The sequence below is a fragment of the Notechis scutatus genome, chromosome Z (assembly GCF_049901735.1).
Source record: "Notechis scutatus isolate UNSWTSFEM ecotype Mainland chromosome Z, rNotScu1.2, whole genome shotgun sequence".
NCBI lineage: Eukaryota > Metazoa > Chordata > Lepidosauria > Squamata > Elapidae > Notechis > Notechis scutatus.
Genome location: NC_142025.1, coordinates 136805929 through 136936277, shown reverse-complemented (window position 1 = coordinate 136936277; position 130349 = coordinate 136805929). Strand labels below are relative to the sequence as shown.

The following is a 130349-nucleotide window of genomic DNA, read 5'->3' as shown; positions in this document are numbered from 1 at the left end:
GGTGTTAGCTTAAATGTTAATTTAGAGGTGCGATGGAAAGGCATACTTTGATTTGTGATTTCAGGAGAAATTCTTTTATTTTATTATGGGGAATGAGATAAATAGACAATTGGAAAAGAATGGACAAAGGATAGAAATATAATGATTTAAATCAAGATAATAAACAAAATAGAATTAAGAAGAGTGGAAAGCGGGGAGAAGTTATAAGGAAGACACAGAATGGTAATTAAGATAGGTAATGGCATATAAGATGAATATGAATTTAATTGAAGTCCATACAAAGAGAGCTAATCCGGGGCCAAGCTACTTTTTTGAAAAAGAAGTTTTACTTTATGTGTTTTGTGTGTGTATGTTTATCTGAGATTTAATAAAACCTTGGAGGAAAGCGGGAGGAGAATAACTGTAAACAAGACAGAGGGAAATATGAATAGGATGACTAAATTTAAAGAGAAGAAATGAGAGTGTTAAAAGATATTTAAGTAGAAATGGGATATATTAAAATCACACTGTATAAAATAATGTATTATCTGCCTTGTAAAAATTTACAAGGGAAAGAGGTTTAATGTCTACAAGGTTTATGTTTTGTTTGTCTTTAAAAATTAATAAAATTTGTTTAAAAAAAAAAGAATACATTTGAAGCCCATGTCCAGGATCCGTCTGTGTGTGGTGGCTCTTGATGCATTGACATCAGTCCACTCCTGTGAAAGTCCCCAACACTTTTGAATGGCCTTTTCCTGACAATCCTCTCCAGGCTGCGGTCATCCCTGCTGCTTGTGCACCTTTTTCTTCCACACTTTTCCCTTCCACATAACTTTCTATTAATGTGCTTTGATACAGCACTTTGGGAACATCCAACTTCCTTTGCAATTACCTTTTGAGGCTTTCCTTCCTTATGGAGGGTGTCAATGATGGTTTTCTGCACAACTGTCAGGTCAGCAGTCTTTCCCATGATTGTGATTCCTACTGAACCAGACTGAGAGACTATTTAAAGGCTCAGGAACCCTTTGCAGGCGTTATGTCTTAATTAGCTGATTCGAGTGGGACACTTTGCGCCTAGAATATTGAACCTTTTCACAATATTCTAATTTTCTGAGATTGTGGATTTGGGGTTTTCATGAGCTGTAAGCCATAATCATCTCAATTATGACACATCACAGCTTGAACTATCTTTCTTTGCATGTAATGAGTCTATCTCATATATTAGGTTTATCTTTTAAGTTGCATTACTGAAATAAATGAACTTTTGCACGATATTCTAATTTTTTGAGTTTCACCTGTATATTGCAACTTGTTTTCCTTTGGGTTGAAGAGACAGCAGGGGACATTTCTTAACCAGGGGATTACACCAGCCTGACAGCTGTGTCATGAATGTAAGCAATTCTGTGGCTGTTGGTCCAAGCAGATCACTGCATCTGGGATGCTGAGCCAGCTATGATTTTGGGAATCTGAGGGATCTCATTGTCAAAGAGAAGTAGGTCAGTGTTTTGTGGGTCACCTGGGATAATCAAGCCCCAACTATAACTCTATGATATCTGCTTTACAGTGTTGCAACAATCAAAACTGGCAGCTGGGCGTTGATGGATTAAACATAGAAACCCTCCCCCTAAATGGTACTTTTGTCAAGGTGGATGGTTTAAATAAGGGGGGAAATTGTTATTGATTTAAAGACCTGCAAATTCTACAGCAAATTGTTATTTTGCACTAAGCCATGAGTCATGGTTTAAAAAGCAAAATAACTGAGTTTATACAGCTTGCTCTAAGCTAAGAGCCAACAAGCTACATCATGGCTGAGACTATATTAACACGTTGGGAACTTTACTTTGAACATAAGATCCACTGAAACTGCTGTTGCTAAATTATTGTTGTATTTTTGTGCTCTAGTACAAAATGACTAGAAAGTCACATCCTATCTTACTGTAATTCTCCTTTCATAAAACATATACAGGTGGTCCTTGACTTACAATTATTCATTTAACAAATATTTGAAGTTACAGCAAGCATAGAAAAAAGTGACTTATGTTCGGTCCTCACACTTACAACCATTGCAGCATCCCCACGGTCACATGATCAAAATTTGAGAGCTTTACAACCAGCAGGTTGCAGCATCCCAGAGTCATGTGATCATCATGTGATTTTCCCAGCTAGCTTCCAAGAAGCAGTCAATGTGAGGGAAGCCGGATTCACTTAATACCTGCAATGATTCACTTAACTATAGCCAAAAAAGAAAAAAAAGGTTATAAAATTGGGCATAACTCACTTAACAGCTGACTTGCTTAGCAATGAAATTTCTGGTCCCAATTGAGGTAGTAAATCAAGGATTATCTTTATGTTATAATAGCAAAGCAGTTCTTTCTTGACAATGCAGCTAAGTGATAGATATCCGTATTTTTATACACAAATTTATAGAAGTAACTCTTATTGGAGGCTGTTTCTCAGCCTTGGGAACTTTTAACATGCAACTCCCAGAATCCATGTTGGCTGGGGAAGGTTGAGAAATACTGCCAAAGAATATATACAGCAGCACTTTGAAGTGCAGCATTTTCACCCTTATAAATTTATGGGACTACTTTAAGGTTAAATGCATTCAGAATTGGAGCATAAACAATGCCATATACTGTATAGCCAAAGCAGCTTGGTTTCAAGCTTATGTCAAAGTTCAGGTACCCCACTCCCCCAACAACGGATTTGGTTAAAGGCCTGAGGTAACACTCTGAATTACTAAACATTTTTAAACACGTTTTAAGCATAGGTATTAGTTGTATAGTTGTCTTTTTTATGTTTAAATTCAGCTTGATTGTAACGCAATATGAAATACCTACTAACATCATCACAGTAGTTAAGAGGATACATGTGGTGAAAGGTTTTTATTCAGGACCCTGAACCCAAAAGTCTATAATCACACATCTAACATTCAAGAAAGAAGATGTGTGTTACTACAAGAGCATCCCCAGCATTTTGGAAAATAAGAAATAAGCCATCTTGCCAAAGGGTTGTTTACGTGATATCTACTTTTTAGCTCTTGGCTGTTCTCTCTCTGCTTTTCAGTTTCATACATTCCTATATCTGGTTAGTGTCAAGTTTATGGATGATGATTTTGGGAAGACAATTCCTTCCCCTGTTCCTACCTGATATATAGGAGTGTGGGAGCAAATCTCATTGCTTTATTTCCCAATACAGGAAGTCCTCGATTTATGACCATTCATTTAGTGACCAAAGTTACAACGGCACTGAAAAAGTGTGTTATGACTGGTTTTCCTACTTATGACCATTGGAGCATCCCCGTGGTCAAGGGATCAAAATTTGGGTGCTTGGCAACCGGCATGTATTTATGATGGTCCCGGGGTCATGTGATCACCTTTTCAAACTTTCTGACAAAATCAATGGAGAAGCCAGATTCACTTAACAGCCGCATGATTCACTTAAAACTGCAGTGATTTGTTTAACAGCTGTTGCAGAAAAGGTCACAAAATTGGGCACAATTCACTTAACTATCTTGCTTAGCAATTGAAATTTTGGGCTTAATTATGGTTGTACATCGAGGACTACCTGTATAATCCAGCAGTCTTGCCTCTAGGGTAGTACCAAGGTAGGCGTTAGCTCAGGGGTCCCCAAACTTGGCAACTTTAAGACTTGTGGACTTCAACTCCCAGAATTGTGGCTGGAGAATTCTGGGAGTTGAAGTCCACAAGTCTTAAAGTTGCCAAGCATGGAGACCTCTGCATTAGCTGATGGAAAGGAGGCTGATTAGGACTAACAGGCTTCCAGTTTGCAGCCCCTTCTCTTGCAGGATCTAGCATCTTCCTCTATGTTTATTTATGTTAAAAGGTGAGAGAGAGGTGTTCAACGTTTTACAAGCTTTTGCTGATAGGAAAAACAAAAAAACATGCCAGACTTATCGCCCAAAAGAGAAACTTGTTAAAAAGAATACAGCAATAGCAAGGCGTGGTGATAGAAGATACAAGCGGCTTGAATACTGTACATCAGATGAGCCAATTGGAGGGGGGGGGAACCCAAAGGTCTACAATCCCCATTTCTAACCAGGAAAGCCATTTGCAAGGGGGGGGAGAGGCAGGGCTCCAAGACTTGCAAAGAAAATGGAATTTCCTTTTACCTCTATGTATGGTAATCCATTTTTCAACTCTACTGAAGCAACAGTCTGCCTTTCAAGCTGCCCAATCTGACATACCTTTTCCAGTTATCCCATATTTGAAACACTTTTTAAAGGTAATTTATCATACAGATCCTGCATTTCTACATAGGCGTAAAAAGCTCAGTTTGCTGAACAAACATGACATATTTAGAGAAGAAATTTGGGGGTCCCCTACTTCCTATCATCCCCAAGAGATAGACATTATTTTAAGCAGAATCCTGAACTAAAATTGATTAAAATATGGCTGTAGCCAGGTTTCCTAATGTTCTGCACAAAAATGCAGCAATCTTGTAAGTCTGGAGTGGGAGGTGATGTGTTTAAATTTTTAACAACCCTCTCACCCCCAGCCATAGATTGAGAGGTGCTGAAAGCATTTTGGTGCTCAAGAGCAGTGCAGCAACATTCCTGTCTTTCAGTGCTAGCTGGAAAAGAGTTTGCCCCCCAAACTTTGTTCTCCCTACCTGTGGGCTTCAATTGCTACCTGCATGAACAGAGATAAAGCATCACAAACCCTGTTTTTGATAGTTTAAGGATAATGGGAGTGAACGTTCAAACATCTGGAAGGCACATGCTTGGGAACGGAATTTTTTAAAAATGCTGATTTCTCTTCCAAGGCTTTAATGGCCAAGCCATTAAAAAGTACTCAAACTCGTCCCTCCCTTACTAATCACAGCAACGATGAAAACAAGCAAAGCACAATAGGAAGTAGGGCTCATTTCCCAGTTAAAGTTGGAGGTTGAAAGAATCCTTTAAAAACTATGGTTTTTAGAGTAGGGAAGCTATACTGTGATGAGCAAAGTTACAAGGATAGAAAAATGCATTTTGCAGGATGATGAAGAGGAAGTTATGCAGCAACAGCTTATGAAAGTCTTCCTGCTGATCATTCAGCTTAACAGCAACATATCTCAGTTTCCGAAAGATCTTCTGTTACTCCAGCTTACCGCTGGGTCAGTGGACGTAGGATAAATGTGGGTATTTCCATCGGAGACCTCCAACCAGCACAGATCCAAAGACGAGTGCGAACTTCAGCCATGTCAAACAGCCAAGCTACCGGTCCATGTTGTTTTCCTCAGGCTGACTGTGGAAGCAAAGACGCAGTAGGGTCTCGCAGAAATCCAGCTCCTCCTTTATTTTATTTTTCAAATTAAAAAAAGAAAAGAAAAAAAGAATAGGTGATAAATAAATTATTGGATTTCTGCAACTTTATGCATCTGTCAATAAAAGTCCAAGCTAACGAGAACTTTCAGTGCATGCAGCAATCAGGAGTGCTTGCCTTGCTGGCAAAACTTCAGTCTCAATACTGTTTCTTTTTTTCCATTCTGCCCCCACAAGTGACTTTTCTATTAATTCCTGTAATATCTAATGTTAGACCACTATGACTAATACAGGCAGTCCTTGACTTATGACTGGTTGCCTAATGACCATTCAAAGTTACGATGGACCTTCCCAGGGCTTCTTATGACTTGGGAAGTTCTGGTGTTCAGGTCTCCCCTGCAGTCACATGATCATATTTTGGGCCCTCGGCCCACGTTTACGGCCGTTTGCAGCATCCCACAATCACGTCATCATGATTTGCATTTTTACTTGGAAAACGGCACTTCCGGTTTCTGTCAGAAAGTGCTTGTTGAAATGGATTCACTTAAAAGGCTGCGGCATTCATTTTATGACCACAGCAGGAAAATAAAAGTCATCAAACTGGGCGCGATGACATGGTGACCTGCTTAACGACTGGTGTGACTCAGAAGTGTAATTCTGAGCTCAACTGCAGCCATAAATCGAGGACCACTTATAGGCATGTCCTGACTCAATTCTCTGATGGGGCAATTTCAGACTCCCATTTTGGGTGGGAAAGGGGGAAAGAAAGGCAAAACATTTTTAATTTGAAAACTCCCATGTTAAACAAGAATGAATAATTGCCTCCATCATAGACAGGTAGTCCTCAATTTATGACCACAATTGAGCCAAAAATTTAGGTTCCTAAGTGAGAAATTTGTTAAGTGAGTTTTGCTCCATTTTATGATTTTTCTTGCCAAATTTGTTAAGTGAGTCACTGTATTTGTTAAATCAGTAATACGATTGTTAAATCAATCTGGTTTCTCCATTGACTTTGCTTATCAGAAGGCCGCAAAAGAGGATGAAGGCACTCCGGGACACAGCGACCGTCATAAATATGAACCAGTTGTCAAGCATCCAAATGTAAATCAGGTGACTGTGGGGATGTTGCAATGGTCATATGTGTGAAAAACAATCATTAGTCAGTGCTGTGGTAACTTTGAACGGTCATTAAATGAACTGTTGTAAGTTGAGGAATACCTGTATTAGTTTTCCTTAATTGTGAAGGGAAAAACATTTTTTTTTTTTGCTTCCAAGAGCTGTATTCCAGCAGGGAGTGGGAGGCCTATTCCATACCAAAGAGAGAGCTCAGCAGTTTAGTGCAACTGGAACAAAATTTGGATCGAGTTGCCTATTTTCTCTTCCTTCATAGAAGAGGCTGCAGGAAAGAAACAGGGAATTTGCTCCAGCCATCTAAAATAACTAACTGAAAAAGCTTTTACAATTAGGCTGCAGTCCACATGAATCTAGTTAATGACTTGCAGGAGCCTTAGACAGCTGGTAACCCAGCCTCTTTGCAAAGCCCTAATATCCATCAGTCCCCACTGGCTTGGCCAATGTCTAAGGACTGTGGGAAAGTAAACTAAAATCTCTGCAGGGGAGTTAGGTGTCTGTCCTTATCCATCCTTGCTCAAAGTATTTCCCTGACCTTTTGTGAACCTGTCCTGTTGACATGCACAGCAAAAAAAAAAAAAAAAAACTCCTGGAACATTTTTGTTACTAAGAGTTAAACTTTACTGACAGATCCATACAGGCACAGAAGAAGTAAAGCCAGTTCTGAGGTTTCGGTGCAAAGCACAGCATAGTAAAACCCTCTTTTCCTTCCCCCCAGGCAGCCCTGTGCCCACTGTCCATCAATCCAGGTTAAGCATTTTACTTGGGGGGAGGGGGGGAAGAAACAGTCTAAATTCCCTTTTCCCCCCTCCCAGCTTCCCATACATTCCAGTCATACCCATCTCCCCTCTCTTAGCTTTTGTCAAACTGCGAGCGTCACCTTTAGACTCAAAAAATGGGAATATAATCCTCTGAATCATGACTAATAACACGGTGCTAGTAGCGTCACCCGCCCAGGTAGACCAGATGGGAAATATAACCACATAAGCTAAATCTACTTCACTGTGAAGCTACAGTGATAGAATCTTGCAAATCTCAATTGAGAGAATATAAATCTCCCACCATCTCCTTTACAGCCCAAGAAATTAGGGAGGGTCCGTTCTCTTTCCCTGCCCATTATCCAGCTGCAGGCTATATTGTCACTTATCTGTTTCCCAGGCACGGTCACCTTGTTTCCCAGGGCCATTCCCACATTCCATTATAGATAGTCCTCCTCATTAAGCAACCATTTATGGTTATGAAAAAGTATCTTTATGACCAAACCTCACATTTTGCCTGTCTGTAGAGCAAAGGAAACCTGAAACAGACATGGTTTCACTCAACAACCACTTCGCTTAACCAAGTTGCCAGGCCCAATTGTGGTCGCTAAATGAGGACTATCTGTAAGGACAAATGTAGCATCGAATCTATCTCATCTGTACTGGCTGTCTTTTCTTTTTCCAACATCTATTGAAGCCCAATTTTCAGTATCTTGTAGCTTAAAAAACATTTCATTTCAAACTAGTTTCCAGCAGTCATAAGCACAAAAAGGAAATTGTGCATGTAAGTATTACAATATATGGCTGCTGTTTTAAAATTCTAAAAGTAAGACAGGATTTAAACGTGTTACATCTCAAATGGTTTTAGCCAAGCTCTTTAGTGAAGAAATCTCAGAGTGTGACCTGTATGAAATGAATATAAACAATATACTCCCTGCTGGCAAGATTACCATCGGTAGTGATGTAAAAGAAAGGATTAAGAGAAAATTAAAACCAAAAACCAAACAGAGAATAAAATGAAATGAAACAGAAACAGTTTAGTGAGGAATCATAAAACCATGATCCCTAGGAATGTGGAGTGGCTTTATCAATGCCATATTGTCTATACAATACAGATAGTCCTTGACTAACAACAGTTCATTTAATGACTATTCAAAGTTATAACGGCATTTTAAAAAGTGACATGCCCACTTTCGCACTTGCCACCACTGCAGCATCCCCAAGTTTATGTGATCAAAATTCAGATGCTTGGCAACTGGTTTCATATTTATGACCGTTTGTGACCTGTTGACAAGCTAAGTCAATAGGGAAGTCAAATTCACTTAACAACTGGGTTACTAACTTAATAACTGCAATGATTCACTTAATAACTGTGACAAGTCGTAAAATGGGGCAAAACTCACTTAACAAATGCCTCACTTAGCAACATAAATTTTGGGCTCAATTGTGGTCATAAGTTAAGGACTACTTGTATATTTCTTCCCCCAGGAGGGTCATGTGAGCTGCCCAGTCACTGAAAGTGAGTGGGTGGCCATATAAATTATCTAAATAAATTAGAGTTTATTACTTGTACAATCTAACACAAATAATTATCTGTAGAATCCAAACAGCTAAGGATTCAAAATTTGACGTAATGGATACAACGAAAGAAAGAGAATTGAAAGCATGGGTAAATTAAGAAAGAAAATAGACATATTTCAATCAGACCATTTTATTAAATTTGTATGTATATGCACACACATGTGCACACAATCATCTAGGGAATGCCCAGCTAATCAAACAAACAAATATAATGGGGAACGGTATCTAAAAAGAACAAATCAAATAGGTTTTATTTAGAGGAAAAGAATTGGACAAGATATAAAACAAACACAACCAGAGAAACTGATTGATTTCCCAGAGCTGAGAAAATACGAGGAAGCTGGTCACTGAGATGCATAGAACATGCCTCAAGAGACCAGGGTTTTTATTTATTTTTTTAAAAGATTGCCTTTGAGGTTTGAACCTTGGATTGGCAAAAGAGAGATGACCCAACAGCAATGAGCAGAAAGAATCAGGCCTCAGCTGAATCTCAGCGTACCAGTTTTCTAAGTGAAAAAAATTTGTGTATGTGTTTGTTTGTTTTTTAAATGCCTTCAAGTCAGTGTTACTCCTAGCAACTGTCTGGACTGGTTTGGGGTGTTTTTTTTGTTTTGTTTTTTGGCAAGGTGTCTGAAGTGGTTTTTCCTGCCTTCTTCTTCCCAGAACTGACAGATAATGACTGGCCCCAAGTTTCCCAGCTGGCTTTGTTCCTGAAACAGGACTAGAACTCAGTTTCTGAGTTTCTACTCTGGTGTTTTAATCGCTATATGAAACTGTTCCCCTTTTTTTTGTCTTTATAAGAAAGAAATAGTTGAATATGCAACGAATATCCCGTCTGTACTAGAAATAAGCAGGATGGTATCCTAGGATATAGCTGATCATATAACCCGAAAGTATAAGCCTTACTTGGAGCCATACTTGCCCAGCAAGCTCCCTTATACCAAGGATAGGCCACAGAAAAACAAACCTACTTCCTGAGTCTGTTGCAAACATGGTGCCATAGCTATTTGTGCATAAAAAAGGGACCATGTTTTCATCTGGCAACATTATGGAGCCTGGCAAGAGAAAGGGAAGGATGGTAGTTAAAAGACGGAACCATGAAGTTGCTTTTCTCATCCCCTCTACTTACTGCATTATGCCAATTGTTTAATTATCAAGCCCGGTGCAACCTAATTGCTATGTTCGTTGAAAACTGTCGACTGCTAACAGCAGGGGTGGGAAAACTGTTTGTTCCGGGAACATGCGAGAGAACCACTTTCACAAAAGTAATGTCGCTCTCTTCCTCCCCCTCCCCAATCTTCAATTCATGCTAAAGCAGAGGTGACAAAGCTAGAATTATGATTGGCAGTCTGGATTACAACTCCTACAATTCTTTGCCAGTGGCCACACTGATGATAACTGAAGTCCCAAACATCTACAGAGTACCAGGCTGCCTGTCTCAGTTATATAAAGAGATTCACACATGCAGCTTGTAATTGCATGGAAAGCCACCCTCTCCCACATGTCCTTTTGGGTGCTGAACAATGGGACCCTATATTTGGCCTATATAGTCCTTGCATTATGACCAGAATGTCCATTGTTAAGCAAGACAGTTGATAAGTGCATCATGTCTGATTTTGCAACTGTTTTTACCAATGGGGTTGTTAAGTAAATCATGTAGTTGTTAAGCAAATCACACAGTTGTTAAATGAAGCCAGCTTTCCCCATTGGTGGAAGCCAGCTGGGAAGATTGCAAATGGCAATCACGTGACTTTAGGATGCCGCAGCCATAGTAAACACATGCCAGTTGCCAAGCACCCAAATCACGTGACCCTGGGGATGCTGTGATGGTCATAAGTGTGAGAACTCATCATAAATCACTTTTTTCAGTATCAGTGTAAGTTTGAATGGCTGAAAAATGAATGGTTGTAAGTCTTTAGGATCTAATCCCAAGCATGAACTTCAAGGCAAGCATAAACCTCAAGACAACCAATCAAGTGATGAGGAGTAACAAGAACCCGGATATAAAACAGGAGACATAGGAAGTAATTGCAAGGTCAATCAAAAAGGCAGCATGAGTGCATGCTTTGGCTGCTGCTCACGCAAGTGGGGATGAGCGTGTGCGTACTCACCCAACGTTTCTGCAGCCCAGTTGCAAACAGCTTACGGCCCACTAATGGACTGCAGCCCATAGGTTGGGGACCCCTGTCCTAGTATATGAGGGCAGGTACAATACTTTTGTCATTACCGATCCCTGGTGGGATGAAACCCACTGGAAGGAAATTGCTAGAAGGATTTAAATTGTTTAAAAAACCCCGACCTAATAAAATAGGATGTGGTATTTCATTATATGTAAGAAATAACTACACCTCTATAGAAATGTGGGTGGGTGGGTGGGTGTGGAGACAAGAATGAAAACCTTCTTGAATATATTTGAGCTAATATAAAAGAAAAGAAAAATGACAGTGTATAGGTTTATACTTGCCATCCAAACAAGCAGAAGAAATAGATGACCTTTTTGCTAATCAGTTAGCTGAGGTGTGGAGGAAGCACACCAATGGGGGACTTTAACTGTCCTGACATCAACTGGGGGACCAACTCGGCACCAAGTGGAAGATCAAACAGGTTCCTGACAAATCTAGCAAAAACTTTGTCATCCAGACATATTTTACTTAGACTTCAGTAAGGCATTTGACAAAGTAGACCACGACTTATTTTTTTGGTAAGACAGAACAATGTGGGATAGGTAATGCCACCACCAGATGGATTTACAATGGCAGATCAACTTCACACTCAATGTGAAGTTCTCACTATACTGAAATGGAGAGAAGCATGCAGTAGGGTATGTCCAGGTTCTCTCTTAGATCCAGTCCTCCTAAAAATCTTCATAAATGATTTAGATGAGGGACTAGAAGGGGAGCTCATCAAATTTCCAGATGACACCAATTTGGTGGAAATAGACAACACTTTAAGAAATAGACTCAAGATGCAGAAGGATCTTGACCAGATGTGGGCATTTTACAGCCCGCAGGACACATTTGGACTTTTGGCTACCCTGTCCAGTCTGTGGCTCCAAGGTTTCTTGCAACCCTATTGTTCTATAGTCTAAGTCAAAGACTACCTGTATATATACTATCTATTTGCATTAGAAAATGTGCCCATTTAATATAGTCTGTGGTGTGTAAGTCCATAAAAGTCATATTCCTGCAAAAATACAAAAACTAGTATGTGGGGCTGAGCAATTATTTTCTGCTCAGTTGATGATTACTTATGGGATTACTTACTGGCCTTGGAAGTGAGTTAGTGGATTTTTAGTGAAAAATTCATCATCAAAAAGTGCAAAGAAGAGCAATTAAGATGATTAAAGACCTGGAGACAAATATGATGAATGGTTGCAGGAATTGGGTGTGGCTAGTCTTTCGAAAAGAAGGAGTAGGGATGAAATTATAGCAGTATTGCAGTATTTGAGGGGCCGCCACTAAGAGAAGGGAGTCAACTTCATTTACAAAGCAAAATAAGACAAGACAAGAAGCAATGGATGGAAGAGAAGCAACCTGAAATCAAGGAGAAACTTCCTAACAGTGAGAACAATAAACCAGGATTACTTTCGGAAGTTGTGGGTGCTTCATCCCAGGAGGTTTTTAAGAAAAGACTGAACAGCCACCTGTTTGAAATGGTATGGGGACTCCTGCTTCAGCAGGTTGAAGAAGACCTACAAGGCCCCTTCCAGCTGTGCTCTATTAATAATAATAGTACTTGCCCTCCAAAAAAACTTCAAACTTTGATTTCTTAATGGCTTGTTCTTTTCAGGCAATAGTAAGATTTTTCCTGGATGTTTTTGTGCAATTGGCTGACCACTGTGAGAATTGACTGATGGGACGGGGCCCAATCCAGTAGGCACTATTATGTTACTAAATTACTAAATAAGCTACCAACTAATCCAATAAAACTGCATTATTACCCTCAGTAGTTACATAATTAATGTTTAATCTTCATCAGCATGATCTGTCTTTATTATCCTCCGGAATGATTTTGAAAGGACAGGCCAATGTAATTTGTAAGAGCAGACTGCAAATATACAATCTGGGGCCATAATGAAAAAAACAGCATATCTTAGGTCAAGCCTGCTTGCATCATGGAAGTGGGGAATAACCAACAGCCTGCCAGCCAAAGGTAGACCTGACCTGAACCCCAAAGTTATGAATACTAAAACTAGTTTGATTACACAGGCAGTCTTCAGTTAACTAATGTAATAGGGACTGTAAATTTCCATCACTAAGCAATATGGTTATAAAGTTCCGTGTCACATGACTGCATCATTTAACAATAGCAACTCAAGCATTCTTGGATGCTGTTGTTAACCAAATCCCACCCAATCCAACACATTCCTGGCTTGGTCCCTCCCAGCCCCAAGTCTCAGTAAGCTAAGGGACTTTCTCCTCTTCAACTCCACCCATCTCTGCTCTTTCGGCTGCCCTGCCCTTCCCCCTCTACTGGCCTTGCCACCCTGTGCTTTGCTCACTTTGCTTCTAAGTCTTGTGAGAAGGCTCCACACAATTTGGACAAGGCCTCGTATAGCCTCAGGAAGAAGGCCTGGCACAGCCAACGGCTGCCTTATGAAGGGTCAGGCCAGGAGCCGTGGTGGCACAGAGGTGAGGATGCAGTATTGCAGGATAACTCACCACTCACTCCAGGAGTTCCAGGCACCCGATCCTGACCAGCTCAAGGCTGACTCAGACTTTCATCTTTCCAAAGATGGTAAAATGAAGACCCAGATTGTTGGGGACAATATGTTGACTCGGTAACCCACTTAGAGAGGGCTGTAAAGCACTGTGGAGTGGTATATACCGTATTTTTCGGAGTATAAGACACACTTTTTCCACCCCCAAAAGGGGGTGGAAATCTTTGTGCATCTTATACAGCCAATGTTGCCGAAGCCCTGCCCACCCACCAGACCACATCCTTCGGCCTCTGCCTCCCAGCAATTTGCCTCCTTGCAGCACAAACAGCCTGGTCAGGTTCAGCACAGCCTGATTAGCACAAGCAGCTGATTGTCGGTTGGATCAGCCTCCTGACAATCAGCTATTTCAGGCTGCAGGGATCGCCATTGCCTATTGTTGCCTCTGGGCACCCCATTTTCGGCCTCCGCATCCTGTTTTTGGCCTCTGTGTGCCCCGTTTTTGACCCGTTCCAGGCAGCAGGGAGGCAGAGGCAGGTTTGTTTTTCTTATTATTATTACCTTTATTGTCAGAGTACAACATGTGTACAATGAGATTGGCTGAGTCTCCCTTCGTGCACCCCCCCAACACAACTCACAGTGAGGACAGATGTCCCTAGCTTTGCTGGCTGGGGAATTTTGGGAGTTGAAGTCCTCCAGGCTTAAAGTTGCCAAGGTTGGGGACCCCTGCTTTAAAGGTTAAAACCAGCACTCTGAACTGCATCCAGAAACTTGGTGGTCAGCCCTTGCCAATAAGGCAGAGCTGTGTGGTTTCACTGTTTTCTTTTTTTAATATAATTTCAATAAGAATTTTGATTATAATAGTAAAAACAATACAAACTAAACTTAGATAAAGAGAAAGGAGGAAAAAGAAGAAGAAAATGTACAGGAAAGAAAAAAAAATAAAGTAGTGACATCCAACCTTTATCACAACAAATATCAACAAGTTTAATAACTTTTAGCTCCTTTTCAGGTTACAAAAGGATTATCTCTTCATCCCATATCCCATCCCATATCTATAAATAAATTCATAAAACATAAACTTTTCAGTCCTGGGATCAGAAAAAAGTCCAGAAAGAATTGCCAGAACTTGGCAAAAAAAATGGTCTCACTTTTATGTTTTTATGTATTTATATATCCCACCTTTATTGTTTTTATAAATAACTCAAGGCAGCAATCATATCCAATACACCTTCCTCCTCCTAGTTTTCCAGCACAAGAATCCTGTGTGATTGTTTTGGGTTGAGAGACAATGACTGGCCCAGTAACCCAGCTGGCTTTCATAGCTAGGGAGGGACTTGAACTCACGAACTCTTACTTTCTATCCTGGTGACTGAATTACTAGACAAGGCACGTCTAATCTGTAACCCATGAACTGCATGCGCCCCTGGACAGGTAGTAATGCATCCTCACAAGATCGCAAAGTTTTAACATTATTATGTGATGTACATATATTAACTTAATTATGCATTTTATATTTGGCCCAAGACAATTCCTCTTTACTCAATGTAGCTGAGGCAAGCCAGAAGCTTGAACATCCATGCACCAAATTGACTCTTGATTAAATAAATCAACTTTATATTTGTTCCTTTTACTTCTAACAATCTTAATCTCTAATTCAATCAAGTATTGTTATAGGATTTAATTTCTCTTTATCCCATTGCACAAAATTTCTTTTAATATGTTTAATATGCCTCTTTTGTAGATCTAGTAAGAAAATATTTCCCAGATCATTCTCTATTTATATTTTCCTTTTAAGTTTTCAAACATCAGGGAGTTTCTTTTGTATATCCAAAAAGGGTCTTTTTCAGATTATTCTCTTGGAGTGTCATTTGTAGTTCCACTTCTGGTACTTTGTCTATCTTGTCAGATAACATTTGCTATAAACCTGTCATTCCCTCATTGACATCTTCTAGACATAATCTATCCACAGAATCGAACATCATTAGTGATATTGTCGATAATATAGCTACTAACTTCTGGCTTCATTCTTTAGAGATCTCCTTTAATATTTCCGATGTTATGTTTCTGTCATTTTGTAAGTCGCAGTATTAATTGACATCAATAACAGACTTGTATTTTTATTCTTCTGCTCAGAATATCTAATCCCCCTTTAAAGTTTAAACTGGTGTCCAGCTTCTAAAATCCTAAAGTAACTTACCTTTGTTGTGGCTTACAATAGCCAGAATAGTCAATATATCACTGTTTTCCATAAGAAACCAATTCATAGCCAATTCCAAAATCTTAGCAATATTCTAAATTTATCCAAATCCTTAATCTATTGAGAAAATAAATCAAATTCTTAGTCTTTTACTGTTCATTTCAAAATATCTTAAGTCCTTACATTTATAATTTTTCAAACTTGTTGTTCCAAAGGTCTCTAATAGCTTTAAAATGATTAATAACCAATTTCTAAAAGTGGTTAGAAAGTGAGGCTTGCAAACATGGTGTTCTTTAAAAGGCTCTGTGACAGTTGTGAGCAAGATGGCCGATCCCTTTGTCTCTCAACACTCAAACCCATAGAAAACCATTGTCCTGCAGTTCCCTCACAAGAGGCAGCATCCAGAGGACATATGTCTATTCTCCAAAATAGGCAGGACAAGAACCAATGGATGGAACCTAATCAAGGAGAGAAGCAATCTAGAACTAAGAAGAAACTTCTTAACAGTTAGAACAATCAGTGGAACGGCTTGCCTCTAAGAAGGGTGCTCCAACACTGAAAGTTTTTAAGATTGGACAACCATTTGTCTGAAATAGTATTAGGTTTCCTGCCTGAACAAGGGGTTGGATTAGAACAGTGGCCCCCCAACCTTTTTTGAACCAGGGACCGGTTTCATGATTATTTATTCTTCCACGGACCGGTACCTGAGTAACGTGAGACTCTACCGCCATCGGGACGGCTCTTCGTTCGAAGCCGCCACCCCCATTCGACGAAGCTAAGGCGCGAGCACCCAAACGCCGCTTTCCAACTGAAAACCCGGAAGCACTTTCCAACCGAAAACCCAGAAGCAACCGAAAACCCGGAAGCGCCGTCGAAACAAGATGGCGGCGCCTAAGCTTTGCGGCCCGGTAAAAAATGATCCACGGACCGGTACCGGTCCAGGGACCGGTGGTTGGGGACCCCTGGATTAGAAGACCTCCAAGATCCTTTCCAACTTTATTATTTATTCTGTTCTGTTCCTGTCCTATCGCTATCCAAAGAGATTCTGAAGTTCTTGTTCACCTGTTCTTCAGTCTTCTACTTTAAAAAAAATATTTATTAAATATATATATGTCCCCGATTTCACAGTCTTTGCTACAGTTGTCAGTTCCATTTTCATTATATTTCCCCTGGAACTTGTTGCCTTCATAATTTTCAATCTGATATAGATGTTTATGTTTTTTCCTCCTTTCTTTTTCTCAGATGTCCCCCAGGCTACCCCCTCCCCTTTTCTTGAAACCCCATCTTTCTGGCCCCCATCACCTTATCCCATTCTTATCAAAATGTTTCTCAAGGTAACACCTCAAGCAGGGGTGGGATTCAAAATTTTAACAACCAGTTCTGTGGGCGTGGCTTAGGTGGTGGGCATGGCTTGGTGGTCATGTTATTGGCTGGGTGTGGCCAACTTAACATGCATCTCCTCGCCTGGCCTCTGATGACTGTGGGGATGCTGCAACAGTCGTAAGTGTGAAAAATGGTCATAAGTCACTTTTTTCAGTGCCATTCTAACTTTGAATGCTCACTCCACACAAGCAAAGTACTAGCAAAGGAGGGGGAAAAAACTCCAGAGATGTTCCTGAGACAGGAAGTCTAGTCCTGCCAAGAATGTAATAAGGGTTAACGGAGAGGCAGTTTCTGTAAGCAACACCAGAATGTTTCCTTCCTGCCTTCCTTACAGGATTAGGCCAGTAATTTCTTCTAACAACCAGTTCTCCGAACTGCTTAGAATGTTAACAACTGATTCTAGCAAATAGGTGCGAACTAGTAGAATCCCACCCCTGATCTCAAGTCTTTCTCAAGTATCAGGTAACTGAAAAAGTGGAGGTGACAGTAGGAGTAACTGGATGCAGGCCTACCTGGAATTCTTCTTGATTCCTAAGCAGCTGACAGCGTTCCTTTAGCAGTTCCTCCAATGCTAATTCTGGCTCTTGACACTCTCGCACACCTTGGGGGAAATCTGTTACCAGACTGGAAAGTTCAAGGATATCAGTCAAACAGAGAGAAAGAAAGAAGCAAAGCTTAGAGGTGGGTGAATGAGAAGTTAACAATTTCTTTTTTTAAAAAAAAGAATTTGGGTGTCCTTTATTCATTTAATAAAAAAAAAGGAAAAAAAGAATGAAAGAAACAGAACAAAAACAGAGAAAGGAATACAGCATATTGTATCATGCTGTATAGTGAACCTATGCAAAATATATTGATTATATATGGCACAGACATGGATAAGAAGCCATACTTTTTGTTAGCTGAGAGATAACTGAATGTCTTTTGTTTTATTTAACTATTTGTTTGTTTGTTTATGGCTTCATTTGATCTGACAACTTGCAAAAATATGAGTCTGGGCAGTGTACAACGATAAAAACAAAATTTGAAACAAAAAACAGTCAGGGTTCATCAACATATATTCCATTTTCCAGGATTAGCTTCTCTAACATTCTGGCCCATGTGGCTGAGGGAATAGCCAATTCTTCAAAGTCTTCTTAAGAGTTTAACAGGATAGGGGCCAGTCAAATCTCACAGTAGCTCAGAAGGCCTGTAAGCTAGCAGGGCTGGGCCAGCTGAACCTTGTGTTTATTTAAAATGAAATCTGGAGCCCAAGGAAACACCAAGGACCCAGCTACATATTCTTAATATGGTTTGTTGCATATAGCAGATCCTTCATAAAATAATTTTAATATGATGAAAATTCCCTGTCAGCTCATCTTGGATTTTAAAACAAACCTAATATCAATATAATGAATTAACAAACACAGTCATAGTCTCAAAGAATGGAGAAAGAACTGTTTCCACTCATTGCTCCTGCCAGCCATTCAGCAATCAGTCCCTTCCCTACTCAAATTATAAGCAATGTTTTAAAATTGTACAGTTGCATGTTTTTAAATGTATGCATGTATGTTTTCCATTTGTAAGCCATCCAGTGTTCACTGGAGGGTGCAGCTATAATAAATTTAAATAAAGAGCCAATTGGGTCTAGTGGTAACTGAGGCACTGAGTTAGAAAGCAATAGACAGTGTATTAAAGTCCCCATTAGCCATGAGAGCCAGGTGGGTAACTTTGAGCCTGTCACTCTCTCTCAACACAACCCACCTCACAGGGTGGTTGTTGTTGTGGGAAAAATAGCAGAAGTGTGTTGGATATATTACCTGTTTTGAGTTATTTGTTAAATAACAAAAGTAGAATATAAATATATATATGAATAAATAATTTAGTCATTCAATTTCTATAGTTTCCCAATCTCAGTCAATGACTCTAGACGGCTTACAATACAAAAAACATATTACCATTTAAGTACTAAAAACATTTTAAAACAATAAAAACAAGAATGCAGTTCTCAGCAGTCTATCCACTTAAGTTTCATTATTTAGAGCCTGTGTTTTTCAAACTTGGAAACTTTTAAGAAGTGTGGACCTTAACTTCCAGAATTCACCAGCCACCAGCCAAATCTTGCTGTGGAATTTTTGGAATTGGAAGTTCCCACACCTTCCCAAGATTGAAGACAATGATTAGAGCACTATCCAGAGTTTGGCAAATCTCAGTGGTTCCCCCTGACGGCAATCACCATAATAACTGGTGAAGAGAAATGTCTTCTGCAGCTCTTACGATGTTTCCTTCCTTCTTTTTTTTTGTCTTCTTCTTTCTTGAGCTACCTCTTTTAGACAGATAGGCCTTCACCTGTTCTGCCAAGGACATTTTCCCCACATCCAAATCCCACTTCTAATTCTCTGAATTTCATTCTTGTTGATACCTGCACAGGGCTCCCAGGACGTGCTCATGGAAGGTACTGTGTTCAGATCGGACCAGAGCCACCAGCTGTTGAACCATGCCCATGGAACAGAGAGTCTCTGCAGGGAGAAAAATGCAGAAGGTGTTAACTCCTCAAATGAAAGTAAAAGTTCCTTTATAGCAAAAGTCAGCAAACTCTGGTATGGACAAGAGGCCAAATCTAGCCCAATATAGGTGTTCCTCAACATACAACCATTTGTTGTGACTGTTCAAATTTACAATGGCACTGAAAAAAGTGACTTATGGCTGTCTTTCACACAACTGTTGATCATGGTCACGTGATCAAAATTTAGGCACTTGGCAATTGGCAGGTATGTATGGTGGTTGTACTATCCAGGTCATGTGATCACCATTATCCCAGGTCATGTGATCCCAGCCGGTTTCAGACAAGCAAAGTTAGCGGTGCAAGCCAGATTCGGTTAATGACCACATGATTCACTCAATAACTGCAGTAATTTGCTTAAAAACTGTGGGGGGAAAAGGTTGTAACTGACTCAACAACTGCTTTCCTTAGCAATGGAAATTTTGGACTCAACTGTGGTGGTTGAAGTCTATCTGTACTTCTTTTTATGTGGCTCACAAGCGAACAGTGGATAGGGAGGTGGAAGATCACCAGGTCAGAGTTGTAGTCACTATTAGGACAATAGTGTTTGTTTGTTTGTCAAACATGTACAAGATAACAAGTATAAGTATGGACATAAACATGAACAAAGGAATTACATACAGATAAATGGGGATAGTAAGACAGGGACGGTAGGCACGCTAGTGCGCTTATGCATGCCCCTTTACGGACCTCTTTAGGAATGGGGTGAGGTCCACGGTAGATAGTTTGAGGTTGAAGCTATGAGGATTTGAGGGTGTAACAAAAGAGTCGGGTAGAGCTTTCCAGGCATTGACCACTGTTGCTGAAGTTGTACTTTCTGCAATCGAGTTTGAAGCAGTTTACCTTGAGTTTCTATTGATTGTTTGCCATTGTATTATTGTGGTTGAAGCTGAAGAAGTCATTGACAGGTAAGACGTTGTGGCAGACAATTTTGTTACTATGCTTAGATCAGACCGTAGGCGTCACAGTTCCAGATTGTCCATGCCCAAAATTTCAAGCCTGGTGGCATAAGGGATTTTATTGTGAGTAGAGGAGTGGAGTACTCTTCTTGTGAAATACCTCTTGTCCCGCTCAATCGTGTTAATGTCCAATATACAGAGTGGATTCCAGGCAGACGAGCTGTATTCAAGAATTGGTCTGGCAAAGGTTTTATATGCCCTAGTTAGCAATACAATATTACTGGAGAAGAAGCTTCACAAAATTAGGTTAACAACTCTTAATGACAATGTTGTTACAGTGAGCTCTGGGGCTTAGATCATTTGAGATGAGTACTCCTAGGACCTTGACAGGATGAGGGTTGTCTACGAGATCGTTTCCACCCAACATGTATTTGGTGTTTTGATTTTTATTGCCAATGTGTAGGACAGAGCATTTATTAGTTGAGATTTGAAGTTGTCAATTGCACAACCATTCACAGTCCCTTTGTAGGGCAGCAGCATTGTCAGTGCTGTTAAATAATTCTGTCATCAGCGAAGAGGAAGCAGCTGCTTTTAATATGATTGCATAGGTCGTTGATGTAAAGCAGAAAGAGTGCAGAGCCTAAAATGCTGCCTTAGGGGACATAGCTATTAACTGGTGCTGGATTTGATAGGGCCCTTCCTATTTTGACTATATGTTGCCTGTTTGACAGAAACATGGCTATCCACTTGTGCAGGGATCTGGAGATGCCGTAAGAACTTAGTTTCAACAGGAGTTTGTCGTGCACCACTGAATCAAAGGCTTTACAGAAGTCTATGTAAATATAGACTTCTAATAAAAAATCTAGTAAAAATAAGTCCCAAGTCTGAAAGTATTCAGTTTCCTTCTTTTCCTTGATTGTAAGTGTTAGCCTATCCATTTCTGCACATTCGAATATTTTTTAAATTACATTTTCATCTGTTGGGATCTCTTCACATTACCACTGTTGCGCAAATACAATTCTAGCTGTAGTCAGTACATGCAAAATCAAATATGCATTCCCTCTATTGTATTGATCCGGCAAAATGCCCAACAAAAATATCTCTGGTTTCAAGTCAATATGCTGTTTTATCATTTTTTCCATCCATGTGTGGATTTTTGATAATGTGACCCATGTGTCTCGTGGTATTTCCAACATTTTGCAGACGTATCCTTAAACATCTTTGCTAAACTTGATGGCAGAAAATGCTACCTATAAAACATTTTATAAAGATTTTCTTTGTACGTAATAGACATTGTTAATTTATAATTTCTATCCCATAGTTTCTGCCACTTATCTAACTCAATCAGATAGCCAAAATTTTTTGCCCATGCTATCATTGTCTCTTTTACTTGTTCATCTTCCATCTTGATACTTAATAAGTAGCTATATAATTTATTATTTTTTCATCTGTTCCTGTTAACAACTGATCTATTTTCGTTAGTTCTTTAACATCATATTCATATCTAGATTGTATCTGCAAATATGACCACCATGTTATCTCAATCCCTTGATCACTCAGTTCCTGTTTGGTTTTAATTTCCCCCTTTTCATTCAAAATATCTTTATATATGGTAATATTCTCCATATCAATAACATTTGCGTAAATCAATGCCTCCATTGTTGAGAGCTAGACCAGTATTTTCAAATAATGTTGTTCTTTAATTTTCTCCTGAACTGATAATAGTGCATTTCTAATATAATGTTTTTGGAAATAGCTATATATTTTATTTTTTCCGTACCATAAAAAAGCATGCCAACCCAGTTGTCCCTCCAAGGTCAATAGTCTTTTGTTTCTCAAGCCAATCCATTCTTTCACCCAAGTGAATATCAAAACTTGATAGTACAATTCCCAATCTGGTAGCCCAAGACCTCCTCTATTTTTAGAATCTTGCAACATTTTAAAACTTTTATCTGCATTAAGTCTGAATCTTCTTTTGGAATAAGAGTAATGTTTGCTTCCATTGCGACCTTCTGACAACAAAGTCAATGAGGAAGCCAAGTTCACTTAAAAACAATTTGACAAATTTAACAACTAGTGATTCACTTAACAACCGTGGCAAGAAAGATAACAAAATAGGGCAAACTCACTTAACAAATATTTCACTTAGCAACAGAAATTTTGGGCTCAATTGTGGGTGTAAGTCAAGGACTACCTGTATAAGTTTAAGTGCTATTGCTATCTGGCCTTTTACAAAAAAAGAGCTTGCTGATCCTTGCTTTATGTGAAGATATGCTGCCTGGCTAATAATCTGGCTGAATGTACACAATGTATTTAACCTGTGCTGAATTAACCCATTTTAAAGTTCACACAATACGGTGAGTACACAAGAATGTTGGAGCTTGGCACAACAGAGTAGACCACCTAGGTACATTTTAAAAAAGAAATTGATCTGCTTATATATTCTGTGGGAAATAGGTTTCTTTTCCCAGAAATAAAATAGGCCAGCACAAACATATTATAGCAATATTTCTTTATTCCTGTCACGTCCTCTTTATCCCACCCCCAGTGCTTGAAGGAGACCTAAGCTGGACCTGAGCTGGACTGGTGTGAAAGCAGCCCTTGTCTCCTGATTTCCACACCATCCAAGGGCCACTTCAAGGAGTCTAAAATCCATTCTCAAACACGAAATGCCATTGACTGCAGTGACTGGGAACAGAAGCACAAGAAACAGGGCAGGAATTGGCAACCAGATGAGCACATTTCATCCTGGCTTAGTTTCCTGCTCATCAAGAGGGAGCATTTCTTTTTTGCTCAGAGCTGCAAAAGACCCTCAGCCTCATATTTCAAAACCATATTTATAAAGAGTTATTCTAGGACCAGCCAAAGAGTGATCCAAACATTGTTTCCCCCCACCCATTTCTTCCTTTATTAACAATCTCTGTATATCATTCTATTCTCTGTGGACTGTGAACATGGTACAGGAAAGATCAAGGCATTTAAGCAATCCATACACAGAGCTCAGTGGGTGCCCACAATCATACGGTGGGTCAAAGGCACATTGAAACAGAAGGGGTTTTCAGGACTCAGGGAATGCCAGTAACCTCAGGGCCTAACATCTCTCCAAGACGAAGAGAATGTCTTTGAGAAATGTTTTTATTCTATTCAGCTTCTCAAGTTCTATTCAGCCATTCTATTCAACTTCTCAAGTTCTTTCATTCCGAAGGAGAAACACAAACCCTAATATAACAAGTTTGGTTTTGCCTTAGCAGGTTGCATATATCACAGAAACCATGCTTGGTAAAACACCGTTTATAGCTCGGTGTGATTCTAACTAATTCCTATGAAAGCAGGGATTAAGCAAGCCACAGCTGAGTGAACCAAGTCAAAAAGTGACTTTATTCACCGACATCTGCATCATATAAGTAAAGTGTGTGTCAACGTCCGAGACAGCACACCGTTTCAGAGTTGCCACGCACGAGCAGGTGGAGGGGGGTGCATGGGGGCACAGATGGGTGTCGGGTGATGGGACTCACACTGGGAGAAGAGCCAGGAAGGCAAGCCAGCTGTGTGCAGTTCAGAAGCCATCCAGGCCTGAAGAGTACTAGCTGGAGCCGGCTGGGAGCAACCAGGAACAGAAGGGTGGCGGGGTGTTGAGTCTGTATAGCCAGCTGGCTAGCAGAAGCCAGTAATGCTGGCTAGAAACCCTTTACTTGTATGGTTCACCATGTGCTAAGCTGAGACTCCGGTAAAGAGACCCATTCTGCACAGTGCGGCCTCTTTTGCTGGCTTGGTTTGGAACCGTGGCAGTGGGATTATTAAAACTTTGATGAGACAAAAGTTCAAAACTATTCAGTCATATAATTCACATGTGAATCAGTCTCCTTCTATTGCTGAGTCTATACTACTCTATTAATCGCAGTGAGGACACAAAGAAATATCTGATTCTATGTATACTATTTTTGCCAATGCTGGAGCAAAGAAATAAAATGTGAAGGAATATTGAAACTGATGACACACATTAGTTTGGAACAGCAGGAGGACTTGATACGCAATGATGTCAAACACAGGGCACGCGGGGGGGGAGAGAAGATCCAGCCCACAGGGTTCTTATGTCTCACCCACAGGGCCACCCTGGAAACAGCAAAGGACCGTAAACCTCCTGGGTCCAGTTTTTGCTGGCGAAGGGTTGCAGGAAGCCGTTGCAGCCAAAATGGGGCCACGTGCCCCACCCCCCAAGCTCCGTTTTTGCTGTCAGAGGCCTAGCAAAACAAACTCAAAACAAAACAAAAGGAGAAATATTTCCCCTTTTGCATTTGAGCATGCAAGAAGGGACAGGAAAGGAGAAAGGGAAAGAGGAAAGACGAAGAAAAAGAAGGGAAGATGGGAAGAGAGCAAGGAAGGAAAAATACGGAAAGAGGGGAACGGAAGAAGAAAGGAGAATAAAGAGGGAAGGAAAAAGAAGAAAAGGAAGGAAGGAAGGTTATCATGAGAGTGAGGGAGGGTCAGAGAGAAGTCCTGCCTTAGCACTTGGCCACCACAGGTACCCCTGACACAAGTGACCTTGAGCTGGCCATGCACCTCCCATGCCTCCTCCAAGGTCAAATGCAACCCTGATGCAGCCCTCAATGAAATCGAGTTTGATACCCTTGTCCTAATGCATCCAACAACTGCTAGCAGGGCTTTAAAAAGTCCTCACAAGGTAATTTCTGTGTATGTTAGAAATACAGGCAGTCCTCATTTAGCAATCATAACTATGACCGGCAACTTGTTCATTGAATGAAGTGGTTGCTAAGTGAAACCCTGACTGTGTTTATGATTTTTAGCTTTCCTTTGTTTTTCAGACTGCAAAGGTTGTAAATGTGAGGATTGGTCATAACTTTTTCACCATTGTTGTAACTGTGAATGGTTGCTAAATGAGGCAGTCACTAAATGAGGACTGCTAGTAATCTTCAGGAAGCTGGTCTATTCCAAGAAGAAACGTAGGTTACAAGATCCAAAGGAAGCACAGCAGGCTTTATTCCCACCAAGAGGGAAGGTCTGATTTCCTGGTAGTGGCTGGTTTTATTGGTGGGAGCAATCCTGATCAGAAACTATGGGCCTGTCAGAACCAGAAGCCTTCAACAGTTATGACCATAAAAAAACACAGACCAGGAAAGGCAGGGAATTTCAGATAGGTAGGTTAAAGAGATCACGAAAGAGGCAATAAAGAATTCAATATTTAAAGACTGGTTAGACCAGGGTAGGGAAACTTGGCTCTTTTATCACTTATGGGACTTCAATTCCCTGAATTCCTGAGGGAGCCATAAAATGTAGGACATATCAAGTCAATTCAAGTCCCATTCAAGTCAAAATTGATTTCCCTCACAACTGAAAAACCAGTAGGCCAGGGATGAGGAACCTTTTATGGCCCCCTCAGGAATTCTGGGAGTTGAAGTCCATAAGTGATAAAAGAGCCAAGTTTGCCTACCCTTGGGTTAGACTGACATGATTCCTAAAATGAAGTAGGAGAAAGTCAACTTGCCACGAAGGACAGCAACTCCCTTCCTGCTCTTTTTTCACCCATATCCCCATTAAAAAAAAAAAAGACTCTGACCTTTTTGTTCTGGGTGGTTTATGAGAAGATTCTGGAGGAGGAAGGCTGATTTCACCTTCAGTTTCTGTACATTACTCTGCATGGCCCTCATGAGGACAGAGAAACCATCAAGGCGTAAGAATTGCTGTAGGCCAGCTTCTTGGGCTCTTACTAAGCCTGGTAGCAGAAGGAAATATCAAGAAAGGATGAGAATGAGCAAACGCAGACTGAACAATGATGGAACAAGGTGCAGATGACCTCATGCAGTTCCAAACCCAGGTCAAGATTCACATCCCATCCACTTATTTCATCCCCAGATAGTATAACGAAGAACGAGAATGCTATTATCCAAGAATCACTATAATTATATCCTACAACATTCATTAAATACCAGAACAGCCATGACAATTATATGAAATCCTGGTATTCACTCCTGCTCACCTATCACCTTCAGGCCATACTTTCCTACAATCAACTTGAACATTGGAATTAACTCCCAATGTCTAGATAAATTCCACTGTCGAGGACATGATTTTCAAATGACAAATTTGGGTTCCTGAGCTGTACATTCCAAGTTTGCTCCAGGCATCTAATAATGGTTTGTTTCAGGAAAACTCCAATAGGCCAGAGTATCTTAGCATCCACAGAATCCTGTGCTGTTTAGGCATAAGGACAAGAGGCAATTTGCAACCAATTACAGCATTTTCACTAAGTGTGTGTGGTGCTTTGATTTTTGCTGCCTGTTTTTAGAATGCTGCTAGCTGCTTTTGACAGTGTCTCAGAAAGAAGAAAAAAAAGAACAGAAAGCAGTTTAAGGTAAGAAAACTCTTTACCTCCATGATATATTGACCTAAAACTTCACAGTCTCTTGCGGTTATTATGATGGTTAAAACTCACCGGAGTGGTAATGCAAAATATCATAAGGTTTGCCACACTGATGTGTAGAATGACCCAATTCATTAATAACCCAACTGCTAAAAGTGATAATAATCATAAACACATTTTAAAAAGTCAAAACAATTGGTTTCCTAACTGATCAGGAAAGTGGTTGTTATGGAAGCACTAAATATTCCTCCTCCTTTTCTCTACCGTAAATGGTTCCAGTACTTACTTGTTTGGTATTTACACATACATACATGCATACATAACATACATACATACATACTTCATATTTCTTAACTGCCCACTCTCTGTTTTATTTATTTATATTATTTTATTTAGGGAATTTATATTGCCACCTATTCTCACCAGGCTCATTTAATGGGCTCATTAAATGGACGTTGTTGTCTAAGAAAATAAAAACACTAGATTTCTTTTTCCAGCGTTGCACAGCTAACCGCCATATTGGGAGAGATCTCCTACATTGCTTTCAGCTTGGCTCTCATTCACTAAGCAGCCACTCCACTCACAAGAAATGGCAAAGAGCGCCTTGATCCGAACAGCCTCGCTGGGGTCATGATCCAGCAGCCGCAGCAGCTTCCTCATGCAGCCCAATGCCAGGGCCTGCTCTTGAACCATAGGCACGTTTTGGGCACAGGTGCCCACCAGATGGGCAGTTCGCCATCGCATTTCCTGCTCTTCATGTTCCAAGTATCGGTGGGCCAACAGCCGCATGCCCTCCAGTTTGCAGAAATCTGGAAGATGATTGAAAGCAATACAGGTAGCCCTTGACTTACAACCAATCACTTAGCAATGGTTCAAAGTTATGATGGTCCATGAAAATGTATTGTGACCTGAACACAAAGTTCTGACACACACACATACACACACCTTGCGATCATACAATAGCATTTTGGTGTTCAGCAACCAGACTGCATTTATGACCATTCGTAGCATCTGAAGCTCAAATCACAATTTACACTGGGTTTTTGTTTTCCAGAAATTGCTGTTTTCTTCCAGTTTCTAGCAAAACACAGCCATTGAAGTTTAATAACCTCAGATTTACAGAACAGCCATAGTAATTCACTTAACCACTGACATAAAAAAGTTGTAAAATCAGGTCAGTCGCTTTATGAGCTGCTTAAAGACCAATATGATTTATAACAATATTTCCGGTCCTGATTACAGTTGTTACTCGAGGAATGTCTGTAACAAAAGAAAACAGTGATACTGGCTAGAATACCTGCTAACTTCTCCTGGTCCTACTCACTCTGTTGTGGCTCAAGGAGTAAGGATACAACTGCTTTCTCAACTTGAATGACCTCCAGGTATGTGGACTTCAACTCCCAGAATTCTACAGTAAATATACTTAAGCTGAGAATTCTGGAAATCTGTACTTTTACATTTGTGATTCTCCAGTGATTTCCACTAGCGTATTTTGCATATTAAGAATTATACCTACCAGTCAATGAACTGCACCCATGTGTACTTCCCATCCCAAAATCCTTTGAAGCCCACCCAGATTATACTGCTCCAAATTGCCCAAGTGCAAAGTGTAATTTCTCAGAAATAAAAACAAACAAGCCTTTGTTTGATTTTATACATGTAAAACCATGAAAAACCCATCCTTTTAAAAATACCTTTTCCAAATACTTCTCAATTTGCATTAACAGCATGCCCATAATCCCCGAAGCCATAAAATTAGTGTAGGGGCTGGCTTTCAAAAGTCACTCCCCTTTGATTTAAGCTTCCTGTTACATTTTCTTTGGGAAGTGCTGGTGAAGGTTTTCTTTTTCTTGGGACAAGTGACCATATGGTGGGGCAAAAATTTTATTCAGCTCAGCTGGTTTTGAATTCCTTATCTTGCAATAACTTGGCTTGGCTGTAATCATTATTTTAAGTCAAAGTTTCCCAAACTTTTAAGAAGACGTGTGGACTTTAGAAGGGCTAACTGAGGGAATTCTGGGAGTTGAAGTCCACATGTCTTAAAGTTGCCGAGGTTGAGAAACCCTGTGCTATAAGTGAATTTCCTCTTAGAAAGATATATGCTTCCTTTTTCTGAAACATCTGAGTTGGAATCAGGGAAAATAATACTGCAGTATGGACCTCTTATGCTCAAATAACAATTTTTCACGTACACAGGTATGAGATTGTTTTTGTACCTGCAGCGTTATCCAAGTTTTCACACAACTCTGCCAGTACATCGAGGGCACTTTCCCTTCGATCAAGATCTGAATGCGTTTCCTCTGAACTTTCCCCACGTTCTGCTCCTGGGCTTAACTCTTCTAAAATACGCAGGCATTCCTTCATTTGCTCCACTTCATCCATCTGACCACGAAATGCCTCAACCATGGCTTCCTGCAACCACTGTCTCCTCTGGGAAATTGACCATTAGTGGTGAGAAGGAGAGGAGAGGAATGAAAATCGGTAAACAATCTTCTCTTTTTGTGTTTAGGATGCCTTAAATGCTGTATTAGAGCTAACTTTTTTCTCTCAGAGCAATATGCGGTATGAAGATGGTGGCACAAGCAGTTATCCCAAAGGCAATAATGTAGCACAATCACCAGTGAGTAACTAATCAGTAAATACAAAAAAACCTAGTATAACTAAATAAGAACCAGGGGAAAAAATCAACAATAATCCTATTAATTAAATTAATTTGAGAGAGCACCACAGATCCGATATTACCATGTCTAGGGATAGATTAAACCCAGGTTTTCCTAATTCTTAGGAAGACTCAGTGCTTAATTTAGGATGATAACATCTCATTTCCTTGCTGAAGGCATCAGAAGTGTTTATATGTTTAGTTTTCACCTTTCCCTCAATGAATTCTATTAAAAGTAATTCTGCCATTGTAAATAAGGTTTGTTAGAGATGCACTTTTTTCCCCTTTCTTCTTGCACATAATATAGGCTGATAATTAACATTACCATCATCATCTAGATCAGTGTTTTCCATCCTTAGTCATTTTAAGATGTGGACTTCAACTCCCAGAATTCCCTAGCCAGCATTTGCTGGCTGGCGTATTCTGGAGTTGAAGTCCACACATCTTAAAATGATTAAAGTTGAGAAACACTGATCTAGATTTAAAGGTAGTCTTTCGTCCAGGAACTATACATTCTCTCTTCTATTTTTTCTCCCAAAAACCCAAACAAGCCCATGAAGTGGATTCTGCTAACTCTCCAAAGCCATCCAGCAAGTTTCCCTGTCTAAGAATGGACTTGAATCCATGCGTCCATTATCCTTGTCCAACATCCTACTAGTAAATCTAGGGCCTCTGCTTTGTATCTTATTTCCTGCCTGGATAATCAGGAATCCCTTGTGTCTAAACGATGGACTCGATTCCCTCTCCTGATGAGCCCAGGTGCACACCTCATCAGACATAGGTTCCGTCTGACCAGGTTCGGCATTGCCTGCCATGACTGCCATCTGTAGCAGCCCCTGCAAATTGCGGGGATGCTCGCGCGGTGGCTGGTTCCCATCTGTACCCCCTTCAGCCATGGTTGGGGAACGTGGACGCAAGTCACGAACGTGGAGGCAAATCACCAAAACTGTAAAGGAACTGCAAAGAAAGAAACAGAAAGAAGAATAAGTGGAAGGGGGAGAAAACCCACTGGGAGCCTAACCACAAGATCAGCCATATCTTTGCTTCAGTCCTCACTTTTCAGAAATACCTCTCCCTCTTTATAAGCAAAAACTTAACCCAATACAAGTGTTCTTCACCAGAGTGCCAGCTTGCCAGCCTTAATTTTTCTTTAGAGTCAGAAGACTTAATTCCATTCGTACTTCTCCCACACAACAATCCAAGCTATCTGCTAGGGCAGAGATTCCCAATCTTGGCAACTTTAAAATGAGAGAAATGACATGTGGACTTCATCTCCCAGAATTCCCCAGCCAGCATGGCTAGCTGGGGAATTCTGGGAGTTGAAGTTCATGCACCTTAAAGCTGCCAAGGTTGGGAACCCTTGTGCTAGGAAGTCAAAAAAAGCTACAACCATAACCATAAAATCAAAGCCCCGTCTCTTTTTATGTGTGATGTGTGATGCACCATCTTGACTTTTTTTACTTCTCCCCTGCAGACAAACTTTTCAACCATCACATGGTACACCTAATACTTACTTCATGGCCACTGAGCAAATTCAGCCCTTAACTATTATACAAAAATGGATCATAGAAGACCAGTTTCCTGCTCAATGCAGGAATCCAATTAAATAATCTGAGATTCTTTTGTCTGAACACATTCAGGGAAAGGAAACCATCACTTACTCTGAATAGGTATAATTCCATTTTTTGTCTGAATTATTGAGTGAGAAGTTACATATCTCTAACTACCAAGATATCCTAAAAGACTATCTTCTAATTTTCGATTGCTTAGAGAATTGTAACTAGCTTTTGCCCACTAGATGTCAGCTGTGGAGACTTAGCTAAAGAATTTTAGGATTTCTTTCATGGGAAAATGGATGAGAACAGAATATTGTCCATAAAAAAACAACACTTTGGAAGATATGAGAATAGGAAGAATAAGATAGAATACAGATGAGAAATCCTGTTCTGGAAAACCTGAATCCCACAAATTCCACTCTATATATGTATACAAACAACACCAGTGAAGAACTCAGCTCATTCATTCTACCTTTTTATTCAATATTTTATCATTACTTTCTTTTATAAATCAAATCAAATGTTTATTGTCAATGCACAACATGTGTACAATGAAATTGAAAAATAATACATAATTCAAGGTGGTGAACATGTCTAATCCTCCTTCCTCTTCCTACTTTCTCTACAACAGCCTTGTGTGGTAGGTTGGGCTGAGAGTTACTGGCCTAAAGTCATCCAGCCAGCTTTCATGCTTAAGGCAGGACTCAAATTCACTATTTCTTGGTTTCAAGCCTGGTGCCTTAACCAAACTGGCTCTCCTGATGTAACCCAAGGGATAAATCATGTCAAGTGTGAACTAGTTCTTGTCCCCAGTCCAGCATCATGTAATAGGAATTTTCATTGCCTCCAACTGTAGATCAACAGACAAATTATGCTATTTTGGTTCCTAAGTCATGCATGGATCCAAACTGATAATTGTAAACTCTGAACCAAGGTATGAGGATTATTGTATTATCACCCCAACAAATCCCAAGGCCATTATTTATTGGTGTGGCATAATCTCAAAATTACAAGTAATTCTCGACTTATAACCACAACTAAGCCCCAAATTTCTGATGCTAAGTGAGACATTTGTTAAATGAATTTTGCCCCATCTTACGATCTTCCCTGCCACAGTTGCTAAGTGAATCATTGCAGTTAGTAATACGATTGTGAAGTCAATCTGTCTTCCCCATTGACTCTGCTTGTCAAAAGGTTGCAAAAGGTGATCAGGTGACCCCGGGACACTGCAACCGTCATAAATATGAGTCAGCTGCCAAGTGTCTGGATTTAGATCATGTGTCCATGGGGATGCTGAAAGTTTGAAAAATGGCCATATCACTTTTTTCAGTGTTGTAACTTCAGTCACTAAATGAACTGTTGCAAATAGAGAACAACCTGTACTTTGGACATTTCCTTTGCTCTCAGCTTAATCTACCTTACAAGACTGTTGTTTCAAGGCTGAAATAAAGCAGTGAAAGAATTACGTACAAAAGAAGGCATGAAAAAATAAACAAAAGCAATAACTCATCCTACGCAGTTCTTGCTCCTATTGAAGAATATTTGTAGCTTAGGTTTGACATGAGGTGCTCTCTGAGTTGCTTGTTTTCTTGCAGGCGTTTCATTAGCCAAACTAGGTAATGTCATCAGTGCTAGTAAGGAGTGCAGTTTCCTGTCAGTTTATATTCTAATTCTATAGAATATAATTCTCTTCTATAGAATATAAACTGACAGGAAACTGCACTCCTCACTAGCACTGATGACATTACCTAGTTTGGCTAACGAAACGCCTGCAAGAAAACAAGCAACTCAGAGAGCACCTCAATTCTTGCTTTCGTTTTCCAAAAATCGCCAGAAATCTTTTTCCCAGTTGTCTCTCCTGAAGCTCTAGAAATGTAAAGTTAGGAATCAGAAAGTCCAGAGCTCTGAGCCAGCCTGCCACGAAATTACTAGGTGGGCCTTAGGCTCTTCTCGCCATGCCAACGTCTTCTTCCCAGGAGATGTGTAGTACTGACCTACAGTGCAGGACTGTTGTAATGTTTACAAATAGGTAATAATCGCTCTGAAGGTGGGGAAGGCCGGCACCTTATTTACAAGCAGGGAGCCGAAATGGCATGGTGGGGAGGTGGAGGGGAGAGAAGGTTTTCCACTAAGTAATTGAAGACTACAGGATTTTCCCGGACATGCCAAAGGGAGTTTGACGGGGGGGTGGGGGGGTGGCGATTTGCCTTTCTGAGAAACGGGACTGGCATTTCCCTAAAGGCCAAATACAGGTTACAACCAGCTACAGGTTTCCAAGAAATTGACGGAGTGAGTTCGGGGAGACCCCAATGTCCTTGCCTTCTTCCCTACCCCCCATGATGAACCCCTTTTCTCCTGGAGGGGGAATCTCCCTTTTCTTTATTTTCCCTTCCTTCAAACCTTCCCCATTTCTGGGGGAGGCCCTTCTTCCCCTCCCTGTTCTACCTGCCCCCGCCCTCCCCTTGTCCAGGTACCTCTCGGGGATGTCCGCTCCCCACGCCGATCGGCCACTCTCCCGCCGGTCCTGCCTGCGGCTCACCCGACAAATGACACGCTTCCCTCCCCAGCCAAGCTTCCGCAAGCGGCCATAAGGCAACCGCATGCGAAGGAAAAGGCGGAGACTTGGGGAGGAGACTCGGGAGCCCCTGGTGGCGGCTTTCGGGAATTACAGCAGACACCCGTTCTGCTTTCGTAAGCGGCAACCTCTCGCGTCGCTGGAGAGGCGTGACGGATGCTCTCCGCAGACTCCCGTCAGCGAAGAAACCCTGAGATCCTAAGGCTAAGGAGGTGGAGGAAGAGCAGACTCCCCGCTCTTGGCGGGGGTCTCTCAAGTGCCAAAGGGTTCCAAGTTGAGACACGATTTTTGCTTGTTCTTGAACGCATCCCCATTAAGTTAACCCTTATTGCCATTTTTTTATTGTGGGCACATGACACACATTGAAAATGAAATTCTATTGTCTGTTTTCAAAAGAAAGTGTACAGTATATGTCTACCCATACCTATACAACACACAAACACACGGGGGTGGGGGCTTCATGGTATCTGAAGCAGAACATCTAGATTCAGTCAGTTTTGTTCCATGTAGCACCGATCTTGAGAACCCTTTCAAGCTTCCTCTTTCAACTATATTCAAAATGGACAGTGCAGGTGTACCTGGGCCAGTCACTCATTCTCTAAGCCCAATTCATCTCACAGGGTTGGTGCCAAAGATGGTAACTGAGATCAGATGAATTAATATTACAGTTCACAAATTGCATTCCAAGCAGTAAGACAATGTAATCAATCATAATTGTACGTTTTCTGGGGTTTCCACTATATTTTCAGTTGTAGTAACCTGATTTTAAATTGCAATGAAATTCATATCTCTGGAATTCATATTTGGTAAGGTGCCCCAAGTCTGCTGGAGGACCACCTTAAGGCATTTCATAAATAAATTAATATCTAGTTTTTCTGAACAACTCTGCCATTGATTTACAAAAACATGCCATTCAAGATCATTATTCCAAAGGTTGCAGAAGTAAGATTAAGCAAGATTAAGCATTATCAATGTATAACATTTCAAATATAGAAATAAGCGTAACTCTTTTTGACTTCCTTTGGTCTCTTCCAAATATGAGTAAATTAGCTCTATAGCCATGCTTTGCTATGAAACTATGTAATCAGGCTTAGTTTTTAGGGAGGAAAATAAGTGGGGGGAATTGTGCCTCTGCCTACCAGCATCCATCGGTATTCATCTGGCTAGTGTCCTGTCAGTGTGTGAGAGAGTTGAGGGCTGTTTGGAAACTGAAACATGGAAACTGAAACAGTATTTGCTGTATGAGCAAAGAGGAGACAGCAAGGAGCCTGGACATGGCTTAGCTCAACTGTTCTGTACTAAAGCTGGTTGCTGCTGTGAAACTAAAACTGAAACTCCTCTGCTTGTGTTTTACATTTGGAACAGATTTCTTTTCAGGCAGGGAGAGGAAGTGGAACTCAGAGCGTGTTAATAATGATATATGAAATACTAATGCTCTGATGGCCTTTTTGAAAAATCCTTTCTTAGTGAGCACCTAGAAGCCAAGAGAAACATATGTGCCAAATTTTAAGTTTGTAGGCTTTACGGTTCTGGAGATTTTATGATGATGCGTGAGTGGTATTTCACTTTTATATATATAGATTTGCAACCAAACTCCAACTTCTAGGAAATCACCAACATGTAACAGGATTAATTCTTTCTCTTGTAACTGGAGAACTGCGGCAAATACTTAAAGATGCAATCTTTTCCCATCCTCTTTCATTCTCCATTCCGACATAAATACAGAATTTTATTAGACTGATGCCTTTACATTTTCTAACATCTGATCCAATTGTCCCAGACTGTTCAGAAATTGTCTATCAATTCATGTGTACCATAGTGGCAATGGCAGTCCAATGTATACTTTTAAAACATCAAATTAGGGAAAAGTTATTTAGCTGGATTAGTGAATAAGTCATCTTGAGTTATTTATACTGTATTTTATTTCTTAGTTTTTGTTATGCTGCCTTTATTACTTTTATAAATAATTCAAGGTGAAAAACATACATAATACTCCTTCTTCCTCCTGTTTCTTCCACATAACAACCCAGTGAGGTGGGCAGGGCTGAGAGAGAATAACTGGTCCAAAATCACCCAGATGGTTTTCGAGTTTAAGACAGGATTAGAACTCACAGCCTCCTGGTTTTTAGCTTGGTGCCTTAACCACTATACCAAACTAACTATCTAATATATGTTTTTTGGCTCCCTGGCCCAACCCAATATAGGTTTCTTGCTACATACATCTAGTTTTGCATCTAAGGCCAAGTATTCAAACTCTAAATTTCAGGAACTTATTCTTATTCTTAGGTTCAGCATTACATGTGTGTTTGGGTTTGTACATTAAGAAGAAAAGAGAGGTTCTTCCTTCCAGCAACTTTAGTAAAAATAATGGCCTAGATTTTTAGCTTGAATTGAATCAAACAATCAAGCAAAGATGGAAGAAAAACGAATAAGAAAATCAGGGGTATTTCTGCCTTGCAGTCATCTTGAAAGTTCATTGTATCTTTTCACCAAATGTCAGCTGCTGTTTTTCCTATTTCCCAGATCTTTCCTTTCCCTATTACTTTATTTGTAGTTGCAAAAGTATCTTTCTTAATGCTCATATGAAACACAGGATGCAAGGGGGAGTTCCTGCCCCTCTCCCCGCTAAAAAAGTTTCTCCTTCGAGAAGCATTTTTATTTATTAATTTCATCCGTTTTTTATTTTGCCTTGACCTTTTCACTGTAACAGTTTTGGCTACCAGAATTTAAAAAGAAAAAAGAAGCTTCAGTTGTATTTGTTCTATTTTATTGTGCATTATTCCAGGCTTTCTTTAATAAATGTTCTTGATTTTTACCTTTAACATTTATGTTAGCATTTATGTTATCTTAGTGTTTTATTTTGTCATATTATGGCTACTGTAAAAAGACAAGGTACATATATAAAATCAATGCCTCTAGCATCTAATTTGTGGTGCGTAACCTTTTGTAGAATGGCACCATCCAGATGCAGAAAGATATTTCGGTATTAACAAGCTCGAATAAGCCCCAGGTTAGCAGAGGTCCACTTATAATTCAGTAGACTCTCTAGTCCTAGACTATTGGTAACAAGAGAAAATGGAAAATCAAGGGGGTGAGTGGAAGGAAAAAACGGAGGTTCCATGAAAGGGCAATTTCAAGACACCCTGAAATTATAACTTAACATACCATGTTAACATACCATTCTTTGGCTGATACAAATTGCTGTTGTCTTTCCTGTTAATTTTCTAACAGGAAAATGTCTTTCTTGTTAGATAGATAAGATAGATAGATAGATAGATAGATAGATAGATAGATAGATAGATAGATAGATGATAGATAGATAGATGATAGATAGATAGATAGATAGATAGATAGATAGATAGATAGATAGATAGATGATAGATAGATAGATAGATAGATAGATAGATAGATAGATAGATAGATAGGCAGGGTCTGTCACAATTGAATGGTCCTCAAGAGATTGGTTGTAAGTCAGGAACTACCTTTAAATCTTGGCTGCCAAATCAGTCAATGAACCAACAGAAAGAACTAGAAAAAACACCAAACATGAAAGCTTGAATTGCTAACAATTGTGAAAATAGTTCCAATTTTTTTAAAAAAGCAAAAGAATAAAAGAGTTAACATTTGATTTTAAATGTATGCCTGCTGGATGGAGGACATGGACCAAATGGAAGACATATTCTCCTTTTGCTGTACGTTCAGTAACTTGTAGTTATCCCACGTTACTCACCACAACCGGAGCTGGAATTTAAGAAAAGTCCAATTAAACCCAGGTAACTTTGTTACAATCCAGGATGGATCCAATCTTTCTTATTATCTATCAGTCTCTGTGTTTATATTTATGATATGTTAACAGGAAATCATACAAAATAAAATTGAATTTATTTTCAGAGTGAGAAAGAAACTACCAGTATACAATTGTTATGTATAGATATATATACTGTATATAACACATATTAAACATGCATTTATCGTTATTTAAACTTCAATCTATTCCATATTTTTCATTTGCTTCACTCAATGTTTGTTCCAATTCTTGTAGATGTATGCCCGTAATGATGAATCTATGAAATGTGTCCAACATTTTGGGTGACATATCAGTGTTCAACAACACCCAACAACAACTAATCTTGAAAACACACCCTGTTTTCATGTGATATTTGGAGGCTGCTGAAAGCCTGATATGGCTTCCTAGCCTCAAACCTCAGCATGGATATTTTCCAATGAAACGGACCGAGGCAGGAAGATCATTTCATTACGATTTGTTCAAAGTGCTCTGATTAAAAAGGATTCCTCTCATTCAAAGAGAACCTCTCGATTCTCAGCTTAAATTCTATTTCATTGTTAACACATTAAAGAAAATGTAAGAAAAGTTGATTGGACAGGACAAAAGTAACTTCCCCTTTGCATAGGAAATCAGTTACATGTAGTCAAATACGTTACATATAAGTCTATTTAAATGAGGTCTGATGAAAGCAAGGGCATTTAAGATGTTAATGAGGAAAAAAGTCTTAAGTTTGTTTGGAGTTCACAGAGAGAGACAAACCAAAGTGGTCCTCTACTTAGAGTTCATGTAGTGACTGTTTGAAATGGCACTGAAAAAGGTGAATTATGACCATTTTTCACACTTATGACTGTTGCATAATCTCCATGGTCACGTGATTTACATTTGGATGCTTGGCAACTTGCAGAGAAAGGATGGAGCAGAAAAAGGCTGTGGATGAACTAAAACAGGAGTCTCCAACCTTGGCAACTTTAAGATTTGTTGACTTCAACTCTCAAATTTTCTCCGCCAGCCAATCTGGATGAGAAACTCTGGGAGTTGAAGTTCACAAGTCATAAAATTGCCAAGATTGGAGACCCCCTGAACTAGAGCTACCAATTAAAGGTAGTCCTCCACTTACATCAGTTCATTTAATGACCGGTTGAAGTTACAATGGCACTGAAAAAAGTGACATGATTGTTTTTCACACCTAAGATGTTTCAGTAGCCCCATGGACACCTTATTTACATTCAGATTGTTAGGTATAACATTGATACCAAATATGGTTTGGGTGAATAAATATATAAAACTTAGATATCATGGTTTAAGTGCTTATCACTTTAAGCACAATGCAGCAGGCAATTAGCCGATTAAGGGTGCGGTTAGAAGTTACAATATAAGGAAGCATTAGAAGCTGGAAAGCTTACTGTCTGTCTGTAGCTGGCTGTAACTGTGTGCTACTGTAACTGTGTGCTGCTGCGACTAACTGTGATTACTGACTGTGAGTGCCTGTGACTGAACTGTTATTGTTTGCTACTGTTTGCTGATTACTGCGTAATTCTACTGAATATCCAGCGTTTGTTTCTCTGGAGAGTGAAACCGGAGGAGGAGAAGATATCTTTATCGGCTGATAAAGATATTGCAAGGACTCTTAACTTGGACTATACTAGTGAGTCTTACTGGATGGAAATACTGTGAATGACTTAATGGACTGAATGACAATGCTTAAACTCTAACTGGATTAAAAACTATTTAAACTACAAACAGTGTTTGTGTTCAGTGTGTGTATACTCTGGGGCCCTTCCGCTCTCCTTTGGCTGCCTGGCTTGACTACTGCTGCAATACTCTGCTAGGGGTTAATCCTCAAACCCTAACATTGGTTATGGGCCCAGCAGCATAGTCTAATTAACCAGGATATAGCAGAGAGAGTTGGTGTGAGTTGCACATTACTGTAAAAACAAACTGTTTTAATTAGTTTAAAATAGTCAAAATATCTGAAGAGCAATGGCACAAGTAAATTTGTCACAACTGTCCATGATATCCAGGCTGGATGGAACAAACTATGTTTCATGGTCAATGAAATGTAGTTTACTTCTACGCAGAGAAGGTTTGTGGGACATTATAGCAAACCCACCAGATGTGAGTAGCTGGGATCCTGCTAATGATGATGATAAAGAAAAGTTACAAGACTTTAAACTGAAAAATGAGCAGGCTTTATGCATCATAGGACTGACTCTCTGTGATCAGCAGCTTGTCCATATTCGTGGAGAAGAAAATGCTGCAAACTGCTGGGAGAACCTCAGGAAGATTTATGTTCGGGACAGTGTAGGAGCACATATAAATCTTACACGGAAGCTTTTTCGAACGCATCTTCAGAGGAATGGAGATATGTTAGTTCATTTAAACTGTATGAAGAGCATTTTTCAAGATTTGCAAGAAAAAGAGCTTATATTTAATGAACTGCAACAAGTCTACATAATATTATCTTCATTAGATCAAAGCTATGATGACTATGTGACTTCGTTAGAGGTATTGCCAAAAGAAAGCCTCTCATTAACCGAGATTACAGGCAGGCTACTAGAAGAAGCCAGAAGAAGGCGTGAGCGTGACGAGCTGAGAGAAGATAAGAAAGAAGAGAAATTATCTTCAAAGCTTGAAAGAAACCAGCAAAGCAAATTACAGCACCTGGAAGAAGAGAATTTATCTTCAACGGCATACACAATTAAAAAGTGTTTTAATTGTGGAGGCAGAGGACATTTGGCAAGGTTCTGCAAAAAGAGAAAAAGCCAGAATGTAAAAAAGCCAAAGAAAGCATTTGAACTAGCCATGTTTAGCAACTCTGATGTGAAGAATAATTTATGGGTGGTTGACAGTGGCGCATCCCACTGCATCACAAGAGATAAGACAAAATTTATAAAAATGTCTACAAGTTCTCAACATATATCACTTGCCAGTGGCTGGAACCTGAAAGCGAAAGGTCAAGGTTTTGCACGTTGTCCGTACATAAACCAGGATATAAAAATGTTGTATGTACCGCAACTAAAGTTTAATTTGCTTTCAGTAAGGGTATTAGATAAATTAGGTTATGTAATTACTTTTAAAGATAATAATTGCATAATTGAAAAAGATAACAAAAGGGTAACTGCAGCTTTAAATGGAACATTATATGTCTTAGATAATAGTAAGAAAGGGGAGGCTCAAACTGTATTTAATAATATAAAGCCTCATGATGAATGTATCCATTTATTGCATAGGCGTTTGGGGCATGTAAATTTTAAAATGCTAAAACGTACAGTTGAGTTATCTGAAGGAATAAGGTTAAAATCTTGTGATAAATATTTGCGTTGTAATGTTTGCTGTGAAGATAAGAGCAAGGTATTGCCTGCAAATAGGCTAAATGGTTTCAAAACAAAAGAACCTTTAGAAGTAGTATTTGCAGACATAATAGGTCCAAAGAAACCCAGTATGGGAGGTGCTAGATATATACTGAGCATTATGGACCATTATTCTAGATATGGGTTTTGCTATTTATTGAAAAGCAAAACTGAAACATATCAACATTTTTTCAATTGGCTTAGGTTTGCTGAAAGAAAGTCTAAACGACAACTGATAACCCTGGTGACAGATAATGGCACGGAATTTATTAATAACAAATTCCAGAACAGACTTAAGGTAGCTGGAATAGAGCATAAGAAGTCTGCTCCATACAGGCCAGAACATAACGCTTTTATTGAAAGAAGAGGCCAAACACTACAGGCAATGGTTAGAACAATGTTAAATGATTCTGGGTTACCTGATTCTTTGTGGGGGGAGGCTACAATGTGTGCTAATAACATATTGAACAACGTTGTTAATACAACAACAGGTGAAATTCCATTTACCAGATGGCATGGCAGGAAACCTGATCTAAGTTACCTGCACACATTTGGTGCACCAGCATGGGTGCATATTCCTGCACAACTCAGAAAAAAAGGGCAACATAGAGCTAAAAGATTTTTTCTTCGTTGGTTATCAGGCAAACCATAGGGCATATAGATTTTGGGAGAAAGGCACATCTAAAGTGTTATGTAGTGCTAGTGCCCAATTTCTAGAACATGAAGGATGGGAGAAATTAGAACAGGATGCCAATAAAGATGTAATTATTGAATCCTATAGAAATCCCATTAGTTATCCCTGTAACTTTAAAAATAAAGTAAAGAGACAAATACAGGATGAAATAGTGCCCATAAAGGAAGAAACAGACTCAATAGCTGAACAGGATGAGGAAGATGAACAGGTAGTAGTTCAACAAAGTCCTCCTGTAAGCCCTGTAATTCCCAGAAGAACTACACGTGTATCTAGACCGCCTGATAGGTACCAGGCTAACACAGTGTGCCAGATTAATCAAGTTCCTAATTCTGTTGAAGAAATTAAAAAGTATCCTAATAAGGAAAAAGAAAGATGGTATGCAGCAATGAATAAGGAACTGAATTCATTAAGAGATATGAAGGTGTATGAAAATGCCAAATTACCTGTAGGAAAGAAATCCATTAGCTGCAAATGGATATTTAAGGTAAAAACAGATAAGGATGGTAATTTAATCCATAAGGCAAGGTTAGTAGCCCAAGGTTTTAGGCAGAATGCTAATGACTATGATGAGGTGTTTGCACCTAGTCTTAAGGCAGCAACCTTGAGGGCAGCTTTAGTGTGGGCAGCTAGTAAAAACTATATAGTTAACCATCTAGATGTGGAAACTGCTTACTTGCACGCCCCATTAAAACATATTATTTATATGAAAAAACCTGTTGGTATTAAAAGTGAAAATAAGAATAATAATGATTGTTGGTTGTTAAAGAAAAGCCTCTATGGTCTTAAACAATCAGGCTATGAATGGAACCAGTATATTGTAAAGGAACTTAACAATATAGGATTTAAAGCTGGTTTAGCTGATCCATGTCTGTTTAAGAGGGAGACAAATGGGAAATTATCATTATTATTACTATTCACAGATGACATTGCATTGATAACTGAAACTAATGATGAAGCAAATAAAATAATAGCATCATTAGGAAAGAGAATAAAGATCAAGCAATTAGGGGAGATAAAGAAGTATCTCGGTTTGAATATAAAGAAAACACGGAAAGGTTTTAAGATATCTCAGGAAGATAAGATAAGCAAATTGCTAAAAGATTACAAGATGGAGCTTTGTAAGCCAGCTAAGACTCCAATGAGTCAGGAGTTTAGCAACACTGATGAACAAAGCCCTGAGTTTGATAAGGTGATTTATCAATCTTTAATTGGTAGTTTGAGTTATATTAGTAATTGGTCTAGACCAGATATATCGTATTGCGTGAATCAGTTGGCTAGATTCAATTCTGCACCATGTGAAAGACACTGGAATGCAGCAAAGAGGATATTAAGATATCTTAAAAAGACAATGAATTATTCATTGTATTTAGAACCAAAGGGTGATTTAATTCTAAGTGCATATGCAGATGCTAGCTTTGCATCAGAAAGAGACACTAGAAAGTCGACTTCAGGAACAGCCATAATGCTGGGTAATACATTAATAGGCTGGAAGTCAATAAGACAACAGCATATAAGTTTGTCTACTATGGAGGCAGAATTCTCCTGTTTATCATTGTTATGTACAGAATTAATAATGTATAAACAAATGTTAATTGATATAGGTATAACTGTAGATTATCCTATAATTATACATGAAGATAATCAGGCAGCAATTCAAATGGCCACAAATATTGGAGTAAAAACAAGGAGCAAGCATACAGATCTAAGATACCTAAACGTGAGACAATCTGTAAGAAGTAAGATGATTCAGCTAGAGTACTGTATGTCGGAGGACAATTTAGCTGATAATTTTACTAAAGCCCAAGGTGCCAATAAGCACCAGGAGAGTTGTGAAAAATATGGGATAAGATTGTAGAGGTATTATATATTTATTTCACCCAAAAGGGGAGTATGTTAGGTATAACATTGATACCAAATATGGTTTGGGTGAATAAATATATAAAACTTAGATATCATGGTTTAAGTGCTTATCACTTTAAGCACAATGCAGCAGGCAATTAGCCGATTAAGGGTGCGGTTAGAAGTTACAATATAAGGAAGCATTAGAAGCTGGAAAGCTTACTGTCTGTCATTGTGTGCTGGCTGTAACTGTGTGCTACTGTAACTGTGTGCTGCTGCGACTAACTGTGATTACTGACTGTGAATGCCTGTGACTGAACTGTTATTGTTTGCTACTGTTTGCTGATTACTGCGTAATTCTACTGAATATCCAGCGTTTGTTTCTCTGGAGAGTGAAACCGGAGGAGGAGAAGATATCTTTATCGGCTGATAAAGATATTGCAAGGACTCTTAACTTGGACTATACTAGTGAGTCTTACTGGATGGAAATACTGTGAATGACTTAATGGACTGAATGACAATGCTTAAACTCTAACTGGATTAAAAACTATTTAAACTACAAACAGTGTTTGTGTTCAGTGTGTGTATACTCTGGGGCCCTTCCGCTCTCCTTTGGCTGCCTGGCTTGACTACTGCTGCAATACTCTGCTAGGGGTTAATCCTCAAACCCTAACACAGATGCTGGGCGACTGGCACATATTTATGATTGCTGCAGTATTCCAAGGTCATGTGATCAACTTTTGCAATTTTCTAATAAGCAAAAACAGTGGGGAAACCAGATTCACTTAAAAACTTTGTTACTAACTTAACAACTGCTGTGATTCACTAAACAAATGTGGTAAAAAAAAGTTGTAAAATGGACCAAAACTCACTTAACAAATTTCTCACATAACAACATAAATTTTGGCGCTCAATTGTGGTCCTAAATTGAGGATTACCTATACCAGTTAACATTAACAAACTTTCTCTTACAAAAGACAAACTCCAGACATCCTGTCCTATCAGTTTAGGGATGTTAAAAGCTATCAATTAATCCATAAACAGTTTTCTACATCACAGCCTGAAATGGTTTAATCATTAAAAAAAGAGAAAAATAAGTCAAAGTAAAATGCAAAATAAGCCTGTTAGTTAGCAAATATAACAATACTACGAAGTCTATGTTGTGTGGTACTACAAAGTCCATGTTGTGTGACCCTCACTGCAGAGCCTGTGCAAGAACAGTGTGTGCTCTCACGTAGTTTGGGGAGAAAGCACATAGTCATGGAAGAGCATTCTCTGAAACTGTTTGAAGAACCAAGGCCTTGTGCAATTCGGAGCCATCACGAGTAGGCCGCAGGGGCTTGTCAGAAGGCGGACACCACCTAAAGGTAAGCGATACATAGCAGATCCTGGGGAGCACTGGGTTTGAAGATCTCAAGTTGGAATTAGGAAAGTTGTTAAAGGAATGGCTGAGGCGGAAAGTTGCAGCTGCGATGAGTGTAACAAGACCAGTAATGAATGGTGGGACATATTGTTGTCCTCAAATCAGGTCTGAGGCTGGGGCTGAAGCCAATGGAGAATACCAGACACAAGGAGCAGGTTTTGTTTCCTTTTATTGAAGCGCTCCAAGAAAAGGGGTCTTGGCTAGAAAATAGAATTAAGGAACCCCAAACAATAGAATTAAGAAAGCATTATACATTTTCACTAAAGCAAAAGGCAGGGTATATAAAACAATCTAATAAACATTTTAGTAATGATATAACTATTGTCCTATTGGTCTCCAGCCATCCCTATTCCTAGCCTTGGCTAATGAGTGCTCCAGGAGTTATTTAATACACATTATATTTGCTCCAGACCATCTCTATTCCTAATTTCTAGCTGAGGTCTGCAAGATGTCTAACTCTTTGTTACAGCTTTCTGGCCACTTAGAATTGAAGTGTTACATATGCATATTCCCTGTGTTTCCTTTTAGCAGACAGCCCATAAGCAACAAGAAAGTTACAAGAAATGTACAAGTTAGAAGGACACCTTGGAAGGATGCTAGCTAGCTAAGGGGCATGTAGATATATAACTTTGGTGACCTCATGATAATAGTAAATCACTTTTGGTGAGAAAGCTTATTAGCATATGCATGAAATGTGTGAAGAAGGAGGTAAAGCAGGAGAAACCAACCAAAAGAAACATGCGTCAAGGAACCAATGATTGATTCTTAGGGTGTTAACTTCCTTAATCATAGCTGTATAAAATTTGTATTTGTGAATTGTTCAAAGATCTTGGCTCCTTTAACTGCTAAGACCCTTTTGCTGAAGGACTCCAATAAAAGAAGCTAAAAATGCCATTCCTTGTGTCTGGTGGTCTTTATTGGCTTTGGTGCCAGGCTAGGATCCATTTTGGGAACAACAGGTTGTGGGGGCAATTGTGTATGCACCTTATGGAACAGCACAAGACAGCCTTTTTATGTGTAGCAATGGCGCTAGGCCAGAAGTCGAGGCCTGGGCCTCAACTTCAGGCCCAGTCTCAGTGCTATTGCCAAGTGCCACTATTCAGGGTGACCTACATGTGGGGCAATAGAAAATCATTTCTCGTGTGTGTGTGTGTGTGTGAGAGAGAGAGAGAGAGAGAGAGAGAGAGGTCAGGAGAGTCAAATTAGGAATTTTGTGAATTTTTGACACACCAAGCCCAAAAGGTTCACTTACATTTTGCAGTATGGAAAAGGCCTCACAGCCAATCTGCATTTTGGTGCTGCATCTCCGAGAATCTCACTTCTGATCTCCTCAGGCAAAATATATACAAAGTTATATTCACGTGTGGAGCAATTACAAACGTTTCTCTTATGCTGATACAGAAATATGCCTCAAAATCATATGCAGAAATGATATTTCTGTTGAGACTCAGAGCAATTTATTAATTTCCCTGCCTACCCGTCCAACGTCACCTTTGATTTTAAAATCAGGATACTGAAAATAAATTGCTTGTCAGGAATGCATTTCATCTTTTCTGTCCCATGTCTGCACAGAGTTTGCAATGTTATTTTTAGCAAGAGTTTCTTGTTTAATTGTCTAATTTATTTTCCCTGTTCATTCCCACTTCCTTTTCTACTCCTGTTATTTCCATGAATGAAAAGCTTTGTTTGAAACCTTCTCAGAAATCAATTTGTTGAATCTCTGAAAAAAGTCATAGCTATTGATAATAACCCCAAAGTGGCAAAGTTTTCCAGGAATTACATTTTACTCTATTCCAATTGCATTCTGTTTTCTCTGTCTCTTTTAACTCATTATGAATTCATCCATTGTCCATGGCTGGGAATTTTTAGAGATATCAACTTAGTAAAAACAGAGGATATCAGGCTGAGAAAGACTGTTTTGTTCTACACGTAGTCCTTGACTTATAACAGTTCATTTATTGACCATTCAAAGTTACAATGACACTGAAAAAAGTAACATATGACCATTTTTCACACTTAACTGTTGCAGCATCCTCATGGTCACATTTGGATGCTTGACAACTGATTCATATTTATGATGGTTGCAGTATCCCAGACTCATATGATTCCTTTTTGTGACTTTCTGATAAGTAAAGTCAATGGGGAAGCCAGATTAACTTAACAACCATGTTACTAATTTAAGAACTGCAGCGATTCACTTAATAAATACGCTAAGAAAAGTCATAAAATGGGACAAAATTCACTTAACAAATTTCTCACTTAGCAACATAAATTCTGGGCTCAATTGTGATCGTAGGTCAAGGATTAACTATTCACCCATGAAGATCTGTGGTTTGCATTCCTCTTTCAACATTGCAATTATAAGGAAGAACTGGGTAATCTCTGATCTCTGCCCAAAACCAAAACAGCAAGAAGGAAAAAGCAAGGAAAAGCATAATTAGTCTCCAGCTGTGGTAGCAGTGCTTTTCAGTTGGGTTGCAAGTTAAAACCAAAGGGAGTTATAACAGAAATATGGTTTTTTCCCTCTTTTTCTGACTGAGAATAGAACCCCATTCTGGAGCAATAAGGCCTCTTCAAGATATTCTGCTGCAGTTGTGTGAGAGCTTTAGGCTTCAAATGTATTTTTTTCTTGTAGGTTTCCACCAAGTCATGTTTTATGTCTGATAGACCATTAGATTATGTTTTCAGGGTTTTTTGTTTTGTTTTTGGCAACCATGCAGAAATATTGTAATACATCATTGCTTAAATCCTTCAGATTGTTTTTTGTAGTTCTCAAGCTAAAATTTCCTCATGATGTTCCCTCCAAACATTAACAGCTTAGCCTTTCGTGGTCAGCTAAAGTTAACTGCAATTGTTCACCTATCCGAGCGTGCAGTTTATAAAAGTATGGATCTAAACACCAACTATAACCTACTTAGAAGCCAGAAGGGAAAGGCTTTGCTTTAATTTTATTATTATCAAATAATTGATCCTCTATGAAAGCCTTTCCACTGAAGGACATGGACTGCAATATATCCTCTTGGTCCAATGCAGGTTGGCAGAAAGACAATTTTTCTATTTCCTATTCTAGACCAAGACAAAATGACTGGATCAAACTTTTATGCCTAAAGGAAGACTGGGATCTGGGTCTTCCCATTCTTACCTCAGCATCCTAACACTAAACCATATTGGATCTCAGTTTGTTTATATAGAAGAGATTATATGACATAAACAAAAAGTAAAAGATCTTGCAGCTTTCTCTCTCACACATTTTTTCTCTCCCTCCCCACCTTCCATCTGTGAGCACACCTGATTTCTTGCAAAGGGCAATCCCTCTGTCTACAAGGACACAAACACACAAACACTGCCACCCCCTTAAAAATCAGCATCCATCTCTCCCTTGCAAAAACTCATTACATATTTGTGGGCATTTGTGCCCACACCCATATAAAAGCTTACATGCGTACAATATTCCCCTACCAGAACAGGAACTTGCAATCTGCAGCTGAGTACCCTGCTTCCTTCCCATGCTCCTCATCCAGGGCTCCCAACCTTCACTGAATCCTCCCACCCCGCAGCCTCACGTATCCCGTCAGAAACCTTTCCCCACTCCCTTTCTCCATCCCAACCCCGCCCCTTCATCCCCACCCCTTCCCCCCTGCCTGGGGAGGAGGCGCTGCCTTTGTTCCGCCAAGGGTTAACCTGGATTGTGTCTGTCACCCAGTTGCCCGGATGCTGATGTAAGGGGAGAGCTCGAGAGATCCCTTCAGATTGCAGTGAGAGGAGGCGAAGGACCAGCCCGGGAGAAGAGCCTCGCCAGGAACATCCTTCATCCACAGCATCGGCTGGACCAGCTGAATGATGCTGGTACCCGGGCTGTAGCATTCCTCCTCCTCCTCCTCTACCCTCCCTTTCCTGATGCCGAGAGCATCCCCCTCCTACTAAACCCATCAGGATGCCGGCCTTGGTATTGTCCCTATAGGGGGGCGCTGGGGGGGCCTTGCCTCGCCTTGCTGTACCCCTTCCCATCCCACCACCTCCTGTTTCTGATTGTTGCTCAGAAGGGCGACAAACAAAAGCCATGTCCGGTGGCAAAGAAGCAGGTGGGGTCCACCTCTACCAGTCGCAACAGAGCCAGCAACATGCTCAGTATGTGGGGCCCTATCGGCTGGAGAAGACTCTGGGGAAAGGGCAGACCGGTGAGTCTCTGGCAGATTTGGAAGCGAGGGTCAGGAAAGAGAGCACCAGTTCCATGGGGTGGGCATGGTATGAGTAGCTCAACAGCTGAAAAAAATTGCCTTCATCTTGGCCTCGGATGTATCTAAAGACAGAGGCGAATGAAGGAACATCTGGGGTGTTTTGACCAAACGGTCCAGGTTAATTTGGCCTGTTGGGAGGAATAAAAATGTGAGGCTGTAGGTGAGTGGAACTGTTGATCCTATGGCAGCCTAAAGGTGGGATTGAAAGGGCGGGGGGAGCGTAGGGCTCCACTGGAAATTCATTTGGGGTTTGTGGGGTGAAGGTGTTAAGAGAAGGTTCCTTTCCTAGAGGTTTTTTGGGGAAAGGGAAGTAAATGGGTACTCTGCTTAGGGCAAACAGCTTTTTGGTAGGTAGGTAGGCATGGGGTGGGGTTTGGGGGATATCACTGGAGATGTTGAGGTGCTGGGAGGGGGCTCGCAGGAGAGAGATAATGTTAATCTTATTTGTGCTGGAGTGTAGTTAGAGGAGAGCATCCAATATTTCCCCTGTTCAAGTGTATTTGGCATGCTCATAACCTGCAAGAAATAACATTGTAATAGTAAAAGAAAGCATAGGTTTTTAAAAGGCCACAACTATATTACTACTTAGCTGGAAGTGTCATTAGATTTCCTCGAAGACACAGTGTGTACATAGTCACAGAGAGATGTATGTTCTATGTCTTTGTAAGAGGGGTATGTGTGTGTGTGTGTGTGTGTGTGTGTGTAGCATAACCACTTAAACAGAGAAGGGAAGGTAAGCCATGGATTTCATGGTTGGGTCACTTTTAAGCCTGCTTTCCAGGCTGCTTTGCCAGGCAATTGGGGCCTGAAGGAGAAGGTGTCAGAAGTGCAGCTGATGCTTTAAAAAAAACAAACCAAAAAATCATTGCTGCAATGACCAGGCTTGGTTGGGGAGGAAGAAAAACCCAAAAACGGGGAAGGAGAACCCAGCACGCAGATCTAGGCTAGAAAAATAATGGATGTGGACCTAGACATCCCGATCTGTTTGCTCTCCATCTCTGTCCTGTGGGGACTCTGGATCTAAGGACTGAAACTAGGGGTGGTGAAGACTGTTGTGGGAAGGCCTGTACATTTCTCTCCCTCCACCACCTCTTCTCCTGCTGCAGCACTCCGTATGAATGGAACAGGGATTTTTTTCTTTTTTAAAAAAAAAAAAAAACTCTGCAGGGATGCTGATTCGACTGTGCGGTTTATACGATGGGCTTGGTTGCGAGAGCAACTGCTTAAATAAATGCCTGAGAATGGGTTTTATGGAAATCTGTCTTCTGTAGTTCCTTGTCTTCTTTCCCGGTCAAGCACTAGAGGGAAGACTGAAAGTGGGGGTGGAATCTATCCATCTCTCTGCAATGATGCAGGAAAACTCAGACCACAGGCCTCTCTCCCCGTCCTTTAATTTTTGTGTGTCTGTGGGTAGAATGAGCTTTGAGGCTTCAAAGGACGGGGGGAGGTGGATTTCTGCAGTGGCCAAAAAAAAAAGAAAAAGAAGAAGACATCCTGTCTTTAGAAGGGGCCAGGATACGTTTGCGTATTTGCCAGCGTATATGTGTGTATGCATGTTTGGGAGTTGTTATCCTCCCCCCCCCCCCAGCCCCGAATCGTTATAATAAAAATCTGGAGCAGGTGGATAAAAGAAACAGAAGAGGCAGCAGGCAATAAGGAAGGGCCAATTTTGCTGAATAATCATTTCTTGACTGTGGCGGCAGGCAGTTTATACAAAGATGATTCAAGAATATTCCTATGAATGGACAGATGGATGGATGTTGTTCTTGGCCTGGAGATGATGGGGAGCGGTGGGGGGGGGGGGCAGGGGTAGAGACCAGGTTGTTTCTAATAGCCCAGAAACTGGGAAGCAATTGGGGAACATAGTAGGGCAAATGGATGCCTCGTCCAGAGAACAGAGAACTTAGGTTCTTTTATCTCTGATGGTATTGGCATGGATTCCCACCTATTTATTTCCATGTCTTAAGGAGTTGAATATTCGGTAGGGAAGAAGATGGATAGGCAATAAGTGAAGCTCGCAAACAAGAGACATGCCCAAGGTCATCAAGGAACTCTTGGTAGCAGAGATACAAATAAACAGTGGTAGATATTTCAGTGTCTCCATGATGACCCTGTTTAGTTTTGTTTTTCAATCCGTAGCCAAGCTAAGCTGGGATGGTCCAGCTGGACCTGGGGTGTATGATGAATGGCCTGTCAGCTTGCGCAATGAAGAATCATTCAGATATGGAGAAAACCCGTTTTGCAAACTTTGCAAAAGAATCTGTGTATGATATGGGTGGTAAGCATGGCTACGCTGAAAAAGTTTGTTCTAAAATTATGGAAATATTCCAATAGTAACCAGAAACCTCACCTTTTTTTTTGCAATTAGAATCCCTTAAGCAGGTTTGTTGCATGCAGGGATGCAGCTGGTAGCTTACTGATCTTGGATTTAGGAAATCTATCAGTTATGAAACCGCAGTAGATGAGATTGCTATGGAAGTCAGTCACATTTCAGTCCTATTGAAATCAGTGGGAGCCCATGTTATTAGTTACTTCACTTTTTAGTACTTTAGAGAAAGCAATAGACCAGGTTGTTAGCCTTTGTCATACCCATGTCACATACAGCATTCCTAGCAATGATAAGGATTATAGAGTTAGGGCTCATACTTACCAATCTATCACAAGTGCAACAAATCTTAAATTAAACTTATCCTGAGCATGCTTAAGTTGTTCTGTGTAAGCTAGGATCTTTAATTAAAACATTACTTTACAAGCCAACATATTGCCATATCCACAAGCATGAACTGAAAACACACACTTGGGGGTGCCAACAACATGCAAAATGTTGTCAGTTCTGGATTTCATCAGAACTAAAGCATGAATGATGATACTGGAGCAGAACAAGTGGATATGTATCAGGAAAATTTGGTGGTCTAAGGCAGGGGTCCCCAACCACCGGTCCGGGGACCGGTACCGGTCCGCGGAACAACTCCTACCGGGGTTGCTGGAGCCGCCATCTTTTTTCATGAAAAAGTGCTTCCAGTGAGCTTTTCCGGGTAGAAAGCTCACCGAAGCACGTTTTCATCAAAAAAGATGGCGGCGCCAGCGCTTCCGGTGAGCTTTTCCGGTAGAAAGCTCACCGGAAGCACTTTTTCATCAAAAAAAGATGGCAGCGCCCAGCTGATGCCGGTACCGGGCCGCGGCGCCCAGCTGATGCCGGTACCGGGCCGCGGAGTCAAAAAGGTTGGGGATCACTGGTCTAAGGGATATTTGCTAGATGTGGTTTTGAAATTCTTTGTTCCTGACTCCAACCTAGAAGTAAAATTTATTTCTTGCACAGAATATGCTTCCCAGCTATGGTTATTTCCCATGGATATTTAAGCTATATGTGTATGTTCACGTGCTTTGGAAAAAAATAATAATGACCAAGTTAGGTCCCTCTTATTTATAAATTTAGGTTGGAGAGACACTAATAAAGCTCTAAGTCTTCGTGTTAGGAAACTTTTTTTTTTTTTTGCCCTAAAAATAGAACATGGAGATTTATTTACTATCCTCAAACTTTTGTTAAAATTTGATAAGGTTACTTAAAGATATTTAAATGGGAATCTATCATATGGGAAAATGGCCGAATTAGCTCACTGATTTTTTTTTGAGATATACTCTGTACCTAGTAAGAATCTATGGAGATTCTCAATCATCCAAGTCATGGTTGTCCCAAAAGTGCTTTTCAAAAGGCAACTGGACACATTTCACTTCTCATCCAACAAGCTGACAGAACTGAAGAAGCTTCTTGGATGAGAAGTGAAACGTTTTCAAGAAAAAAATAAAAGTTCAGTTGCTTTTTAAAAAAACACTTTGGGGACATACAACTAAATAGTCTCTTAACTTTTATTATTTATTTATTTAAGATATTTATGTGGTTGCTTATCATAAAACTGGATTCCAAGAGGTCACACGGCTGTTATATAAAACAATATCGAACAAAGAATAAAATCAAATGGACAAAAACCCCTCAATAAAATTAGTCTTAATTTTCCTTCCATCAGTGTTTGCGGGAAATATATTGTTTGACTCACCATAAAATGTTCTGATTTGTTCTATTGATATATTTATTTGTTATATCCCATGTTTCCTATAGGAGCTATGGTCCTCTTTTACCTCTTTATTTTACTTTCTCTACAACACTGTCAAGATATCTTAAACTAGGATGATACCTGGCCTGAGTCAGCAATTAACTTCATCCTGGGGGTCTCACCTCTAAGTCCTATGAATCCTATTCCACCACTTTTGATTTACATCTTGCCTTTCAATCATAAGACCTTCAAGGTGGCATTTATAAGGTCATCCTTTATCCTTTTCCTCACAGCGACAACTGTATAAAGTAGATTGTGCTAAGAAAAAGTGGACCCTGTAGTTCCCCATTGCCCACTGAGTCTATTGGGTGATGGAGGATTTCAGACTGAACCTCCATGCTCCCAATCTAATCCTCTTATACCAGTCTGAAGTCTGGTTCTCTGTGTAACCAGCCTTGCAAATAATCTCACCAATATTATGTCACAAAATATATCAAGTCATGGAGTCCGATCTGCTAGGAATAGCCATTTTCCCCCCACTGTATCTCCTTCTGGCAAATTGCAATCTGCCCCCCACCTTCCTTTCCTCTGATTGCCTCTTGGAGAGGATGCTGGCATGTGGGTAGCTCAGAATTGATAAAGGAGAATATCTGTACCTCAGGGTTGAAATTGGGGTCCTTGGGGCTCTTCGAGCTTGATTATTTTCTTGCAGATGTTTCATTACCCAAACTAGTTAGAAAACAACCAAGCTCTGAGAGCACCACCTCATAGCCCAATTATGCAATGAAGTTCAATTCCCACCATCCCAGGAGATACTCCAATACACCCAGCTACAAGGATGGGGAAAGCTAAGATTATAAAGATATCCTCAAGCTAAACTCTGATGACTTCATCAAGACAACCTTGTTATAGGACATGATTATCACTAGTTGTTTTGTTATGGTTGTTTTTACTTCCAAATGTCATTTATATTCCTGATAATCCCTGTAATTTCCCATCCAAGTACTAACTAAATCCAAGCCTGCTTAATTCCAGGTGCTTTTATAGGGACAGGATTTTATTAGGCCAACAGAAGTTGTATAAAATCCCTACAAACATTTGTTCTTCAAGTGTTTCAGTCCATTTTTGGCTGATTTGGGGGCCACTATATTACTAAATATAGGCTAGACGGAGTGATGGAAAGCCTAGAGATACCTAAATTGGGCTTAAAGTGTTCTTAGGACTCAAACTTGCTAAGAAGACAAATTCAGAAAATGGTGGTACATTTTGTTTTCCAAGGGATCAATTCCATCTGTTAAGTGAAAGTCATTTGATAAAATCAGTTAAAGTTAATTCTCACATGGTCAAAAGTAAATTACAGTATCTAACACTAAATCAGACTGTTACCAAAACAAATAACAGATGGAAACTATATATCCCACCCCAAAAGAATTGCTTCTATGTAAAGTAGGTGGGAGGAACAGCACAATATATTTGATTGTTATAAATAAAAGTCATTTAGTAGAATTCGTATTATGGCTTCTTATCTTTTGATAAACTTTGTATCAGAAGTTATTAAAAGTTTCTCAGGTTCCCTAGAAACCCTCTCTGAGCAAAGCCAACACATTATGGTTAACAAGAACCCAAATAGTAATAAGTCTGTAATGAATATAGGAAATAAAACTAACAGATGTTACCAAACATTGAAAATTTTTCTCTATATAAATGCATGGTCATGAATGCTAAGGCATCATATAGAAGCCCCCTTATTTCTTACACTGCAGGACTAAGACAGCAAATGGCAAATTTAAAATATGCATTTACTTCTCATTTTCATTTGGTTTGGTTTGGTTTGAGAAATCCTGAGAAAAATTTCCTGAGCAAATACGAATGTACATATAATTTAGTAGAGCCAGGTTAATGTTGTAGAGATGTTCTCCAACAAGATACTGATCCTCTCCCCACTCCTCCCATAAAATATACAAGCAGTCCTCAACTTATGACCACAATTGAGCCCAAAATTTCTGATGTTAAGTGAGACATTTGTTAACTGAGTTTTGCCAGATTTTACAACCTTCCTTGCCTCAGTTGTAAAGTGAATTACTGTAATCGATAATTTAGTAACCCTGCTGTTAAGTGAATCTGGCTTCCCCATAGACTTTGCTTGCTAGGAGGTCACAAAAGGGGATCGATCACATAACCTCCTTGGGACACAGCAACGGTCGTAAGTATGAACCAGTTGCCAAGCATCTGAATTTTGATCAAATGATCATGGGGATGCTGCGAAGGTTATAACTGTGAAAAATGGTCATGTCACTTTTTTCAATGCCGTTGTAACTTTGAACGGTCACTAAATGAACTGTTGTAAATCGAGGACTACCTGTAATTTCAACTATTTTTTAAAAAAAACTTGTTACCATCTTTGAAGAAGTTGCTTTGGAAGTAGCATACATTTCCATCATAAACATTTTCCAAACTCAGGTTCCCAGAATCATTGCAGTTGATTAGTGCCAATGTTGGAAACTTATCTCTTCACATGGCAAACAGAATTAAAAATGCAACCATGAGAGAGAAGAGACCCATGGCTTCGGACAGGGCAAATCCCAGAATACATCTTCTGTTTCAGAGAAGGATGCCTGGCATAACCAATGAATAGATACCTAAGATTTAAAAAAGGTAAAGGAGTCCCTGCAGATTTTTACTCCACTAGTCATTGCTCATTTCCGTTTCAAGGCCATTGAGCCAGCGCTGACCGAAGATGTATCTGCAGTCATGTGGCCATCAGGATGTCATGGAGCACTGCAGGGGTGGGATTCTACAGGTTCGCACCTATTCACTAGAACCGGTTGTTAACATTCTAATCAGTTCGGAGAACCAGTTGTTAGAAGAAATTACTGGCCTAATCCTGTAAGGAAGGCAGGAAGGAAACATTCTGGTGTTGCTTACAGAAATTACCTCTCTGTTAACCCTTATTACATTCTTGGCAGGACTAGACTTCCTGTCTCAGGAACATCTCTGGAGTTTTTTCCCCCTCCTTTCTGGTACTTTGCTTATGTGGAGTGACCATTCAAAGTTACAATGGCACTGAAAAAAGTGACATTTTTCACACTTACAACTGTTGCAGCATCCCCACAGTCATGAGAGGCTAGGCGAGGAGATGCATGCCTTGATGTGAGTGATGTTGAGTTGGCCACGCCCAGCCAGTCATATGCCCACCAAGCCATGCCCACCAACTAAGCCACGCCCACAGAACTGGTTGTTAAAAAAATTGAATCCCACCCCTGGAGCACTGTTACCACTGTTACCAAAGTGGTACCTATTTATCTACTTGCATTTGCATGCTTTCAAACTGCTAGGTTGACAGGAGCTGGGGCAAGGATGGGAACTCACCCTGTCGAGTGGCACTTGGGTCTCAAACCTGGACTGCCGGTTTCCAGCCAGTGTCTTAATCTCTGAGTGACCATGATTCCTAAAGACACTTTCAATACCACCGCCAGAAGAGCCCCTCCTCTTATCAGACACCCGCATTAATAAATTTGGCAGTGGTGTCAATCTCCCTGTTGAGAGCACTAGGAGGAGGACGAAGCATTAGGTATGATCGCCCTCTTGAATTATTGAAAAAATAAATAAATGGGATATCAATAAATAGAATTATAGCAATAAAACCATAACAGTAAGAGTAATTCTTTGGAACGCCTTTAGTGCTTGCTGACTGAGTTTGGTGCATGCAAACATGGTTGCTGCTAATGCTGTACTGCTGGGAGAGCAAGGGGCCACTGCAACTCTGCAATTCTTAGGAATCCGGGGCTATTCCTGGTAGTTTGGGGATGGTGACGGAAGCAGCAGCTTTCCACCTAAGTGAGTACAGCTGTACAGGTAAAAAAAACATATATACATACATACATACATACATACATACATACATACATACATACATTTATGTATATGTACCGTGTTTCTCATATAATAAGGCCGGGTCTTATTTTTTTTTGAGCCCCCAAAAAATGGCTAGGCCATCTTTTCGGGGGGTGACTTAATTCCCCCCCCCTTGCATCTTTGGGCGGGCGGGCGGCGATGGCTTGGATGTTGACCTCGGCGTTGGTGGGGCACTTCGTATCGGGGTCAACGCAGGCAGCACCATATCCGGTGTGCAACAAAAGTACTTCCTAACAGCAAGCCCCCACCATTCCCCCATTTCGCATGTTTTAATATAGGCCTTAATTTGGGGGGAGGGGCTTAATTTCATTTCATGCCTATAAAACATGCTGGGACTTCCTATTGGGGGAGGCCATATTGTTGGAAAAACAGGGTATATGTATATATAATCTATTAATAATACATTGAAAGACAAATAAGTTTTTCTGGGGTTTTTGAATAAAACAGCTAATATCTCTTTTAATTAACACAGTTCTGTAACAAGCAATAAAAGAAAAATTAATACAGAACCATGCATCAGAATTTGCAAAGTGATCCTTAGCAAGAAAGATAAGGGAGTTACAAAGATGAGCTTGTTTAAATTGATTAAATATTGAAAACTACGTTAATGGGATCTTGACCCCTTTCCTCTCTTTTCGGGTTTCATTAATAATATAGGTGGCCTTCATTATTTGTGGTGGCTCTGCTCCAGACTAACAACCATAGAACATAAAACCATAGATCATGAGATTGAAAAAACATCTTATGGGCAGGGACACCTGCCATTTTTTACACATGCAGAAAATACACAAAAACTCATCTGACCACATCCTCTAAACACAACTCTGCCAAAACCCATTGCTGCATGAAACACTTTACCACTTGTTTAATTTTTTTATTTTACAATATTTTTAGCCTGCCTCCATCCAAAGTCAACTGCAAATATGCAAGGCTGATGAAGACTGCGTATCCTAATAAAAAGATAAATATTTAATCCAGCCTCATCTTCCAACCTTATGGATGTGATAGCACCCTAATTTCCCCACATGCCAATGGTTGGGGAATCTGAGAACTATAATCCAAAATTTGTTTGGAAGGGGAGGCTGTTTAATGTGTTTACTTATGAAGACAGCAAAAAGCGCCAAAAGAATATTTAGGAAAAAAAGCCCTTTCTGTCCTGATATTTGATTCTATGACCATTGCCTACAATAGCAATAGGATCATTGTCAAGCATTAAAAATTAAGCCCTCCCTTTATTTAAGCTTAAATTACATGTAGGGTGGAGGGCGGGTTTGGCTGTGGCATGGAAGTGGATTGACATTGCTTTATTCAAATGTTTTTTTTTAAATCTTCTTCTTTTGGTCCACAGTCCTGGGGTTCCCAGCTGGATCTTACTCTGCTTAATGTTTTGGGATCATCCATTTTTGGGCCAACACTTGCCACCTGCAGTACACATACGAGGAGCAAACTAAAAGGACTCATAAGTTACTTTTGAGTGTAATCATCTGTTTTTCTGTTCTGACTTTTCTGCACTGGTTCCTCGCATCTTTCACCCTCCATATTGCAAAATTTCTGACCTTGGGCCAGCCAACTCTGAGATACGTAATTCACTGTCACCCTTGATCCTCCTTTCCACTCCCCACACCCAGGGGTGGGATTCAAATTTTTAACAACCGGTTCTATGGGCATGGCTTAGTTGGTGGGCGTGGCTTGGTGGTCATGTGACTGGGTGGACATGGCTTGGTGGTCATGTGAGTGGCTGGGCGTGGCCAACTCAACATCACTCACATCGAGGCACGCATCTCCTTGCATGGCCTCTCGTGACTGTGGGGATGCTGCAACAGTGATAAGTGTGAAAAATGGTCATAAGTCACTTTTTTCAGTGCCATTGTAACTTTGAATGGTCAATCCACACAACCAAAGTACTAGCAAAGGAGGGGGAAAAAACTCCGGAGAAGCTCTGGAGACAGGAAGTCTAGTCCTGCCAAGAATGTAATAAGGGTTAATGGAGAGGCAGTTTTTGTAAGCAACACCAGAATGTTTCCTTCCTGCCTTCCTTACAGGATTAGGCCAGTAATTTCTTCTAACAACCGGTTCTCCAAACTGCTTAGAATGTTAACAACCGGTTCTAGAGAATAAGTGTGAACTAGTAGAATCCCACCCCTGGTTGGACTAGAAGACCTCCAAGGTCCCTTCCAACTCTGTTATTCTGTCTCTAGGTCAATATTTTTCAAAGTTGGTGGATGTGGGAGGGAGAGTATTATTGTTTTTACTGTTTGTATATTGGGTTTTTATTTTTTGTAAGCCTCCCAGAGTCATTGAGAGTAAATGGGTGTCATATACATTATCTTAAATAAGATAAATATTAAATAAATACTTGCCCTGCTAGCTGGGGAATTCTGGGAGTTGAAGTTCACATACCTTAAAGTTGCTAAGGTTGAGAAACATTGCTCTAGGTTAAGGGCACTTGCCCTTCCTTTAGCCTTCCTGTGATTTATCAGGACTGTTTATTTTACACATCACCAAAACAGTCTGAGACCCGATCTGACTAATTTGATAGTACTGGTATGATATATAGATATGACACACTAAGAATAATAAAACCATAGAACTGGAAGAGCTATTTAGTATATTGAGTGCAATCCCCTGCTCAGCACAGAAATACAAATTAAAATGTCCTTAACAATTGGCTGTCTTCTTTTCTCATATACCAGTTATGTTAGACAATTGTCTGTCTGCTTGTCTATCCATTTTTTAATTTGTTAAATTTATTTGCCATCTATCTCACCATGGGGTCCTCTAGGTAGTATGTATTATGATATTGTGTGTGTGGGGGGGAAATAGTGAATGTGGAAATCGATCCTTCCCATTTCTTTATATCCCAATGATGTGAACTTGAACATCAAGGTCAAAGGAGGGCTGTAATTTAGCCAATATTTAAAAAGTTGTTTTTATGGGCTCACTATAAAATTCTGTGTCCTTCAACTGATTCAGTTTTACTACCAATACTACGTATGGAATGTTTTCTAGTTGCCTTTTGGCAAACTGTATTCATTTATTTTTAAGATAAGATTGCTTTTCTTTTCATTATGTTGGTAAACATAGCCATAAAGAGGAATATATCTTCAGAGCTTCAGAAGTCAATGTATGAAATTCTGTTAGGTATTAAATGACATCTTCAGCTCAAATTAAGACAGGGGTCTTCAATCCCCAGTCCGTGGACTGCCACCGGGCCATGGCATGCCAGAAACCAGGCTGTGCAAACAAAGTGAAGCCCCATCCATGGGATGCAGGCAGCATGCGAAACCACGTCCCCTCTGCTCCACAGAAAAACATTTCTACACCAAATCGTCCCCTGGGGCCCAAAAGGTTAGGAGCCACTGAATTAAGATATTCACTTGTTCTTTTCCCAGTAAATGAGTATATATTGGGACATAATTATGTTGCAGCCTTTAGCAGATAATTTATTTTTTGCCCATAGTGATATCAAAGCCATAGTTAGAGGTCTAGCAAGAGAAAAAGTTTGATGGCAGAACTTTTTTTTAACAATTGAAGAAAAAAATAAACTCAGCAATATCAACATAAGTAAAACATATTTAAAAATGGAATGCACGGGTATAAATGCTATCTCAAGATGCTACGTGATGTAATGGCAAGAAAGGAAACCTGGTTGGTCAATTAAGGTATTTCCAATTTCCCTTTCAAGTAGGCTTCAACATTAGAAATGGCCAGGGGTTATGGAGATTAAAGTTGGACATATAGGGAGGATAACGTGGTTGGGAATTATTTGTACAAATCTGAAAAAATACTCAGTTTTGTCAAGGAATACCAACTTAGTGCCATTTAAGTATTGTAGACTACAGGGTCCATTAGTGGAGCCAAAAGATGTAGAAAATGTATACAGTATCAGCTTGCCTTCTGTAAATTTGCCAAGCTGGAGTTATCTTAGTTGTCTATCTGTCAAAAAGATTTGAAGAGACTAAGTGATTTTCTTGGGACCTTGTGTTCGCTGTTTCTTCTACTCCCTAACATTTCCTCCTTCTCCAATTTGGGAGGAGAGAATCTATAAAGAAGGCTTTTACCAGGACAGGTGCAGGCAAACAAGTGCCCTACATTTGTTTTGGACCAACTCCCATCAGCTGCATCTACCAAGATGAAGGATCAAGGATTAGGGAAATTTTAGTTCAAATGTCTACAGTCTGCTGGACTGTCTAATTCTGCTACAGGGATTTACATGGACTCAATTCCAGAAGGAACTGGGTCCCTGCCAACATATACTCATATCCAAGGCCTCTGAGCTTTGTGATGCCAGGGAGTGAATGCATAGTTTGAAAATTGAGACGATGCACAAAACAACCTGGAAGTGAACATCTGTGATGACCCAGGAAAAATGCAATGTGAGCACTTACTATAGATGCCAGTGTATTGAGGGACAAGCTAGATCTATGGGCTGATTCTGCACAAAAAGGAGCAACAGAAAGAGAAGTGAGAAGTATTCCCTCTCCAGGCTAACCCCAAGGTACTCCATTGTGTGGTAATATTGACACTTAACCATAGATCAGCAAACCAGATTTTAGTTTAACATGCGGTGTGAATGCAGCCTACGTAAATGGTACAAGTATATGTTCATACTACAAATGGCTGTATCACAAACATCTAGTTTAACCACAAGATCTCCGGCAGAGATCCAGAAAGGAGCAAGGCCAATAAATAGAAAACGTCTGGTCTGACTTAATTAATATTTCTCTCCAGCTTCATTTGAAGAATGCAAAAATGTATGTGTACGTGATTGTATTCAATGGGTTCAGTTGCTTTCAAGGTTGGGAACCCAATGAAACCTAAGTTCCTTTGGGCCCACAGCCATGATTTTGTTTCTGCTAGAATACTCTGTTGGCCTGTATTCTGGAATCTATAGATTCCATAGTGGACATGGTAGCTAAACACGGTAGCAAAAATAGGGATAGCTAGTTGAGGAAAAACTGTGAAAACATGACTGAGGCAAAATATGGCAACACTATTCAAAATCAAGATCTGTTTCCTCTTGTTCCAGAATTCAGGACAGAACAATGGCTCTAAATTTTAGAAAAATAAATTCTAGTAAACCATTAAGAACATGTTCTTATCAGTAAATGTAGTTTGATAGAAGTATCACTGATAAAGAGATTTTTGGATCCTTTTTTCCTGGATGTATTTAAGAAGAGGATAATATCCATCTATCAACAAGCCTTTAATTTGGGTCCCCCCACACAGACCAAGGGGATGGATTACATGGCAGTCCTGTGGCTTCTTATGTGTTATTCCAACTCAGGCAATGAAACTAATTTGGTAAAATGTAGCTCAGTTAAGCATTTTCATTGACTTACAATTATAGAATCATAAAATAAGAGTTGGAGATAATGTAGTCCAAAATTTCCCAACCTTGGTAACTTCCTGAGGAGTGGCGTTCAGTACCCAGGATTCCCTAGCCAGCTTGGCCATTGCTGAGAACTCTGAGAGTTGAAGTCAACATTTCTAAAATTTTCCATGGTTGGGGATCACTGATCCAGTCCAAGCCCTTACCATATGCAGGAATTGGTATCAACAGATGGCTGCCCAGCCTTTCAAATACCCCCACCAAAATATATCATCACCTTCCAAGGCATTCTAATTCATTCTTGAACAGAACTTACCAGCCTGACATTTTTCCCAATGTCCACTTGAAATGTACCTCTTTATAGCTTAGTCTCAGTTGTCCTCTTTTTTGTCCTGTCTTATAGGACATCTCTAAGAATTTTGTCAGAATTTTTGTCTGGCTTCTATAATAACAATCCTTCAGATATTTGAAGGCAACACTCATGTCTTCCCTCAATTATATCTAAGTGAAACAACACCAGAAACAACTCCAACTATTCCTCATAAGATTTTTCCTCTTCCAGCCTCCTTTATATCTAGGTTGCTCCAGTTTGTCACTATCCTTCCTAAAATGTGGTGCCCAGAGCTGCACACAATATTCTAGGTATGGTTTAACCAATACAAAATAAAGAGAAACAACAAGCTTTTTTCTTGGCTGTGTTCATGTTGTATAACTGGAAACACAGCCTATACAAATTGTTGATTCCTGTCTCCTTTAATATACTGTCTAAATTGCATATTTAGACAGTATATTAAGGGAGATAGGAATCAACAATTTGTAGTGCTAGTGCCAGATTCTTGCTAACTAACTGCCAACTATGTCATAGACCAGAGACATGAATTATCACTTTTTGTCCTCAAATCCATTTGATGTTTTCTTCTGTAGAAGAAGAGAATATGGCCAAGAAGGATTCCATGATGACAGCATCATCCTTGGTTAGATGCAGTGGATTTGTCCTTTTTATTAGTTGAAAATTTGAGGTATACAAGTCAAATATTTTAAGTGGAATGTTCTATAAAATTCATTGACATCCATTTAATAAAAACAGCAACAACCACCCTAGGAGCGATTTTGACTTTAAAATCTCTACTCAACCTTGAAGTCCAATGGATGATTTTTCTGGAAGCCGTTATTTCTCTCAGCCTAATCTACCTCACAGGATTGTTGTGGGAAAAAATGATGGAAAAAGAAGAATAGAACCATATATACAACCTTAGAGAAAGGACAGAGATTCCATTTATCTATCTTTATTTATTAAAAAAAGAACTAATTTTATGGATTTGCTAAAATTCTGTGAACTAATAGTTGGGGGTTTATTTGCAGAGTTGGTACCTAAATACTAAGGCACAAGTGCAACTAGTTTATGGATAGTTGAGGAAATGTGGTTGGATCCAGTCCAGTTTTAAAATATGATTTTGATATTATATCAGAAACCAATTTCATTATATTTCAAAGCAGGAGGATTTATGGTCTGATTTATGGTAATTTCAGGAAACAACTGCCTTTAATTCATAGAATCCGTTCGATGTTTTTAGTCTTTAAGTGTTTACAGCATTGCGATCCTTGAAAAGAGAAGTAAGAGGCAGGAAATTTAAATCAATTAAAGATCCATTCATAACCTTTGAGAATGTAAGAAATGTGACAGCATTTCATCTCTCTTTTGTGAATGTTAAGGCACTTATCTCTAACTGCCATCATGCTGTGGCCAGCTTTAAATAAAAGTAAGAATGCTAGAAATCCTCCTGCTCATCAAAATAAATTTTTTTGCAGCACAATCCAGACGTAGAGATCATGCTTTTGAGTAGAACTGGGATTTTGAATTTCTCCTCTTAGTCAATATAGTCATGATATTCACATGTTTGTTTTTGCTACCCTGGTCCTGCAGCATCATTTAATGTCTGAAGGATCTATGGCTATATAGATAGACATTTAGATATAGACATGCTATATAGATAGACATTTATCTATCCGTGCCAGCTCATTATTGCCTATACTGAAACTCTTGTCAAATGCAGAGAAATACATGCATAAAATAAGGGGGTGAAAAGGTTTCCCACAAATTTTCTACTTCATCATTTTCTTTATGGTAAGGGAATAATATTGGCTTATCGTCAATGCTTGATCCAGTTAATTAAATTAAATATTTGTGCCATTATATGTTTGGTAATCTTTGTAATAACAGATAGTCCTTGATTGACATTGAAGTGGCAATGGAACTGGAAAAAGTGACTTATGACCGTTTCCCACACTTATGACTGTTGTAGCATCACCAAGATCAAGTGATTAAAATTCAGATGCTTGGCAATTGGTTCATATAGGCTGCTGTGTCCTGGGGTCATTTGATCACCTTTTGCAACCTTCTGACAAGCAAAGTCAAGGGGGAAGCCAGATGCATTTATACAATTGTGTTACTAACTTAACAACTGCAGTGATTCACTGAACAACCGTGACAAGAAAGATTGTAAAATGGGGCAAAAGTCACAACAACCGCCTCACTTAGCAACAGAAATTTCAGGCTCAACTGTTGTCGTAAGTCAAGGACTACCTGTATTTCTGTTATTGTCACAGAGGGTGTCAGAGAAATACAGAAAGTTAAAATGCTTAGTATGTTTGCTTTTTTGCATTTATTTGGTCATCCTTGGTCATCCTTACTTTGAGGACAGCTCAAGACAGATAAAGTTGCAGTTCTAATTCTGCATCTTGCAGAGAAGTGGGGAATACTGAAAAAAAGGGGCTAATGATGAAAAGATACTATATTTCAGTGGGAATTGGAACTGTCCTATCTCTGAATGTCCCTATACTCTGGATTAATTCCAGAGTATAAGCATTTTCCTTGCAAGCTAATATTAGTGTTGTGAAGGCCATCCAGTTTTGTTCGCCATGATATTAAAAAAATATTGAGACTTTAGAAAGAGTGCAGAGAAGAATAACTAAGATGATTAGGAGATTGGAGTCAAAAACAGATAAAGAACAGTTGCTGGAATTGGTATGTTTAGTTTAATGAAAACAAGGACTAAGAGTGACATGCCAGCAGTGTTCCAGTATCTGAGGTAGGCTGCCACAAAGAAAAGGGAGTCAAGCTATTCTCCAAAGCACCCAAGGTAGGACAAGAAGCAATGGATGGAAACTAATCGAGGAGAGAAGCAACCTTAGAGCTAAGGAGAAATTTCCTGACAGAATAATTAATCACTGGAACAACTTGCCTGTAGAATTTGTGGGTGCTTGAACACTAGAAGTTTTTAAGAGGAGATTAAGCAACCATTTGTCTGAAATGGTATAGGGTTTCAGGCCTGAGCAGGGGTTTGGACTAGAAGACCTCCAAGGTCCCTTCCAACTCTGTTATTCTAATCTAGTTTATTTCCCAAACAATACTACATGGGTTTTATGCCCCATGGATAAGATAGCACTGAAGCATTTATGCACATACTTGGAAATACACACACAAATGTTTTCCATGGAACACATGCTCAGATTTGCTTTGCAAATATTGCATTATTGCTATTTATAATATCTTTAATAGATGCTAAATTTACAAATATGACAAGTGAAGAGAGCAACCCTGGTTAAATAGCAATTTTGAGAAGAGATCCTTCCACCATTCTTGTATCTTCTGTATTAACCCTCTAACTTCTCAGCTAACTCTGCTTCTATTTCTTTCTTGTCCATACAGCAAAAGTTATTTCTCTGTCTCAAGCCTCTCTGCCAAGCCCTAAACTTAGCTTTGAAGAGATGTTAAGTAAAATGCAAGATTTGGTTCGAGTTATTAAATTTCAGAGCAATGACCCAAGAACACCAGGTGGCTGTGTATGGCCACTCTTTCAGCTTCTCACATGCTCCGAAACCATTCATGAGTTTTTCTGGGAAGTTGTAAGAATCAGTAAATGTAGATACCTGCGAATTATTTCAGTCATAGGGGAAAAAATGGAAGACTACAGATAGTCCTTGACTTAAAATCACAATTGAGCCCAAAATTTCTGTTGCTAAGTGAGATAGTTATTAAGTGAATTTTGCCTCATTTCCTGACTTTTCTGGCCAAAGTGGTTAAGTGAATTAGTCATGTGTCGCAGTTAGTCACGTGGTTGGTTGTTAAGTGAATCTGGATTCCCCATTGACGTCATTGGTCAGAAGGTCGCAAAGGGATTCAAGTAACCCCAGGGCAGTGCAACCGACATAAATATGAATCAGATGCCAAGCGCTTGAATTTTGATCACGTGACCGGTCATAACTCACTTTTTTCAGAGCCGTTATAATTTTGAACAGTCACTAAATAAATTGTTGTAAGTCAAAGATTTCCTGAATTCTGGAGAGAGGTTAGTGGCAGAAAAGAGACGGGGTAGAGGGGGGCAACTACATCAGTATAGTTGCTGCCTACTCAAGAATGGATGGAGAACACTTGAACTCAGAAATAAGGAAAGGCTTGAAGAGATTCAACTTTGAAGGGTCACTAAATGAACTGTTGTAAGTCGAAGACTACCTAGTTCCAGTTCATCCACAGCCTTCTTCTGCTCTATCCTTTCTCTGCCAATGCATCTTTTACCTGCCTTGCAGCTCCTCATCTCTGAAGGCTACCAAGCATGTGCTAGTAAACAGGCACATTTGAAGGAGGTGCCATTGCAGAGAATGGAATGAACTGATTTCTCAAAGCTTTGGTAGATTGCATTACGGTAGAACTCTAGTGCCTTTCTTGTTTCCATAGGTCTGGTGAAGCTGGGAGTACACTGCATTACAGGGCAGAAAGTTGCCATTAAGATAGTGAACCGGGAAAAGCTTTCTGAGTCTGTACTGATGAAGGTAAGCAAGTCATATTTCTTGGGGTTATAGCAGGGGGATGAGGGGTGGGTGCAGGAGATTGGAGAAGAGGGAGAAGGCCAAAAAAAGTGAGGCCCTGAATCCACAATCCAGAGAGAAATAAATTGCTATGCTTTCTACACATCTCATCTCTGACTCTCACCTTCCTTCCCATGGGAAGGTCAAAGTCTGATAAAAGTGGAAGATACCTAATTGATTCATTGTCTGTATTAGTGCCCTGAAGGAAGTTGCCAGTCAATTTCTAGCCACTGGGAAATTTGCAAAATTAATGCAATCTCTCACCAAGTTGTCAAGTGTAAAGAAGACAGCACACAGTGATGTTAATAAGGTGGCTTCTCCACTAGGTACTTAGAGCAACTTCATAGCAGCCCCTAGCTGTCATTGAAGTTATATTCATCCCGTCCTCATTATTGCAATCCCATCAATTTGGCACAGCAATGGAGGGATGACTATAGAAAGTGTTCTAAGTAACTGATGGTATTCGGGGGTGGGTAAATGATGATATAAGCGTCATGCAGATGCCATGACTTTTAGGTATTTGCATCCTACATTATGACTCAAGTACGCACTAACATCATTGGTACAATAACTCTTGACACAAATGTCATTTTGGAATCCTCAAGGTTTTGCTGTGGACCCTTGTGGCAGCAAGTTATTAGTGGCGAAGGAGCAGTAGGATTTTTCTGCCTAACGATGCACAAAACATAGACAAATACTCTAAAACGTATACGATCTTTGTATGAGAATGGCACAACCCAGAACAGAATCAGGGTTAAGTAACACTCCCATGGGGGCTCTAATATCCTGTTCTTGATCTGTTTGTCCAAACCATCTCAATCTGCACCATCAGAGCAATTTTTTTTCCTTGCCTTTGATTCTTTTTTGCAAAGTGGAATAATCTCATGGGTTTGGTTCAACTGAAGTATTTTTCTGTACAGTGGTACGGTTTCCCCCTTTCTGAAGTTTGTGCTAATGTGGAAAAAAAATCACTGAAAAGACTCTCCAAATACAAGGTAGCTTTAGCCATAAAGCAAATGGTAATTTGGTTTTTTTTTTTTTTTTTTAATTGGGGCAACTGCATCCCTTTTTTTCTCCCTTTTAGGAGAAAAAGAGCACCTGAAATTGTCATGCATAGAAAAGGAGAAGCTTACTAAATCTTTGCATGCTCTTAGTTGATCTAAGTGCTAGAGCCCACTGTAACTACATAGCCAAAAAAGCATTAAGAGTTGTTAACCTAATCTTACGTAGCTTTTTCTCTGGTAATATTACACTACTAACTAGAGCATACAAAACATTTGCTAGACCAATACTCGAATACAGCTCATCAGTCTGGAACCCACATGACGTATCTGATATTAACACAGTTGAGAAAGTCCAGAAATATTTCACAAGAAGAGTTCTCCACTCCTCTACTCATTGCAGAATACCTTATGCCACCAGACTAGACCTAGAAAACCTAGAACTACGCCGCCTTCAGAAGGTAGTATAGTATATAAAATCATACATTGCAATGTCCTACCAGTCAATGAATACTTCAGCTTCAACCATAACAATACAAGATAATACAATAGATACAAACTCAAGGTCAATCGCACCAATCTTGATTGCAGGAAATACGACTTCAGCAACAGAGTGGTCAATGTCTGGAATACTCTACCTGACTCTGTAGTTTCTTCCCCAAACCCCAAAAACTTTAACCTTAGACTGTCTACTATTAACCTCACCCCTTTCCTAAGAGGTCTGTGCATAAGCGCTCCAAAGTGCCTACCGTCCCTGTCCTATTGTTTCTTTTATTTTTCTTATATGTATCCATGTATTCATAACTATGTTTTTACTTATACCTATTATTTTATAAGCAATTGACAAACCAAATAAAATAAATAAAAAAATAAATAAATAGTTGGCGTTGGAAGAAATATCCTTCTGGGTTCAGTTCCAAGTGGGGAAGAAAGACACTGGAAACATGGTGACTGCTTGGAAAGATGGTTTAATGATGGACAGGATCACATGCCCTGGGTAAAGAAAGAAGGGAAAAGATGCTGAGAGTCCTTTGGTTTTATGCCCTCTCTAGGCTTTGAACTTCCTGGGGCACAGGAAGAGTATCCTGATTGGTTGCTGTCAAAAGTCACAGCTAGCTTTGTAGGTTGTCTATGTGCTAAGTTTGGTTGAATCAGCAATACGTTTGCTGGATGATGCAAGGAAGGGCAATTGAATGGCTCTGCCTGAAGAAGGTAGATCTTTGTTATGTAGAATACACTGGCCTAGGCCATAATGGCCCATTAACAAAGGTGGGAGGGCTGAGTTTCTGCCTGAGCTTCTACTTTTCCTTTAGGGGAAATATTCTGCCTTTTCAATATATCCTAAAATATTTCACTCCTCTAGGAGGGGCGTGGGTTTTAACTTCCAACGTTGGTGTTTGGTAAGATTGGATCAAATGCCCAGTACACAGGAAAGCAAAACAAATCACAGAAAGGTATATATATATATATGAGGGGTTTATATCAAATTGAGTGCCTTGTGTTTGCCAGTTAATGTTCTGCCAAGTACTTTGAGGACAAGTTGACAAGCTGATAAAACACAAGTGGGTGACAGACAAAGATCTTGCCTGGAGGCCTTGAGCAAAAACTAGATGCCCACTTTCTGTAGCGTAGTGATAGACTCAAAGAAACAATTCTTTATTTTCACCTGTAGATAGAGGTGGTATTCAGCAGGTTCTGACCAGTTCTGGAGATTTTCCGGTAGCGGAAATTTTGAGTAGTTCGGAGAACCGGCAAATACCACACCTCTGACTGGAGATTTTGCAGTATCCTTCCCCTGCCACGCCCACCAAGCCACGCCCACGGAACCGGCAGTTTAAAAAAAAATTGAACCCCACCACTGCCTGTAGAGCGTTTGCATGTTCTTCCAGCTTCATCTTAGTCTTAAGTCACTTTTTTTCAATTCAGAGATGGCTGGTTTAGAAATATGAAATGTAAATAAAAGGATACACTTTTATAGCTCGGGTTTTAGATTTTGGCAGTGATCTGCTCTCCAAGCTTGTTTCCATTTAGTTTCTGAATGTTTCATTACCAGACTAGGTAACATCATCAGCAGGATGTCAAGTCATAAAACATTTTGTATACATTTTTATAGTTGACAACAGAAAGAAGGGGGGGGTTCGAAGAGCAGGCAACAATGTGAAATCGAAAGTACATTTCATTCATATTTGCTTCAAAGACTGATTAGATGGCTGAAGCTTCTGCTGGGAAAAAGTCTAATTGGAGAGCATGATTGATGACTCTTGGCTATGGACGTTTTTCATTGGGTGTGTGGGCAGGGGTGGGTTTCTTCCAATTCGCACCTATTTGCTAGAACCGGTTGTTAACATTCTAAGCAGTTCGGAGAACTGGTTGTTAGAAGAAATTACTGGCCTAATCCTGTAATGAAGGCAGGAAGGAAACATTCTGGTGTTGCTTACAGAAACTGCCTCTCCATTAACTCTTATTACATTCTTGGCAGGACTAGACTTCCTGTCTCAGGAACGTCTCTGGAGTTTTTTTCCCCTCCTTTGCTGGTACTTTGCTTGTGTGGGGTGACCATTCAAAGTTACAATGGCACTGAAAAAAGTGACTTATGACCCTTTTTCACACTAACGACTGTTGCAGCATCCCCACAGTCACGAGAGGCCATGCAAGGAGATGCGTGCCTCGATGTGAGTGATGTTGAGTTGGCCACACCCAGCCAGTCACATGACCACCAAGCCATGTCCACCCAGTCACATGACCACCAAGCCACATCCACCACCTAAGCCACACCCACAGAACCGGTTGTTAAAAATTTGAATCCTACCTTGGGTGTGGGGAGTGGAAAGCAGGATCAAGGGTGACAGTGAATTACGTATCTAAGAGTTGGCTGTGCCCAGGTTAGTGCTGGATGTAGAATGTTACCTTCAAATAAATCCTCTTTAGTTTTGTGAGTGTGGTTCAAGGCTCATGATTTAATTGGAGTAACTGCTGGAACCCTGATACAGGAGTTTTTTGTCTTATTCCTCATTCCTCAAGAAAATCCTGCTGATGATGTTACCTAGTCTGATAATGAAAAATTCAGAAACTAACTGGAAACCAGCTTGGAGAGCAAACCACTGCCAAAATAAAATAAAATAATTCCAGATGACCTTAGTGACTCCTTAATAAAGCTAACTGTTCCCTAGATATTCCTTTTTGTACAGTTCACTCTTCAACCTGCTTATACAATTTTTTAAAAAGCACAGTAAAAAAGAGAAATAGTTTAACACCACAATTTGTTATTGGGAAAGGGAAAAAATAATATGGCAACAAAACAACATACAGTATCTAATTAAAAATTTTGCGCAGTGCATAACTTGGTGAAACTATCAGGCCACCTGATAGGTGAGTATAGGATTAGCATCCTTGAAAATAATAAACATAATTTTTTTTGATGTGGTCCTCATATTTTGAAATCCCTCCCCCTCCTTCTTCCTTCCCTCCCCTCCTCTCCTTCTTCCTTTCCTTTCCTTTCCTTTCCTTTCCTTTCCTTTCCTTTCCTTTCCTTTCCTTTCCTTTCCTTTCCTTTCCTTTCCTTCCCTTCCCTTCCCTTCCCTTCCCTTCCCTTCCCTTCCCATTTTTCCCCTTTCCTTTTTCATTTTCCAACAGTGTGTTTTTGGCATTTTCTATTCTGGATATCTCATACATTTGAATAGGATTAAACCCGCTACATAACCCAACACCCAACTTCTTTGTTATAATAACTGTTTATGAGATTTATGATTACCTGCGTCACGGCTATTTAATATTCATACAAAAAAATGTTAGTAGTCTGCTCTTGATTACACTAGAATTTCTCCCTCCCAATGATGGGGTTTAGATTGACTTCCAGATGAATTTCTAATACTAAATGAGGCAATCAAGACCACTACCTGATCCAGCATGCTACAATATCCCTGCCTGATTAAAAGTCCCCGCGAGGGAATAGGCAATTTGCATGCATACATGGCTTCCTTTTCTTTCCTGTTTGTTTAATTATGGACAAAGCAACTCAAAATTCACTTAGCAGATGTTTCGCTTAGCAACAGAAATTTTGGACTCAGTTTTAGTCACAACTCGAGGACTACCTGTACTTCCTTTTGTGTCTTGTTCCCTTGGTGTTTTGGCAGATCTGCCTTGCTGTTTCTGCCATTTCTCTTTGTAAAGGAAGAATCACTCCTCCTTCCCACAATCCTGGTGTTAAACTTTGTTATAAGGATCTTAAGTGGGACCTGTCAAGTACCAGCCGGGAATTGTTCAAATAGAACATCCAAGTAGCTTCTCAACTTACAACAATTCATTTAGTGACTGTTCAAAGTTACAATGGCACTGAAAACAGTGACTTAGGAGCGCTTTTCACACAGACAACCATTGCAGCATCCACATGACCACCTGACCAAAATCCAGACAGAATCAAAATTCAGGCGCTTGGCAATTGGTTCATATTTATGACTGTGGTGCCATGTGATCCCCTTTTGTGACCTTCTAACAAGCAAAATCAATGGGGAAGCCAGATTCATTTAGCAACTGGTTATAACTTATCAACTGCAGTGATTCGCTCAATAACGGTGGCAAGAAAATCACGCAAAACTCAATGAACAAATGTCTCACTTAAAAACAGACATTTTGGGCTCCATTGTGGCCATAAGGTGAGGGCTACCTATAGTCTGTTCTCTTCTGGAGCCCAGGTATGAATGGCAGTTTCCAGTGACCAAAGGAAGAGGCACGGTGAAGCAGCCTGAAGTGACCAATAGGAATTGGGGACATCTTTTACCCCTGTCTGCACCCAAGACCATACGCTCAATGAGGCATGCATGAAGGGTATTGCCTGCCAATTATATTTGGAGAAGAGAGGAAAAATGACTTTAAAACTAAAACAACCTTACACTGCTTCACCTGTGGGTTGTGGGTAAGAGGCCATGGCTTTTAAGAAGCTCCTGGGACATGTCTGTGTCTTGCTTAGAGAGACATGATGACGAGCTTCAGGGAATATCTTCTGTGATAGGTGTCTGCAACCATTCCTTCAAGATATTGTGGCTTTACAGGTTTGATGAATGCATCACCTGGCAAGACAACGCAGCCACTCATGATTCAAAGAATTATCACAAGACCAGGGAAAGGGGGAAGGAAAAAAAGAAATGGTATATGAAGAAAACAGCAAAATAATGTAGTAGGGAGTAAAAGATATGAAAATGAGTTGGTGGGAAAAGCCCTTGTCTCCATCTGCCCCAATTCTGGATCCTAGGACACAAACAGAATCAATATTTCATTTTATTGATTTATTTATTAAATTTATATGCCACCCATATCACTGTGGCATATCACTGAGCTGGCCACAGCTAGTTGGCTGTGGCAAGTTGGTCATAGTGAGCTGGCTATGGCAAATTGGTTGTGGTGAGTTGGCCATGGCTAGTTGGTTGTGACGAATTGTCATAGACCCATAAACATTTTCTCTCTTTTTTCTTCCATTGCAGGTGGAACGGGAAATTGCCATTCTGAAGCTGATTGAACACCCTCACGTACTCAAACTTCATGATGTCTACGAGAACAAAAAATACTTGTAGGTATTTATTAGCAGATGGCCTCCCACTTGCAAATGGGGCCCTGGATACATACCGGCCAGAGTGAAATACAGGTAGTCTTTGACTTACAACAGTTTGTTCAGTGACCATTCGAAGTTTCAATGGCACTGAAAAAAATGACTTCTGATTGTTTTTCACACTTACGACCATTACAGCAACTGACTCATTTTTATGAAGGTGGCAGTGCCCTGAGGTCATGTGATCCCCTTTTGTGACCTTCTGACAAGCAATGTCAATGGGGAAGCCGGATTCACTTAACAATCATGATACTAACTTAACAACTGCAGTGGTTCACTTAGTAACTGTGGCAAGAGAGGTCATAAAATAGGGCAAAACTAATTTAACAACTGTCCCACTCAGCAATAGGTATTTTACTCTCAACTGTGATTGTAAGTCAAAGACTACCTGTAGTTTTTTCTAGAAATTAGCCACATTCCAACCTGGAATATTGTAATCTCATTCTATGGATTTGCTTGCTAAGGATTCAACACTCAGGAGAAATGTGGGGCCTTCTTTCCAGTCATACATGTAGCTATAGGGGTTACAACTCCAGACTTATTATTATTAAATTATTGCAAATAATTGCCAAAGGCTACTAATTAATGTGTGAAACAGCCCTGGATTCGTGCAATGTGTAAAATCATTAACCCACCCATCTTCCCCAATCACTATGATTCAATGCCCCTGTTACGTTCTTAATCACGATGTTGCCTGCAACAAACCTACATGAGAAACCACTCAGGTACTATTCTACCTTCCCCAAACCCCTTTTCCTGATATTTGATGTTCTTATGCCATATAAAGAAGAGCAGGATTGGCCATTGAGGGTTGCTTTAACATTTGCCATGGGATAGTATCATTTCCACACTTGCAACGTAATAGTTTAGCAGGCACAGAAGAAAGGGTGAAGCATCATCCATGGCTCTATTTATGAGCAAAAAAGAACAGCTTGATATTCAAGAAGAACAGACAGAAGGCTCCCTTCACAGCTGGCCACCTGCTTAACGTCTGTTGTCTGAGGCAATGACCTCATCTATCTGAATACAGGGCCAGTTTTGGACTTCTTCTTGAAGGCAGACCAAGTTAAAGTGTGATAAACAACAGCCAAAGACCTGTGGTTTTATGAAGGCTGTTCTGAAGTGGATTCTTAAGGCTTTTTAAAGATTTATTTATCCCAAAGTATTTACCAATCCAATTACACCCTTTACTCCCAACAGATTGAGGCTACCCTCCACCCTCCTCCTCAAATTTATATTTGGCATTCTTTGAATGGGGAGGGAGAGAGGATAGCGGAAGACAGGAAATAACCATTTCCACCAATTTTGCTAAAGTAATTGAAATTCAAAAGCTTGGTTTCTGGAAAGGTGCAGGACCAATAAAAAGAAAGGAGTTGTGTTCCCATCTGTTTCTGAAATTCCTGGCACAAAGCGACAGTTTCCTGGGTGGAAGATATTTGTATTTCTCTTGGGTGTGAATGCTGCCAGAATGGCAGAGCTACTCTGTATGTATGCGTGTGTATGTACGTGTGTGTGTGTGTGTGTGTGTGTGTGTGTGTGTGAGAGAGAGAGAGGGGGGAGGGGGAGGGAGAGAGGGAAGGAGGGAGGGAGGGGGGAAATTGCAGGATAGCTGTCCAATATACCAGGCGGTGCCAGACCTCTACACATAAGCATTCTCTACGCATAAGCTTTCTTTGTCATCCTCTTCTGAATCAATGGGAGGAGATATAAAGAGAGAAACAAAGCCATAGGATAAAGGGAATGCATGGGGAGAAAATATGTATATGTGTATTAGGGCTGATATTGGGGAGCTGTATTATTAAACTTCTGGCTAGCTTTCCAGCTTTCATTTTAAGCCATGTAGCTTATCTTTGCCCAGTCTAACTGGTGAGTGCACTGGTTGGAGATAAGAGGTGCAGTTTAACATAGCCAATGATGATCTAAGCTATGCTAGAGTCTTTTAAAAAATATATATACTGCTATTAAAATAAACATTTATTTATTTTATTCATAAAAATTCAGCCAAATAACATTGAAAATGCCACATTTCAGGCTCAACTTTCTCAACTTGCCACATTTCAGGCTCAAAAATTCTCTTTTAATCATAATCCTCACTACTTATTTACTCCACTGGAAGTTTAATTGACTTTAATGGGAGTGATTTCCTTGTAGATATACTGACATGTCGGTCTTCGGAATTCATTCCCAATCAACACTGCAGAATTTCAAATTAACTTTCAAATTAAACATGCCTAAAATTACAGTGTTATGAGTCACAGTGGTGCAGTGGTTAGAGAGCAGTACTGCAAGCTACTTCTGCTGACTGCCAGCTGCCTGCAATTTGGCAGATCGAATCCCACCAGGCTCAAGGTTGACTCAGCCTTCCATCCTTCCGAGGTGGGTAAAATGAGGACCCAGATTGTTTGGGGGCAATAGGCTGACTCTGTAAACCGCTTAGAGGGGGCTGTAAAGCATTGTAAAGCGATATATAAGTCTAAGTGCTATTACTAAGTGCTTTTGCTATGTCGAAATGCCAAGTGTGAGAGTTGTCCTCATGCACAGGTAATCCTTGACTTATGACCAGTCGCTTAATAACCATTCAAAGTTACAGAGAATTCCAAAAATGGAAGTATGATTTTGTTTTGAAGTTCTGATATCCCACCCCACCTTCCCCTCCACATTAAAATGGCTGCATTTTCAAATGTTTGCAGCACCCTGTGGTGACATGACTTTACAACATTTTTCCCAGAAACCAGCATTATACTTCTGGTTTCATAGTGACCTCAAAGGAGTTTTTTTTCAAAAAGCAACTGGACTGTTTTTTCCTTGAGGAAGAAGAACAAAACATTTCGTTTCTCATTCTCATTCCATTCCATTTTGCTCTCCTCCACCCTCCCCAAAATCACAACTGATGACATTTCTTGGATGAGAAACAAAACGTTTTGTTCCTCTTCCTCAAGGAAAAAAACAGTCCAGATGTTTTTTGAAAAAGCATCTTTGAGACAACTGTGACCTGGATGACTGAAAATCTCCTCAGACATCTCAGAGTGAACAATGGGTTTGCTTAACGACTGTGGTGTTTGCTTAACGACTGCCTCAAAAAGAAGTTTTAAAAAAATCAGGTCCAGCTTTATGTCCATTGTGACTTATGACTGAAATTGTGGACTCAGTTTTGGCCATAAGTTGAGGACTACCTATGCAAGAAACATTTTTTAGGAAGCCAAGGCCAGAACCGGGGTGAAATTCAACTACCTCGCATTGGTAGGGACAATTTGAATCAGTTCATAGAGGTGATAAGGACGATTTGAATCAGTTGGTCCCACCCACGCCCACCCGCCTTCTTCCTTTTAGAGACTGAGTCCCACCAAGCCACGCCCACGAAGCCGGTAGAGAAATTTTTTAAATTTCACCCCTGGCCAGAATCTCCTTCACTCAGAACACATACAGCTGCCACCCAGCCACCCATGTACAGCTAACTATACACAACGTTTATTAAACAGAAGTCTTTCCTATAAAAAAAAACTGTAGCCATGGCTTAAATGAGCTTTGCTTGTTCTCTGTTTGAGGTTGCGTAGAAGTTGGCGATTCAATCATGGTGAAGCAATATAAAATATTTTGAATTCTATATTTCCGCCCTCCCCCCTTCTCTTTTTAACTCTCGAGATCAAAGGGTTACATCTCTTTCTCTTTTTCATTTTCTTTGCAAAGAAAATAGTTTTGCCTTGGTTTGAATGGATTCTGAGTTTGCTCCCATGGTGGTCTGATAGATTTTCAATTTCTTTTTAATTCTTGTCCTTGCTTCTTGGTCACGCTGTCTCTGGACTTCTAATGTGTTAGGTACCTTGTCTTGGAACACGTCTCAGGAGGTGAACTTTTCGATTACTTGGTTAAGAAAGGCCGCCTGACCCCCAAGGAAGCCAGGAAGTTTTTCCGACAAATTGTCTCAGCTTTGGATTTCTGCCACAGCTATTCTATATGGTGAGCTGACTGTTTTGTTATTATGAGCTCTTACAATATCTCGTTTTGTTCCTGCAGGAAAAGAAAGGAAGAAACATTTTTCTTTGGGGTTTATTTTTCTCTATTGTCTTGTGGTCATCCCCTCCTTTGTTATTTGTGTTCTATTGATTTTTTTATTGTGTCTCTAGTTTTTATGCTCCCGGCCACTTTGAATTATCATTGATAAAGAAAAATCAATACTTATTATAGTAATTATTGTTCCTTCTCCCATCCCTGGATCCTATTGATAATTGACATGCCAATTTACTCTTTATTAAAGTACATGTTTCCCTATGTCACCAGATGATCATTGATTTTCTCGCCTTTTGATCACAGTGTGATATGTAAATATTGGGAGTGGATGCTTTTTCTGGCAAAATGTAATATCTAATAAATGCAGTGGTTTCCAGACTTTCACAGTTTAAGTCCCATCCAGTCAAAGTTCTAAATACTTCATTAACATTTCAATAACTTATCCTATATCCTATCCATCACTTCTTGTCAGGCTCCCGGGAACTGAGAATGATGGTTGAGTTACTTCTGAGTAGTTTCCTTTATTATTCCTCACCCATAGTTAGAAGTCTTGCCAAACTAAAGCAACTAGTTGCATCTTTATAGATATACTCTGGGAATCTCTAGGGAGGAGCCTTCTTAACTCTCTTCCTCGCAACCAAACTCTCCATACTTCACTAACTCTTTGCCCTCTGGAATGCAGCCCCTCCCTCCTGGGAATTCAGTCTACAATCCACTGTACTTCCAAAACCCATCTATGATGTTTGTGCCATTGGCTGAGAATCACTTTGTTCTGCTTGCAGATGCACATCAAGCTTCATTTCAAGCACAGGAACAAGAACCAGTAGATATTCTAGTCACATCATCTAGCATGTTCTGCATCTGTTTGTTGCTCATAGGCTATCAATCAAATCATGGAGAACATGAAACACAGTCATCTTGATGGCCCCACAGTTCTTTATTCCCCTCATGGTTGAATTGGACCTCATTAGTTTGGCGTAGGCATCTATGTAAGCTTTGAAGTCACCTCTATTCCTGGCTTCATTTAACTTAAGATACATATAGTTTAATCCTATTTTTTAGATAATTTCTATTGACTCCTCTGATATGCTTTTTAAAAGCATATGTCTGGGTTATAAATTGTTTTGAATTGTGAATAAATAGTTGGAAATAATATTAGCATACAGCCCATCTGAGAAAATTATTTTCCAAACCAATAAATTTAGTAAAATCACAGTTCCAGTTTACAGCTTCACTGAGGAGGAAGAATAGATGAAAGATTGAAAGGAGCTAACTTGGCACTCTTGGGATTAATACATTCAAAAGTTGTTAATCCAAATATATCAAACTATACTGCTTGTTCTATACAAAAGAAACCTGCTGACTTTTAATGATCTCCCCAAAGTTAGCAAGGGAATCTAGTGAAATACACTGAAATATCTGATGTATCAAGGGTACGTTGCCAAGCTAACAGTCTTTGTGTTCAAATGGCATTTTAATGTAAGGATACCAAATCTGAGTTGCAAAAGTCTCAACAACCAGACTTTCTACTATTTAATATTGCTCTATTTAATATTCTACTACTATTTAATATTTAATATTTAAATAAGCTAAATCGGATAGCCTTACCCAACTCCTGGTTTTCTTCCCCGTGATTTCCTAAATTTACCAAATTTTATTGGCTCATGTGGCATAATAAACCATTAACATAAATTATAATACAGATTCGCATGATTCATTAGGATAAACTGAATTCATTAGTTGTCAGCATTATTATACAAACAATGTCTTATTCCACTTGGTTCAAATAAGGCAAAAGATCTTGAGAATGGTTGGGGTCCTTGAGTCGCAATAGATTTCATAATTGTGGAGCCACAAGTCATACAATATTCAGTAGAGCGTTTGCATATCACTTAAGCAAACAAAATAACCCTTAATCTATACTTCAGCATTGCCTAAAGTGGGGGAAGGGGCAAATACTTAATACTGATCTAATACTCCCACTGGGTGGAGACTGGAGAGTCATTCAGGTAATAACTTAAGGGATTTAGTGGTACAAGTTCAGACATGTTTGTGTATGTGCATGCCCATGAGCTCTGCCACTGATCAATCTCCATGGGTATTGTTTGGACCCCTTCAGCCATCGAGACTTGAAACCTGAGAATTTATTGTTGGATGAGAAGAACAACATTCGGATTGCAGATTTCGGCATGGCCTCCCTGCAGGTCGGAGATAGCCTGCTGGAAACAAGTTGTGGGTGAGCGATCCTCTAAACTGAGTCGTGCTGGCCTGTGAGACTGGGAAGTGGGAGGAAGTCAGTCACATGGCTCCTTGCATGGGTTGAGTCACACATTATTGCAGGAATACCAATGTGTCCAATGTAGTGGACATGTAAAAACAGGAAGGAAATATATGCCTGGGAACCTAGGTAAGCTGTTCCTTGACTTTAGATGGAAATGCTGTCACACATTACCATTGTCACTGAAATGTAAACGAATCAGAAATATCTGCTGTTACTTAATATTTGAAATGTGAATTGCTCCTTTGCTTGCAAGTAGAGAGACAAATTCATCAAAGCTCTGCCATATGTAGGACAGAAGAAGTTTACTACCAATGCAAATGCAAATCATATCTTCTTGGATGTGAAAATTCCTCCCATTCAACCCCAAATTTATGGTCTTAGAACATACACAGGGAGTGAGATTCAGCCAACAGATGTAGCCAATTGCATCAACCATGGCTCCTATGTGCAATGATGTTGCTTTTTTCTTAAAACAAATGATATTTGTTGAGGAAGTTGATTCTGTGATGCCAGAATTCCTAACCAAGATTTTTCCTTCCTCACAGCTATCATTTCCTTTTAAAAAGTCATTTCTACACTTCCTAATTGTGTAAATGTCAAGTTTAGCTTGGTCTTCATATTTCCGAGTTAGGAGATAGGAATTTTATTTGATAACTGTCCTGAAAGAAGGGACATATTTGTCTCTAGTGGGAGGGAAGAAAAGATTCTACCACTTCTAGAAATGTGGAGAAGTTGCTGAAGAAGCCACTTGTGTGGAATGGCCTAGAATGGTCTTCTCCAGACCACATGGGTTCAGCTGCAATTCTAAGCAACTCCCATCTAGTAGGATAATTGGCCACTCCAGAATTAACTCGAAGATGCCAAGGAAGGTTTATCCTGGCACCTGAAACCTACCAAACATCTAAAAGTCAAGGATTGCCAGAACCCATCTTAGACTGGGGAGGGGGGGTATATTTCACAGACTTCTCCTCACATGCTTGTTGAACCCATGGCCCTATGGGTTAGCTTTCTTCGGCGTTTCACTCTTCCTATCTCTCTGTCTTTCTTTCTTTTCTGCCCTCAATGCTGGGCTGCAGTTCTCCTCACTATGCATGTCCAGAGGTGATCAAGGTAAGGATTCAGGCCTAGTGCCCTCGCCTTATCTTTGTTGGTATCTGATTCCCCCATCCCCCCTTGTCCAATGGATCAGAGCAAGGACCCCCTCAAAATCTGCTTTAGCCTGCTTCAATTGCCCCCCACCCTCAATTGGAACAATTATATATTATGTACTTGTGTCCATCCATCTAGTACTACAACTCCCAGCATTCATCCTTTGCCATTAAGACCACTGGGAGTTATAACTTAAAAAGATTCAGAGGGTCAGCCCAGATTGTAAAGATGAACACACCTAAGTTTCACAGCATGACACAATATTTCAGACAATTCAAACAGATAACTTTAATAATTTAAATAACATATATTGGTTTGAGTCGAAATTGTACTCCAGAACAAACACAGAAGTAGAAATTAAATCTTTTTAAAGTTATACGGGTAGTCCTTTACTGGTGACCATAATTGAGCCTGGAATTATGGTCATAAGTCATACCAGTCATTAAGCAGGTCACCATATAACCGTGCCTGATTTTGCAACCTTTTTTTTTTTTTGCGATGGTTGTTAATTGAATACATTACCCACAATGGCCTTTTTTGTTCAAACCAGAAGTAAACATCACTTTCTGGCAAAAACCATTGTAAATTTCTGTTATGTGACTGCGGGACACTGCAAAGACTGTAAATAAAGGCCAGTTGCCAAATGACCACAATGTGACCAAATGACTGTGGATGGCACTGTCAGAACTTTGAATCCATCAAAAATTCAATCAATCAAGGACTACCTATAATTGAATTATTTTAGTTATTGTAATGAACTTGTACATATATGCATGCACTTTCATGCACCCATGTATATATACAATTCCAGTATCATCAAAAACCTGATCCAGAAGATTTGTACCGCTTTCTTGTTCCCAGCTAGTAAGAATATTTTGAAGTTAGAGGAAAGAAACTCTATCCATTCACAAGAACACTGCTGGCCATCTCAATTCTCTGTGTTCAAGTTGTATGTATGTTTGAGTTGAAACTTAGATTCTACTGGGCAAGGGCACTATCCTAATTTTTTAAAAAATACTGGAAAAGCCAAGCACGGGAAATCAGAGGAAAAGAAATCTCCAGATTCACATTAGAACACATGGATTTCCAAGGAATGTCAACCTAATATATGGTGATAAAGTTTTACAAACACTCCTTAATCAGAAAGTAAATTTTCCTCTGGGTATCTAGAGGTCTCTTCCCTTTATCTCTCTTCCCAAAGGGGACATAGTGAAGAACAGCTATCATTTTAGTGGCTTTTTTTTTAAAAAAAGTATTATACTATAAATGTATTATTATAGTTATCCCCCTTTGCAGTTGCTCTTAATGTTTGGAAAAAGCTCTCGCCCTTACTTCTGATTTCTTATTTTTCACTGATTCCTGAAATCTGCTCTCTTCCCTCCCCAAACCAATTATCAAGACCCCAATCTCTGCTTCTTGCTCTTTAGGGGGAGAAATATGATGGACGTCGCGCGGACATGTGGAGTTGTGGTGTCATCCTCTTCGCCCTCCTGGTGGTAAGTTTGTCCCAAAAATGTTTTTTCAGTCTTGGCATTTAATTCTCCATTGAGTTCTACTGTCTTCTGCCCAAGGAATCCATTTAGATCAGGGGTGGGGAACTATGGCCCTTTTATGACTCGAGGATCTCAACTCCCAGAATTACCAACTTACCAGCTGCACTGATTCACTTAATGGCAAGAAAGAGCATAAAATGGGGCAAAATCCACTTAACAAATGTCTTGCTAACCAGCAGAAATTTTGGGCTCAATTGTGTTGAAAAGTTCAGGACTACCTGCAATAATTATAATTTTTATTATTGTTTATTAAATTTATATACAGGTAGTCCTTGATTTATTACCACAATTGAGCCCCAAATTTCTGCTGCTAAGCGAAAGGTCTGTGAAGAAAATTTTGCCCCGTTTTATGACCGTTCTTGCCACAGTTGTTAAGTGAATCACTGCAGTTGGTAAGTTAGCAATATGGTTGTTAAGTGAATCTGGCTTCCCCACTGACTTTGCTTGTCAGAAAGTTGCAAAAGAGAATCACGTAACCCAGGGACTCTGCAACTGTCATATGAGTCAATTGCCAAGTGTCCAAATTTTGATCACATGATCATGAGGATGCTACAGCAGTCATAAGTGTGAAAAACAGTCATAACTCACTTTTTTCAGTGCTGTTGTAACTTTGAATGTCATTAAATGAATGGTTGTAAGTCGAGGACTACCTGTACTGGCCAATTCCCAGTGATTCTGATTGTTGTCCTGAGAATGTTTGATATGAGGGAGGGGACAATGAAAGGGAGAGAGAAAGATTAGTAAAGGAGATGAGGGCAAAAAAGACCAATATTGCACTGCTTCATGTTTAAACAGTATTTTGGCATTTACATCTAGTCCCTGACTTATGACTACAGTTGAAATCAGAATCTCCATTGTTAAGTGAGCCGTGACTGATTTTATTACCTTTTCGGCCATGGTTGTTAAGCAAATCACTGCAATTAAGTGCATCATGTGATCATTAACTGCATCCAGTTTGGGTCACCATATTACAAAAAAAGATGTTGAGACTCTGGAAGAAGTGCAAAGAAGAGCAACGAAGATGATTAAAGCCCTGGAGATGAAAACGTGTGAAGATTGGTTGCAGGATTTGGGTTTGGCTAGTCTAGAGAAAAGAAGGACTTTTAGGGGGAATGTGATAGCAGTGGTTCCAGTATCTGAGGGGCTGCTACAAAGAGGAGGGGGTTAATTTATTTTCCAAAGCACCAGAGGGCAGGATCAGAAACAATGGATGGGAACTAATCAAGGAGAGAAGCAACCTGGAATTAAGGAAAAACTTTCTAACTGTGAAAACAATTAATCGATGGAATGGCTTGTCTTCAGAAGTTGTGGGTGCTTCATCGCTGGAGGTTTTTAAACAGGGATTGGACAGCCATTTGGCTGAAATGGTATAGGGTCTCCTGCTTGAGCAGGGGGGTGGACTAGAAGACCTCCAAGGTCCCTTCCAGCTCTGTTCTGATTCAAATTCAGCTTTCCCCATTGGCTTTGCTTGTAGAAGCCATCTGGGGAGGTTACAAATGGTGATCCCATGACTTTGGGATGCTGCACCCATTGTAAAAATTGCCAAAATTCCTGAATTTTTATTACATGACCATGATTGTAACTTCAAACAAATAGTTGTAATTCAAGGACTACCTGTAATACGCTCATCATGACTGCTTGGGATTACCTGAGCAAATGATTCAATACCTAGAATCATCCAATGAGTTTCCATATTTCTGCAAATCATGCAGACCCAAACTGGATCTGTCTGAAAGAATTGATACCATCAAAACCATTGAAACATCCCCTACCATCGAAACCATTGAAACAACCCTTAACACCATAGTAGCATCCCTGGACGCCGTAAAAGAAAGAATATCCAACCTTGAAAAAAAGACACAACGCAAAAACCTGAACATCCAATAGCTACAAACCACATCTCTACCCAACAACCACAATCCGATCCAAAACCCAATCCACAAATAAACACAACCCAGACAAATATTGATATCCCAATCCTCATCAGAGAAGCCGTTGAGCGTGAACGGAAACGTCCAAACGCCATCTTATTTGGTCTAGAGGACATCAATGTCAATGATGACATCACAACTGTCCGAAACATCATCAGAGATTATCAAGCATCAACCATCTCCGCTGATGAAATACTTGACATTTCCCGCATCGACCGAGAGCTCAAAAATAGAGACGGCTCTGTGGCCCCACGCTTGTGTAGGGTCATTTGCAAAAATGAATCAAGCAAACGTAAATTCATCTATACTATAAACTCACTCGCCAAAACCAACACCAACCATAAGAACCTCCGTTGCCGCCCTGACCTAACCATACAGCAACGTGCCCGCTCCCTGCACTCCGCATTGAACTCAAAAACCGTCTAGACAATGGAGAGAAGGACCTGTACATTGACTACCATGCTGACTGTATCAAAAGTAAGCCACGCAACCCAATACTCAGCTTCTACCCTCAACCACAACCCTACCTCAACCGATCCACCATCACCCAAGACTAGGCACGCACGCCCCAACTACCTCAATTCCAACTACTGCCGGCCTTAAATGCAAACTACTCAATGCAAGAAGCCTCGTGAATAAAATACCTGAATTTCTCATCCTCCTAAATACGGCTAACTTCGACATTATATTTGTCTGTGAAACATGGCTCAATGCATCTCTCCCGACTCCATTACCACAGTAAGAGACTATCATGTTTACCGATCAGATCGTGAAAATCGCGAGGAGGTGGTGTTGCTATATTCTATAAAAAATCCTTACATCTAAAAATATCCAAGTTACCCAGGAGCTTGCTCTTCCTGAGACCATCATCTGTGAACTATCCTTAAATATCACAATTCGATTCTTACTATGTTACAGAGCACCTGATTATGACATCGAACATGTAAACAAGCTAAATACATTACTAACATGGGCTGCATCCTGCCCATACCCTTTTATCTTTCTTGGTGATTTCAATCTACCTCATATTGACTGGACCCTAAATGATTGTACAACTGAAATCATACACACAACCTTCTACAATGCTATTACAAATCTGGGATTGGAACAACTAGTAACCAACAACACTAGACTAAACAACTGCCTCGATCTCATCTTCTGCAATAGTTTGAATTTAATTTACGGAATACAAACTAAAGAACCCTTTTCCAGTAGTGACCATAATATGATTGACTTTTGTCTCAACATACGTCCACACAAAAATCACCACAATGATGTAATCCCCAATTGTAACTTCAAAAAGGCAACTATGATCTTATAGACAACGATCTCTCATCCCTGGATTGGCAATCTCTATTCACTGGATGCAATACTGTTGAAGACCATTACAACATATTTTTACTTGAAGTCAAAAGAGTCATCAAACTATATGTACCAACAACAACTCCCAAAACAAAACAAAAAGCAGATTACCCATATCAATAAGGAAACTTCAATCCAAAAAGAGATCACTCTGGAGGAAAACAAATCTGGTCACGCTGCCAATTTCAAAAACCGATACAAAAATTTATGCCACCAGATAAAGACCGAATGCACCAATTATCACATTAAACAAGAGGAAAACCTTCTAAGCACCAATTCCACCCGTGCTTTTTACAATTTTGTAAACAACAAACTAAAAGACTCAAGGTCCATCCCTCCTTGATAGGACCTGATGGTAAAGACTGCAACGACGACACCATTAAAGCCAACATCTTTAACACATTCTTCGCTCAGTATTTGTAAACAGCAATGGATCATGCCCAGTATTTCCTAGCCGTACCACAGATAACAATAATGATCTAATACATATCGATTTCACAGAAGACAATGTTGAAAAATCACTAAATCTAATCTAAAACCATCTCTATCTATTGGACCGGATGGAATATGTGCCTACTTCTTAAGAAAGCTATCCACTGCCATAGCCAAACCTCTATGCATAATCTTTGAAAAATCTTTCAGGACCAGCTCCTTGCCTAACCTATGGTCACAAGCCACAGTCATCCCCATCTTCAAAAAGGGAGACCCAAGCCTAGTTGAAAATTACAGGCCAATCTCCTTATGCTGCGTCACCTGTAAAGTCATGGAATCAATTATTAACCAATCCATCATCCTCCACTTAGAGACAAATAACCTACTCTCCAATAAACAATTTGGTTTCAAAAAAAAACTATCCTGTAATCTACAACTCTTACACTGCAAAAACCTATGGATGACACAACTCGACCAGGGCAAAGCAATAGACGCAATCTACATAGACTTCTGTAAAGCCTTTGATTCAGTGGTACACGACAAACTACTCCTAAAAATAAAATCCTATGGTATCTCTGGACAACTGAATAACTGGATAGAAGCATTCCTGTCAAAAAGACAACAAATGGTCAAAATCGGAAGCGTCCTATCAAATCCAGTACCTGTCAATAGTGGTGTCCCCCAAGGCAGTGTTCTAGGACCAACTCTCTTCATACTCTACATAAACGACCTCTGTGATCATATTAAGAGCAATTGCGTTCTCTTCGCTGATGATGTAAAGCTGTTCAATACCACAGACAATACTGCTACCCTACAAAAAGATCTTGACTATGTATCAGAATGGTCAAACAAATGGCAACTTCAAATCTCAACAAATAAATGCTCTGTCTTACATATTGGCAAAAAAAATCAGAAAATAAAATACAAGCTGAATAGTCAAGAACTTGTTGATGACCCAAGCTCTGTAAAGGACCTTGGAATACTCACCTCTAACGATCTAAGTGCTAGAGCCCACTGCAACTACATAGCCAAAAAGGCATTAAGAGTTGTTAACCTAATCCTACGTAGCTTTTTCTCTGGTAATATCACACTACTAACCAGAGCATACAAAACATTTGCTAGACCAATACTCAATACAGTTCATCAGTCTGGAACCCACATTACGTATCCGATATTAGCACAATTGAGAAAGTCCAGAAATATTTCACAAGAAGAGTTCTCCACTCCTCTACTCGTTGTAGAATACCTTATGCCACCAGACTTGAAATTCTAGAACTAGAAAACCTTGAATTACGCCGTCTTCGGTCTGACTTAAGCATGGTATATAAAATCATACATTGCAATGTCCTACCTGTCAGTGAATACTTCAGCTTCAACCATAACAACACAAGAGCACACAATAGATACAAACTCAAAGTAAACCGCACCAAACTTGATTGCAGGAAATACGACTTCAGCAATAGAGAGTGGTCAATGTCTGGAATACTCTACCCGACTCTGTAGTTTCTTCCCCAAACCCCAAAAACTTTAACCTTAGACTGTCTACTATTGACCTCACCCCTTTCCTAAGAGGTCTGTAGGGGGCGTGCATAAGCGCACCAACGTGCCTACCGTCCCTGTCCTATTGTTTCTCTTATTCTTTTATTTTTCTTATATGTACCCATTTCATGTATTCATAACTATGTATACGCTTATACTTATTATCTTGTAAACAATTGGCAAATCAAATAAATAAAAATAAATAAATAAATGTTAATTCAAGGAATTCCTAGAAAACCTGAAATCTGAAGGAGCTTCTGTGGCCTTAATTTCTTTCACCCTTTTCTCCTGCAGGGGGCGCTACCCTTTGATGATGACAACCTACGGCAGCTTTTGGAAAAAGTGAAACGTGGGATTTTCCACATGCCCCATTTCATTCCGCCAGACTGTCAGAATCTCCTGCGGGGCATGATTGAGGTGGAGCCAGAGAAACGTCTCAGTGTGAGTCATCCTGTCTTTCCCAAGACTGGGAGGAATGGAGGGAGGAGCAGGCTTGGCTGGAGGGCTCTGGGCCCCTGAGTAGCACCATTTCAGATTGCAGGCGGGAGTCCCCCTCCTCCCCGGGAATGGGCCACTCTTGAATATGACAATAGGATAATAGTTGTCACAATAGGGCAGTTAGGAATAGGAGTAGGAGTAGGAATAAGAGTAGAGTAGAGTAGAGTAGAGTAGAATAGAGTAGAATAGGATAGGATAGGATAGAATAGAATAGAATAGAATAGAATAGAATAGAATAGAATAGAATAGAATAGAATAGAATAGAATAGAGCAGAGCAGAGCAGAGCAGAACAGAATAGAATAGTTCTTGGCCAAGTGTGACACATGGAATTTGAGAAGATTTTCCCTGATATGGTTGATTTTTATATGATCTGGTGGGATCGAAATTTAATTAGGATTTGATTGAAACAATTGAGTGTAGCTAATATTGTTCTAGAACATCTCCCCATGATTCAAACAGTATAACTTGATGGCAAGTTTTAGAAAGGCGTAAAGAGATTTTAAGGAGCCATCTCTAAGTTGAGCAATTCTGCCCCACATGTTATATTTCTGCCCCTGGCTTTGGGAAGCAAATCTATTTTAAGATTCAGTTAATGCTTTCTGTTTATTTTAATATATCTGAAGATAAGGGCCTTATTATTTACACATGTTTTAATAATGAGTGATAGTGATGGATAGAGCAGTCATGGTTTGTAACTTTTTTTAAAAATTAATCTTTGCGAAAAGGAGCCTAATGTTGGTTTATTTTTCTCCATGTGGTGGCTTTAGCTGGAACAGATTCAGAAACACCCGTGGTTCTTGTGAGTATTTCAGGACTGTATTTGATTTCCAGCTGATTCTCTTTTCCCTTCTTTGAGGAGATCTCAATATAGATCAAGATCTCAGTATTTTTTTGCCTTCACGTACCAGAGGTGAGAGAAGGTCTCTTAGAGGAGACAAAGATATCAGCAGAAATCCCAACATCCCACTGTCACCATGTCACCATTGTCTAGATAGGGGTGAGCCCCATTGTGGCTCTTCAGAAGTCAACATTTTCGATTTAGCTTTTTATTTAAGAGAGCAAAAAAGCTTTAATAAAGACAAAAGTGAATACAGGTAGTCCTTGACTTACCACCATTTGCTTAGTAATAGTTCAAAGATACAACGGCACTGAAAAAAGTGACTTTTGACCAGTTTTCGCCTTTACAAAGGTTGCCGCTCTCCACAGTCACGGGAATAAACATGGCAACCAGCATGTATCTACAATAGTTACAGTGTTTCGGGATCCTGGGATTGTCATTTGCAACCTTCCTAGGGAATTTCTGATAAGCAAAGTGAATGAGGGGAAGCCGGATTCATTTAACAACCTCATGATTTATTTAACTGCAAGGATTCACTTAAGTATTGTGGCAAAAAGAGTCATAAAAAGGGACATGACTCACTTAACAACTGCCTTGTTAGCAACAGAAATTTTGGGCCCTCTGAGGTCGTAGGTCAAGGGCTACCTGTAATTATATTTATTTAGCTATATATGACCTATAATATTTTAAAATATTACTATAGAATTTTAAAAAAATGAGTTTTCAATACATGCCCAGATTATATGTTCATGAAAAATCTACTAAACATATAGACTGTTATGATCTATATAGTTATTAACCCTTGGAAAAAATGTACCAGGTGTACAAACATGGCCCCATAAATAAAAACTTTGGCAACTTGGCGATGGTGCATAGAGTTAACCCAACTTTTTCATTAATACGTATTTCTTGGGAAGAACATAATTCAGGAGAAGAGTATGGGCTTCTAATTCCAGCCCCTTACATGGCCAGTTAAGCCTCAAACTCAGAAGAGTTAAAATAATTAATGCTCAAAATAATTAAGGCTGCCTTATCTTGCTGCTGCTTCTATAGGCAGATTTGGATTATTTTTACAGAAAAGCAAATAAGAAATATTGGGGCTAAATCAGTAAACTGACCCTATTTATATCTATTTATTAACCAAATTTATATAGCTGCCCCATTCACACATGGTGAATTTGGGCATTGTGCAGCATTAAAAATCCACAGTTAAAAGCCCACAATTTAATCCCATCCCCACTCTGTGGCAAAAATAGAATCAAACAAGCTACTTTATTGCCTTCAAATGGCAGAACTGTGTCTTCAAGGCCTTGCAGAAAAGATGGGAGCCAATCCTATCTCTGAGAAAATAATGTTCCAGAGGGAGGGAGCCACCACAGAGAAGGCCCCTTTCCTAGGTACTACCAGGTGTACTTCCTTAATAGTTGGGATCCATAACATACTCTGCCTTTATACTCTGGTGGGCTGGATAGTTTTAAGACTGGGTAAATGGCAAGGATATATCCTATTTCCACATCTTTATGAACTTGATTTTGAGAAATCTACCAATTGCTTTCACTTCCCTGAAAATGAGTCATTTTTGACAATGGCTTTTGCCAGAGGTCTTGACTTTTTTTATCTCACTCCTCAAGATTTTAACAGGGTAGTCTCTTTCTTTTATCTGATTTACACACTACTTCTTTTTACAGGGGAGGGAAGAATGAACCAGAACCGGAACAACCAATCCCTCGGAAGGTAGCCATTCGACGGATTCAGTCAGTCAGTGAGCTGGACCCTGATGTGTTGGATAGCATGCACTCATTGGGCTGTTTCCGTGATAAGAACAAGCTAAAGCAAGAGTTACAAAATGAAGGGTGAGGAACTGGGGTGTGTGGTTGAATGGGGCCATAAGAACCTTTCCTTAAGCCTTGCGCCTTATGCTGAGGAGGTGCAGTGTTCTAAGTCCTTTTGGTGAGATTATAAAAAGTTGATTTTTAGTCTTATTGGAGGAATGGCCTATGGATATTCTCAGTCATCCAGGCCATGGTTATCCCAAAGATGCTTTTTTTTTTTCAAAGGGCAACTTGACATTGTTTTTCGTTGAAGATGTTTCGCTTCTCATCCATGAAACTTTTTCAGTTCAGTTCAGTTCAAATAAACAAAAACAAAACAAAAAACCAAAGTCCAGTTGAAAAAAACATTTGAGTGTTATCGGTGGTATCTGGCGCCCTCAAAGTTGGCTAATATGTACCCAAACTTAAGCCCGCTTTGTTGGAAATGTAAGCAAGTGAGGGGTACCTTTTTCCACGCTTGGTGGCTTTGCCCAAAAAGTAAAAAATGCTGGGGGGAAAAAAATCAGATTTTGTATAAAAGAAATTACAAATATTCAACTAGAATTCAAGGCCAAAATATTTTTATTGGGAATGATAAAAGGTGATTATGCAAAAGCAATGAAATATTTAATTCTTCATATAATTATGGCAGCAAGAATCACGTTGGCACAATGCTGGAAGGGTGACTAAATGCCAACAAACAATTTTATAATTCAGAAGGTCCTTGACTGCACTGAAATGGACGTACTTACCCAGGTAGACTCAAAATATAGTACAGTTTTGGAAAAATGGTACAATTGGATTAAGGATAAAAACCAGGGACTAAAAAGATAAGGAATGGAAAAAATTAAGTGGTTAGACTAAGAGTAGTTACCAGAAACAAGAAATGAATATTAGAAAAATTGTTTTTGAGAAAAGGACACACCATCTAATTGATTAGAAACATGTATGTTTTATGTTTATTCGTTATGTTTTACATATCAATTTCGTTTGCAATGAAATGTCTTATATTATGCATTGTACATATTTTTTAATCTTTAATAAAGTTTATTTTTAAAAATTAAAAAAGAAAGAAAGAAACATATTTGGGATATTTAAAGAACTGTGCTTCTTTAGAGAAGCTGGGATAATCAATTCCCATGTATGAGAAAAAAGTTTGCAGAGTGCCGTTAGGGCGGATGCATTATCAGAGAAGGTGTCTGATGAAGGAGAATTGCAGTTTCATTTGTGATGGGTATGTGGACAGAAGGCAGTAAAGATGGGAGAAGAGGCCAGTTAGAAAACATGTGTGAATAGTTGGAGAGAAAAAATGGACTGTATCTTTTCTATAATCAGGCAATAAACCCATTTTTATTCTAAGCATGAGCCCTCATTTTTCCTTTTTCCACTTCAGAGAAAATCAGGAGAAAATGATTTACTATCTTCTGCTTGACCGCAAAGAGAGATATCCCAGCTGTGAGGATGAGGATCTGCCTCCACGCAATGATGTTGGTGAGATTTTGGGGGAAACTTTTACTTCATCAGGACCAAAACAACAGAGCAGTGGTGATGATGACTGATGATGGCTCAAGGCACTGTTTCTCAGCTTTGGCTGCTTGAAGGCAGGTGGACCTTAGAAGGGTTTCAACTCCCAGAATTCAGGGAGTTAAAGTCTACCTGTTTTCAAGTGACCAAGGTTGAGAAACACTGACTCAAGTGATGACAACCGTTCCCAAGTTTTATTCTTCCCTGATATGGAGGAAACAAGAAATATGACACCAGCAGGTAAATACATGTCAACATACCTTTGGTTAAAGCTCCACTGTTTGTAGACATATTCTGCCCATATACAACCATTCGACTTACAACCATTCATTTACTGATTGTCCAGAGCTACAACAGTGCTGAAAAAGTGACTCACAACCTATCCTTGCACTTAAAATCGATGCAGCGTCCCCACAGTCATGTGATCAAAATTCCGACATTTGGCAACCTGTGTGTATATTTACAACATTTAGCAGTGTCCTGAGCAGTTACCGTTTGTGAATATGGATCCAGTTAGGATGTTTAAAATGGGTAGATTTAACTTGGATTTTTTAAAAATCAATTAGGAGAAGCTTGCCCTGTGCCTGTGCAACAGAATATAGGTCGGTTCTCAGGCAGCTGATATGATCTACAGATAAAATCAGGGGTGGGCTGGTGGGGGTTTGCAGGGTTCAGGAGAGCCCCCTAGCTAAGATTCTGTGCAGTTTGCAACCCCCAAATCCCACTCCTGCCTGGCCCCTCCCCTCACCACCCCTCTCACCCCGCCCCTCCCAGGAGTCCCTACATCGTCCATTTTGGATCCAGGTAAGTGCAGGGTATGCGTGGAGGCTCAGGGAGGGCGAAAAATGGGCCTCCCGGAAGTTCGGGAAGGCTGAAAATGGACCCGTTTCCAGCTTCCAGAGAGTCTCCGGGGCCCAGGGAGGCTATTTTTGTCTTCCTGGAGGCTCAAGGAAAGCCTCTGGAGCCCAGGGATGGCAAAAACGCCCCCTCCCCCCCCCCATGATGCAGGAGGCCACGCCCATCCAGCAGCTGGGCAGAGAACCTGTTGCTAAAATTTTTGGAGCCCACCCCTGGATAAAATAACCTTGAACTCAGCCTCCAAATTAACAATTTCCAGAGTCCTAGTGGCTCATCTTCATTCCCAAATTCTCTTCTCTTGCTCTTTCAAAATAGTGCATCTGTGGGTGGATAAATGGGTGGGTCATTTGGAGCTAGCTCCTTCTCCTTTGGCACACCTTGGGAAACGCGCGAGCATGAACCAAACAGAGCTAGTAAACAGGCAGACAAATTACAGGTAGCTCTTGACTTACAACCACAATTGAGCCCAGAATTTATGTTGCTAAGTGAGGAATTTATTAAGTGAGTTTTGCCCCATTTTACGATTTTTCTTGCCACATTTGTTAAGTGAACCACTGCAGTTGTTAAATTAGTAACACTGTTGTTAAGGGAATCTGGCTTTCCCAATGACTTTGCTTGTCAGAAGGTCACAGAAGATAATCCCATGACCCCAGGAGGTTGCAACTGTCATAAATGTGAGTCAGTTGCCAAGCGTTTGAGTGTAAATCATGTGACCATGGGGATGCTGCAATAGTCATAAGTGTGAAAAATGGTCATAAATCACTTTTTCAGGGCTATTGTATCCTAAGTCACTAATGAATTGTTTTAAGGATTACTCTATATTTGCATTGTAGTCTCGTGGCTAACGTAACATCACCATAGGATGGATGGATAGATGGATGGATGGATGGATGGATGGATGGATGGATGGATGGATGGATGGATGAATGAATGGTGGATGGACGTTGGAGTCAAACAATTTGTTATTCTGAGTGTGGAATGTTTCTTATATAAACACCAGCCTCTGAAGTTCACCCAAAGGGACGCCTTGTTGCATCCTTCTCCTTTATGTGTTTCAGACCCTCCTCGGAAGCGAGTTGACTCCCCTATGCTGAACCGACATGGCAAACGCCGACCTGAGCGGAAGTCCATGGAAGTCTTGAGTGTCACAGATGGTGGTTCTCCAGTCCCAGCCCGACGGGCCATAGAGATGGCACAACATAGTCAGAGGTGAGCTTGTGTCCAACTATGTGTATGTGTGAAAGACAGGGAAGGATCTTTAGATCTGGCATTTGGAGATTTTGCTGTCTTTTCAGTGTGCTTCCTGGCCACTGAAAATGGATTTTGCAAACATTTTAAGGGTCGGCTACCCCCTAAAGCTGTTCTAGAAATGATAATACACCTTTAAGATAAAATTTTTCCAAAATCAAACTCAATTCTTGCTGACCACAGGGACGTATCCATGTAGCATTTTTGGCAACGGGATGGAAACCTTCTATCACTGTCATCTTCTGGGACTTTTCTTCAGCTTTTCAGACCAGTTTGCAGTTTTAGGATTTTTTGGTGTCTTCCATCTAAGTATTAATCAGTTTCGATTCTATTTATCTTTGAGGGACCTGCCAGATACTGCCATAAATGTGGGGAAAAGTTGCACCTATGTATCTCTTAAAAATGATCAAGCTCCATACTTGGTAACTTCCTGGTTTTAATTATGTTGCTTCCATGGCAACCATATGAAAGTACACAGTCTTTGGTGCTCTCTGAGCATGGTTGTTTCCTTGATGATGTCATGAAACATCTGCAAACAACAATCAACTTAAGATTCCACAGTTCAGCCCTGAGCTACATATAAATCTCTTGTCTTGGAATACAGAAAGTAATCCTCGACTTACAACCACAATTCTGAGCCCCAAATTTATTTGGCTAACATTTAAATTAAGTGAATGTTGTCCCATTTTACAACCTTTCTTGCCACAGCTGCTAAGTGAATCACTGCAGTTGTTAAGTTAGTGACACGTTTGTTAAGTGAATCTGGCTTCCTCATTGACTTTACTTGTCCGAAGGCTGCAAAGGGGCAGCTGCAACTGTCATAAATATGAGTCAGTTGCCAAGTGCCTGAATTTTGATCACATAACCATGGGGATGCTGCAATGATTGTAGATGTTTAAAATGGTCATAAGTCCTTTTTTTCAGTGCTGTGTAACTATGTAAGTTGAGGACTATCTGTAGTTTGTTACTGCTTTCTTTCAATACTTTCTTGATTCCTCGTCTAGTCTAAATCAGTGATCCCCAACCTTTCTTATGCCGCGGCCTGGTATCCCCAACCTTTTTATGGTGCAGCCCGGTACTGGCATTAGCTGGGCGCCGCCATCTTTTGATGAAAAAGTGCTTCGGTGAGCTTTCTGCAGAAAAGCTCACCGGAAGCACTTTTTCATCAAAAAGATGGCGGCGTCCAGCAAACCAGCGCCCCGGTAGGACTTGTTCCACGGACGTGCCGGTCCGCGGACCGGTGGTTGGGGACCCCTGGTCTAAATCACTGGCATATTTTGATAGTCTCTTACTGTGCAGATTTTGATTGCTTGATAATGTCCCATCAAGTCATTTTTTAAATATTTAATAATCACATAGACTGATCTTCTCCAAGACAATTTGTCCCAACCTTGAAATCTTCCAGTTGTACACCCATCACCACTGTTACTGAGTCCATTCCTGCTGGTTGTCTTCTTTTTTTCCCCTTTTCTCTATCTTTCTATCTTTTCTATCTTTCTATCTCTATCTTTCCTAGCATTAGCAGCTTCTTCAGAGAGCTAGGTCTTTGCATAATGTTCCAAAGTGTAGTCTTACTCTATATGAAATGAAATGTTGTCTGTTAAGTATATATTTTGTACAGCAACTACAGATTGTCCTCGACTTACAACAGTTCATTTAGTGACCGTTCAAAGTTACAAAAGCACTGAAAAATTGACAGGACCATTTTTCACACTTACGACCATTGCAGCATTCCCTCATGGTCATGTGATCAAAATTCAGACGCTCATATTTATGACGGTTGCAGTGTCCCGGGGTCATATTATTCCCTTTTGTGACCTTCTGACAAGCAAAGTCAATTTGAAAGCCAGGTTCACTTAACAACTGTGTTACTAACTTGATAAATGCAGTAATTGTTAAGTAATTGACTTAACAACTATGCCAAGAAAGGTTATAAAATGGGGCAAAGCTCATTTAATAAATGTCTCACTTAGCAACATAAATATTGGGCTCAATTGTGATTGTAAATCAAAGACTATCTGTACAACAAAGATCACTAGTAGAGAACAGCAAAGAATTTCAGGATATACAATATATTTGGCAATTCTTTGCTAGTTTCTGCTGGTGATATCCAAAGCTTCTTCATTTCTTTAGGGTATACCTTTGACTGGGGCCAGGCGGTGGGGTGGCTGAAAGCATTTTGTAATGCTATTTTAGAGTGATGTTTCACATGCATCCCACCCTTTTCTCTGTGTTTCACCATCTTCTTCCCTTCCAAGGCGGCACTAATCCTCATGTGTGTCTTTGTCCCCCACAGGTCTCGATCTGTAAGTGGTGCCTCTACTGGCTTATCTTCTAGTCCCCTCAGTAGCCCCAGGGTGAGTATGTCGGCTAGGCAAAAGAAATGGTATGCTGGTTAAAGGGATGGATGGGTACAGCAAGCAATTATGGCAAAAGATGACAAAGACAATGGTGGACAAAAAAAAAAATTAGGCTTTGGGAGGGAGAGGAAGTTGGGAAAAATGATCCCTAGATTCAGCAGTCTTGTTGACATCCCATCCTGCACTTAGTTCCAAATGCTGAGGTGTTGAGGATGTTACATTAGTTTTCCTGGCAGACGTGATGTGTACTGTACAGTGCATGAACGATAGCTAGAAGATACATCTGGAACAACTCACTTCCCACCCCATTTTCATGACTACATTTCCATGCTAGGGAAAAGCTACACCTGTTGACTTCTATTGGGGGAAGGGGGAAGGTACAGAATAGGAAAGGAAGGGTGAGGTATATGTAGACCTTGGATGAGGAAAATTGGAGGTACGTGTTGAAGCAGGAGGTAGGATTAAAGGGCAGGGCATTGCTCGCCTATTTGGATTTAGTTATTCATTTAAGCAATCTGTACATTGTTGATTTGCCAGTGGATAAGATTATAATTAGTCTGGCTGGCAAAATGCAAGATTATAACAGTCTTTCTGGTGTTGAACTACATCAGAATAGGATCTTGGGATATGCCTGGAAAAGATTAGGCTGGAGAAAGTAGACTCAAATCTGAGCAACTAAGGATGTCTGCGGGATGTAGTCAAAAAATAGTAGTGACTATAATGATGTGATCAAACTTCCCCTGTGTTTTAATGCACATTACACATAAAAGCAGTAGAACTTCAATCGTACCATTGTGACTTTTTAAAATCATAGCCTGCAGACACTTTGTGAACAACCAGCTGGCCCATGAATGCTTGTTTTTGGCTTGTTAGTAATAGTTGCAGTGTTGGGAGATCCAGATGAAGACTATCATGTAAAAGAGAAGGGAATTCACGTTTTCCTCCATATCACAGTTCTTTCCTGCCCATAATTTATTCATTTATTTGTCAAATTCCTAAGGTCATCCAACTTCATAACAGCTCTGGTGGTATACAATAATAAAAGGAATATTGGAATGATATAAGCAACAAGAACAATATTTGTCTGGAAACAACAACACAAATCATGACCTGAGTACAAAACTTTCCCAGAAAAGGCCCACCACACACACAACCCCTGGCCTGGAGGAAGCAGCAGAGGTTTTTAAGGTTTGCTTAGATGAGATTGAGATAGGGGATTTGTGGTTCTCTGGGAAGACTCTGCTCCTGAAGGCCCTGCTTCCTGGGTCCCACCAGATAGCACTGTTTAAACAATGAGGCCTGAAGCATTGGCAGATACTACAGGAGGCAGATGGTCCTTTTAAACTAAACGTTGCAGTCAGATAGCAGAGTCAGCAGAATCAGCAGACAAGCTATTTGTAAACTGCTGGAAATCCAGTTGGTAAATGTCATGAACGTTGCCAAAACATAAATTAGGGTTGTTGGTCATAGATCAGTCCAAGGTTCCATGTACCAAGGAAATCAAATAGCAGAATGTTATAAGGAAAAATCATGATGATTTATATCATTGAGTCAATCTGCTTCTCCCATAAATATTTCTTGCTTAATGTCAATTAATACTGTCGCTCTTCTGTTCCACTGGAGTCCCATTACAAAAAGTCCAGAGTATTTCCTCTTTTCCCCTCCCATGCCCTGCACTGGATTCTGAATCTGTGTTTGACTCTCTTTGCTGTTATAGATTTAGAAGTCTTCCAGATTATTCCTCTTTTGAACCAGACACTTTCCAGACAGAGCTGGAATCTCTTTTCTTGTTGACAGTTGTTCCTGAGATTGTTATACATCCTGAACATCTTCATCTTCACCTGATTTTGTTTCACTCAGATTTATTATATCCTGATCCAGATCAGCTCTGTTGGTACTGGTGTTCAGATGGCAGTGTTCCTGCTGTCTTAACTGGGATAACATTAGAATGGTGGATTTGTTCTATATGTATAAGGGGCCCTTGGTGCTCTCTGAGCTGATGAGAACAGCTGAGAACTGATGATGTTTCCTAGTTTGGGTAATGAAATGTCTGCAAGAAAATAAGTAAGCTCAGAGAGCACTAAGGAGCCTTGGAATTAACCCTGAGTTACAAATATTCTCCTTTATTAGTCTTCTATATATGTACCGATATCTGTTATTTAGTAACCAAGCCCATGCATACATATTCCTCACCTTATAACCATAATTGGGACCAAAATTTCTGTTGCTAGTTAAGGTAGTTGTTACATGAGTTGCACCCAATCTTATGAACTTCCATTATTGTTAAACGAATCATTGCAGTTGTTAAGTGAATCCAGTTTCCCCCATTGACTTTGCTTGTCAGATGCCAGCAGGAAAGGTTATAAATGACAATCATAGAATTTAGTGCCACTGAAACTTCGTACAGTGGCTAAACAAATGGTTATAAGTCGAGGACTACCAGAACAACGATCAACCATATTTTTGTGTTATCTCTTGTAGCACTTGAGGTGTTAGCTTTATTATTAGCTGGCATTCAGCAATGAACCATGATTATATCTGCAGTGGAAAACATAGCTTTTAAAAAGCAGATAATTATGCCATAAAATGTCAAGTACCCATCCTACCCTTAAACATTAGAAAGTGCTGTTATTACCAGCATAATGTATTTCTGGCAGTTGAGATCCAAGCAAATTTCTGTGTGCAACATAATAAGACCATACAGAAAAAGGTGGCACGGAGAAACTCTTAGGGTTGATAGTGTCTCTTTACAATAATTTGAGTTTTGAGATTTATCTGGGAAAAGGTTTAGAGTTGATAGTAGGCATTCTGTAGGAAAAACAGCCAATTGAGAGAGATTGCAAAAAATTGGTCTTGTTGAAAGGCAAGCTCAGTTTGGGGAACAAGAAAAGATTAAGTGGCAAAGTATGGACTGACTGCAGGGGGACAACCATATATAGTTTCATGGTAGAATCAGGGATGTTACCTTTGCCACAGCATGGATGAAGACATATAGACAAGATGGGGTAGGTGAACAAAGACCTAAGAACTTGAGGCAAGCTGATTCCTTAAAAAAATGAGTAACATGTCCAAGCCACAGTAGGGCAAACTAAAAATCTGGGCCACATTGTGAAACCGTTTGGGAATAGGCTATGAGATTGTCACCTGCCATTGCTCACTCCCATCTCACGGCTCTCCCCTCCTCACCTTTCTCCCCTCCCATTTCTCCCCACACCCAGAGCCCCATCTTCAGCTTCTCTCTCCCATCACCTCCCCCTGCCCCTGTGAAGACTCAGACGCTTCCTGCCAAGGGCAGCCCAGCGAGGGAGGGGGCCCTCCAGAGTCGATGTTCCACCCCCTTCCCCCTGCCTCCCAACTCTCCACCCCCTCACCCACCCTCCTCTCCCCATTGCTTTTTCCCCTCTACTAAACCCCCACCCAAATCTGTACTGCAGGTCACTCCCCACCCCTCCCCTCGGGGAAGCCCCCTCCCCACTCCACTCGGCACTCCTGTGCACACGCCTAAAGAGAGCCCCAGCGGCACTCCGTGTGGAACACCCCCAAGCAGTCCTGGTGTGGCCGGTGTGGCGTGGAAAACTCGCCTGAACTCTATCAAGAACAGCTTCCTTGGTTCCCCACGCTTCCATCGTCGGAAACTGCAAGGTGAGTGTGTTATACTTTCCCTGAGATGATGCATGTGTGGTGGTTGTTTAATTATAGAACCACAACTTCTCAACTTGCAAAAGACATGCCCAAACAGCAGCAGTCTATCTGGGAAAGTGCTGGAGGATAAAGAGAAAAAGCCACATCAGAATTGAGCATGGCTGTAGACCAGTGTTTCTCAACCTTGGGCATTTTAAGATGTGTGGGCTTTGTGCTGACTGGGGAACTCTTGAGAGTTGAAGCCCACACATCTTAAAATGCCCAAGGTTGAGAAACACTGCTGTAGATAGTCAAGAAGAAAGCAACAAGTGCGGTCAAGAAGTAGAGTTTGAATGAGGACTGCCTAGAATGTGTGTATAGAATGTGTTAAATGAAGGAAGGCAATGTTTAAAGTTAGGAAGTGGTACCTGGATACTGTCTTTTGCCAAAATAAATAATAATTCATTTTGTTCAGGTATCATCCCACTCAAGCACTATTTAAGGAAGAGATGAAAAACTTTGGTGGCCATCCAGATGTTGCTGAACTAAATTCTCAGATGACCTGGCCAGCAGGATGGGTTTCAGAGAGTTGTAATATAACAATATGTAATTTTGTATTAGTCTGGAAGTCTTTTAAAATGACTTTAAAAGAACCTGGGATCTTTTTATGTCTGGAATGTCTGGATGCTTGGAAATTAATCAAGGAGAGAAGCAACTTAGAACTAAGGAGAAATTTCCTGACAGTTAGAACAATTAATCAGTGGAACAACCTGCCTCTAGAAGTTGTGAATATTCCAACACTGGAAGTTTTTAAGAGATTGGACAATAATTTGTCTGAGATGGTACAGGGTTTCCTGCCTGAGCAGTGAGTTGGACTAGAAGACCTCCAAGGTCCCTTCCAACTCTTACAAGAATGGAAAAATAAAAGCAATTTCCTGCTTTTATGCTCAACATCTGGTAGCAAATGAGCTGCTTTGAACAGTGTAATTTAGTTTAGTTTAGTTTAGTTTATTGTCATTGCACCTTGTACAATGAAGTTAAATGCCATCTTCAGTGTACATTATAACTATACAAATAAAACACAAACACACATGCTTTGCATTCTATACAATTGAATTGGAAACCCCTGATATTGCATTAATATTGCACTGTACAGTAGAATTCAATGTAGTTACTGCTCTGGGATAGAAGCTGTTGTTCAGCCTTTTTGTCCTTGGTTTTTATTGTCCTGTACCATCTGCTAGATCAAAAAAACTAATAATTCAAAAAAAGGGTTCCCAGAATGAGATGGAACTTTGAGAATGTTTTGAACTTTCTTAAGGCAGCGGAAGCTATAAAGCTCTTCCAAAGAGGGGAGAGGGCAACCAATGATCCTCTTGGCAATGACGTTAACCCTCTGGAGTGCTTTCCTATCTGCCATTGTGCAATTGGCAATCCATACAGAGGTACAGTAAGTTAAGATATTCTCTATGGTGCAGCGGTAGAAGGTCACCAGCAGTTTTCCATTCAGTTGTTGTTTTCTGAGAAGCCTCAGGTAGTATAATCTCTGCTGGGCCCTTTTGACCAGGGCTGCAATGTGAGTGCTCCAGGTCAGGTCCTCTTTTATGGTAACACCCAGAAACTTAAAACTGGCCACTTGCTCCACTCGGTCACTATGAACAGTTGCAATTGGTAGGAAATGAGAACAGCTTGTTTCCATTTAACATTTACTCCTTTTCTCCTTGTAGTTCCCACACCAGAAGAAATGTCTAGTCTTACACCAGAATCATCCCCAGAGTGAGTATTAGAACAGACCAAGAGGAGGAAGGTGAATTCAGCCATTTTTTCTTCTTCCATTCATGGTTCTTACAAATGCTTTTCCAAATGATGATATTATCCCAGAATTAATGTGTTTAATGTTCACTAATATGTGAAATCTAGATTTCTCCCTCTTTCTCATGAACGTACAGTACCAAAAACACATCACAAGAATGTATGTCCTTATAACTGCACGACGTATGGTAGGAGAAATACCTTGAACCATCTTCAACGGAGACAAGCAAAGCATCCTTCTAAGATTTATTTCCAAACTGCCTTGCTTTCCTTGTTCTGCTCTTCTTCCTTTGCAGGCTTGCCAAGAAATCCTGGTTTGGAAATTTTATCAACTTAGACAAAGAAGAACAAATTTTTGTGGTCATCAAAGACAAACCCCTGAGTTCCATCAAGGCTGATATTGTACACGCCTTCCTCTCAGTAAGGGCTCAACGGGAAGAAAAGGAGAGGGCTGGGATTGATTCTGAAAAGTTAAACGGAGCTAGTTGGTAGGATGAGGTCCTGTTGACACTGAGGGCAGATGGGTGGAGAAGGCTAGAGTAAACAGGACACTAAAAGGAAGAGTTTTTTTGTTCATTTGATGTCTATAGCTTGACAATGCTTGCCTCCACTTAATCTACAGATCCCCAGCCTGAGTCACAGCGTTATATCCCAAACAAGCTTTCGGGCCGAATATAAATCATCGGGTGGCCCCTCCGTCTTCCAAAAACCTGTCAAGTTCCAAGTTGACATCAGCTACTCCGAGGGGGGAGAGGCACACAAGGACAGTGGGATCTACTCAGTCACCTTCACCCTCATCTCAGGTGGGTAGCTGGAAGTCCTCCCTCCCGCTTTGAGTCATCTTTAGGAACCATAATGTTTTTGGGACTTTACAAATGTTCAGATTTTGCAGTTCTGATTAAAAGCATACAAAGCCTAAAGAAGCAGATTCCAGGTTGGTGTGTGCATGTATGTATCTGTGTGTGCGATGCACATTGTGCCTTTTGGCTTTAAGTTCACAGTTTTCTAACCATTACAGAGGAGACTAAGTAGTGTGAAAGGAGCAGGAAGGGAGCAGTAATTCCAGAGGCAATATTGCACCTTCTCTAACATCTGGAGGTTTTTAAGAGCCATTGGTCCAGATTTTAATTATCATAATACAACAAAGACATTGAGACTCTAGAAAAAGTATAGGAAAGTGCAACAAAGATGATTAAGGGACTGGAGACCAAAACCCACGTCGAATGGTTGGAGGAACTGAATATGTCTAGTTTAACAAACATAAGGACGAGAGTGACTTGATAGAAGTCTTTGAATATTTGAGAGGCTGCCAAATATTGACAGAAGAGCTGGTTGACCTATTCTCCAAAGCAGTTGAAGATGGGACAAGAAATAAAGGATGGAAACTTATCAAAGAAAGATCCAAGCTAGAACTAAAGAGAAATTTCCTGACAGGGGAAATGGCTTACCTGTAGAACTTGTGGGTGCTCCATCACTGGAGGTTTCTAATTGGACAGCCATTTATCTGGAATGGTGTAGGGTCTCCTTTTTGAGCAGAGAGTTGGCTAGAAGACCTCTAAGATCCCTTCCAACTCTGTTATTCTGTTCTGTTCTGAAAAGACTCATTTTTTCTAGCTGTTCCTAGCTGTTTTCCTAGCTGTTGTAGTGCAACTCATAATCCTGAAGGGACTATATGTACTGTACACTTACATAGTACAGACAATAGTCTCTTCCCAACATTGGACTTGAGTGGTGTCCTACTTTTAGACCTTTTAGAAATGGAATCTGTTCCATTTCTGTTCCTACTTCTGCCTCTCTAGGTCCCAGCCGTCGGTTTAAGCGGGTTGTGGAAACGATTCAGGCACAACTACTCAGCACACATGACCAGCCTTCTGTGCAAGCCCTTGCAGGTAGGTGTTACTGTATATCAGGGGTCGCCAACCTTTTGGACCTCAGGGACCAACAAACTCATAATTTTAGATTCCAGGTACCACTAACTGGTTCTGCAGGTGTGGCCTAATTTGTGGGTGTGGCTTGGTGGTCATGTGACTGGCTGGGCATGGCTTGTATGTAAATATTATAAATATTTATATAAATATTGAAATTTTTTATTAAAAAAAGAGCAACTTTTACCCAAAATCAGGCAAAGCAAGCAGGCAGATTGAGTTGCTCATGGAATCACAGATTCATTCAGAGATCTATCTATCTGCCATCGGCTAGCTCAGTCTGTCACATAAAATTTGCTCGCAAGCAAACTCACAAAATTAACTCACAACACACCATGCATGTAAATATTGATTTTTTTTAATAAAAGAACAACTTTTACCCAAAATCAGGCAAAGCAGGCAGATTGAGTTCCTCACAGAATCATTCAATTATCTATCTATCTATCTATCTATCTATCTATCTATCTATCTATCTATCTATCCATCCATCTATCTTTCTATCTATCTATCTACCTACCTACCTACCTGTCTACCTATCTATCTACCTATCTGCCATCGGCTAGCTCAGTCTCTCAAATTTGTTTGCCGTGAGTCTGCACTGAACTTGCTTGCAAGCAAACCTTCAGTCCTAAGGGAGGTTCTGCTGTACTTAAAAGCAGAGCCAAAGATCTAAAGACGAGCTGGAAAGCAAGAAATCCACCATTTTCTGCTTCCAAGCTAATCTAAATCTCCCGGCACAGAGAACAGATGATGGTTGGAAAAAGGAAAAATAGAAATTTAGCAGGCAAGTTTACCAGGTAAGGAGTGAGTGGGGAGGGTTCCCGCGGGGCATGTGGGAGGCACAGGCACTTGTGTTTCTGCACAGCCTGGATTAATTGCTTTGTGGGGTGCTCTTGGGGTGAGATTTCTTTGCGGCCCACCAAAATCTTCTCACAGCCCACCGGTTGGTGACCACTGCTGTATATCATTGTTTATCATACAAACAACTGACTGTTCCTGCTTGTTTTTGAATGAGTTAGGTGAATTTCTAAGGCTGCGCAGAGGATTCAAAAGGACAATTTGCAAAGCGTGTTGGCACAAATGGAGTACTCCTCTCTGAGATGTTGAGGCAGCTGCTTCATCATCTAGAAAGCTCACTGCATCTGCTTTAACTGCTTTCCTGGGTTATCTTTGTGTTTACTTGTATGTATGTGTATGTGCATCCATATGCTATTGCTTCACTTCATTTCACTGGCATCGTATTGGGTATATTGACTTCTCTGAGCATTTCCATGCCTTTGGGACAACCTGGGAAAATTCTTGAAGTTTAAAAATGCAACTTTCCCAAGATGCTTTACAAAATGCCTTTTGAATTCTTTGCCATATATTAGATAAAATATATTATCTAGGATCACTTACCACCCAGAAGAAAAGCTATCTGTGTAGTTACTAAGAGCACCAGATTGATGGTACATCTTCCATCCACCTATCCATTTAAAAGGAACATATTGTGAGAGTTTACCAGTAGATGTTAATATAGCTGGTATTTATGAAAGCTAAGTGGAGCCTCCAGATCCAAAGGACTTTTAGAAACATGTGGTGGGGAAACAAAATAGGGAAGGCTGGTTGCCTTGAGAATCTGCCTGTAGAAAGAACAAAAGATTTCCAGTTGATTTATTTGGCTGCTGAGTTGCTGAACTAATCTTTTTCTGATCCAGCATCTTCTGCCTCTACTCTCTGGTCCTGGAATGCTTTCAGCCACAATATATATATATGGGAAAAGGTGGCACTTGGACTCTGAAAGTGTGTATTTCCTTTAACAAATGAGTCTAAGTACCACTTTGAAATCATCTGTCTTGGGATGTCAGTAGAGGACAGAAAGAAGATGAGGCCCATTTCTGGACAATTGGTGTCATGAAGGGACGTTGGTGGTGAAATTAAACCTAATCTTTGATCTTTCTTCAACATTTAGATGAAAAGAATGGGCAGCAGCTCCGTTTCCCAGGCACCCCAACCCGCAGCTGCCAGCCGTCTCGACGCTCTGAATCAGACATCCCAACCGAACAACATCGACATGGCTCCAAGGACAAGAAGCTTGTCTCCTCTAACGGGACTCAAGTCCAGCAACCACAAACTCCGTCCCCACAGCAGCCATGACATATGGAGCAGGAGAGCAGCACATGGGTGGCTGGGGGAGAAAAAGCAGCTGAAAGAAGCCACCTCCAGCCCCCTGGAAATAGCTAAAGCCACCCCTAATGGACAGGAGGAGCCAACCAGCCCCATGGATGGGTCAAGGCCCACCAGGGAGGCAAGGGACAGGGTCGGGAGATGGAGATTGGTCTATATTTAATGACCCCAACTCACCCTGGGGCAAAAAGTGGCCATGTTGGGAGAGGCCCATACTGTGAACTTGTAAATAGCTAACGAAGAACAGAAAACAGAAACAAATCCACAAAAGAACAAGAGGTGGGTGGGAAAACACAACATGGGACCGAAAACAAAGACAATGGACTGAAGGGGAAAAAAAGGAAAACACACATGAGGAGAGAAACCGGGCAGGAGCCGGTGGGGGTGAGGGATTTAATCTGATTCCTTTAGTGGGACGGTGGGGGGTCTTTATTTTCTTGAACCCTTTCAGACCCCCGCCTCACTTTCTTGCCTTGAAACTTATTTTTCTCCCCCCTGCTTTTTCTTCTGTAGTATTTACAGTATCATGGTGGCATTAAGCTAAAATTATGAGACAGAGCTAGTAGGAAGATGTCCTGTGTAGGAGAGAAATTAAAAGTTTCCATTCCCGTTACTTTTTCTTCTTTTTGATTTTTTTTCCATTTTATGTAACCAGTCAATGTTTTAAAAACATTTTCATGAGTTGGGGTGAAAATATTTACCAGAATTCTAATAAACATTTTGTTACAAGACGAACTTTTGGAAAATGCTCCCCTAAATCTGTATTTAAAAAAAAAAATGAGCCAAATCTAAATTTGAAATGTGGAATCAAATTAGAAATTCAGGATCCAGAAATCCAAACTACGTTGTGCTTATACTATAGTATATTTACTGGGCAGCTGGCATTTTGGAAATTTGCTCAAAAGAGAAATGGGAAAAGTAAGTAAATAAAGAAACAAAAATGCCGAATGCCAAGAATTACCTAAAGCTTCAATAATAAATACAGTACCGTTTCAAATCGCAATTTTTGGAAAATCAGCAAATATAGCCTGTGCATGGCCAGGAATAGTCAATAGCGCTAAAAACGAGCCATCTGAGTTTGCAAAACAATTGTAGCACAGTGTAGTTATATTCTCCATTCTTACTCCAACTTGGGTTCTGAACTAATGTGAATGTTCTTTATTCCAATTAAATGGATTTGGGGAACTTTCAGGTTTGGTTTTTATTGTGCATTTCTCCTGCTTTGTATCACAGCTCTTTAAGGAGGTTATTGGCAGATTTTAAATTGTGTCTGTACTAAGGGCAAATGGCTATTTTAAGAGATGAATTCTTTTTTTTTTCCAGCTGTCCCTGGATTTATAAAAGAAACATGAGTATATTTCATAACATCCCATCCTATTCTGTTTTTGCCTATGTCCTTCTACTGCCAAAATTAGGGTTTTTTAAAAAGCATTTCTATAATCTTTGCTGGCTGGCAATATCTCAACGAATTGAATATACCCTCTGATCTCAGCTTCTCATTGGCTCTGTCTCATATAATTTTAGCAGCCCTGACAGAACACTTTAATTCTTAAATGGGCTATATACAATCCAACTCCTTTCCCAAGGCCTCTGTCCTTTTTACAAAGAGCCCAGTCCCCTCCCCAATATACAAGGCAGTTCTATGTATGTGTGTAGGTGTGTGTATGTGTGTGTGTGTGAGAGAGAGGGGGGGGAGTTGAGAAGGAAATAATGGTGAATAGAGAGTACTGTGTTATTGATTGAAGGTAGCAGGAATTGGGGGGGGTCTCATAAAATAGGCAATTTGGATTATATGGTTGCAGTTGCCATCTTGACTTTAAAAAGGGGGGGGGGGCTTTCCTTGCCCAGGATGCCCCTGAAAGGCAGAGGAGTGCGACGACACCAGGGTTAGGACCTGCCACCTCAACATTTGAACAAGGAGCAAGCTTAACAGAAATTAGTAATTGGGATGGAGATGGGAGCCAAAAAAAACCCTTTCATAACCCAGTGGGCAGCAAGATATTCATGCTTGATCCTACAACTTGGGGCCTTGAGATAGGGTAGGTTGTGGGAAGTCTCCAAAATAAGTCCTATTTCTTTTTTCTCCTTTTCATCCTGTTCGAGCGGATTCTTTTCTCTCAGCTGGGAGGGGAAGCACAAGTTGTAAGGAAAAGTGCATGTCCGCGTGCACGTGGAGTTAGATACGATCTACTGTATATCCCTTCTGCCATGTTTCCTAGCTGGGTCTGCCTATCTCTTTTGTGAATCCATTCTTATTGTTTGTATACACACACACATGAAAATGCACATACACATCTCCTCTTCTCTCTGATAGTCTAAACTTCCAATGTTCTATCAACCCTGGGAGGAAGTCAAAATATTACTTAGAAATTAAGTAATGAATTTATATATATATAAATTAATCAACAAGGTCTCTTCAAGAAAAGTGATTCTGACTACCTTGGGGAAGGATCACTTTATATGCTATAAACACAGATACGTTCTATAATCATTTTGCAAAGAAAAAGCTCACGCATCCATCATTGTAAGGGAACCTGCAATTATTTCAGGTTTTCAGGGTATGGTCATCAACAGATGGAGCTATCCAAATCAGAGAGGCATCTGGGTTGAGTTTTAGACACATAGTCCAAACCAGGATATTAAATGTACAGGTAGTCCTTACTTAATGAGCACAACTGAGCCCAGAATTTCCTCTTAAGTTTTTGTGGTTGTTAAGTGTGACTTGATTTTTACAACTGTTTTTACAAGCAAATCATGTGGTCATTAAGCAAATTGATTCTCCTGAATGGACTTTTTTTTGCCAGAAGCTAGCAAAAATTAGCAAATTGGGGTCATATGACTGTGGGAGATTGGAACCAGTCGTAAATGCGAGTCAGTTGCCAAGCTGCAAGAAATGTGATCATGTAGCTGCAGGGAGGAGGGTGTGTTTACATTAGTTATAACTTAAGGACAGGTTGTAAGTAACTTTGGGGGTGATCTGTTGTAACTTCAAATGGTCATTAAGTGACCTGTCATTAAAAGAGGAGTGTCTATGTAGGTAGTTCTCAACTTATGACCACAGTTGAGCCCAAAATTTCAGTTGTTAAGTGAGATTATTATGAAGTGAGTTTTGCCCAATGTTACAAGTTGTCTTGCCACCGTTGTTAATTGAATCACTGTAGTTGCCTAGTTAGTAACAAGACTGTAAAGTGAATCTGGCTTCCCCATTGACTTTGCTTGTCAGGTCACAGAAAGTGATCACATGACCCCAGGACATTGCAACCGTCATAAATGAGCCAATCACCAAGCTCCAAATTCTGATCACATGACCATGGAGATCCTGCAATGATCTAAGTGTGAAAACTGATCATAAGCCACTTTTTTCAGCACCATTGTAACTTTGAACACTCATTAAGTGAATTATTGTAAGCTGAGGTCTACCTGTATGGATGAAACTAACTGACCGTATCTTCAGGAATTTAAGGATAGATTTAAGTGTTTGCCAGGAATGAGGATATATGAGGTATGTGTATAAAAGTGGGCAATGAAAAGCAAGGCTGAATGATTGACTATGAGCTCAGGTCTCTGTGTTATAAAGGATGGCACCCTTAGAATCTGGGTTGAGAAGTAGTAGATGGTATATAAATTTCTGCACAAATAGGATTAAGAACAATGCAACAATTCATGCAAAGGTTATAGCCGTGAAAGGGGATGCAGAAAGTGGCATACACAACGAAGAAATGAGACATAAATAACAGTTTATCTGCAAAATAAGTCACCATGTTTATGAATTCCATTAACAAGAAAATTTCCATTATTAATACGGAAGAGCTGGCTGGGTGATTCTAGGAATTGAAATCTGTACGTTATAAGATTGTTATAGTTGTCCACTTCTGTGTTAGAAGGTATATGAAGAGATGGTATTATTTTGGGAACAATCCATTTAGAGGCTGCCATCTTTTTCAAAAGATTTCAGGCATGCTGTGATTTAGGAATGGTTAGTTCTCTTTACTGTTCCTTCCAAAGAATCATGGAACTATTCAGTATTCTTTGATTGCCGGAATTATTTTCACACTTGCAGAAATCCATCTGGGACTCTTTCCCACTTAGCAAAAAATGTATTGTTAACTTCAATTGGTTTTAGAGGTTTTATCTCCAAATCTTTCTGGAAGACACAACCTTTCTATTTTCTACATAGTTAAATATATTCAATATAATATTAACAGTGCATATATATGCACCAGACCTGGTATAATCTAAGAGGGGGAAAAAAGAGGAAACATTCTTCTGTGAACAAGATAAACTTTACATTTATTAATTTTCCATCACAAAAGAACTGAAATTGGGCCAGGAAAAATTATTCTGTAAATACAGCAATTAAAAGTTGTCAGGGAGGAAGATAGAAACTTTTGACCCCTTTGTGGTAGAGTATAATTTAGGCAAAGTTTTAAGAAAACATAAAATGAAGAGGGCAACTTTGGATTTTCAGATCTGGCCTTCTAATGGGATTATTCAACTTCATTAAATATTAGGAAAAGCAAATTCCTTTTCAATCAGAGGAAGGACACTCAAAGTTGTTAACTTCTAAGAGATGTAAATAAACTGGATTCACTCTGATGAATGTAGATCTAGTGTATACACAGATACACACATTTTAAGAAGTTGGGTATTTTCAGAAACTGGATAGTATCATCATCTTGCACGTCTGAAAGAAACAATTCATGCAAATGTAGGTATATCTGTTCTGTAGATTTTAACTGCTTAAACCGGTTTTAGAATATAAGTACATGTAGTTTAGTCAGCTTTGAGGTAACAAGATATACTCTGCAAAATGGTTGGGCAGCATCTTTATCTGCTTTCTTCATTTGTTCTCATTCATAGCTCAGTTGGCAATGATGGAAGAAGAGGAGGAAATATATTCATTTTTTATCTATACTAAGGAATCAATAGTCCTACTAGGAGGAAAAAAAACACTTTTCATCACTTTTCAATTTGTAACGAATTCTTCCATCAAGCTGGTTTGGGAGGTGAGCTAGCCAATTGGAAAGTTACTAGCAGAAAATTAAATAGATTTTCTTTAAAAAAAAAACTATTTAAAAAACAAAAGAACAAATGCAGGAGATGATAAGTAGATCTTTTAATGAAAAACACTGGGGCTAACTTCCCTTTAAGAACAAAAAAGGCTGAATCCTTATAAAGGACACCTAGGATACTTTCTCCTTTACCACAAAATTATATGGAACCAAAATAGGATGGCCAAATAAGAAGACTTTTCAAATGAGAAAATGATAGGTCAGGCAATGTTTTGGGTTCTCTTTCCCTCACAGCCAAATTCTGAGGACCTCATGCAACGTTTTTCCACCAAAAAAATAAAAATAATAATAATCAGGCCTGGTGCATAGATTCATCAAGACGCCACTTTCAGAGCGAAAGAGTTTGTACCGATATCTGCACATTCTGGGAATTCTCGTCTGTACATCGGGGCTGCACATGGATTGAGCAGCCGCCGATGTGCCAGAAATCCACCGCAAAAAGGCCAAACAGTAGGAAGAGGTCCATGGCCATGGCCCATTCGCAGTAGGCCGCCTCAGAATCCAGTTGCAGGAAAAAAAGGGCAACCGCTGAAGTTGAAAAGTCAAGTCATCATAATTTCCAGTTAGTAGAATCAAATTCACAACAGATTTGGAGAGGGTGAGATATACTCCAGGGATGGCTTCAGTCTGTTTTCCTTTGTGGGAAAACACAAACTGGTTTCACAGTAATCTTGCTAAGCCAGGGATGAGGAACAGACGGGCTGCCTATAACCCTTGGAACTTTTGAGCTCCAAGATTATACAGGTAGTCCTCGACTCACGGTAAAATTGAGCACAACGTTTCTGTTGCTAAGTGAGATATTTGTTAAGAGAGTTTCCTTTTTTTGCATTGGTTGTGAAGGGAATCACTGCAGTTATTCAATTAGTAACACGGTTGTTAAGTGAATCTGGCTTCCTCATTGATTCTGCTTGTCAGAAGGTCGCAAAAGGGGATCATGTGACCCCACTGGGACAACGCAACCATTGTAAAGATGAATAAGTTGCCAGGCACCTGAATGTTGGTCATGTGAGCCTAGGAATACCACAGGGGTCATAAGTGTGAAAAACATTCATAAGTCACTTTTTTTCAGTGCAGTTATAACTTTGAATGGCCATTAAATGAACTGTTGTAAGTTGAGGACTACCTGTACCACCAAAACTGGCAGCAAATTTCAGCAACCCCGTTGTTAGCACTTTCTAAGGAAATTTTTACGCATTAAAAACACCAGAGTAAAAATATTTTTAACCAGACCCATTCTCCTCCTCCCTGAAAATCAGGGCCCCAAAATTTGGATCGCAGCCCTTACAAAGATACCAGCTACCACTAATCCTCAAAATCCTCCAACATTGAAAAATGTGAAAGTATTCTTTTAACAGCGAAAAGGTTGCTTATGGCTGGGTAAAACTATCTTAACTAAGCCAGAAATGGCTGGATTCAGAACACCTCTACAAAAAAAGCACCTCTACAATCCACAAGAACTGGGGTTCATGATTAAAGAGTAAACCATAATGTGGATTGGTTGGTACTAAAGAAAGGTCAGATCAGTGAGAACGTATCTATTCCTTCGAAAAGAATTGAACTCAATTGCAGCTTAGGTAACGTATGAATCTTGTCAAGGGAGCAAGATTCGCCCTTCTTTCTCCTTGCAGAGTTCCTTGCTTGCTAAGGATAGATTTGCTAGTTCAAGGCAGAAACTCTTGCTTCCCGTGGCCTCTTATGGCCAGAGGATAAATCAGCAGGCTAAATGGGAAAACAAATGTACAAGACTCTACACGGTGAGTTTAAGGGACATATCAGATATCCTGACAGGGTTACTTTCTCATACCAGCCATGGAAAAAGTGTTTCCAGGCTCTTAATAAGAGATTCTTCAATACCATTCCCTTAAAACCTATGGAGATTCTTAAGTCATACAGGCCATGGTTGTCCCAAAGGTGCTTTTTTTACCCAAAGGGGACTGGACCTTCCTTTGTTTTTCCTTGAAGACATTTTGCTTCTCATCTGAGAAGCTTCTTTGGTTCTGATGACAGAATTGAAGAATTTTTTTTTGGATGAGAAGCAAAATGTCTTCAAGGAAAAACAAAGTCCAGTTCCCTTTGGGTAAAAAAAAAAAAAAGCATCTTTGGGACGTTCCCTAAGGAACTGAAGACCTCTCTGATCTTGCAACACTCCCTAAAACATCTTAAGAGAAAAACCTCATGAGGCTCGTGTGCCTCTTCCAAACGAATGTTAGAGCAATAGTAATGAGGATTCTATCTCTCCAGGGTCCCTTCAACCCTGAAGACTGCTAGCTCTAGCTTCACCATCTCTTCCCGGACACCCCTACTCCAGAGCTGTAATTCCTTCCCTCCCACCTGCCCACCCCATGCTCCATCTGTGCCAATCTCTTATTCAGGATACTGGAAATAAACAAGCCGGAACCACAAAAGCTAAGAAAGAACCGGAGTGGTCCAATCCAGGTTCCTCCATGTCTTGGTTTCACTTGGTTGGTCAGATAGGTCTGGACCCAGAAGTAAAGGATGCCAATCACAAAGGCCAAGAATGCGCCTGTCACGTGGACTTCCAGTTCGTTATATTGCTGCAAAAGAGGGAAAGACAGAAGGGTCATTCCATGTCTTTAAATGACGAGGAAGAAACTTAACAGATAGAACAATAATTATATAGATTGTGCAATCAAATACAGGTAGTCCAAGGACTGATGATCACAACGGAGCTTAAAATATTTCTGTTATTAAGCGAGACACCTGTTAAGCGAAATTTGCCCCGTTTTACGACCTTTCTTTCCACAGTTGTTAAGTTAGCAATGCAGTTATTAAGTGAATATGGCTTCCTCATTGATTTTGCTTGCGGAAATGGCGCAGAATGTGATCACATGACCCTGGGACACTGCAACGGTCATAAATATAAGTCAGTTGCTAAACATCTGGATTTTGTTCATATAATCAAGGGGTTGCTGCGACAGTTGTGTGAAAAATGGTCCCAAGTCACTTTTTTCAGTGCTGTTGCAACTTTGAACAGTCGCTAAACAAGTTGTTGTAAAGTGCTACTTCCCAGCTTCAATTGCTAGAATTGTCCCAGAGGGAAAAACTTTAATAGCCTTTAATACTAATTTAAATTAAAGGAATCATTGTGTATGCCACCTTGACTTAGAGTAGACAGTTGCTTAGCAAGTGTTCTAATTCTACGACTGACCTCCCCAGAGCTACTTGACCTGTTTTTGGAGTTTGACAGCCATGCTCTCTCTCTCTCTCTCTCTCTCTCTCTCTCTCTCTCTCTCTTTCATGATCAGTTACAACATCCCACACAGTCATGTGACTGAAGTTTTCTTTTTTTTTTGCCAGTTTCCCACAATTCCTTCTGATTTCCAGTTAAAAATGCCCATTGGGGAAAAGGGACTTGTTTAACAACCAATGTTCACTTAATGACCATGGTGTTTGCCTAACCTTAAACACTGAAAAAGCCATTTTTCTATTTTCTTTTAAACAGATATCTCTTTCTTTCTCCTGCCCATCTTTCTCTCATCTCTTTTTCTTTCTCCCTCTTTCTTATCCCTCTCTCATTTTTCTCTCTGTGTCATCACTCTCTTTTTCTTTCTCTCTTTCTCATCTCTCTTTTTCTCATCTCTCTCTCTCTCTCTCATCTCTCCCTCTTCCTGTGGTTGGGGGTGGGTGGGGGGGAAGGAACACCTGAACTGATGCTGGGTAGTGGGAATCTGACTAGCCAGTACTGAAGACCAGGTGGCTGGCAGGGAGGTGGGGCAATCCCACGGTCTCCCCAAAAATAACGCTTCTGGTGAGGAGGAAGAGAAGCACATTGGGAGGAGACTTGGTGGGTGTCAGAGGGGTGGTGAGCGCTTCATGGCACCTGAGGGGGTTGAGCCTCCCTGCTCCCAATTGTTGGCAGCTTCCTGCCGTGCTAACAGCACTCCACCTGGCTGCTTCCCTCCTCCTCCTCCTCAGCCCCATACACACAGAGCAAACACTCACAAATTTCACGGTGCTGGAGGGACTCGCCCACGCACCGATTCCTTGCGGAAGATCCTCCTGGTGCCTTGGGGGCATGCTCTACCAGAGAAAGAAAAGAATTGCCAAACTTTTCTTCCTCCCTTCCCTTCACAGAGGAACTGCTTGAAAGGCAGCTCCTGTCGCCTGGCTGTCCGTTTATGGTCTCTCCCCCCCCCCCGTCACCCCCACCCCACGTCAAAGTACCTTAAAGGGGCAGGCTGTGGCAGCTGCCTTCACGCTGGAAGGGAGGAAGAAAAGTTCGGCAACTCTTTTCCTCGGGCATACACACACACACACACACACACACACACAGAGCAGGCACACGTGGCGCTGGAGGGACTCGCCCACACGTGGACTCCTTGCAGAAGATCCTTTGCAATGTGCACGGTGCCGGAGGGACTTGCCCATGCACAGAAGATCCCAGCCTCATGTGTCCATACTCTGTGTGAATGCCCGAGAAGGAGGAAGACAAGTTTTTCTTCCTCCCTCTCTTCTGACACACACTGGCCAGGCAGTGTCATGTGGAGTAAGTGTCCTCCCAGCCAGCGCAGCCATGGGGCTCCAACCTCATAAGTTTGCAGATACCCCAGGATTCCCAGCTCTGGTTGCAAGAACTGCAGACAGTCTTCCCCACCACATACATCTTCCTCCCGCCACCCCAGGTGAGGCAGGAGGCCCGACGGAAAGTGCCAGGCCCAAAGACATCACCCTACACGACGGAGCCCTTCCCGGGGAACAAAAAAAGAACTTGTTGCGCATGCGAGCGACGCTGTGCATGCGTGATAAGGACTGACTGGGCAGTGAGCGGAGAAGCGGGCCCATTTTACCGGTTCTTCGAACTACCGGGAACTGTAACAGACTGAACCGGTAGAATCCCACCCGTTTACAGCCCCCTCTAAGTAGTTTAGAATCATCATATTGCCCCCCCAATAATCTGGGTCCACATTTTACTGATCTCAGAAGGATGGAAGGCCGATTCAACCTTGAGCCAGGCAGGATTGAACTGCTGGCAGTGGGCAGAGGCAGCTGCAACACTGCATTCTAACCATTGCGCCACCAAGGCCTTGAATTAAGCTGTGGGGTAGTGAGACTCAATGTAGATCAGCTTCAAAAGGGGGAGGAATTTTTTTTAGGTTTAGGGACTGAAACTATGCAATAGTGTAGAAGACCCCTGACTTTCTATCTATGGAGATTCTGTCTATCATTTCTGAGTAGATTTCTATCTATGGAGATTCTGTCTATCATTTCTGAGTAGATTTCTATTTATGGAGATTCTGTCTATCATTTCTGAGTAGATTTCTATCTATGGAGATTCTGTCTATCATTTCTGAGTAGATTTCTATCTATGGAGATTCCTTGACTTTCTCTCCCCCCCACCCACCCCCGATCTTTTTACTGGTCTCAGTGGTAGCTTACCTGGAAATTCCCCACTAATGAAGCACCAAAGGCACAAAGTACACCTAAAATAAGTCCAAGTAGATTCAGACGGGAATGACAGCCATAATCTCGGATTTGTTGGTACTTCAGAAAGCAGATCACCACACCTGAAAATAACAATGGGATAAATTTCTATCATTTTTTTTTCCTTTTGGCCATATAAATTTATGCCAAGCCATGGTTTCTTTAAACATGGTTCACTGAAAAAAAAAATCACCTTTGGTTGGTTTGTTCAACCCTTAAGCATGGTGAAAAACTCACTCAAGAAACACCAACAAGTGGAAATAGCGCCTCCTGTAGACAATATAGTAGAACTGTACTTAGTTTATCATAGCAAAAATGCAGGAGTCAGAGAGCACCTTTTCTAAGTAAAAATTTGTATTAAAAGGCATAAACTCTCCAGAGCTGAAGCTGAGCTAATGCCTTTTAATTAGATTTGTTATTCAGAAAAGATAATGCCAAACTGTTGATTTTTTTTTTCAACATGGAAAGAATTTGCTGAACATTTTATTATTTCAAAGCAAGTATAGCAGAAGATAAGAGGGAGGGACCTTGGAGGTCTTCTAGTCCAGCCCCTACTCAAGCATGAGAACCTGTCCTACACCATTTCAGATAAGTGGTTGCCTAGTCTCTTCTTTAAAACCTCTCGGGATGGAGCCCCAATTTCTGATTTCTGAAGGCAAGCTGCTCTACTGGTTAATTGTCCTCATTGTTAATTCCAGGTTGCTTCTCTCTTTGGTTAGTTTTCAACCAAAATTGCTTCTTGTCCTGCCCTCTGGTGCTTTGTAGAATGATTTGACCCACTCTTCTTTGCAGCAGCCCCTTAGCTTATGGATGAGTCCCTGGTTGTATTCAAGAGCAAGAATCCCAAAGTTACATAGATCAAAGTGTTGATCAAAAACAGTTTAAGTATCTATAGAGATTCCAGGGGAGAATTACTTACAATTGCAAGATAAGAAAGGAGACTGGAGAACTAGTCACAGGGTGAGGGGGCTACAATAATTTTCTTTGAAATGCAACAAGGCACCTTTTATATAAGAGAAATGCCAAAATTGTTATTCTGACAAGTTGACCTTGCATTTAACTGCAGAAAGACGAAAGATAAGGAAGCAATCTTTGCCGGTCTCCTTGAATCTGCCTTTCACTAAAAACATACATTCTACTGGCAATAACACTTCACTGGAAACTTTGACCCAACTAAAAGAAAGTTACAATTAATTGAATTAAAGAACACATTTATCGATCACAGCTTCTGGATTCATGCAGCACAATAAGCCATAACTGTGTGTAAAGCTTGAGGACTGTGTAACATGTTCAGTATTCTGAAATCCTTGACTGTTTCTTTAAAAAAAAAAGGAGCTCTACAGAAGGAATAGATCCTAAGAAAAACAATTTTAGCAGGTCATCCTGGCTTCTTCTGAAAGGGGTGAGAGGTCGTCAGGATTCCCATATTCAGGAGTATCCATTTTAAGAGAGGGCAGATTGAACCTGTTTACTGAATTGATTGATGTATTAAGGTATTAACTACATGGTCTTGTAACAATTTACAATAAGAGGAATAGATGGAAATACCTTACCTAAAAAGGCTCCTAGATTAAGAATTTGTCCAAACACACAACTCTGGGGTGGATAAGCACCGCACGTGCTGAGAAATGAGAAATTAGGAAATTTCACATAGCTAGGTGCAATTTTAGAAGCTAAGGCTGTTTTCCTAGTTGCTTCAGAAATCCCCATCCCAATATGTTATGTTCAAATTGGCCAAAGACTGACTTTCTCCAGACTGGTGCTTCGGTTATGATTCTCATCAATTTACTCCTGTAGTAAAGCTTGATTTAAAAAAAGAAACAATAGTTGATTTTTCTAGTATATATTTGAATGTTTTCTGTGTAAAATAAAGTTGACACAGTTTATAGCTTGGGCCAGGATCTCCAAATTTGGCAAATTTAAGACTTGTAGACTTCAACTCCCACACTGGCTGAGGAATTTTGGGAGTTGAAGCCCACAAGTCTTAAAGTTGCAATTTTGGAGACCTCTGGCTTAAGCTAGGGCAGATAAAGGCCCCCTTTTATCAGGTGGCCCTGTTTGTCCTCTCTCTCTCCTGCATCATTTGAAGGGTAGATAGTTTCTACTCAAATTTTCCCAAGATCAAATGTAAATGTAAAAGTTAATTATAATTTAGGTTTGTCAGATTCTTAAGCAAATTTGGATGAGCAAGGTGATTTACATACCATAACTCAACTGGCATGTGATTTATTCACATACATTAATTAATAACAATAAAGTACAGGTAGTCCTCAACTTACAACCATTTGTTCAGTGACTATTTGAAGTTACAACAGCACTGAAAAGGGGGATTTATGACCAAGTCCTCAACTTATAACCATCACAGTATCCCCATGGTCATGTGATCAAAATTCAGCCACTTGGCAACTGGCATTCATTTAAAAGAGTTGCAAAATCCACCATTTGCCACCTGATTTGCTTAATGACTACATTATTCACTTAAATGCAGTTATTTGCTTAACTGTGGCAGCAAAGGTTGCAAAACTGAGTGTGGCTCACAAAAAATCACCCTTGCTTAGCAGTGGAAATTTTTATCCCCAGTGTGGTCATAAGTTGATGACTTAAGTTGAAGTGTAGGCAAAACACTTCTTCCACCTATCCAAAACCCTTTCTTAACCATCTGTCCACTTTATCCTAAAATCCTCCATTTTTTACTCGCTTACATTTTTACCCCTTTTGATTTAGGACAGCTATCCCAAATCATGGCGATTTCCAGATATGTGGACTTCAACTCCCAGAATTCCACAGCCAGGCATGGCCACTAATGAGAATTCTGGGAGTTGGAATTTAAGATAGTGTTTCCCAACCTCTGGTATGAAATTGCTAAGGTTCAGAAACACTATCTTAAATCATAAGTGACAAAAATATAAGCAGGGAAAGAATTTGGAGTGGCTGTTCTATAAGACAGGAGCAACTACAAAAAAGTACTTCACCTCTACCAGTGATAACTTGGCCTTTACGAATTGGGGAAGAACAGGATCAGAACAGAACAAGATTCTCTGGAAAATTGTTTGTAGGTTGGTGAGGTAACCTCCCCTACCTGCCTCCCCAAAATACTTGAATTTGGAATTTTTCCTCTTACCTGATATATGGAAAAGCTTCTGTGATGTTGACGGAGCCATTTGTAACTGCCATGGCAAATCTGAAGAAATGGGAACCTGGTGAGACAACTAGAACAATCTTACTGAAAGTTAGCGTTATTCCCAGCTAACTTAGACAATATATTGCAGGCACATTTGGGAGTGTCAAAATATGCAAGTGATGGGTGTGAAATCCCCATGGAAGGCCCGTTATCTTTAATGTGCATTTTCTAAAGTAGGCAGGGTTTTGTTGTGATGCCATCTTCATGGCTTTCTTCCCAATAAATGTTGCTGCTACATAATGCACATTACAGCTGTGCACACCTTAGTAGTGTGTTTTGGACTGTGTGTGAACAAAGCAGCTTGTTTCACATGAAACTTTGCCCCACCATTAAAGTTAGCATGACTCTTTAAACACCAACACCTTTTTCACACTCAGGCAAAAAAAAATTCACTTAACTATCTTGCTTAGTAACAGATATGTTGGGCTTAATTGTGGTAGATTATCCAAATATACAATTCTAGTACAGATCATCCAGCATTTCCCCCAGCAATGGTTTCTCAGATATATGTATTTTTAACACAAATCAGCTTTTTCTAATCTGAAGCTCTTCAAATATGAGATTTGATGAGATTTCTAAGAATGAAGACCTGAATATCAGAAGTCCAAGTTAATATTAATCTACCAGGTGAGCTACCAAGGAGAAGGATAAGAATTTGTCACATAGCCAACATTATACGGAAGACATTTTGACTCAGCATAATGTTAATCTTGTTACTTCAAATATCTGGGATTATTAAAGGCAGCACCATTTGTGGTTCAAGCTGTAGTTCTGCCAATGACTCCTTAGCAATTGAAGCCCATTCACCCTATTTAAAACTTTGCCATTTTTTGAAGTGCTAGAGGAACTGTACTGCCAAACAGAGACAACAATTCTCACAGAATTGCACAATTATGCCAAAGTAAGCCAATTTACTCCAATTATAGAGCATTTTAACAGAAAGATTCTTTGTGGAAAGATGATTAAACTGCCTAATTAAAGATTAAAGTAAGCCCTATTTTGTACCATTAAAACATTAACTGAACAGGCTAGGGTGACGCCATGCCTGCTTTTATTAACATATCCATCTTATTGTGTAACATCTTATTATGCATCATATTGTTCCTTCAACAAAGAAAATTAACACAACTTACTTAGAATGGCCACAGATGAAACTATTGTAATAGTTAAGAATGGAAGCTAGCAGATTTAGTTATATGTTAGATACGCCTCATTTTGGGAAGGCAAAAGGTCTCTCCTATAGTAACGTGTCAGAGCTTTTATAAGAATCCATTTTCCTAGATCCCAGAGAAAGAACAAAGATTCCCATCCATTGTTAGAGCCCAAGAAACTTGCGAGCCTTTCTTTGGAGCTCTTGCCTCACCCACTATTCAACTGTGGGCTATGCTGTCTTTTATTTTGGCAACATGTCTTCACCCAGTTCCCCACAATCTTCATGAGGCATGAATCCAGGAAGTCAATTAGACTTTTCTGCTACCTCTGAGCTTCCCATCCCCACCCAAAACACAATCTAATTTGTGCTTTACTTCTAGTGTTCCAACCAGCCCTTAACCTCAACTACTTGCCCCACCATGCATTTATTACTCACACAACCCAGAAGCCACAAATGCCCACTGCAGCCAGGAGCACCGGAAGCAGAGGCCAAAGCAACATGGTGATTGTATACCTGAAGGCAAAGAAAAAAGAAAGAAAAAAAAACCAGGAGAAGACAATTAAATGTGACCTCAAGTCACAGGAATAGGATTGAAGGGGGAACAAAATGGGATCAACCAGACAAGAGCCTATATCCCTGAATTCTATGGACCTCCTAGATAATAAACATGAGATAAAATAATTACAAGCCAGGTTTCCTGGAAGCCTTAATTAAGCCCATCGACAAGGTGATTTCCTGAGTCTGCTAAGTCAAGGAAGTCTCATCAGCCCTCTGCAAAAGGCTTCTGATTTGCAAGTGGATGCCACGAGAAATAAAGAGGGAAAGCAGGGAGGTTTAAATATCTAATTACAATTATATGGGTAAAGGTTTAAGGCCATTCCTCTGGCTCAACAGCCAACCAGCAAGGCTAGCTTCCTGCCAAGAATGAAAACAAAAGATTTTTTTCCCCTCATAGCTAGGGACCATGAAAAATTGCACTGAAATCTAGGTATACTATTGGGGAACTGGCACAGTTCCGCTTACTATGCTGTTAGACAACATGCAACATGTGTCCCGTTGGGGTCTTTGGAACAGATAATGGGAGAATTGAATACTATATTTGATTAGCCAAAAGATACAGAAGGAATCAGATATTTTGAGCTTGGTTTCTTTTTTGAAACTTTGGACTTAAGGAATATGGAGAATTTCCTTACCCTGGAGTTATCCGCTTGCTGTAGTGTTCAGGGTCCGTCCCCCCCCATTCAGGATCATAACTCTCTTGCAGAAGGAATGAAAGTATGCCAGGGTGTTTTCTAATCACACACCCAACTCTGGGCTCCTCAGCTGGGGCAAAGGGCACTGACAGTGCTATCAATCTAAGATTTTTGTCCCGGCAAAAGCTTCATTACATATGTAACTGACAGCAAAAGCAAAATTTATTTATACTTTATCAAGTCCTGGTGCTCTTGTAAGAATCTGCTCATTTATTCTTTCAGGAGGATCCCTCTCTGTACTGATAGATTCTAGATAAATGGGAGCAAACCCTACAATCCACAGTCAATATGGTCACTGGCTATAGTTCCTTAGAATCTGAGGAATTAAAAGTTCAGAATTTTTAGAAGATCCCTCTGTTGGGAGCCTTAAATACATGGATATGGGAACCCAGGTTCTTGTAGGATTAATTAATTTTGCATGAAGGCAGTTGATTTAACATCCTCATTCATTGCAACTGTTGAGTTTAGCACAGTTGTTTAGAATCTGGGAACCATGCTAGGGGAATTAAGCAATCATGGTCCCACATTGCAATCTTAAAGGGCCACAAAGATGAAACCTAGCCAGGATTCATTTGCATTTGCCTCATTGTATGTAATCTACTTTTTGATTGTGTAGCCCTCCCAAAGTCTGGGAATCTGCATCTTTGGGAGAAGGTAATATTCTGCTGCCAAGTTTGCTAAAACTCTGGTTTTTTCCACTATTCTTGACAAATGACTATTATTTATATCTTGAAGAAGTGAAAGGTGAAATGCATTCAAATAAACAGGAAGGGAAGGATTGGTCTCCACCTCCATCTTCCCTAATCTGGTTCTTGGTTGATGTCTTGGATCACAATTCTCATTATCCTTAGTTGCAGAATGGCCTGTGGATTGAAGATGATGGGCATAGTATTTAGTCAAAGGGTGCAAGAATGCACCTAAATGGAGAAGGCTGCTTTTAGTCCAACCCCTGCCTTCTGACTAGTACCCAAAGAGACCCTTGACTTAGCCACACTCCCTTTCCTTAGTAGTAAAATTGTGTTCTGAGGGGCTGACAGATTTTGCTCAAGGAATGTCACTCACTGCCCTTCATGCAATATGATGTTACAATTCCTTGGTGCTGGCACAGATGTAACCTGCAGCTTACATGAAGCCAGTGTAATTTTTCTTGAAGGAATGTAGGAATCTTGAATTTAAGAAACTGGATTTGCAGCAACACATGGAAGGCTGATCCAGGTAAAAAGATGGTGGGGAACATTTTGTCACCTACGAATCAAAAGACAGTGATTTTAGGACCCGAAAAGTGAATCTGCGTAACCTAAGAGTAGCCAACTAATCTGATTTTTAAGACGCGTCACTGCAGCTAAGTTCATGAAATGCATTTTTCTAGGGGGGGAAATGGCTGAATTTGTACAGTCTGCTAAACTGAAACCAAGTGTTAATACTACAGACAGAGCTGCATTTTTTTTTTTTTTTTTTTTTTGCTAAGGGCAAACAAGCAAGCCATATTATGGCTTTGTTGCATGAACTAGGCCAGTTGTGGTTTATTCTATAAATCTGGCCATAAAGATGAAAAGCCATGGCTAGTACCAACTGAATACCACCAGAACTAATCATACAGATCTTTATTAATTACATTTTTGTACTTTCCAATCTACCCAAAAGCAATATTGAGAGGTGTACAAATCTGCTATACTTTTCAATAAAGAAGGAATGGAGGGATGGATGTTATTATACTGTAATGTGATTAGTATGTGACAAACCTAATCACTCCAAATTACAAACCATTATTCTGTGGCTTACTATTGTTTAGATTAGGTTAATTATATCACTAATGTGTTATTTTATATTGTAACACTGATAATGAAGGGATGGTGTATCTTATATCTTGAAGAAGTGAAAGGTGAAATGCATTCAAATAAACAGGAAGGGAAGGATTGGTCTCCACCTCTAGCTTCCCTAACCTACAATGTTTACTGATGAGTCTCAAGTGTTCACATACTTCTCTTCCCTATTATTTGAGAAGCAAGGAAGGTAAATGTGTGTTTTGGGGAGTTTGGCTAAACCAAATTTCCTTCAATGTGGGAAATTAGGGCTTATTCTAGTTAGCCAACAAAGGAGGACTTGAATCGTCATTTGATTTTGGTTCTTAGACTACTGTTACCAAAATAAGGAAATTGCATAGACAGAGAAGTTAATAAAGGGAGGATATTCAAAACAATTTGCATATCTGAATAAAACAAAGAAGACTTTAAGAAGAGACTTACCACCAACTTAACAAACTGTTTTGCAGTATGTTAATTATTCTGCTGGGCAATGTCTAGACTCCCTATCTTGCATATTGTAAGACTGTCCCTAAATGGCAGAGTTCTGGAGAAGCAAGAATCTTGTACAATATTTTTGCAACTGGGTTAAGGAGATTTTTTTTCCCACTACTGGACAACAATAGAGAGAAAACTCACTTAACTGTCTCACTTAGCAACAGAAATTTTGGGCTCAATTGTGGTTGTAAGTTGAGGATGTATATATTTCTTCTCCCATGAGGATCACGTAAGCCATCCAGAGTCACCGAAAGTGAGTGGGACGACCATATATGTAAATTCTCTAAATAAATAAATAATTCTGTCGTCTGCCAAAGCCAAGAGAACATCTAGGGGAAGATACTATATTGTAGGAGGCAAAATAAACTAAAATTCATACACAGAAATATAACCAGGTCAGTGTTCTCAGATGTATTTTGTACAAATATAAAGGGATAATTTGGAAACATAAGAGAAAAGCCCAGCTTTCATATGGTTTATAAACAACTATGCTTGCAAAAGTAAAACTGGAGATTTAAAAAGAGCAGGCATTTTTAAATTATCCAGTATTTTTTGTTTCTTTTCTTCCAGTGCAACAATTAGAAAAGGGAGAAGACTGGAAAAATGCTAATAACAACAAAGTTATGTCCTCTTTAGTTATGTGTTGAGCTGAATGTCTCTGGGATAGTAGCACCCCTTAATTGTGATTTAGAGCTTCAAACTCACTGGAGAATTCTGGGAGTTGAAGTCCACTCATCTTAAAATCCATGAGATAAGAGAAACACTGTTAAAAATCACACAACTAATCACTGCTACAAATATCAGAAATAGGGGTAGGATTTTATAGTGCCCAAAGGACATATAGGCTTTTCTCCTTTTGGTCCTAATTATGGACCACACATGCCCTGGCAACTTTTTTTTTATCCAAGGCCTGTGAGTGAAAGAAGCTCCTACTTTTAGTTCTGTTGCTGTTAAAGCACTATTTTTCCCTCGTGGTTGACATTGTCCAAGGGCAGCCTCAAAGTATGCAAAATTCATCAAGCTTTGCTACCCATTATCTTGGGAGGGAAGTGGTGGTATCTGAGAACAGGTGCAGGGGAGTGTCAACAATTGGGATAGCAAAGTTGATGACAGTCCAGCTTCTGCCAACTCTAGGATGGTTGGACAGCACTTTGATTCATTAATGGAGAAAGGCCATAAATATGACTATTAAAGAAATGTCCTATGTTAGTTAGTGATGCCAACAGGGATGATAGGGAGTGGCTAAGAAACTGAGGTAATATAAAGTTTGGTCTAGTGAAGGGCTGTTAAACTCCTGGCCTGCAGGCTGGATGTGTCACATGCTGGCCACATCCATGCCCGGTTTAGCGTAGGGGAAAAAAAGTCCCGATATGTCATGTGATGCTGCCATGACGACATGAGTTTAACATCCCTAGTTAGTGGTTTAGGTTGCTGGCCTAGAAATCAGGGAGATGGTGAATTCTAGTCCTGCCTTAGACATGAAAGCTGGCTGGGTGACTTTGGGCCAATCACCAGAAGACTATGAGTTCTAGTCCCGCCTTAAGTCTGAAAGCTTAGGTAACTTTGGGCCAGCCATTCTCTCTCAGACAAACCCACCTCACAGGGTTGTTGTTGTTGTGTGGGAAATAGGAGGAAGGAGTATTATATATTTTCTCTGCCTTGAGTTATTTATAAAAATAATAAAGGGGAAATAAAAAAATGACGGTGATTTAATTCTACTGAGAACTAGTCAAATTACATTAACAAGCCTCTCCCCAGTTCTCCCTCTGGGATAGTAAATGTGACTTTTTATCATTAAAAGTCATTATTGGAGTGGAGGAACATCTGGTTTGTAGGCTGGATCTGCCCTACCAAACTTCCCCATCTAACCTGTGCGTTTTTAGGAAGCAGAAATTTAAAAAATGAATGGGGGAAGTGGGCTTAATGGAGAATGCCTTGAGTGCTCTCGTCATTGTCCACAGTGGTGATGGGGGAGGAGGCTGAAGCAAGGTTCCTGGGGATTCCTCTGCCCCCTTATACATTTCTGTTGGAAAAGTCCGGACCCAGAAAGCTGCCTCTTTGAACAATATGAACGCATTCGCAGTAAGTTCTCTGGCATTTTCTACAGCCCCATGTACGCTTTCAAAATGATTCAAATGTGCTTTGGATTCTGCATGAGCAAACAGTGCCTCTTTGCTTTTCATTCAAGCAGCTGTGTTTTTTTCAGGATTTTATGGAAGCCCGAAAGAAGTTGCTGCGGCTTTAAGAGCCGTGTTTACTTTAATGACTCCTTCAGGGAGCTAAATGGTCATCCTGTCATCCTGGGAAAGGATAGGTGTAGTGTGGCAGAGCAGGTGTTAACATACCTGAGGATCTTTTGCAAAAACTGCAGAAATAAAATTAAAAATTGTGATTGCACCTATTATCACCAGATTTGGCAACACCAAATGCTTCAATTAACTTCTCAATTTTCAGTCATCACTTAATGAAAAAAAAAACAACTTCCCCCACTAAAAGCCTGCTCTATGATCCTAATTAGATGGATACTTGAAATAAAAAAAAAAGAAAATTAACTAGTCTAGTAATATTTTTTTTTTCATTTTTAACTCAAATCTTGCTTCAAAATTTACAATTGTATGTTTTAATACATGAACTGAATTTTGATTTGTAACCAGTGGCTTACAGCTGATGCTTACATGTTGCAAAATATGGGACATTGAAGATATTTTGATACAAGCAACCTTCTTCTCAAATGTCCCTGCGCTTTAGATGTATTACAATAGCTACATTCAGAATTCCCATCCATGTTTTATATTTTTTTAGTTATTTAGTTACTTGTATTCCACCTTTGTTATTTTTACAAATAACTCAAAGTGGCAAACACATCCAACACACCTTTCTCCTCCTATTTTCTCCACAACTCTATATAAAAAGCTAAGGAGGAAGGTTGCTTAATCTGCAAACTTACACTGTTGGGGCGGAGCCAGGGGGAGGAGTCAAGCAGGGACTTAGTCTGTAATCTCTATGTGGGCACAAGAGAGCAAAGTCTCCCCACAATTTCATTGAACCTTATCTAGTTTGGCCCAGGTGCTAACTGCCAGTTTGAGAAAATTCCTGTTATAAAATAGATAATTCAACTCTTTGGGTGTAGATCTGATTGTTTGTGTACATCTGATTGATTGTGCCTGACAAACAAGAAATCCACTTTCCATAGCATTCTGTCTCTGTAGGACAGGATTTGAGATTTGAGTTTCTGTTTCTATGGTGCCCCCAAGTTTCTTTTTTGCAGGACTTGGAGATTCTCTAGTAATAATCTGAATTTAGTGCCTGCCTTTATGTTAAGTGTGCCTCTTGGCTATAAAAATGATCTTCCTGTGGCTTAGAGCATACAAGAAAATTGGGTAATTCTCCTTGGTGACCACCCCTTGATATTGTAGGTTGGTCTTCCTGTGTAGAGAGCAGAGGTGCTATTCAGCAGGTTCTGACCAGTTCTGAAGAACCGATCGCAGAAATTTTGGGTAGTTCAGAGAACTAGCAAATACCACCTCTGACTGATTTTACAGTATCTTTCTCCTGCCATGCCCACCAAGCCACACTCACAGAACTGGTAGTAAATTTTTTTGAATCCCACCACTGGTAGAGAGCAATTGGAGGAGAAATGCTACCCACTCTAAATGGTTGTTTTCTAAGCCAAATGGCATCATCACACCAGGAACCTAGATTTACCCATCATTAAAACAGATACTTGCCCTTTTATTGTGGTGGGCTGATCACCCCTTCCTCCTGCTCTGAGATAATTAGCTGTTTGATAGGCGTTGGACACTGTCTTTATTAAGACCAAATGGGTCTATGTGCTTGACTGAGTTACACTCTTCATTTTATGACCTACCGGCAGGACCTTTGGAAGAACCCAGGGTTGAAGCTTCCTTCGAGGATGCTCACTGGGTTACCTTCTTCATTTCATGCCCTCTTCATTTCATGCCCTACGGGCAGAGCTTTTGGGAGACCCAAGGCTGAAGCTTCTTTTGAGGATAACCACAGGGTTGTGCTCTCCATTTTATGACCTGCAGGCAGGACCCAGAGCTGGAGCTTTCTTTGAGGCTGTCCGCCCATCTTTTCTCAGAAATGTTGTTTTGGTCAACACCTACCTCCATGAGGGAAATCCTGAGCTTTTTTCTCATCTCCCACAGAAGAGACCTGACTGGGGATTAAAAGACAAGAGGCACATTTTTATGGCCCAATAAACAAATAAGACTTGCAACCTGATAATTTAAATTGGTGAACTTCTACAGGTTGCATGTACTCAAGCTTCAACCTGGAAGATACTCTGAAGATAGCCAGCTTAATTTTTAAGTATGACTATCTGTTTTTGCTTTGAGCATGTTTTGCTTAGCTAGCCAGAACTACTTGTACTAAGAGGGAGATAAGGGCCAATTTAGGAAATAATTGGCAAAAGTGGTTTGCTTTTTTTAAAAGAGAGACAAAGCAACTGAAAGAGAGGCGGGGCACTTTAACCTTGCTCAAATTGCTGAAGGGCATATTAAGGTGACCCTGACAAAGCAGGACTGTCAAAACCTGCAAACAGGATATGGATTGTCCTTAGAGCAACTGAATGTAAAGTATAAAAATAAAGGCAAACTATCCCCCTGGGCTTTTGAACTGCCTTTCTATTTCTTAACCTTCTTCCATTCCTTATATTTCAATCTTTTTTGTGAAGATTGTAAACAAGCCTAAACAGCCTACTGATTTATTTATATCCCACCTTTGTTAGTTTTTTTGTCCATAACTCAATGTGGTGAATATAACTCTCATATAACCTTTTTCTCCTGTTTTGAACACACACACACACAAAACCCCTGTGAGATGGGTTCAACTGAGAGAGGGAGAGACCCAAAGTCACCTAGTTGGCTTTCATGACTAAGGTAGGACTAGAATTCAACATTGCCTGGTGCCTAAACCACTTGTCAAAACTGGTTTCTTTATTCTTTATAATCAGAGGTGGTATTCAGCAGGTTCTGACCAGTTCTGGAGAACCGGTAGCGGAAATTTTGAGTAGTTCGGAGAACTGAAAAATGCTACCTCTGACTGGAGATTTTACAGTATCCTTCCCTTGCCATGCCCACCGAGCCATGCCCACAGAACCGGTAGTAAAGTTTTTTGAATCCCACCACTGTTTATAATACTATACTTCAAAGTACTGGAAAGAAAACTGGATCTGTCCTGTTATTGGGACTTTGCACATTACACTGTTTTGGGTTTTGCTTGAAAATGACTGAAAATGTAACCATGGAATTGTTGTAAAAACACCTTAACCTTCTTCCAATCTGGTGAACTCAAGATTTTACAATGCCCCTCATCCAAAGCCAGCAAAGGCTAAAGATGAACTTTGTA

General features: G+C 40.1%; 3 protein-coding genes and 1 long non-coding RNA gene across 9 annotated transcripts; 1 reads left to right on the top strand and 3 right to left on the bottom strand.

Annotated features, from left to right (window-relative positions):
- Positions 1–2849: 2849 nt before the first annotated feature.
- On the bottom strand, positions 2850–33603 carry HSPBP1 (HSPA (Hsp70) binding protein 1). Its single transcript, XM_026677444.2, has 8 exons — positions 33462–33603; positions 30199–30388; positions 28989–29202; positions 27357–27581; positions 25969–26124; positions 19354–19450; positions 17468–17579; positions 2850–5275 (listed from the first exon to the last, which is right to left on the bottom strand). Exons 1-8 carry the CDS (start codon positions 33587–33589, stop codon positions 5198–5200), a joined length of 1200 nt encoding a protein of 399 aa, XP_026533229.1. The 5' UTR covers positions 33590–33603; the 3' UTR covers positions 2850–5197.
- A 10304-nt stretch (positions 33604–43907) lies between these two features.
- On the bottom strand, positions 43908–48249 carry LOC148129322 (uncharacterized). Its single transcript, XR_015745977.1, has 3 exons — positions 48115–48249; positions 45908–46777; positions 43908–43982 (listed from the first exon to the last, which is right to left on the bottom strand). It is a non-coding gene; the product is annotated as an uncharacterized LOC148129322 (long non-coding RNA).
- Positions 48250–48356: 107 nt separating this feature from the next.
- Positions 48357–108401, top strand: BRSK1 (BR serine/threonine kinase 1). 6 transcript variants are annotated; one of them, XM_026677593.2, is made up of 19 exons: positions 48357–48833; positions 66928–67022; positions 73537–73622; positions 77478–77618; positions 79789–79905; positions 81027–81060; positions 82527–82595; positions 88211–88357; positions 89183–89214; positions 90942–91106; positions 92458–92555; positions 94505–94655; positions 96991–97051; positions 100489–100696; positions 102403–102451; positions 102784–102907; positions 103110–103290; positions 104287–104376; positions 106364–108401. In XM_026677593.2, exons 1-19 carry the CDS (start codon positions 48716–48718, stop codon positions 106546–106548), a joined length of 2151 nt encoding a protein of 716 aa, XP_026533378.1. In that variant the 5' UTR covers positions 48357–48715; the 3' UTR covers positions 106549–108401. The 6 variants fall into 6 exon arrangements, with proteins under 6 accessions (XP_026533378.1, XP_087803646.1, XP_087803647.1 ...); XM_087947520.1 differs by having other exon boundaries at positions 100273–100696; XM_087947521.1 differs by lacking the exon at positions 66928–67022 and having other exon boundaries at positions 100273–100696.
- A 1541-nt stretch (positions 108402–109942) lies between these two features.
- On the bottom strand, positions 109943–121933 carry TMEM150B (transmembrane protein 150B). Its single transcript, XM_026677592.2, has 6 exons — positions 121862–121933; positions 120214–120273; positions 118646–118713; positions 117048–117175; positions 114028–114205; positions 109943–112178 (listed from the first exon to the last, which is right to left on the bottom strand). Exons 1-6 carry the CDS (start codon positions 121924–121926, stop codon positions 111979–111981), a joined length of 699 nt encoding a protein of 232 aa, XP_026533377.1. The 5' UTR covers positions 121927–121933; the 3' UTR covers positions 109943–111978.
- Positions 121934–130349: the final 8416 nt, after the last annotated feature.

Bases quoted from the DNA above. Each gene is read 5' to 3' on its own strand.
- HSPBP1 (XM_026677444.2), bottom strand. From the start codon at position 33,589: ATGCGGTTGCCTTATGGCCGCTTGCGGAAGCTTGGCTGGGGAGGGAAG. The intron at 17,580-19,353 runs GTATCAACAAGA...TGAACTTTCCAG, and splicing joins GTCCTGGGAGCCCTGTGCAG to TCTGGTAACAGATTTCCCCC. The intron at 5,276-17,467 runs GTAGGCCTGCAT...AATAAAATAAAG, and splicing joins GGAATCAAGAAGAATTCCAG to GAGGAGCTGGATTTCTGCGA.
- BRSK1 (XM_087947520.1), top strand. From the start codon at position 48,716: ATGTCCGGTGGCAAAGAAGCAGGTGGGGTCCACCTCTACCAGTCGCAA. The intron at 67,023-73,536 runs GTAAGCAAGTCA...CTTCCATTGCAG, and splicing joins CTGAGTCTGTACTGATGAAG to GTGGAACGGGAAATTGCCAT. The intron at 81,061-82,526 runs GTAAGGATTCAG...CTTGCTCTTTAG, and splicing joins CATGTCCAGAGGTGATCAAG to GGGGAGAAATATGATGGACG.
- TMEM150B (XM_026677592.2), bottom strand. From the start codon at position 121,926: ATGTTGCTTTGGCCTCTGCTTCCGGTGCTCCTGGCTGCAGTGGGCATT. The intron at 120,274-121,861 runs GTGAGTAATAAA...CCATTTCTTCAG, and splicing joins ATTTGTGGCTTCTGGGTTGT to ATTTGCCATGGCAGTTACAA. The intron at 114,206-117,047 runs GTAAGCTACCAC...CCTCTTTTGCAG, and splicing joins CATTAGTGGGGAATTTCCAG to CAATATAACGAACTGGAAGT.